The sequence below is a fragment of the Mustela nivalis genome (assembly GCF_964662115.1).
Source record: "Mustela nivalis genome assembly, chromosome: 7".
Lineage (NCBI taxonomy): Eukaryota > Metazoa > Chordata > Mammalia > Carnivora > Mustelidae > Mustela > Mustela nivalis.
In genome coordinates, this window is record NC_139026.1 from 146,379,407 (window position 1) to 146,520,259 (window position 140,853).

Sequence of the window (140,853 nt, forward strand, 5' to 3'; positions counted from 1 at the left end):
CGATCGCTCCCTTTCCTGCTGGCCCACAGGCAGACCGGGTAGCCACAGCCACCGTGAGACCCGCGTTCCCCCTCGCCGGGTGTCCCCCCGAGTGGCAGGTTGAGAAGCACAAATCTCAGAGAGCCCAGCGGGACTGCGGGAGCAGGCGCACCCCTGCCCCGCTTGGCTCCAGAAGCATGCCTTCTGCCGGGTGGGCACACCCGCATGCAGGGGCCGCTGGCTTCGAGGGTCCACCAGCTCCTGGAGGATGGCGCCCGCCCTGTGCCTCAGCTGCGTCGGCGAGAGTCCCTCTTGCCACCCTGTCTGACCGGCTGTCTGTCTGTGGTGGGACTGGCGGCAGAGGGGGCCCTCGGCCTGAGTGGCCCATCCCGTGAGGTTGCTCCGCGTGTCCGGACGGGGTTTGTTGAAGGCACCACGGGCACGAAAGGCAAACCCACACCTGGACTATGGGTTAGTTCCCGTCGGGACGGAGGCTGCGCTTTCCCGGGAAGCAGGCTTGTGACAGAGCCCACGTGCCACTAGCTCCGGCTGGTCTGTGCTGGGGTTGTGCTGCGGGCGGTGCACTGGGCTCTCGCTGACAGAGCTGGCCTGCGGTCTTAGCGGTCCAGAGCTGGTCTGGCCTTGCAGTGAGGGACCCACGCTGGGCCACCACAGCCCCACCTTCCCCACCGTGGCTACTTTTCCCATGAGCCCACTGCATGGCCCTGCGGTGCTGATGGCAGCGGTTGGCTGGAACCCCCCGCCGGGTCGTCTGCCTGCAGCGGACTCTCTCTGGCAGGCACGGGTCAGAAGAGTCACCTCGGGTCCACCCCATACGCCCATCCACTTGTCTTTCTCCCAGACCTGTTTGGCCCAGCTTTGAACTTCCAACCCTTTGAGCAGTCGGGTCTTGGTCCTCACTCGGTACCCTATGGGTTCTCTCCGGACCGGGTGGGTCTCAGGGCCGCTGCCTGCAGCCTGGGCTGGGGCCCTCCTCTGAGGACGTCCGCAGCCCGTTCCTCACAGCTCACCTCTCTGTGCGCGCACAGGGCACGGGCTCTGTCTTCCCCGGGTCTCGAGCTGGAACAGTGCGGAGAGCAGCACGAGCAGACGCGGGAACGTCCGGGGCATGAGGGCGTAAATAAAGCAGCTGAGCCTTCCCAGAGCGCGTGCAGTTCCGGGGGTCCGGCCTCCTGGGGGATGCGTCTGCGGCCCGCGGCCAGCACGCCTGGGGAGGTGGGGAGAGCCCACAGCGGGAACCACCCCTCCCGGCCGGTCTGGCTGACCAGCTGTCCTCGCCACCAGCTGGTGCTTGATACGGGGGTACACTGCCATTTCTCTCAAAACGAGCCATTTCGGGTGACCCAAACCGAAGGTAACGAGACTGCTTTGTCAAAGGCTGAGCAGAGTAGGGACGTGTGTCTGACCTCAGGTTGCAGTGCCTCAAGAAGGAGCCGGGCCCTGTGTGGACTGTGGCCCGCGGCCCAGGTTTGCCCCGAGGGTCCCACCCTGCCCCTGCGGCCTGAAGCCTGGTGGGCCTAGGGCTCCCAGGAGACCCCAGCAGCCTCCCAGGGGCCTTACTGCCCGTGTGTCCCAGAGCCGGAGTGACACGACGCTGCACACATCAGACCTGATGGCTGTGGTCCGACGAGCATGACCTGGTGACTCCCACAGGGGCGTCTATCGGCTGCCGGCACGTCAGGGGCAGCGTTGAGGTGGCAGGGCTCTGCTCGCAAGGGACATTCGTACACTTAGCGTGACTGGAAGGGGAAGCACAGTGACATCTGCTGAGCCGGTTAGGGGTAGGGTCAGGCTGTGCTCCTCTAAGAGGGCGCACAGGACAGTGACTGTTCCAGCAGCCGCAGAGTGTGAGTGTGTTGGGGGGGGATGGAAAGCCGGGGGGGGGGCGTAAGGAATGGGGGCCGAGCAGGGAGGAAGGGAAGGGGAGGAGTGGGGGGGCCGGGAGGGAGGAGAGGAAGGAGACTGTGGAGCTGGTGTCAGGGCAGAGGGCGGTCCGGCCCACGGAGCAAAGCAGGCTCTCGGGCCCGCAGCACCACAGATGTCGAGGGCATCCTGCAAGGCCCAGAACAATGCGGGGGGCCTCCGCAGGTGCCGTCTGGACTGGGGGTGCTCCTGCTGCGACCCTGGGCCTGGCCAGGGGTGGACGGGAGTCCAGCGTACTCCCAGGCCTTAGGAAAGAACTGGAACGTGAACCCCAGCCTTGCCAGGTAGCGGTTCAGGGCCGATGACATCTGCTGGCCTCCCGGCCCCGGTGAGCACTAGCTGCTCTGTGGGGTCTCCTCGGCACGAGAGCCACCAAGGCCACCAGGAAGGAGCTGAGGGAGAGAGCCCGCTTCCCGGGAAAGCGCAGCCTCCGTCCCGACGGGAACTAACCCATAGTCCAGGTGTGGGTTTGCCTTTCGTGCCCGTGGTGCCTTCAACAAACCCCGTCTGGGCACGCGGAGCGACCTCACGGGATGGGCCACTCAGGCCGAGGGCCCCCTCTGCCGCCAGTCCCACCACAGACAGACAGCCGGTCAGACAGGGTGGCAAGAGGGACTCTCGCCGACGCAGCTGAGGCACAGGGCGGGCGCCATCCTCCAGGAGCTGGTGGACCCTCGAAGCCAGCGGCCCCTGCATGCGGGTGTGCCCACCCGGCAGAAGGCATGCTTCTGGAGCCAAGCGGGGCAGGGGTGCGCCTGCTCCCGCAGTCCCGCTGGGCTCTCTGAGATTTGTGCTTCTCAACCTGCCACTCGGGGGGACACCCGGCGAGGGGGAACGCGGGTCTCACGGTGGCTGTGGCTGCCCGGTCTGCCTGTGGGCCTGCAGGAAAGGGAGCGATCGTGCTGGGGAGGGAAAGGACCCTGACGGCCATGAGGGCTGCAATGGGCAGAGGACGGAGTACCTGTGGCCCCGGGGGGTCCTCTGGGCCTCTCTCGGTGACACCATGCCTCGTGCGGCATAACGGACATGCACAGTGACTGACGCTCCATGAGAGCACGGTGAGCAGGGGCTCGGACCCCCGAGGGATGAGCTCCAGGTCACTCCACCGAGCAAGTCCCAGTGTCCACGGCGGGTCTCCATCTGTGGGCGGACAGAGCTGGCCAAGGGGGAGGGAGATGCGGCAGTGCCAAGGGCAGACAGAAGCCATGAGGAATGGCCATCACGGCCAGCAGCACCACACACGTGGTCCCCTTCTGACCCCCAGCAGCTGTGACCAGCACGTCTGTGAGAAGCCGTGCCTGCGCGGGGTGAACGTACGCGGGAGCGGCGGCCCTGGGCCCGGCGGTGGGACGGTCGCGGGCAGGGGGGCACAGTGGCCCGTGACGAGCTTGCACACCCCCCCGCAGATGGGCGGTGGGAAGGGTGAGCGTCCATCTGACACACCGAGAAGCCCCCTCCCTGCTGTGGAACAGGGGAAGAGTCTGAAGGGGCGACCGTTCCCAAGTCGGGGGCAGACAAGCGTGTCCGCATCAAGGAGACGCAGTCCAGCGCCTGCACAGGGCGACGCTCCCACCTTCGCTACGATCAGAATCTGCTGCTCGCGCCTCCTCCTCCCCGTGCAGATTCCGAAGGCTCCCCTGTTTCTGGCCTGGGCCTGCCCGCGTCCCACCAGCCTCCAAGCTGCTTCACAGAAACACCGAAGACAGGAGTCTGCTCAGCTCTGCTCCAGAAGAACTTGCAGCTCCAAGTCCTCGCCACACCAAAGCTCACCGGGAGACCCACAAAGGGAGAAAGCTCCCCAGATGAGAGCCGGGTCTGTGCCCTGCTCTGCTCCGGGTCCCGGGCAGATCCCTGCTGGCCCAGCGGTGGGACAGAGGTGGCTTTCTCCCAGGGAGCGCGGGATGCTGTCACACACCCGCCTTCACCGCGTGGCCCCGGGCACGTAACCCAATGCCTGCCTGCGGGCTCCGACCCTCCATCTGCCTGCAGGAGACGCAGGAGCCTAAGTGCAGGGGCTGCTGGGAGGACTGAAGGGGCCGAGACGGGGAGACAGAGGATGCAGCGAGCAGGTAGCATCAGAGGCGGGCGAGCGCGGCTCCCTTTCGCTGTCTGACCTGGAGTCGCCTCTTCCCGACAGCACCGGGTTCTGCTGGGCACTGAGACAGGCAGTCGGAGGAGCCCCCGCAGGGACCCCCCACCTCTCAGGTTCTCTAGTAAATAGTACGTCCGGAGCCCTGCTGCAGGCAACTCAGCCACCACACCCAGTCCTGAGAGACAATAAAAAGCATGTGGCTCTCCGGTCCGAGGAGGTGACAGATTCATCGGGGAAACAGAACGTCGTAGAGATCCAAGTTATGACAACGCCAAAGCCAGAGGATCCGCCAGAACAGAGCCCGTCCCGAGCGCTGTCCCACACCTGCTAAGCCAGCCCCCTCCAGCGGCCGCCCCTCTCCCGCGGGCCGGGTGGCGGGCGGAGGGCACCCCTGCACCCCTGAGGAGGGCCCTGCCGTGGGGGAATCTGGGGTGAGCTCTGGAGGAGGGAGCGGGGCCAGGAGGCTGAGCAGAAGGAGGCTTCCCGCAGGCCCGGGGCCCACAGTGCTCAAGAGTCATGGCTGCAGCCTTTGGCAGGAAATACGGCACTTCTCATGCTCACGGAAGTTACGTCCAAAACGAGGGCTGCAGAATCCCCAGGATCGCCTTCTAGGTGCTTCCAGAGATGCAAGAACAAAATCTCAGCACGTGCAAGGAGCGCAGGACCTGGGTTCCAGGAAAGACAGTCCTGCCCTCCAGGAGACACAGTCCGCTCGGGGAAAGGAAGCAGCCGCTCTGCTCTCTCTCCTGATGCCAGGTCGACAGTCTGTCATCCTCACGTCACCTCCTCCACGCTGCAAACCTCGTGCTCAGTGCCAGCACACCAGCAGTCCCCGCGTCTCAGTCCGGACCCCTGGTCCCCCCAGAGGATGTGCTGTGCCATCAGCGGTCACCCCCCACTGGCTCGCGCTGGCTCCTGGGGCCTTGCCATGCCTAGCCCTCTGCCCACCGCAGGCCCGCGAGTAACACACTCACATGCTCTGTGGCCCTTCGGGTCTGCCCTCTCCACTGAGCACACCATCAAGGCTCACTTGTTTTTCAGTAACATTCCCATGGACGGACATTCTGTTACCCATCAGCGATGGACACCGGGCTGTAACAAGTCCTGTCCAGGTGTCCCTCGGACAGAGTTTTAAGTTCCCTTGGGGATGCACCAGCAGCGGCATTGCGAGGGCAGCCAATAATGCCCTAGTTCACATTTCGAGAACCTCTAAGCTGTCTCCCCAAGTGGCTGCCTCTCTTCACACCCACAGCAAGGCAGGCACATCCCAATTCCCTTTCCATCGTCACGCTGCGGAGTTAAGGAAAGGGTGGGGGTCTGGCTTCGCTATTCACGCCCGCTAGCGGGTGTCAGCGGCGTCTCACCGCACGGTCAAGAACCGCAAATCTCCCTCATCAGCTTCTGATGCTGACTGGTCACCAGTGAGTGTTCTTCTGAAAAATATCCATCAGATCCCTTGCCCACTTGGAATTTGGGTTATTTGACTCTTGATTGTTGAGTGACACGATTTCTTTATAGATTCTGGATACTAATCCACTCTCAGATAAACTACAGATGCAAAAACCAAAAAAAAAAGATTTAAAGTTTTTTTCCCCTTCCACTCTGTACACTGTTGTTTCATTTTTTTTTTTTTAAGATTTTATTTATTTATTTGACAGAAAGAGACAGTGAGAGAGAGAACACAAGCCGGGGAAGTGGGGTGGGAGAAGCAGGTTTCCCGATGAGGGGCTCCATCCCAGGACCCCAGGATCATGACCTGAGCCAAAGGCAGATGCTGAACGACTGAGCCACCCAGCGTCCCCTGTTGTTTCACTTTCCTGATGCCCTCTGAAGCCCAAGTGTTTAATTGCGATGAAACCCAATTTATCCGTTTTCTCCCTTTTGTTGCTTATGCTATTGTTTTCCATCTAAGAAAGTGAGATTCCTGTCTACCCAAAGCCAGCAAGATCTAAACCCGTGTTTCCCTGTTAGGGTTGTATAGTCTAAGCTCTTACATTCAGGTGACTGATCTGCTTTGGGCTAATGCTCACCCATGGAGTGAGGCAGAGGTGCAGCTTCTCCCCGTGCGTGGCACGTGGGAACCCAGACGGCCGACCACTTCCCAAAGAGTGCGTCCTCATGAACAGTCTTGGCTGACCCGCTGACCATAAATGAGTGGAATTGTTCATGAGCTCCTGTAGTTTCCTTGTGGATTTCTCAGGACCTTCTACATACAAGATGCCCTCTGTATACAGAGACCATCTTATCTCTTCCTTTCCAAGATTTATGTCTTCCACGTAACTTTTCTTATTTAATTTCTTGGCTAGAAACTTCAGTAAGATGTTGGAAAGTGTGGTGAGAAGAGACATTTTGTCTTATTTTAAGATTTTATTTATTTTTCATTTATTTACTTGACAGAGACCACAAGCAGGCAGAGAGGCAGGGAGACAGAGAGGAGGAAGCAGGCTCCCCGCTGAGCAGAGAGCCCGATGCGGGGCTCGATCCCAGGACGCTGGGACCATGACTTGAGCCAAAGGCAGAGGCTTTAACCCCTGAGCCACTTAGGCGCCCCACATTTTGTCTTGTTTTAAATCTCAGGAAGAACGATTTCAGGCTTCACCATGGAGTGCGAGGTTAGCTGCAAGTTGTTCAAGGTGCCCCGCGTTGGGATGAAAGAGTCGCATTCCACTTCTCGTGTGCTGAGTGTCTGTATCAAGAGAGAGTGCTGGACTTTGCCCAGTGTTGTCCCTGCACCAACAGAGCACTCCATTTGAGTCACTGTCTAGTGTCCTTTCATTTCGGCCTGAAGGACCAACGTGTTTCTTACAAGGCAGGTCTTCTGGAGACAAACCCTCAGTCTTTGCTTATCTGGGACGATCTAATGTTCCCCTTCATTCCTGAAGGGCTGTCGGCCTTTCGTGTCTGACTTCCTGGCTGAGCGCTTCTCCCAGCACTCTGAGCGTGTCACCCCAATGCCTTCTGAACTGCACACTTTCCAGTCAGAAGTCGGCTGAAACTACGACCAAGGATGGGATGAGGCGTTTTTCTCTTTCTCTGCTCAAGATTCTCTGTCTTTGTTTTTCAACAATTTAATCAAGGTGTGTCTAGGTGCAGATCTGTTTATGTTTCTCCTACTTAGAGTTCATTGAGACTCACATTTTTCATGAAATTTGGCACATGTGGTCATTATTTTTTCGAATATTCTCTCTGCCCCATCTTTCTCCTGTCCTGTGGACTCCCACTGTAGCTATATTGGCCACTGGATGGTCCCTGAAGCTCTACTTCACTTCACTCTTACTTCTTTCTGTTCCTCGGATGGGATCATCTCAGTTGACCTATCTTCAAATTCAGTACTTATTCTGCCAATTCAAATCTGTTTAAAGTACTTTGTGCGGGTTAAGTCCTTTGAGGAGAAAGAGGAGAAGGATAATGCCTTCTTCTTCCCAAAGATGTCCACATCCTAATCCCAGGAACTTATGCTACTTTAAAGAGCAAAGAGACTCTGCATGTGTGATTAAAGTAAGGACCTTGGGATGGAGAGATTATGCTGGGATATCTGAATCTGCCCCAACACAGTCACAAAGGCTCTTACAAAAGAATCAGAGGATCGGGGCACCTGGGTGGCTCAGTGGGTTAAGCCTCTGCCTTCGGCTCAGGTCATGATCCCAGGGTCCTGGGATTGAGCCCCACATCGGGCTCTCTGCTCAGGAGGAAGCCTGCTTCCCCCTCTCTCTCTGCCTGCCTCTGACTACTTGTGATCTCTCTCTGACAAATAAATAAATAAAATATTTTAAAAATACATAAATATTCTACCAAACATTTAAAGAAGAACTAATTCCTATTCACCTGAAACTGTTCCAAAAAATAGAAATGGAAGGGAAACTTCCAAACTCATTTTATGAGGCCAGCATCACCTCGATCCCAAAACCAGACAAGGATCCCATCAAAAAAGAGAGCTAGAGACCAATTTCCTTGATGAACACAGATGCAAAAATTCTCACCAAAATACTAGCCAATAGGATTCAACAGTACATTAAAAGGATTATTGACCACGACCAAGTGGGGTTTATTCCAGGGCTGCAAGGTTGGTTCAACATCCGCAAATCAGTCAATGTGATACAACACATCAATAAAAGAAAGAACCAGAACCATATGATACTCTCAATAGATGCTGAAAAAGCCTTTGACAAAGTACAGCATCCCTTCCTGATCAAAACTCTTCAAAGTGTAGGGATAGAGGGCACACACCTCAATATCATCAAAACCATCTATGAAAAACCCACCACAAATATCATTCTCAATGGAGAAAAACTGAAAGCTTTTCCGCTAAGGTCAGGAACACGGCAGGGATGTCCATTATCACCACTGCTATTCAACACAGTACTAGAGGTCCTAGCCTCAGCAATCAGACAACAAAAGGAATTTAAAGGCATCCAAATCGGCAAAGAAGAAGTCAAACTATCACTCTTCGCAGATGATATGATACTATATGTGGAAAACCCAAAAGACTCCACTCCAAAACTGCTAGAACTTGTACAGGAATTCAGTGAAGGGTCAGGATATAAAATCAATGCACAGAAATCAGTTGTATTTCTCTACACCAACAACAAGACAGAAGAAAGAGAAATTAAGGAGTTAATCCCATTTACAATTGCACCCCAAACCATAAGATACCTAGGAATAATCCTAACCAAAGAGACACAGTATCTATACTCAGAAAACTATAAAGTACTCATGAAAGAAATGGAGGAAGACACAAAGAAATGGGAAATGTTCCATGCTCCTGGATTGGAAGAATAAATATTGTGAAAATGTCTATGCTACCTAAAGCAATCTACACATTTAATGCAATCCCTATCAAAGTACCATCCATCTTTTTCAAAGAAGTGGAACAAATAATTCTAAAATTTATATGGAACCAGAAAAGACCTCGAATAGCCAAAGGGATATTGAAAAAGAAAGCCAAAGTTGGTGGCATCACAATTCCGGACTTCAAGCTCTATTACAAAGCTGTCATCATCAAGACAGCATGGTACTGGACAAAAACAGACACATAGATCAATGGAACAGAATAGAAAGCCCAGAAATAGGCCCTCAACTCTATGGTCAACTAATCTTTAACAAAGCAGGAAAGAATATCCAATGGAAAAAAGACAGCCTCTTCAATAAATGGTGTTGGGAAAATTGGACAGCCACATGCAGAAAAATGAAATTGGACCATTTCCTTACACCACACACGAAAATAGACTCAAAATGGATGAAGGACCTCAATGTGAGAAAGGAATCCATCAAAATCCTTGAGGACAGCACAGGCAGCAACCTCTTCGACCTCAGCCGCAGCAACATCTTCCTAGGAACATCACCAAAGGCAAGGGAAGCAAGGGAAAAATGAACTATTGGGATTTCATCAAGATCAAAAGCTTTTGCACAGCAAAGGAAACAGTTAACAAAATCAAAAGACAACTGGCAGAATGGGAGAAGATATTTGCAAATGACATATCAGATAAAGGACTAGTGTCCAGAATCTATAAAGAACTTACAAACTCAACACCCAAAGAACAAATAATCCAATCAAGAAATGGGCAGAGGACATGAACAGACATTTCTGCAAAGAAGACATCCAGATGGCCAACAGACACATGAAAAAGTGCTCCATATCACTCGGCATCAGGGAAATACAAATCAAAACCACAATGAGATATCACCTCACACCAGTCAGAATGGCTAAAATCAACAAGTCAGGAAATGACAGATGCTGGCGAGGATGCGGAGAAAGGGGAACCCTCCTACACTGTTGGTGGGAATGCAAGCTGGTGCAGCCACTCTGGAAAACAGCATGGAGGTTCCTCAGAATGTTGAAAGTAGAACTGCCCATGACCCAGCAATTGCACTACTGGGTATTTACCCTAAAGATACAAACACAGTGATCTGAAGGGGCACGTGCACCAGAATAGCAGCAATGTCTACAATAGCCAAACTATGGAAAGAACCTAGATGTCCATCCACAGATGAATGGATAAAGAAGACGTGGTATATATACACAATGGAATACTATGCAGCCATCAAAAGAAATGAAATCTTGCCATTTGCGACAACATAGATGGAACTAGAGCGTATCATGCTTAGCGAAATAAGTCAAGCAGAGAAAGACAACTATCATATGATCTCCCTGATATGAGGAAGTGGTGATGCAACATGGGGGCTTAAGTGGGTAGGAGAAGAATCAATGAAACAAGATGGGACTAGGAGGGAGACAAACCATAAGTGACTCTTAATCTCACAAAACAAACTGAGGGTTGCTGGGGGGAAGGGGGTTGGGAGAAGGGGGGTGGGTTATGGACATTGGGGAGGGTATGTGCTTTGGTGAGTGCTGTGAAGTGTGTAAACCTGGCGATTCACAGACCTCTACCCCCTGGGGATAAAAATATATGTTTATAAAAAATAAAAAATTAAGAGTATTAAAAAAAATAAATAAATAAAATCTTTTAAAAAGGTAAAAAAAAAAAAAGGAAACAGAGAATCAAAGTGGGTAATAAAAGATGTCCCCACAGATGCGGGAGACACACTGGGACTTACGGACATTCCCTACAATCCTGCCGTATGAACAGACGAGTCATCTCCCTTGAAAATTAAAGCCATCGGGCACCTGGGGCTCAGCCAGTTAAGCGTCTGACTCTGGATTTCAGCTCAGATTATGATCTCAGGGTCCCAGGATTGAGCCCCATGTTGGGCTCTGTACTGGGGAGTCTGCTTGAGATTCTCTCTCTTGCTCTGCCTCACCCCCGCTCACTTGCACTCTCTAAAATAATAAATCAACCTTTAAAAAGAGAAAATGCCTATGGGGTGCCTGGGTGACTCAGTGGGTTAAGCATCTGCCTTCGGCTCAGGTCATGATCCCAGAGTCCTGGGATCGAGCCCCACATCGGGCTCTCTGCTAGGCGGGGAGCCTGCTTCTCTCTCTGTCTCTCTCTCTGCCTGCCTCTCTGCCTGCTGTGATCTCTGTTAAATAAATAAAATCTTAAAAAAAAAAAAAAACCACCAGTTCTCCCCAAACTGACCTCCAGCTCCAGCCGATGCAAACCAAAAATCCCACTGTTCTTCTTTTGTAAAGCCTAGGTCTGCGTCACTAGATACCGACTATGTAGCTAGGTCAACTAAGACAGTGATCCAGGGCCGGACGGACGGACAGCAGAGCAGAAGGATGACAGCCCAGACTCGGAACGGGACGCACAGACACAGCCGGGCAGGGGTGAGTGGCTGAGGTCAACTCTACAGACCACTGCACTGGGCCACTGGCTAAGCACGTGGGAGACACGCGAAGGCGCAGTCCAGTTCCCACGACACGTGAAGTAACTCCGGGTGTATGGAAGGCCGCGGGTGGGACCTTCTGTAAGATTACACAGAAAACGACCTTCATGACCTTGGGAGAGGGCAGAATTTCAGTAAGACACGAAACATCACACTTACAAAGGAAAAGGTTGATAAATCTGACTCCATCAAAACTCCGTTAAACCTGCGCGGTAGAAAACGACACAGCGTATGAAATCGACCAGGGACTCCCCACAACAGAGGAGACAGGACGTGGCCCGCGAAGACACGGAAAGACCTCCGTAAGGAAGGACGCACCGGTCAAAACAACGCATCATGGCACAGCCACGGGCCTGGGAACATTCCCAACGTTCGCATATGGCGGGCGAAAGGTGAAAGGTGACCTGTCAGCCACTTTGAGAACACTGTGTCCCAACTGCAGGACCCGTTATTGAAATTTCCCGGCACAGCTGAAAGCTCAGGATCTTCATTGAGAAAACACCAAAAATTGGAGCCTCTCGAGCAGAGCATGAACCAAGCCTGAGGCTTGCTAAGGGCGGGGCCCATGGGATGCCCCCACCATGAAGCCAGCTCGGCTTGTTAGGACAAGTGATGTCGGACAAGCCAGCAGGTCAGCCGCCGGGAACACCCCCACAAACAACACCGCGCCTGCCCAGCAGAGACGGGAACACTCATAGCGGCCTGGCAAGCCGCGCTGCCGGCGGGTGTCCCCCCCCCCCAGGCTGTCCCCTCCCCGTGACCAGGCCAGGCCTGTGAACGCTGGGTCAGGGCCTACAGAACTGGCACTTCCTCGGAGTCTCCCAGATCACTGCACCTGCGAGCGTAGAGGGCTCAGGCCAAGAGCTCGTGGACAATCTTGTCCACAGCGCGGGTGAGCTCTGCCCACAGCCAGGCCCCTCAGCAGCCATGATGCAGGCCCCTGTCATCAGCCCCACAGGGCACAGACACTGAGTGGGAAAGCCCGTGAGCAGGCTGACTGACAGGTGCACCTGTGTCTCTGCCGTGGACGAAAGCAGGACGCCGCTATGCACGGAGGCACGGGAAGGGCGCCAGACATGCATAGTCAGCCAGGCAGTGGTGGCGGGAGGGCCGTTTGGTCCACTCAGGCCCGCGTGTTGTCTTCACAGCACCTGACCTATCCCTGGGCACACAGCCCCGCATCCTGACCAAGGCGGACTCGGCACAGAGCCTTCCAGGATGCCGGCATGTGGGAGCCAGTGCTCCCTGACCCCAGAACCAGCCCAGAGCCGTGAGCTGCTCTCCGAGGTCCGGCCCCTCCTCTAGGGCCTGGGGACACCGTGGTCCCAGCACGGCGTCTTACAATTGCCGCCCTGCCCCTCGGGAGCACCACACACGGAACCACCGGCCACGCTGTGCAAGTTCTCCACACAAAGCCAGGGGCCAAGCTGGGTTTCAGAAATTCCATGACAGGCCTGGCCAAAACTGACCCCAGGGCTCCCGCAGGGCCGAGAGGTGTGCACAGAGTCAGAACTCTCGGAAGGGAGCCGTTACACGCAGGAACCCCCCGGGAGCTCACGCTCCTCTCTCAACCGACACAGCGTGCCGTGCCACAGGCCACTCGTTCTATACCTCCAGTGTCACGGAGCTGACGACCGGGCATGTGACGCGTGCTAGAAAAGCACCTCCCTCCTCCCAGCGCCTGTGCCGGCTGCTTCGGGGACAGACAGAAGTCGATGCGTCCTCAGGCAGCCCGTGCCGCGGGAGAAATCACACAGCTCGCTGGGGAGTCAGGAGGACAGGCCACCCGCTGCCCGGAGCGGCGAGACCCCCACCCGGGCCTGCCAGGCAGCTCCTCCGCCGGGGCTCTGTGTGCCACAAGAGGGGGGGGCTCTGAGGGCCGTCACCCAGCCGTCCGCTGCGACAAACCCCACGTCCCGGGGCCTGGGGCGGGGCTCACCGCGTGGCAGGAGACCCAGAACTTCGAATAACCGGGAACTTCACCTGGTGAGATGCAAGTGTCCTGCAGTTCACGGATCTTTTCATGTTAACCTTATACAAACCTGAAATTCCTGCATGTTCCATAATCCATCTGCGGACTCTGTCCCCACATCTTGGACCTCCCCGTGTCCACACAGCTTCAACTACTACCGAGTTTTACCTTCTTGTGCTCCCTGTCCTAACCGCTCCGACTGCTCTTACTCACTGCTCACTACCAGATTAAGTCGTCTAGAACCCTGTTGAGATTTCTATCAGGATCACATGGAACTCACGCGCTAACTTTAGGGGCATTGATGGCTTTTGGATATGGGGCCTCCTTGCCAAAAATGTGGGATGCTTCCTGTATGTTCAAATTTGGTAAAAAGTTTCCCCTCTTACCCATTTTTCCCCCTACACCCCCACCGGTTCTGCACCTCTAAGTTTGTTCGGGGGTTTTCTGGACTTGGACTTGGACTTGGAGTCCAACATAAGTAAGACAAGAAGTATCTGTCTTCTTCGACCTATTTCATTAGGAGAAGGCCCAAGAAACCCATCCACGTCGTCACAAACGGTAAGGGTTCACTCTTTTTCGTGGCTGAGTAATATTCCATTATATATGTGTGTGTGTGTGTGTGTGTGTATGTAATCCCATTATAAATCCTCTATAACACACAATATACATAGAACAAATACTCCGTATGTACATGTCCCCAAGCTCTACATCCAGTCACCACTCGACGGACACAGGGGCTGCTTCCCCATCGTAGCTGCTGGGAGCAGAGGGGACAAAGGTGTTTTTGATTTAGGGTGTCATGCTCTTTGGTAGATACCAAAACCTGGATTACTGGGTAATTCTATTTTTAGCTTTTGAGGCCCCTCCACACGTCCTGAGCGGCTGCCCCAGCTTGCCTTCCCACCAGCAGTCGAGGGCCCCTTTCTCCGCATCCTCGCTGGCACCTGTCGTTGCTTCTGGGGCGGATCCCGCCGTCCCGACAGGTGTGAGGTGGGATCTGGTGGTGGTTTCCGTTCGCATCTCCTGACAGTGAAGTCGAGCGTCTGCCCATGTGTCTGCTGGCCTTGGTTTGTCTTCTCTGCAAAGACGTCTCTTCACACCCTCTGCCCATGTTTTAATCAGACTTTCTGTGTGGCGCTGCATGAGTTCATTACAAACCTTTCACATGAGCCTCGCATCAGACACACGACGTGCAAACACCCTCTCCCTTCCGCAGGCTGCCTTTCCCTCGGCTGCTGGTCTCCTTCGTTGTGTGCAGAAGCGTTCTAGTTTGACGTCCCAGGTGTTTATTGCTGTTTTTGTTGTCTTTGCTTTTGGAGTCAAATGCAAAATACCACGGCCAAGATTGACGTCAAGGAGTTCACCGCCTGTTTTCCTCCAGGAGTTTTATGGTTTTGGGTCTTTTACCCATTTGGAGTCTATTTGCGTGGTGTCAGGGAATGGTCCAGTTTCATTCTTCTCCATGTGGCTGTCCAATCTTCCCGGCACCGTCTGTTGAAGGGGCTGTCCTTCTTTCATGGGGCATCCTTTCCCGCTTTGTCGAAGATGAGTAGACCGTAGAGCTGACGGTCTATTTCTGGGCTCTCTGTTCTGTTCCACTGACCTACGTGTCTGTTTCTGAGCCGGTGCCACACTGTTCTGATGACTCTGACTTTATAATGTGGTTGAAACTCAGGGAGCATGAAGCCTTCAGCTTTGTTCTTTCTCAAGATGACTTTCAATTTCCAGGGTCTCTTGTGGTCCCATGCAAGGATTAGGGTTTGTTCTAGTTCTGGGAGCAAATGCCATGGGAATTCTGGGAGGGACAGCATGGAATCTGTACACTGCTTTGAGTGGGACAGACATTTTCACAACACTGGCTCCTCCAATCCTTAAGAATCTTCGTGAAGACATGTGTCCTCCTACACTAGACCCCAGTTTAATTGTCTCACTTCTAAATATCACAGCTTTTTGAAAACGGGATTGATTACTCAATGGCACAGAATCCCTGGGTAGATTGGGAGGTCACAAACCCTGCCTCCTTGAGACTTGTATTTTACAAACCAAATAGGGCACAGCACACGAAATTGCAGTAAGACAAGCAGAGAGGGACAGAGATCACAGGACACGGGCCACGAGATGGCACCAGAACTGGCTGCGGGGACAGGGGCTCACTGTTCTCTTTGCTTTTGTGCCTGCTAGGACGGGCCCTCAACAAGCAGTTTAGGAAGAAGAAAAGAGAAAACAGTCAATACTGCTGCCCGTGCAACAGACAATTATGTATGTACCGTGACCCAGGAGAAGATGGCAGGTCTAAAGCAGTGGGGGGTACCGCTCCGGGGCCCTCTGTCCGAGAAGGAAGGGCCGGGAGAGTACAGAGAGGGACCCCGAGAGGCAGGACAGGCTGACGACTCGGGCGGGGGATCGCAGTGCACATGCGCAGGAGCAGGGCTTGGGGCTCAGGGCTTCTCCGTCTCCTCAACTACAAGGCTGCCGCCCCCCCTTCTGGCCCCCAGGAAGCCCCACCCCGACTTCTGCTGCTCCACAGTGTCTCCGGTCAGTATGTGGAGCACGTGTGTGTCAGTGTGCACAGGGGATGTGAGCACGGCATGCGTGCCCCTGTGTGCTGTGTACCTGTGCCCACGACTGTGTGTGGTGTGTGTTGTGTGATGAGGTGTGTGTCCACACACTTGTATGGTGAGTAGGTGTGGTGTGTGCATTGGTGTGTGTGTTGTGTGGCTGCACGTGTGTGTGCACATGTGGTCCAGTGTGCCCTTGTGGTGAGTACGTGTGGCGCGTGTGCACATGCATGGACACCGTGTGCTCACATGTGCCGGCTGGTGTCCGGTGTGACGGACGTGCACGTGTGTGCACTGAACAGAGCGGGGCAGCCAAGCTGTCCCGCGTGGTTCCCAGCCCCCCTCCTGGCTCTGTGGCGGTCACTCTGTGGTCTGGGTGTGACGCTCTCCTGGTCCACACAGCCCTCTTTCATCAGTCTCGGAAACCCATTCCACAAGCTGTGGGCGACCCGTGACCGGACGCCCTCCCACAGGTTCCTCTGGGACCGTCACTGACCTGACTCCGCACGCCATGCTGCCAACGGCTGCCCTGTTCCCTCCTCCCCAATTCCTCCCTCCCACACCACAGCCCGGTGCCCAGGACTGTGCCACCCGACAACAACGTGCCCCAGACGGCGCCGCCCGGGAGCCCACGCTGCGTCCTGCGTGAGCCACTCGTGCTGGCTGCCCGTCCACACGCCCGCGCACCTGCCAGGACGCCTGGCACACAGAGTCACAGCCTCGCTCGCCCACGCGCTCGCCCCGTCCTTTCTCAAGTCACGGAACTCCCTACGCTCGTTTCTGCGTCGTGAGCTCAGACGAGGCCCAGCTCTGGGACGCAGGGTGGCGAGCAGCATGTCCCTGGACACACGTGCTGCACGGACAGACCTACCATTTCCCACTCGTGTCCTGGGTCCCTTAAATGCCGCCGACCTGAGCGCTGTGGCCACATCCTCACTCTGCCTCTGGCCCCAGCGGTTGACCTGTGCGTCTCCGCTTCCTGTTCTCTAAAATGGGGTTCACGGCGGCATCGCTGAGCCGCTGCGTCCTACATCGTCACGCTGGAGGCGCCCGACCCCCTGAACGGAATTGTCTTCACGTAGTGCAGCCGGCACCCGGGGCGGGGGAGGGCGAACGTGCCAGAGGAGCTGTTTACGGGCTGCTCCCCGCACCAGCGATCTGGTCCGCCTTCTTGGCCTTTCCAAGCCGTGGCTCCTCCTCCCTAAAGAGAGGAGAGGGTCCCGAAAGTGTCAGGGGCCAGATTTAAAACGCGGAGTGTGAACCCAGTACCAGCGCCCAGTGCCACCCAGGGCACAGCGATGACCAGGGCAGGTAGGTTTCGGAGGAACAGACCACACACTGCTCAGCCTGCAGGAGGAGAGGCGGCGTCGCTGCTGGGGGCACAATGCGCGGCCCATGGTGGCCAGACTCCCGGGGGAGCCGTCTCAACGCCACGACCCAACTGCAGGTCTAAGCAGGCACTGACGCTTTTGTGGCGGGGCCTCAGAGAACCGTCGTCGGCCAAGGTCACTGTGCTTCGCCTGAGACGGGGGACAACGGGGGCTCAGACAGGACACTGGTCTGTCACTCTCCCACGGGCCAGCCCAGAGCAAGGCTGACAGACATGCTGGTCTCCTGTCTCGGGGAGGGGGAGGGGCCTGCCCCGTCTTTCTGAGGCAGGACAGCATGTTCTGATGTGCCTCGCAGTAAGGAAAGTCTCCAAATCCGTGCTCTTTAATAAAACTCAAATACGTGAAAGCTGTAGGACGTGGCGATTGAATGCACATGTAGTGAAACGGTCACTGCAGTCAGGGTAACTCGCACCCCACCTCCTCACATGCTGGCCGCCGCGGGCGTGGGGCGCGCACCTGAGCTGTGCTCTTGGCTCGGCCCGGCGTCTGGTGCGGGATGAGCGGCTGCTACCCTCACGCCACACAAGAGCTCCCTGGGCTCGCGCATCCTGGGAGCCCCCGCCGGGCACCCACCTCCCCAGCCCTTGGAAACAGCCTTCTCTCTGCTTCTTTCACTCGACTGTTTAGACTCCACAGTTAAGCAAGGAGTGAGGAAGTGGGTGCCTTCCCTGGCCTCACTCGGCGTACGCAACAGGGAGCCCGAAAGCTCTTCCTCGGACATCAGGAAGGAGGCCAGGGTGCCGCGCTCGCCACCGTATTCCCGTGGCACTGGAAGTCCCAGCCAGAGAATCAGGCAAGAAAAGGAGAGAAAAGGCATCAGAATTAGCAAGGAAGAAGCAAAATTATCTGGGTGTGCGGAAGACATCCTTCTATAGCAGAAAAGCCCCAAAGACTCCACCCCAAACTCAACAGAACGAACAACTCGGTACTTAGAGAACACAAACCAAGCCGCAGAAATCAGTCGCGTTTCTTCCCACCACCAGCAATCTCCTTGACAAGCAAACCCAAAGCCCCACTTAGGACAGCATCAAAAAGCACAAGGGCTCGCAACGAATCCGTCTGTCTCCCACACAAAGGCAGGCATGAACGGAGCGCCCGCAGCTTCTGCGGCCCACCCGCCGGGCCTGCGGAGGTCGCCGCGAAGCTGACTCCGCTCGGCGGTTCCTCGGGCCCGACGTCGTTAGGCGGTGCCGCACAGGAAACATTTAAAACTACTTCGGAACTCAAGTACAGCACCTTCTTTCTGGCCACAGTCAGCGACAACATCCGGTGACAACTGTCTCACGGAAGTTGCACGCGGATGCAATTCGGGGCGGAGTACACCCAGGGCTCCGTCACCTGCCCACCTGCCACAGCCTCAGAGGCGTCTCCCTGGTCTGACAGACCCCGGTGCCGGGGGAACGTCTGTCGCGTAATCATAACCGTGGGCGTTAGCGCCCCATCGCCCCTCCCTGACGGCAATGCGGATCCCAGAGCAGCTCTCATGCCCCAGACTCAAAACACATCCCCACAACCGGGTGTAAGTGGACAGCCTCCTGGGGCACGCATGCACGGTGAAGTCCGCCGAAGCAGGGAGGCAGGTGTCACAGGGATGCAAGACACGGAGCTCCCGTCAGGGGACACACCCTTCGTCCCCGTGATCACATGACGCAGTGTGTCCTTGACGAGAGTTCTGCACTTGAAAGGATCTTTTCTTCCTCTCGGGAGAAAGGTAAGCCCGACGGCCCTGGCCATGCCCCTCCTCATTCATCCTAAGGAGACCGGGGGCTTGTGCCAGCAGACACTGCCCCGTGGCCATCGAGCACTGCCTGGGGCCACATCTATGGAGACACGATGGGGTCTGTCAGGAGCTGCAGGGACCCGGGACCCCAAGCACGAGAGAGCTGTGCACAGGGATGTGACCCCCCACAAGACGACACAGCGAAGAGAATCCCAACGGACCAAACATCCGAGGACACAAAATTGAAGACATGACCCCTAGCCTCGCCCAGCCCCGGCCTCACGCAGCAACGGGGTCGGGCGTCTCCGTGACCCCCGGATCCTTCCTTCCACGGCCTTCACGCCGTTTCTTCTTCAGACGCACCAACGCACGAGGACACCACCACACTCCCGCGCCGACATACACGGCCCTTCTGTGAGCACCTGCCAGGATTCTGGATTCTCCCAAGCCCAGGGACCACTGGGGAGCCGCTAAGATGGCGGCGAAGCCGATCACGGCAGGGAAAGCTTGTCACACACAGACACATGTGCACGGAGGGACGCTCAGTGCACAGGAACCAACATTTACTGCGACAGATCACGACGTCGAGGACGGGCACCGTCACGCGCCTTCCTGGAACACATCACGACAGAGGCCCACGTTCCCGACACGCTGCTGAGTGGACAGCAGGTGAACATGCGTACAAGACGCCTAGCTTGATCGGAAGACACGGAACCCTCCCGTGGATCCCCTCGGAGTTGGGACCCAGGCCTGGTGTTTCTGTAAGTAACACGTGTTCCGCTGGTGACTAGGAAAAGTCATTAATTTCACAACATCAGTCCCAGGGTGACCAAGCCGAGGGAGGGACAGCAAAGTAACTTAAGATGAAAGCCATTTCTCGGAAAATACTTCTCTCTCACCTTCAGGAGACTTTAAGCCCATTTTATCTGAAAATGTAGTTGAAGTGGAGGAAACAGCCAAGACGCCCGTGGAGATGACCTTGCCCCCACCCGCGGCTCCCCCCGGTGCACGCAGTCAGGAGCCCGTGCTTCGGGTCCCGCGGCCGCAGGCACGCCAGCACGTGCGGCCGCATCGGTCCTCGCCAGCAGGGCACTGACCCTGACAGAAGAGCATCACCGCGGCGCGACCCCGCCGTGCGGGGGCCTGTAAGGCCGGCTACCAGTGGGAAGTAAAGAGTCGCACCGGATTTGCACGTGACCCGTGTGCTGGAGAAGCAGGAGAAACAAACTCCCTCGGAGGACAGCGGGGAGCGAGGCCGAGGCTGCGGACAGGGGCAAAGACAGAAGGAAGGCCACCGGCCGCGTCCTCGGGAGGAGGGAAGGCCTGCGTCAGGACACACGGCAGGCTCGGCAAGCGCGAGGGTGTCTGCCTGCAAACACCAGAAGGGGGAAGGGGAGCCGCGTCCCCGGAAATGACGAAACGCAAGGACCGCTGGACACCCGTGGCCAACCCACCCCAGGGCTTCCTGCGTGAACAGTTCCGGGACTTGGTTGTCAGCAGGAATGGAAGTGGAGTTCGTGCTTCAGCACCACTGACCTTAAACCCTCCGTGGCCGACTGCTCGACCGTGGTGGGCCGCCCACGTGTGCCTCCTACACCACACAGCTGGAGAGGCAGGTGCGTCTGCCCTCACAACAAATGAGGACTCCGGTCCCCAGAGGCCGTCACCTGCCGGAGATGTGCCAACCCCGAAGTCTGGGCTCCTCCCTGCACCCACGCGTCCCCCAGATGCCCCCCGAGCTCACACACATGACGCTCTTCCTGACCCAGGGAGAGCCCAGGGTTCGCCCACACAGGGATCTGAGAAATTTCTCGGACCCAAAGGTCAAGTGCGCGTGAGACACCGTTACTGCCGTGTGCTGACAGACCACGGCAGCCACCGGCCCAGCGAGCTGCCCGGTGTGGTCGGCCAGGGAGTCCCCTGGGGGACTGAAGAGCGGCGCCCCAGGAGCACCTCACACACACGAACGGGGACCAGAACTTCCACGGAAGGAGCACAGGATTCTCCCAAGACCTGACACCTTGGAGATGTCCAGTCAGCAATGACCCGAGTCCCCAGGAGAGCTGTCTCTGGGACTCCACGTCCAGTGGCACCATCGCGCCTCTCCCAGGACAACGTCAGAAGAAACCACGCGTACACGTGACTGTATCAGGGCGCAGGAGCAGCCGCGCAACCCGACCAACGACTCAGTGCGTTAGACGGTGGCGCTGCGTGAAGCAGGTCATGAACCGAAACCCACGCGGCCCACCAGCCACACTCACACGCATGTCGCCATCCTCTGCCGGTGACAAGGGGACAAAGCGTCGGCTTGTACCACAACACACAACAGCCGTTGCAAGGATACACGTTCCCCAGGTCACTTGGCAGGTCCCTGGAACTACCCAGCCCCGCTCCGGAGCAGCCGATCTCCCTGGAGAACACCCTCCCCTGGTCGTCTAGCGCGGTGGGACCGTCTCTCACCACAGCCAGGAGAGCTCCACAGAGCGCCCCTCCCCCGGCTCAGTGAGAAGGGAGGCGGGCAGGCGAGTTAATCCCGACTTATCCACACTCGGTCCTGGAACTCAGCCTGGAGCCAAGGACACAGGAAACACGCCAAGCAAAGTGTCTCCACCACCGATGCCGTGTGGGCTCCTCATGTCAGACACGCATCGGCACTTTCACCCGCTGAGCTGGGGGCGACCACGGAGGCCCGATGCCCGCCGGCGCAGCCCCTGCAGGATGAACTCCTGCGGCTCCCATCTAGAAATCCCAGTGCATGGAAGAAGGAACGCAGCTCCAGAAATGTATGGTATAGAGCAAGATCCGTAACGGGCTCACAAGTCACCCTTCTCCCTACTCCAGAAGAGGCCCCTCCACCGGTGCCGGTTCAGTGAGCAGAGAGCAGCGCCGTATCTGTCAGGTCCTTGCGGGCTCATCAGACGGGAGCCAGAGTCCTGCAGAACCACAAGCCTTCCACGGGCAGCATGAAGACACGGCAACCACAGAGCCGTGAGCTGTTTTCCTTCTAGAAAGGTCAGAAGGAGAGCCGCACTGGAATAAGACCTCATCTGCAGACGCAGCACACGGACAGGCCACGCACCCGGGAAGCAAGCCCCAGACTTCCTGCATCCTGCCCTTTCCTCCCCACCGGGACTTAGAAAATTACCAGAAAGCATGAATTCTGACCCACTCAAAGCATCTGGGTCCAGCACAAAGCCTGGTGCGTCCCACGCGGGTCCCCGACCCTGAGGCTCCTCTTCCTTGCACTGGCCTCCCAGGTGTGACGACACCACCTCCTCATGTACAACATCACTCGGAGACATTTCTGTCGAAGAAAATCCTCAGTTTTCCAAGCCGCAAACTGAAAGCATGCTCCAAAGCCACTGAATGCTTTTTCTTTCTTTTTTCTTTTTTGGTAACAACCCAAGCAACTAAACAACCAATTGCTTCCCATCTGAGCAGCTCCAAGAGCACATCGCCTGAACTCCAGCAACTCCCGCAGAGCGTCCGACTCCGCCTTGGAAGAGGAGGCCTGCGGTCGGAAGACCCCGTCACCCACCAGCCCCGTCGGCGGATTCAACTGCTCCAGAAGCAGTGGGCCAGACAGACAAGGCCTTGCGGAGAGGCGGCCTCCTAGGGGAAGCACCTGCTGCACACTCTCCTCCTTTGGGGTGGTCCCTTTGCTGACGCACTGACGTGGGCTGCGCCCCATGGTCTGCCTCGGCCATCCCAGCTGGGGTGCTCCGGACACAGACGCGGATCCCAGCACTCAGGTACCAACGATTTACGAAGGACCCGTGCGGAGGAGAAAACAGCTGGGCACCGGGGAAGGCCAGGGCAGAAGCGGAAATGGGGCGGGTTTCAGGGGGGCCACAGGCACCCCGACCACACACTGAGGGGGTGTCAGAGCAGGCGGGAGCTGTCCTTCCAGGGATCATGGTTCCCAGGGGTGCGCCGATGTCCGACGTCACCAGAGCGCACACAGACGAGAGCCACCCCCGCGGGTGCCCAGCTTCCCCGATGGACAGAAGGCAGTCCAGCAGCCGCCCCCATGCAGGCAGCTCTCACGCAGGAACTCGGCCTCCTTGGGGCATCGGGCCTGTGGAGGCTCGGCGGCCCAGCTGCAGGAGCCACCTGTCAGGCAGGTTCGGGAAGGCTAGAGTCCCAGCGCCCCCCACGGGTGCAGCTGCTCAGCCGTGAGCAGGCCAGTGTCTCTCAAGCTGTAAGAGTGTGTTCTGAGCCCAACAAAAAGCATTCTGAGCATGTGCTGGCCTGTGCGGAGAACAGGGACTCTTCTCCCCGAGTTTATGCTGGCGTAGGCTGACTTTTTATGAAACTGTTTTACTTGTAAATATCCTCGACTTGGATGTTTCAATCTGCATGTCACTCTATTTTTTTGATAGATTATGACTGAATTGGGGGCCGCGACTCTGAGCCCCTCCTTCCTGGGGCAACACCGGCATGGGCGCTCCTGGGAGTCCAAAGGTGCGAGGGGCTGCTTGTACTTTGGGACATCTCCTGAGCCACAGAGGACACGGGGCAGGGAGCCCACAGGCACCATCCCCCACGCCTGAAGTCCAGGACGTGGGAACGGCACACCGCCCTCCCCCACGCACTGCTGTTCCCCTCTTCTCGCGGGAGTCTATCCTCAGAGTCCTGGCATCATCACCGACCTGCCTCCCCTGCGTCTGGCTTGACCCCCGCAGGTCGTCCCAACTCCTGGATGGCATTAGGAGCCTCTGCCCAGGCTCTGGGCCACAAGACCTCCTGCCTTGTACCCCAATGAGTGATGTGAACCCCCCCCCCCCCGCAGAATCACCACACAGTGTCCTTCTTTCAAGAGCCCGGGGCATCCTAGAGCTGCACCTGGTTCTTACTCTCAGTTTTTGCTCAAGTTCCAATCACCCGTTTCTCCCCTGCAGTCATCTGCACAAACTCTGGGAAAACGCCGACCGTGCACCGACCAAATGCTAAACAAACAAAAATCCTCCAAAGCAGTGTGCCAGGAGCTGAGGCGATTGAGCAGAAGCCACCACCGAGTGCCAAGTACACGTCCTCTCCTGGAGCGTCCCTTCCAGTGCTGCCCCGTGCCCGCGGCGGCAGGCCGCTCCCCAAGCCCCCGGTGCCCATCCCCCAGCGCCTGCTGCCCCAGCCCGCCAGGTTCAGATGCCCCCACCCCGCGTGACTGTTTGGGTCCCTGTCTATCATCCTGTCTGTCTGTCTCACCTCTGACACACACATTTCCTTCAAACACACTCCTGGGCCTCAAACGCCAGGTGAGCGCAGCGCCCATCTCTTCCCGTGGAGACCACCATGGGGCGGGGATCGTGAAGACACAGCTGCCCTTCCCACCCTCCCTTCGGAACTCACCTCTGCTCCCATCTTTACGGGGAAAGTCAGAACACGGGAAACCGGTCGACACCAGGACGGCGTCCCGGGGTCCCTGCTGTAGGCCCAGAGCTGCCCGCTCCGACACACACGCTGACAGACAGACAACAGAAGGGGCTGCTTCCCCGGAAGGCATCGCATATGGGTGGCCAGTCTGGAGGCAGACAGGGCGCTCTGCCCCTCGCAGGACGAGAAGGCACAGCCGCACTCAGAAATCGGCAAGGACACGGGTGCACCCGTGGAAGGTCGCCCCTTCCCCAGACCCTGCCTAAGGCAGCCGCACGGCACAACTGAGGAAAACCACAGCTGCTGCGAGGAGTCCGTTCTGTGCTCGTGCGTACAGGTGGCGAGGCTGGAGACCCGGGCCCAGGACAGCCTGGGGGCTCACTCCCGGCCGTCCTAAGGCTGGCGATGGGCGTCACTCAAAGCCAACAGCAGTCCGGCCCTGACAGGCCAGTCATGCCCCCGTCACGCCTCCAGGTGCTAACATCGCACATGGGACCCCCTCTCGCGGCTCGGCGCTTCTCCGGGGCCCGGACCTAAGGCGCAAGCAGCTCGGAACCTGCGGGACGAAGCGGGGAAGGGACGGAAGCAGTGTAGGACAAGGCTCAGTCGCTCGGACACAGGTGCCGCGCAAGCAGGGCGTTTCCAAGGGATGCCTTCAACCTCAGACAGCAAAACAGAAAGAGAAACACTCATGGGGCCACAAACCCAGACGGGCGGGCTGCCGACACCCAGCAGCACTGTTTGTCTGCAGGATGACCCGCTGCACGCGGGGCGCTGTTGGCCTCTCTCACCGGGCTCTCTCCCGCCGCCCGCAGGCTGCCTGCACCCAAATGGCCCCCAGGACCAGGGGAGACCGGGCACTGATACAAGGCCCCAGCAAGACTCAGAGAACCACGAAACTGTCAGTGACCCGCAGCCGCTCCGTCCCTCCCGCGGGGCTGAACGCACCACGAACGGCGCCTGCCACCGCCGCGCTCCACATGGCCTCCCAGGACCCCGCTGCGCCGGCCCGTGCCGTGGCACCTCCCACGAGGGGGCTCCTTCAACAGACGACGGTTTCAGGTAAATTCCTGATTACCACAGCCGCTGCACTCCCCTGAAACCCAGGATCTCGGGATTTCAACATCTGGAGAGACCTCTTACCTCCCCTCCCCTTCCTCGTACTGCAAGTTCCCTTAGAACAAACAGCGTCGTATCTTGGGACCCTGACGGCCACAATGAACTGGCAGGAAACCCAAAAGCTCACTTTACAGATAAGGAAATGGAGGCTCACACGGTGACCGACTCACGTTTGACAAACAGCGTCGGTCTCATTTGTAGAGGAAGACAGAGCTGACACAGGCTGGTAAACACGTCTCCAGAGCATCGCGGACAACGAGAGCCTGTAAAGCAGAAACGTGAGGGCAGCCGGGCAGACAGCCAGAGGCTGTGCACCAGGGCAGCTCGGAACCACGCTGCTCCTTTAAAACGTGAGTTGATCACGGCCCAGCTGTGGTCGTGGAGAGGAGACTCTTCAAGGACCGACCTGATATGGAGAGCCGCTCGCACAGGCAGAAACACGGCCCCAAAACATCCGCGTCTTCATCCACGGACTCTGGGACCACGCAGCAGCCCATCGGGGCCAAGGGTCTGCAACGGGCAGCGGCTGGGGTCTGCACTGGGCAGCGGCTGGGGTCTGGACAGGGCAGCGGCTGGGGTCTGCACCGGGCAGCGGCTGGGGTCTGTACCGGGCAGCGGCTGGGGTCCCGACAGGGCAGCGGCTGGGGTCTGCACCGGGCAGCGGATGGGGTCCCGACAGGGCAGCGGCTGGGGTCCGTACAGGGCAGCGGCTGGGGTCTGCACAGCGCAGCGGCTGGGGTCTGTACCGGGCAGCGGCTGGGGTCCCGACAGGGCAGCAGCTGGGGTCCGCACCGGGCAGCGGCTGGGGTCTGTACCGGGCAGCGGCTGGGGTCTGCACAGCGTAGCGGCTGGGGTCTGGACAAAGCAGCGGCTGGGGCAGCCGGCCTTTCTCCTTCTCCTTCACCTCCTCCTCCCACCAGGAACGCCGTCAGAGCCGCTCCATCCAGCCGCAGACCGCTCACCTGCGGGAGGGGCCGCGGCTCAGTTGCGCCGACCCCACCGGTGACACCGCGAACACTGCGCCGGGCCACGGTGACCCGCCGCGGCCAGGAACAGGGGACACTCGGTGGGAAGCCCGTGCTCCCACATTTCCAGTGGGGTCCACTTAAGAGATGCTGCTACAAAGGGCGCGGCCGTGTGGGGGCACAGGCGGGGCACGGAGGGCGCACAGCCCTGGGCATGCCGGCTGCACGGGCCCCGCTCCCCACCCGCCGACCTCCCAGCGTTTCCTGGCGGCCACCACGAGGCAGGCCTAACGCCGCTGTTCCTGGCGGATCTTAGAGTCTGTCACACCGAACGGTCACAGACACGTGACCAGCATCGCAGCAGAGGCTAGGAGGGAATGCCAACATGACTCTTACAGACCCCGGAGACACGGAAGGATGAGGGAGTAACAGAAACACCGTTATGCGGATAAATCCCACAGTTCTGCCGGCATGCCCGCAGCCTGGCACGCAAACTATGGGGCGCCTGGGGGGCTCCGTCAGTGAAGCGACTGCCTTCAGCTCAGGTCATGATCGCAGGGTCCTGGAATAGAGCCCCGCATCGGGCTCCCTGCTCAGCGGGAAGCCTGCTTCTCCTCTGCCTGCTGCCCTTGCTTGTGCGCTCTCTCAAATACATAGACCAAGAAGGAAGGAAAGAAAGATAGGAAGGGAGGCAGGCAGGCAAACTATGAAAGCTTTCTCGGACAAAAACTGCTAGGAATGACCTCTTATCTGAATAACTTAATTCATAATGAAAACCTTCACACACACACACACACACACACACGACTGCAGGCCGTGACGTCAGCAGTAAGTTCACGGAAGGAGAAATAATAGCTACTCTACAGTCTTCCAGAAAACTGAAGAAGCTTCCGAACTCATCCTGTGAGCCCGCATTATGTTGCCAAAACCAGGCAACGGTCCAGGAACACAAGGTCCAGACTAAGCTCTCTCATAAGTACAGACACCAAAATCCTCAGCCGTGCCAAATCAAGCCCAGCAACATAACACTTAGTGCACTGACAAAACAGGGTTTATCCCAAAACTGCACGGTTGGTTTAGCGTCCTATAAATCCATCGATAGAAAGCATCCTATCAGCAAACTACGAAAGAAAGATCATAGATTATCTCAATCAATACCCAAACAGCACTTAGAGGAAATCCCCACATCCGTTCCTGACGAAAACCCTTCAACAACCGATGCGGGATCCCGCCGACGGAGCGAGCGCACGTGTAGCCCTGCCGCCGCGGCAGCTCGTGGCACAGCCGAGTGTCTCCTTGTCTGCACAACACGCGGCAGGGGGTCCGCCAGCATCTCCGACCCTGCACTGGGCTCCAGACGAGGGAGCGACAGGGCCGCTCTGCAGACAATTCAACAGAATCTATTTAAAAATCTGTTATAAAAAAACAGGTGAATTCGGAAAACTTCAGGCCACAGGACGCGTGGACAACCCCCGTCGCACACTTTGGGAGCAGAAAGGCTGTCTTTGTCCGTCGCTCGCACAGACACAGAATCCGAGCCGGGCTCCGTCCCCTCGAGCCGAACCCGCCCCTGCGCTGCCCGTGGCTCCGGCCGCGGCCCCTGTGGCCGAGCTGCGCCTGCTTCGGCTTGGCTTTGCTCTTTGTCCTCAGTGTCCTCCAGACTCTGCCTTATTGTCACTTAAGTTCACGAAGCCGACGTGTGGTATGTCACTGGCCTCGGTGCCGCGGTCGGTGATCTGTTGTCATGTAGAGCACCCGGCACGTCTGCCTCCTCTCTCCGGACCCGTATTTAAGTCACCCATACAACCCGAGGGGGCTGGAACCCTCACCCGACACCCACCCCGGAGCCTGGAGCTGGGCGGGGGCCGCACCCTGCACTCCCACCGCACGCCGAGGTCTGCACTTCTGGGCACTCGCTCACTTGATCTGTGGCGCGGTTTGTGTTCCTTGGGGGAGATTCTGCACTCCAACTGCACGCCTCTCCCCGCTCCCTTCCCTCCCCTGCCAGGGCCCCACCGCTGCCCCACGCTCTGCTCTGCTCCTTTCACTCTTACTCTTCTGCTTGGAACGTCTCTATCTCTACCGACGTGCCCGAGCGCTGTCCCAAGGGTCCCCCTCCCCGCCGGGTCAGGTCGGTCGAAGCCACTGACACTGAGAGTCTTCCTCCAGGACTGCTCGAGACGCTCTGCGCCCGTTTCGCACCAGTCCCTCCAGGGCACCGCCTTTCCCACAGCGCCTCTGGCGCGTCACCCACAGCCACCTCCTGCCACGTCCCGGGCTGCTGTGACTCACACAGGACTGTCCACGTCCAGGGAGCCGCGCCCTCCGAGGACTCCTCAGGCCCCTCCCCTTGCTCGGGACAGGGCACAGCTCTGGCGAGGCCCTTCCCTTGCTGCGGAAGTGTCTGTGGTGTCACGCCGCTGCTGGCCGCTGTCCTCCCCGGTCTCCCCGACCAGACAGGAGGGGGATCTCGTCCATCTCCACCACAGGAACCCAGGAGGGCCCGCGGCCCGCGCTCCGGGGGCTTCAGCCTCCCGAGGGCCCCTCCTCAGGCCCCCGACCGGCTCCCGCGCCACACACTCCTGCCTCACGCGCCAGAGTCTGCTCGCCCGGAGTCTCTGGCCCTCCCCTCTCTCTAGTGCATCTAAGAAGAGTCGCTGACTTCAGTCTGTGCACCTTTGTTCTCGGTGTGAAGGAAGAAGACAGAACGTCCGAGCTCCTCCGCGTGTCAGAGCAGAAGCCGGGGTCTCCAGCAGGACGCCCGTGGGAACGGCACGGCAGTGCCTGACCGAGAAAAACATGCCCTCCCCGCGGCCGAGTGAGCCCACGCCGGGACGCCTGGCCGATGCAGACGACGGAGTCTGAGAGGACAGGACTGGCACGCCGGTGTCCACGCCAGCCTCGTCCGCGATAGCCAGAAACTGAGAACACACACGTCTCCACCAGCAGGGACGCGGACGAATGTGACACGGCCACGCGCTGAGACACTCACCATGAAAAGGACTAAGCCACGAAAGAACACGACTCAACCTCAAACAGCTTTTGGGGAAGACCCAAACCAGCACCTACTACCGAAGTGAGTTTGTGTAAGATTGCAGGAAACGCACATTCACCCTAGTGACAGAAAGCAGCCTGGCGGTCAGGGACGGTGGGGCTCACGGGGCGGGAGGGACGAGCTGCAGACAGGCCTGGGCCGACGGTGACCAGCGCGTCATCCTGACCGTGGTGATGACGCCCTGGACCAATGCGTCAAAACTTGCCTCCCTTCTCACGGTACATGTTTGGGGTAGATTGTGTCAGTGACACCACCAGAAAGCTGCCTCTAGCTCCATGTGACATTGAGGGACTGATCATAGAATATACACAGTTACTTCTGTCACTGCAAGAAAAATGAAGTTTCCGGGGCGCCTGGGTGGCTCAGTGGTTAAGCCGCTGCCTTCGGCTCAGGTCATGATCTCAGGGTCCTGGGATCGAGTCCCGCATCGGGCTCTCTGCTCGGCGGGGAGCCTGCTTCCTCCTCTCTCTCACTCTGCCTGCCTCTCTGCCTACTTGTGATTTCTCTCTGTCAAATAAATAAATAAAATCTTTAAAAAAAAAAAAAAAAGAAAAATGAAGTTTCCAGCAGGATATTTAATTGTTTTCTTAAATCATCTATTTATTTATGTACGTGGTTGGGAGCCTGAGCTGAGTGGGGAGCCCGGGGCTCCGTCTCACAACCCCAAGACCACGACCTGAGCTGAAACCAAGAGTCGGTGCTCACTGGACGGAGCCACACAGCTGTCCCGATGCTATTATTTACTGAGAACTAATTCAGAGCTGGAAAATGTCTGTAATGCACATGCACTGTTAAAGATGACTGTATATTTAAACAAATACACCAAAACTGATCCACCAAATAAATGCTTTCTGCAAAACAGACAGCAGGAGCAAACGTTCTTACTCTGGTATGTGGCCGTTACACAGCACAATTTTTGGACCGTCTCCTGGATCTGAAATTATTCAGTCCCCGTTTCTGAGCAACACAAGAAAGCTCCTTTTATTGTTTTATGATCACACCTGGTAAATGAAACCCTTATTACATTTCCCACTTTAAAGCTAGGATTTCCAAGATGTATTTGAAAACAACACAATTTTGACACAGTGTAACACAGCCTTTTTACAATTTCCTTAGCGAGTTATTTTTTCAAGAACATTATCTTGGAACAAAATTGGCTTTGTCTTTCCCCCATGGCACATACCCACTGAAAACTCAGTCATTGTAGAGTAATAAAACTACATGCTTGCAAGTGGAAAGAGAGCTAATATCTGAAGTGAGTAAGAAGCCTGACCTTGACACGGGCAAGAACATTCACGTCCCCTCCGTCATCACCACGCTATCGTCCACCTCTGCAACGCGCGCCCCTTCTCCGCACTGTTCCTTTCTTATTACCTTAACCGGACAAGGCACATTAACGAAACTGTTGTAAAGCCACCGCAGTTCCGAAGTGCGGCTGCTCGAATGAACCGGCACCCACCGCGGCCCTCGGGAGCCGGCCAGCACTCAGTCTGCGCTCGACCCGGCCCTGCCCTCACCTCCCACCCCGCGCTCCACACCTGGCCCAGAGAACATCACGCAGAGTTGGGAGCCTCACTCCCAAAGTCCAAAACACACGACCAAACCGTGTACAGGGCTGCTTGCTCGTGCTCTGTGCGAGTGGTGCTTCCCTCAACGCGGCGTGCCCAAGATCCACACTCGCACACAGTCCTGTCTGGTCCGCTCACTGGCTGTTTCATGGGACCAGTGTGCCACCATTTAGGCCGCAGCCTGTTGATGGTGCCCAGTGGTTTCCCGTGTGCCCCAGGACACCTCCTGACACACTGCGCTCTCAAACTGGGCGGCAGAACCACACACGGGCCGGCTCCAAACGCAGACTCGCGTGTCCCACCCGACCCTCAGTCGGCGGCCCGAAGTCTTCACGGCAACAGACACGCGTGGCCTTCTCACATCGCACTTAGAAAACCATGTTCCAGGCAGACCCCTCATGATCGCGGGAACAAGGGGGCACGCGTGCATTCGATCACAAGGCCGCACTTTCCCATGTGCTGTGTTAGTGTAGATCCACAGCAACAGCACATGTGAGCTCCAACGGGAAGCGCTTGACAGAGCTTCCCAAATCTAACAGTTGTGAAACAGTATTTCATTTTCGGGTTTTGTTGTGTGTGTTTTTTTTTTAATTTCTACTTTTACCTCTTTGTTGACTAGTCACGTTTTCCCTTCTGTGACACACCTACCCATGTCTGCTGCCAGTTTCCGGCTCTGCTCTGGCAACGTGGACTTCGCTTCTGCTATCCCGGACATCAGGGCTCGGTGGGCTGTGCGGGCTGCAACTGTCACCTGCGCCCTGCCGCTTCGTCTCTTCGGAGCCGTCCCACATGGCCACAAAGCTTCATCTTTAACCTGGTTGAATGTATCAATCTTTTCTAGTACAGTTAATGCATTTTCAGAGAGTTGTTTAATAAACGGAAAATAATATAAATTTTTTCTTAATTTTTAAGTTACCGTTTGTCCTTCCACATATGAGGCTGAATTGTCTTTGGTGTGAGGTAGGGACCAGATTCGTAATCTTGTTCCATACGCGTAACCAGTAACACTGGAACCATGAATTACACAGGCCACTTTCTTCCCAGACTCATGATGGCTCTTGAGCTGAACTACTTCATGTTTCTACAGATGTTTGAATCAACCTGATCTCTAACTTCACGGGTCAGTTCCTCCATCCTGGTGCCGATCCCACATTCTACCTGCTACAGCCCTGCCGGGCTCAAGGCAAACTCTGCTTTCTTCTCCCTTCCTTCCTCCTGTTTTCTCAGTATCTCATCAACCCTGGGCTTTGCCACAAATAAATTTAAGAATCAGATGCCCAAGTCCACAAAAAACTCTGGGGTGATTTGCACTGGAATAGCATCAAATCTACTTCAATATGGGGAAAACTGATTCTCACAATACTGCCTCTTCCTATTAACGCATGGTGGTCTCTCATTTTGTCTTTTTTAATATCTTTGTTCAAGTTTTAAGTACTTCCATGGATGATTTCAAGTTCCTTTATTTTCATCAGATTTTCCCCACAAGTGCCTTTTATGTTTCTGTTGTTTGCATAAAGTGGGAACCTTTCAACTAGTGGGTGATCTAATTGGATGATCTATAATTTTCAACCTACAGAACAAAACACTAAAAAATTACCTGCTCCAGTTACACTTCCCAACTCCCACAGTAACCACTTTTTCTATCTGTTCTAAGTTTTTTCCCCCTTTGTGGTCACCCTTGAAATTTTACTCTATTTAATAAAGACAAAAAGTTAAAATCATAATTGCCTAGCCAGATGAAAATTAATTTTAAACCACTACTCTCCAGACGTTGCTATACTAGTATTTTGCTATATGCCGGTATTTTGCCCATTTTGAAAGCACTCCTCTGGCTGTTCCTTCCCCCAGCATCTCAGGAAGGTAGGTTAGAGGAGTCCTGGGGAAAACCCTGCTCCTTTACCATCCTCACCAATATGAGCTCATCAATCTGGCGCCTTCTTCCCAGCACTCGAGCTCAGCAAAGCGACGAAAGATGCAAATTTTGCTCTGGTTCCAAAACTTTCAAGGGAGGGTTCGGTGGAGCATGGTAAGGCCGCTGGCCGTGCGGGGATGCAGTGCCCGGTGCTATAGAGGAGCTCTCCTGGTTTCCGGACACCTCCGTCAACCTTCCGGCCCGGTTCAGCCTCCCCCTCACAGGGTGCCTCCCAGGCCCACAAAGCCCGCAGGCACCGCCTGGGCTTCACACGGGCTCTCAGAGCCTGAGAGGTGCCTCATCTTGGCTTCATTTAGACCAAAGGCTGCTTTAAAATGTTTTCCTAAAATTAGTTTCAAATACTCAACACTTCCATGGGATTTCATTCCCAGCTTCTTCCCGGCACCGCACGGAGCACACGTTGCATGTACGGAGGGAGGTGTTCCCAATTACTGAAGTGATCTAACTACTGACTGACTAAAGGAAACCAGAAAACCTATGCCATAGTAAGTGACACACATTTTGGCGGCGTTCTAATGAAATTATACCAAAATTTTGCCTTTGTGACTTTTTTTTAAAATATTTACTTAAGAAATCTCTACATCCAACATGGGCTGGAACTCATGATCCTGAGACCAAAAGCCGCACGCTCTTCTAACAGAGCCAGCCAGGAGCCCTGCCTTCATGATTCTTTATACTAACAGATGAATTTTTAAATGTAACTGAAAATGTCATTGTGAAATGTGGACAATAATCACGTTTCTAAAGACCAAGGAAAGAAAGGTAATATCAGTGAATGTCTGCCTTCTGGAGACTGAATAAAGCCCTACCGGTCTGAAGCGGGCGCTCCGGCAAGCCGTGTACGAACACCTCCTGAGGTCTCCAGCGCCTGCCACGGCGCTCCGCTCACCCTTCCCGGGCGAGAATGAATGAGCCAGCAGCCACCGACAATCCAGATTCTCCTACAGGGGAGGAACGCGGCCTACTTCCTGCCACTGTAATTTTTTAATAAGTTCAAACAAGCTCAACTGGGGTAAGGACAAGACCCGCATCTTGGGAACCTTGGAGGAACTTGGACGAGCACTTGCTATCTATCAAATCGCTAACTCCCTCCAGAAACCGTCAGGGCGGAGATGCTGCAACGGAGAAGTGTTATTACATGTCGCCTCACGTCAGCCTAAGAGACGGACAGGAAATAGAACACAACCGATGTGTTAAGTCCAAAGTTAAAAGTTTCTCAAGTGGGCAGTCCTATGATACGATTTCTACATTCCTACGGTGTTCAATGGCCGCTAACGTTATTCCATCAAAGCAAAACATTTTAAAAAAGTAAATAAAATAATAAAGAAAAAAGAGTCCTCATAAAATAAAACTTTTACAACAGTGATTACAGAACGTGGACTTTTAATGAATTTCATACTGGCAATGAAGACAGTCAACACTTAAAAACAATTACATCAACACAATAAAAAAACACTTGCTTCTACACAACACTTATAAATGCATACTTTAAAGAAATTCGGTTTTCACAGATTTAAAAGCAACAAGTGATGTAAATAGGATTCTTCAAATTCCAAAATATGTACAGAATTTTTGTCTCTCCAGAAACCGATGCGCAGTGGTTGAGAAAGAGTGCGGTTTTGTCCAACAATATAGATCTTACGAAACTCTCTATCAATACACATTTTCCAATAACCACACGCTTCCTTCCTTTATTAAAGGAAACCCTGGACATGTGAGCACACAGGACAAAACCACTCTCATTTCCAAACACACTGCAGATGAGATCAGGTGTGGCTGACCACATGACTTAGTTCAGCCACACAGGTGCATACATGCACACACTCACATTCACACCCACACACACACGCATTCATGCACACACATGCACACCCTATCCCAAATCTCTGTGACTCGGAAAACACCACCACTGAGTCCCCAGCAGCAGCTGAAGGGAACTGCGTCCGAGGACGACACAGCAGTTGGTGGGAGGGCGTCCTACTCCTGAGAGCCCACGCCAACAGCAGGGGGCCCGTGCCCTCGTGGAGCCTGGTGAGGGGGAGGCGGCCGGCCCCTCCTGCCAGCGAGAAGGTGAGCAGCTGCCAGACGCGGAGGGCACTAGTCCGTGGAGAACTAAATAGCCACCAGATATGTTGAATTAAAAGCTCCAAATTTTTTAGTCTGGCAGAGATCTGGTTCTTAAGTTTGATTTCACTGTGTCTGTACACATTTTTCAATGTTCCTAACGATTCTAAAACACCCTGACATTCAAATTAAAACACAACAGGAGCCCAAGAGTGTGGACGCACAGCTTAGCATCCCAAGGTCAACAGCGCTCTGCCGCCAGGGGCATGGCGTGCTCGGGTCGGCAGAGGCTGGACGCGGACGCTCCGGCCCAAGTTCTCCGGAGTGGGGCGGGGAGGTGCCAGGCTTTGGGAAGAGAGCCGTTCTGAAGCACCGGTCGTCTGTCCTGTAGTCGGCAGCCTCAGCTCTAACTACGTCCTGACAGGTTTCCCCTGACCCTTCTTCCCTTTCAGACGTAAGTCATTTCAGAATCATTCCAGGTAAGTCAGGGCTGAAGCGCCTAGGATGAGCCGCCGCACACGGGACCTGAGCCAAAGGAGCCTCGAGAGAGATGGGTTTACGCAGGACCGAGGGCGAGCCGCACGCTCTGCTGGCACCCCTCGCCAAACGGCACTCCACCGTGGTCACCACTAGGAGGCAGGGGACACCCGTGATCACGGTCATCGTCACCCTCTGTGCCTCTCCAAGTGGACACATTCGAAGTACTAAAAAGAGGAGGGCAGTACACGGAGATGGCTCTTGATCAAAACTGCAACTGAGCAGGAAACACGAACTCACAAACACCAAACCACAGTAACTCCAAAGAAGGCAAGAGGGACAGGCTCGCCCAGGCAGTGGGAGGACTGGCGCGGAGAGGGGCCCCAGCGGCCGAAACAGGAGCATCTTGTACCCTGTGCAACATGGTTTCCGCTACCACCTTGCTGGCTAATGGGAGAGCTTTCGTCCTCAGGATATGTTTGCTATGATGGTCTTTCTTGCCCTCTGGACTGAGTGCGGCATTCCAGCTATAAGTGAAAAGTGCTGTAGCTAGGCAACAGTGAGACCCCCACATTTTCCAAACACACGGATTTTGAGGTAGTACTCATTTATTTGCATTGTTGGCTCTCAAACACCACTGAGGAAGTGAACCCACTTAGAAATACGCAAACCGAAGTGTAGAAAATAAATAAGGTTTTGTTTTCAGGTAGCAGGCAGGGCCTTCTTTAAAAGCTCAAGTCACATTCATTGGATAAGTCATTTGAAACTTCTAAAAACTGTTTATAAGCATAGCCATAAACTAAAGTGCTTTAAATTTTGCTTAATATCTGAAATCAGTGATTAGAATCATCCTATTTTTGAATTTGCTAATAAGAGACCTCAGGAGATTGAAATGATTTTCTATAAAAAGAGCAGAAACGTTCTGTTTTCAAAAAAACTTTCCAAATGTTACAAAATCGGCATTCTATTTTTGTGAACTTCTCAATTCCAGGTTGATTTTACACAACTATACCAGAATACAGAGTTGAACTGAGTTACAGCACAGCACATGCTAAACCCTCAGACAGAAGTAAACATGAAATCTCCCATCACGCCTGCCGATCGCCAGCCAACGCAGATGTCGCTCCGTGACCTTCCCGGTACAAGGTAGATCTGTATGACGACTCCAGTAATGCCACAGACTGCTTACGCCTCACAGTAAGTCCTCGGGTTCACACTGAACTCACGCAAACGTAATGCCCTCATGTCATCCGTCAGACGCCAGGAACTCACAACACACGACGTGCTACAGGGCAGGGGGCTTCATGTCCACGGACCAGAGGGTGCCAACACACACACAGGACGAAAATAAGACATGTGACCACACATTTTGCTGTACATTTCATGCAAGCTCGATACAATGGGAAATGAACGTACAAACCACCCTTTCCAGGGTGCAACTCTCACAAAAAGGGCTTGACGAGTATGAGAAAAGCGGCACCAGTCCACAGGTCCACGGTGAACAATGCAGCTAAGGACGCTGGCGACCTTATTTCTCTTGTAACAACGCAGGGATGTTGATGTTCCAGCCAATGGCTTGCCTGTCAAACCCGCAGGTGAACAGATTGCACATGGGGTGGTCCTCGCTCCACGCCGAGCAGCACACCATTCTTCTGTGGCCCTATTTCCAATCACACAAACCAGAATTAGTGTATTACTCCCGAGGCACACGTGCTATAAACCCTCAGCCAAATTCACCACCACACCACTCAACGTGACTGAACTGGAAGAAAAAACTCAACAGGCAGCATCCAACGGAATGAACCAATGTGCCGTCGCGGAACGGGGACAGGGAGTGACGTCAGAACACGACGGAGTCAGTGAGACTCAGACCTAAAGCGTGCTGAGACTCCTTAGAGGACAGAGACTCTGCTCAGGAGAACAAGGATAAACGTTCCGTCTGAAGTTTCTTAACGGGGCCGGATGAAATCTGGGAGCACATTAAATGAAACTCATTTAAAGACTGCAAAGACCATTTTAACAAACAGCTGCCTCAGGTATGAGGGACCCAGGGAGATGTACTTGGTACCAATAAGACACACGACGACACAAAGTTCCCTCCGCGAAACCTTCACGTGTGAACAGCGCTATCCACACGCGAAACACACGGCAGGCCCCAGAGTAAAGGCACCGCAGGCGCAAGTGCACACGACAAAGGGCTCCGAGGCCACCTCCACCCCCCGTCTTCGTTAAAAGCCGAAGGAGAAGAGCGCGCTCGCACCCGTGAAGCGGCAGGAACCCCAGAGTCCGCACAGGAACCGGCGGACGATGCCCCGTCAGCTCGAGGCATTAGTGCAGAAAGCCTGAGAGCAGGGGCTTAGTGAGGGGCACGGGGACGAGACCCCCACGGCGCCCAGAACAACGGTGTGCACGAGCCGCTCGCCCATGACAGGGTCGGAAGCCAACTCGGGTTTCGAGCCCGGCCTCCCGTCCCCCGCAGGACGCCTGAGCGCACACGGACACGCGTGGGGCATGCGTTCCCAGAAGCTCTGTGGGCACGTGTGTTCTGGAAACGCCCCGCGCCCGCCCGGCGTCACAGTTCAGCGCTGCACGCCCATCCCGGGACACCGTGTCCTCGCCGTGAGCCCCGCACGCCGCACGTGGAGCCCCTCCTCGGGCCGCCCAGCGCTCCCGCGCTCACCTCGCCAGAACCGCACTTGTGGGAAACGCCCCCCACGCTCTGCCCAAAGTAAGACAAGTCTACACTGCTGGCCACCTTCCCTCTCACTTCCCAGTAAGGGCTGCTGCTTCCTCTTCGTAAAATCCATCAGCTGAAGGAGGCCGGGAGAGCGAGGCCGGGAGAGCGAGCCCGCGGCTCTCCGCTGGGAAAGCACATTCGTGTATCCGAAGAGGCCTGTACAGCTCGGAGCGACCGGAAATGTCACTCGCTAATCTTAAAAAACAGCTCCGTTTAACACGCCGCCTTAAAAGGGAATAAATCCAAGCACAACCAATTCTACGGCTGCAACAAGGCTGAAACAACCTCCCCGGAATTAGTGCCTGAGCACCTCCGAGAACTCCTGCTTCCTTGCAGAGGACCTCGCCAGAGAGTGAAGTCACACGCTCACAGCACCGTGCTGTGTTTCAGGGACAGCCCTCGCGGGCCGCACAGCAACATTGGGCACACACGGGCACAGCAGGAGGAAAAGCCACCATGCGAGCGACGCTGCGTGGGCAGCACCAGGGACCCTCGGAAGGCACCGTGTGTGAAAAACGCCCTTTGTGAGCGCGTGTGAAGGTCTTATCAGGTCCTCTAATTCCCTCACTTTTCGATCACATATACTCAGAAGTTCGATAACCCACTTCAACAATCCGCATCCTAGCTCTGAAAGGGGGGAGCAGACCAAACGGTCCTGTCTTCAGGGCACAGGCCTCCCAAGAAGCTGGCGCCACTCAGAAGGAAGGTGCTGCCCCACTGACAGCAGAGCCCCCCACGGTCGTCCCGAGAGCACTGTCACGCAAGCGCTCCTGAAGCCTCACCCCACGCACGGCTGGCCTGAGGGTCGCACACCATCAGCCGAAAGGAGACATGCATCCACTCCAAGGTGGGCAGAGCCGCGCTGTCGGGCACCAGGGGGGACAGACATGCCAACTGCAGGCTCAGGGGACGCACGAAGGTCCTGGCTCGCCCACACAGCAGTGTGTCACGATGACATACAGAAAACATAAGAGGAAGAAAGGAGAGGGGCCGGGGTGGGGTCACTTTTAAGCCCTGAGCCTGCAAAGACACTGCTCAGTTGGGGGAGGGGACCTCCATTCCCCACGGAAGGAGCCCGTCACGTCACACACTCTCAGCCTCTCCCCTGACTTCCAACTGCCCGGGAACTGTCCATGCGCAGAGGCCCAGGGGGCCCTCAGAGACCCCCAGCAGCAGGTGCATGCGAGCCGGGGCTACGGGTGCCAGCCAGTTCTCAGCACAGGGCGACGCCACTCCGTGCTCCTCGTCTAACGCCTTCCTGGCCGCACACTTTCACCTGCCAAGATCCGTCTGCTTCCCAACGTGGAAACCACTACCACACGTGCCCACAGCTCCGCAAACCAGAGCGTGAGGTGCGGAGTGCACGACCTCATGGACGTTTGTAAAACACCTGACTCTCTCAGCTGAAGTCTTGGGAAACAGTTTCAACTTTAAATTTTATGAGCTCTAAACACAGACCAAGTATTTCCAATGAAAACCTAGCATGCAACAACAACAGGAACACAAGAATGCAAAAACTCTAATACTGTTACACTGATTATAATTAAAATCATATGATCTCGATCATATGTGCATAAATTAAATGTACTATTAAAATGAGTTTCTCCTGTCTTAGACAACTGAACGATGTGGGGCTCACAGCCTACTCCTGTCAGTGGTGACCTGGGACGCAGACTCCAAGCTGACCCCACAGCTCTGTGTGTGCCCGCGGAGCAGGAGCGCAGTTACCTGCCGGCTGCTGCGGGGGAGCCGCGCCAGCCTCACCCCTGACAGGTCGAACAGTCTCACTTGCCGGTTGTCGTGCGGCAGGGCGATGATTTTTTGGCTGACACACACATTGATCCTGCGAGGAAGAGATAAAAGTGCGTTACGTGCGAAGTGGGGACAGCGCGGGAGTCTGAGTTCACAGGGCATGATGCAGTAGGAGCCTCCACACCATTCCTCTTTCCCAGCAAAACACGCGCGCGGACCGCAGATGTCAGCCGTCAGCGGCATCAGGGCAGAGCCCGCATTCCTCATGCTCCCAGCGACTCAGACACTGCCCTACGGGCAGCCCACTCTTAGCCCACGAAGCTCACTGCACCAGCCTGATTTTATACGTAAGTCTCAGCAAAAAGGAGAAACTAAATGTGCAGCAGAGAATCAATAAAAAATCTTACCCCCCCAAACTCACTCCCCCAGAAGCCTCTGCTGCTTCTCCAAGGGTCTATTAAGGCTGACCTTACGTGAACAGGACACCGCATTATAATTCACCCTTTCAAGACACACAAACAGCTCTCTTCACCTGTTGATAGCAGAGTCTGTGCGAATCGTCGCAATGGGAGACCTCATATTCCTCAAATCCCAGACCTTCACGGTGCGGTCATCACTGCCCGAAACGACGTTATCTCCCACGGTGAACACGGCGGAGGTCACAGTGCTGCAAGTCAAGAGCACAGGTTCAGAAAGTCTCGGGAAGTTCAGAAGACAGACACAAGTCCTCTCCACCTGCGGAATGAGCACAGGTCCCGCTGCCAGAGACCCTGGCGAGGCAAGAGGGCGGCACCTGCACACGCGGAAGCGGACAGTTGTCTCTGCCAACTGCTCCTCCGGCCGAAAGCCCTCTGTAAGTGTGCACGTGTGCACACCCAACTTCTCCGCAGATGAGGAAACTAGTCCGCTGTAATCGGTCTATAATCTCTTCTCAGACAATGGAGCGAAGAGAAGCTACCGGAAGACACAGACTACACAGAACCTGCCAGACGCCTCTACATGCTCACGCCGATGCCAGAAAGTTCAGGAAAAATTCATGCCGCCTTCGTTTAACCAGAAGACTGGAGAAAAACTTCCTCCTTTAACTCAACTACCACCACCACTGGCTTGAAAGTGCGCCAAGAGGTCTCTTGGTGGCTCAGCCGGTTGAGCGTCCAACTCTTGGTCTCAGTTCAGATCGTGATCTCGGGGTTGTGGGATCCAGCCCACATCATGCTTGCTCTGTGTGAGATGCTTTCTCTCCCTCTGCTCCTCCCCCACTTACACACGTGCCCTCTCTCCCAAAATAAATAAATCAATCCTAAAAAAAAAAAACGAAAAAACCCAAAAAGTGTGAAGAACTTAAATAGACCTTTCTCCAAAGAGTATTTATGAATGCCCAAAAAGCCCATGAAAAGACACTCAACATTACTAATCAACAAGGAAATGCAAACCTAAAGCACTGGATCCCACCGCACACCCACAAAAAGGCCTGTCACCAAGGGAAAAACCAGAACCCGCGTGCCTGGGTGGCTCAGTCGTTGGGATCCTGCCTTCAGCTCAGGTCAGAATCCCCTCAATCCTGGATCGAGCCCTGCGCGGGGCTCCCTGCTGGCAGGGAATGTGCTCTCCTTCTCCCATTCCCTCTGCCTGTGCTCCCTTTCTCACTGTCAAATAAATAAATAAAATCTTTAAAAAAAAAAAAGAGCACAAGCATTGGTGAGGACGTGGAGAAAGGGGAACCTCCTGCCCTGCTGCTGGGAATGCAAGCTGGGGCCGGCCCTCTGGAAACCAGTACGGAGCGTCCACAGAACGTTAAAACCAGAGCCGCCCGACGGCCCAGCAATCGCACGACGGGGCGCACATCCCGCAGAAGGGACGTCAGCACCCGGAAGGCTCTGCGCGCCCGTGCTCCCGGCGGCTCTGCTCACGGGAGCCCAGACCGGGGACCACCCCCGCGGCTGTCCGCGGACACGCGGATGAAGACGTGACTTATACATAAACTAGGGGATTTTCTTCAGCCACAGAAAAGGAAGAAATCCTGACATTTGTCTCAACGGAGACAAATGTGAAGGACACAGAGACCCGAGGGGGACCCATGGGTGACGCACAGAGAACGGGGAGGGGAGGGGAAGCTGGGCAAACTTCGACGTGACGACCCCCACCGCCCCCCGCGAATCCCCGGCTCCAAAGGCCGAGAGCGGCGTCAGGGCCGGCCTGGAGACGGGCGCGCCGTGCCGGGCGCAGAGGCCAGCACAAGCCCGAGGACTTCAACTACGGACGGGGCCGTGCAGACGCCCGGGCCTTCCCCGCGGACTCGCGTCCTCAGGGGGTTGCGAACGCTCTGCTGAATGCTGAACTCCGCAACAGACCGCCTCACCTTATGTTAATGAAAAGCTGAAAGACATTAGGTCTTTAATAAATCACGATCCTGACAGGTATTGTAGGGCATCAAAGGGAGAAGCTGGCGAGGGGCAATCGCTCCAAAGGCGCCCTCAGACTCGGGTCCCACGGGGAGGCGGCTGCGCCACGGCGGCTCACCGGAAAGCCTCAGACTCTGCCCGACCGCGGCCACCTCATCCATCTTGTCGCCGAGCGCAGCCGAGCGTGTGCTTTCAGCTGACAGCGCGGCACCTTCTCGCTGCACACCACCGCCCGATCTGGAACATTCCGCTCCCTCCGTGGGCCTCCGCCCACGGAGAGACTGTAACGCTGGCCTCCTCATTAGGACGAACAGCTGTCTTCCCAGTCACGCAGAGACTCGAAACTGCTTTGCATAACAATCTGCCGGAATTTCACAGCTCAGAAGAAACCGGGTGCGGGAGATGCCCAAGCAGGGCGCTTTCTGGGCCCCGCGGCAGAGCCGGCCCGCAGAGCTCCCCGGTCCTCAGTTTCCCGGGCCCCGCGGCGGAGCCGGCCCGCAGAGCTCCCCGGTCCTCAGTTTCCCGGGACCCGCGGCAGAGCCGGCCCGCAGAGCTCCCCGGTCCTCAGTTTCCCGGGCCCTGCGGCGGAGGCGGCCCGCAGAGCTCCCCGGTCCTCAGTTTCCCGGGACCCGCGGCGGAGGCGGCCCGCAGAGCTGCCCGGTCCTCAGGTTCCTGATGTCGCTCCCCACGAACCAGCCTGCGTTCGCACTCGAAGAACAGAGCGGCGAAGCAAGCCCTCCGGACAGAGTCGACCCGGCAGCACCCTCCCCCGCACCGCACACACACCCCTGCCCCTCGGAAAACCGCGACCAGGAGGTCAGTGCGGCCCGTCGATCCAGCAAGGACACGGCCACGTTCACAGAGAAGACCACGTTCAGCACATCTGTGGCCCACCCCTGCCGCCGCGACCCACGGAGCAGGGTTCTCGGACCAGCAGGCCAGGCGCATCTGCGCGGAAGACGCGGGTGGGGACCACATCAGGGTAGGACGTCGTCACAGGACCCACTCCTCTCCGGCCACCACTCCCCAGTGCACGGCATCAGCTACAGTAAGAACTGACGAGACACGTCTCCAGGCAGCAGCACACACACGGAGGGTCCCGGAGAGCACTCACACCAGCCCTGCCGCCCTGTGTGGCTCCCAGGGCGCGGACAGCGCACAGGCGCCTGCGTCTTCAGATCCCGGCGCCTAGAGGAGAAAACTAAAACTTCCCCAAACGAAACACGTTTCTGAATACTGCTCGACGGCTACTCTCACGGAAGCAGGGCGTAAGATAAAAACATTCAAACAAGTCACACAGGGTTCCCGTCCCCCACGCCGGGCAGGCCCTGCTCTGTGTGAGCACGTGCCACCCCGACGAAGGTCCAGGGCAGACATCCCGGTGGGGCGGCAACACTCGTCGCCCTCACGGCCCACGCGCAGTTCTCGGCAGCAGCGCGTGCGACAGGCTGCGGGGAAGACCTGTGCCGAGGCTTCAGAGAAGCTCCTGCCATTACCAAGGTCCCCACGCCCCAGAGACAGCGCCGGATGGCTTCAGGAACGTGTCGAACAACACGCAGTTAACCTGGCTCCATCCTTGGCATTTTATTAACTGAATTAAAAGGGTCATTCAAAAAGGATAGTTCCACACGACCTGACTTAAAAGGGAGACAGAAAAGTTAAACTTAGTAAGATTCACAGGGTAACTTCACACTCATAGTCTCAAGGGTCAAGGCTCTGATTTCCCTTTTGTGAAGTCTGGTCGTGTTTCACTCTTCCTCCTTTTTTTCCCTTTCCCTCAAAGACTTTGTTCATTCGTCTGACTCAGAGAGAACAAGCAGGGCACGGCAGGCAGACGCAGAGGGAGAGGCAGAAGCAGCAGGCTCCCCACTGCGTAGAGAGCCTGGCGCACAGCTCCACCCCAGGCCCCTGAGATCATGACCTGAGCCGAAGGCAGACACCGGATGGACTGAGCCTCTTTCACTCTCCTTAAACAGTGTTAACAGCCAACTATAAGTAAGTTTCAAATATTTGTAATTATATCAACAACTGTAGCAAAATTTAAATTAGGTAAGGAGTAAGTTCCCCCAGGTTTTAATAGGCTAACTGTTCATTCCCTTGGTTTCTAGATATAACTTCGCTGGTCACGTGCTAATCAATGCATAGCCAATGCCCCAATATCACTGTCACGCGACTCTGTGTATAAAAACTAGGAAATGAATAATTTAAAAGGATTCATTTATTTTAAATCTTCCAAAAGGAATAATTTGGCATTAGCTTTGAAAGTAACAGGATATACAGAAACCCTACTCACCAGAATAATCAGGAAAATTAAAGTCGGAAATGTATTATGAGCCATAAGATTTTTACTCTCAAACACATGACCTAAGCCAAAAACCACCACATCAAAGAAAGATCCCCGGTGCTTTCCTGAAGACACCCCAGACCACAGTGAGCCCAACCGTGGGTCTGCGGCAACCACACGCATGGGAAGGCCCCTCTTCTTCACCAGTTACAGGAGAGGGTGGCCTGGATGTCCCTCACACCCGCATGGGGGTAATGTCCCCTAAACACTGGACTGCCGGTGCCCAAGGGCCCTCGTGGCCCAAGGACTGCGCACAAGTGTGCTTCCGATCTGGGAGTGTCAGCACGCCCGGGCGAAGTGGTGCGGGCCACGTGGCGGATGACGTGTGGGACATGCAGGTACGTGCACACGGAGGTGCCAGCACTCAGGGACGCCGGCTGCATGGGACGTGTGCCCATGTGTGTGAGACAGCCAGAACCACACTCACGCCAACACAGAAGGGGCTGCTACCCCAGCCTCTCTAACAGGTGTCCTTTAACCAGACTTCTGACTTACGCACTGAAGGAGCCTGAAGGGGCAGGAAACGGCCCCAGGGAGCACCCACAGCTCCGACACCCAGCATGGACAGCGAGGGGAAACCCCGGCCAGGCTGAAAGGCCAGAGTCAGCCACTGTCACAAGCTCCCAACTCCCTGCACCTCCTTAGTCACGTGGCGCAGAGTCTGGACTCTCCGGGTTAAGTACCCGCTCTCCGCGCCACGGGCTCTGCAGCGAGAACGGACGCGCACCCCGCAGTGCCGGGACCGAGCACCAGCGTGCGGCTCGTGGGTGGCTCCAGAGCACGCAGGAGGCTGCAGAGAGCATCCAAAGTCCCTCTCCGTACACACATGTCCCAAAAATAGTCTTTTTAAAAAGTTCTGGTCCTTGAGGGATCGTGGAGAACGCCCTCGGAGGAGCCTCTGAGGCCTGACGGCAAACGGAGCATCACTTGTCTCCGGCAGCAGCACCTGCCCCCGCGGCTCCCACGGCACGGCCGGGCGCTGGCAGGCGCAGCTGCTGAGCGGCCGCTGTGAGGCCCACCCGGGCCACGAGCACCACGTCTTCTAGAAGCAAGCTCTGCCTCCCTCCTCACGCCGGTCGCTGCCCACCGCAGCTGGGCCTTCCGCCCACCCCGGCAGGCGGGTCCACACGCGCGTCAGGTGCGTCTAGCGAGCAGGCACCAGCGCGGGGAGGAGGTGCTCACGCTGTGTGAACAGCTGGACGTTCTTCAGGTCCCTCGGGGCGCTCTCTCCTGAAGCCCGTACTTTTATTAGTTCCCGTTAGCCCTTCTGAAACGGGAAAGTTTGGAAGAATAAATATTAGGTCCCTCTTACTTTTCAAAACTGTAGGCTGAATCGGAAGCAACTTTCAAATGTACCATGAGGGGCCTGTTAAGTGGGATCCTGAGTCCCCAGAACCCAGGCTAGAGGCCGGAGGAGCAGGTGCCGACCCAGGGCGGCCACGGGATCTCTGTGGGGACTCGGCGACGCCCGGGAAACGGCCGCCGTTACAGGAAAACCACAGCCTGGGCTGCGAACGGGAGGTGCGGAGCCGCCCCCAGCAAGTCCAGCTGCCGGCCACGCTGCCGGCCACGCTCGGCTCTCCGCGCGCTCCCACGGCACCACGACGACGCAGGCGCTAAAGCACAAAGGACACGTCCAAAAACATGACAGAACACGGCCACTGGGTCAGCAAGGACTGGGTAGCCTTAGTCTCTCCCGACCTCGGCTTCACGTAACCATCAACCAAGCAGGACTTACAGGACTCGCTCATCCTCTCGAAATCACTGTCAAACCGTCTAAGTAAAACGAAGGCGATTCCAGCCTCTCCGGCACCTGGCAAGGAGCGTAAACGTGAAAGGAGGTTGGGCCCCATGAGCATCCAGCTGCTGTGGGCCGCGACAGGCCCCTCCTTCCTCCACGGTCCCTCCTACCGCAGGGGCCCTTCTGGAGCTGTCCCGTCCCGGAAAGAAACCGCAGTACAACCCACCTCCTCCTCGTCCTCACAGACAAGGGCTCCCAGAGGCCATCGCCAAGAAGAACGGACTTATCAACCAAACGCAGTCCGCCAAAACCCAGCGCCCGGGGTGGGGGCCCCACCAGCAGACAGCCCCGGACACCCCCACCGAGGGCCTGCACACCACCGGAGTCGCTGGCCGAGCACAGAACTCGACACTTAGCAGCCAAGTGCGCAGTTAAACAGTCGTGCTGCCGAAATGCTTTCTCTTCTAAAGCATGAAGACAACTGCTCATGGCATGACGAAAAATTCAAAGCTATTTTCACCTCATACAAACATGGCCTAGAATCTGGTATTCGGTACTAAAGATCTTCCCCAGTATTTGGAAACAAAAGCATACAAAAATGTTTTCGCTTTAAAGCAACCATTATCATTTTTCATGTGACTTTTTTTTAAATTTTGTTTGGTTAGATGTGGGATTTTATCTTCTTTAGAAGACGACACAACATTTCACATTTGGGGGATAAAGTTATAATCACGTGGGAAGATGAAAGCAAAACAGGAAAAAACAACTTCGCATTCTCAGATATTTCGCCCATGTTGAGCCAATCTCCCGGTTTCTTCACTGCCAGAGCTCATTCGCACTTATGGATCCTGTCAGCTGGGCACAGACTGAAGTCATTGGCCACCCACAGAGGAAGCTTAATGACCAGTGACTGCCTCAACTGTCAGTCCCTTTTTATAGCAACTGGAACAAAACAAAACAAGAACGAAGAAGGGGAGCCTCCGCCAAGACGCGCAGAGAAGCGGCGGGGCCGGGAGGGAGGCGGCCGGGGCCTGCGGTCAGAGGGCGCTCCCCACAGGCAGCGCTCACGCCCCTTCCAAGGACAGTCAGCGGCCGAACCTTCAGGTGAGCTCCAGAACCATCCACGCCGCCTGTAGAACGTCTGTGTGTGCACGGCCCACACGACCCACAGGACGCCCCACCCCGCAGAGCACACACCCGCGGACGAGGAGGGAAGGGCCCGCTGTCACTCACGGCACGAGACTGAACTGCATCGTCGGGGGACACACACAAACATGGAAGGGTTTAGCTGATTTCAGATGAAAAGCACTGGACTTCAGTTCAGCTCCTGAAGACGACTTCGGAAACACATAAGAACACACGGCCGACGTTCCAAAGCACTTCAGTTAACCACTTCTATTCTTTCCAAGGGCAGCACACACAACAATTTCTCGGTCCGGCTATTGGGAAGAGCACCTGTAGCACAAAAAGCATCTAAAATCCACCGTCACGGGACTCGGAGCACCCCTCCGGCAGCGAGGCCCCGAGTCCCAGCCACACAGCTGCCCCAAGCAGACCCCGTCCTGGTACCTTCCCACTGTGGCGAAGAGCTTTCCCAACACAGAGCGAACCCGAACGGCACACATCAGGAAGGAAAAACATTATTTGTCCTCCTGAGTGGTTCCCATGAGAACTTTAAACAGAGCTTATGTCAAGCAGAAATCACAGCAGCTCAAACTTCAAGGGGCCCCACAAGGCTACAGATTCTACCCCACAGTGAGGCACGACATCTCAAACTCCTCTTTTGCTAAAAAGCACAGAATCCACAGAGCAGCACAAGGGTAACAGACAACATGAACAGGAAAAAGTCTCTCTCCCAGATCCCGGAAAAATCAAATTATAAAACTAAGTCAATAATCTTGAAACCTGGGCGCCTGGGTGGCTCAGTGGGTTGAGCCTCTGCCTTCAGCTCAGGTCATGATCTCAGGGTCCTGGGATCGAGTCCCGCATCAGGCTCTCTGCTCGGCAGGGAGCTTGCTTCCTCCTCTCTCTCGGCCTGCCTCTCTGCCTACTTGTGATCTCTCTCTGTCGAATAAATAAATAAAATCTTTAAAAAATAATAATAATAATAATCTTGAAACCTATAACAGTTACCTTCTGCCTTAAGAAAACCCAACATACAGGGCATCCGGGTGGCTCAGCCGGTGAAGCATCTGCCCTCGGCTAGGTCCGGATCCCAGGGTCCCGGATGGAGCCCTGCACCCGGCTCCCTGCTCAGCGGAGAGTCAGCTTCTCCCTCTGCCCCTCCCCTCTCCTGCACTCTCTTCTTTCAAATAAATCTTTAAAAAAAGAAAAGAAAACCCAACATACAGAAATCCAAAACTGGACAAATAAGCAAATCACTCATATTACAAAACAACAGACTCTAACACAACTTTACTTAAGAACATATGATTAGTTCCTATAGACCAAAACATGCCCTAAGATAGTAAGTTTGCATAGTGTGCCCCACATCACATCAAAACCAAACAAATACGTGGTCACGTAGTTTTAAGAAACGCTGCCTCTGCTACAGCCATGATCCACGAAAGGACCACTGCGCCTACAACTCTTCAGGTGACACCAGGTAAGGACCAGAAACGCCCTCATCGGAGCTGTGCTTCTCATGTTCGGGAAAGAAACGGGCCAAAACAATTCAAGAAAAGCCCCCTGGAAAACCAAGAGTTACCCCCCCGACCAGGAGACCGCTCTGGAGAGAACTGTGTGACTTATTTCCTACGGTGGTGGGCACTGCCGGATATCGGGAAGGCGGCCTTGGGTCCGTGACGACAGCTGTGGCCAGTGGGAAGGAACGGGTGCAGCGGGGACGTCCGTTCAGAGACCAGAGGTCTGAGGGGAGGCACGAGACCCAGTGTGCTCGAGGAGCGGTACTCAGAACATCCCAGGTGAGCGGCTACACTGAACACAGTCAAACTCAGCCGCTCCCATGCGCGTAGCTGGGACTCGGGCTCCCGTGTTTGGGGGACAGCATGTCCCTGTGTGGGCACATGCTGGTATCCCTGCACCAGTACCGTATTCCATAGGATTTGTTTGTCCTATGGGCTCAAACCAAGAGAACCCACGCCAGAGACAAGAAAGCAACAGGTACGAAGAAGAGGCTCACCTAGAAGCCCCATCCGTGTCTCACCTCCTGCTTTTCCAAACTGCGACGTCTGCAGGCGCTGAGGACGTCGAACACAGGAAGGCGTCCAGCAGGGCTCACACAGGCTGCGGCCCCGCCTGCTGCCCCCGCAGTGTGGGGTCTCACCAGGCAGGGGCCTCTCCACACCGCAGGAACAGAGGCTCCCACCTGCATGTGCCCACGACCGAGGGAACGGAGCAGAGGCTCGGGCCGCAGCACGGCCAACAAGCCCCCCAGGCCAGACCAATTCCCAAGGGCTTAAGAGAAGGTAACACTTCCCCTTCTCCGACCCTTCCCAAAGGGAGAACGCTCTCTTATCTCTGTGACCCAGCTCAACCAATGTGCTCGCTGTGCGCACTCGGGCAGGAGAGCGAGAGCGGCGCTCGTATCCATCTCCTCTGTCTGCCCAACAGCCCACGTCCTCAGCTACGCGGAACGGAAGCACCGCCTATCTTGGGGGATGCGGGTGCGAGGCCCAGGGACAGACACAGGTCCACCCCGATCCTGTGAGAAGAACAAGCCTTCACAACCAACTACGTTCCTTGCAAGTACCCTTCTCCAACAACAGCCACTACTTCACAGACCCACCAGCTGCAGAATCACACCCAAACCACACAGACACGCCAAGCCTGACGCCTGCTGCCCTCCGCCCTTCCACTGCACTTACGCTTGAAACTCTTCCAGACAAAGCCCCAGGGAGAAGCCAAGCCCAGGCTCAGCGCAGGGCCGTGCGTGCGGGGGGCCCGGCTCACCGTGCACACCAGTGCCGGCACAGGGCTCCTCCGGTCCTCCAGGCCCAGAGCAACCACATCCTACATGCAGGTGAAGGGCAGCTGCTCCTGGCACCCCCGATCCCACTGCTGCCCTTTCCATGTCATCCCGGCGAGGCTGCCTGGAAGCCGTCCCCTCCATGGTCCAGAGCACAGCCCACGGGACCAGGACCCGCAATAGCAGGGGCACGGGGGCGCCTGGGTGGCTCAGTGGGTTAAGCGTCTGCCTTCGGCTCAGGTCATGATCTCAGGGTCCTGGGATGGAGACCCGCATCAGGCTCTCTGCTCAGCGGGGAGCCTGCTTCCCTCTCTCTCTCTCTCTGCCTGCCTCTCCGTCTACTTGTGATTTCTGTCTGTCAAATAAATAAATAAAATCTTTAAAAAAAAAAAAAATAGCAGGGGCATGGCAAGAGCTGCCCTGCGGCCAGGCGGCAGCACCGCCCTAAACCAGGGAGAGCCAGCCACCTTCCGTCCTGGGGCTATGGTAACTCCAATTGGTGGCCACAACTCCCCATCAGTTAACTGTGGCAGCTCTTAGAACACAGAGGTGCCACCTACCGACACCGCCGCGCACCTCAGGTGCAAGACACCACTTCTTCTCCAATCTCGAGCTTCTTAAAAATCTCTGTCCACGTTTCCTTGTGAACATTTCAGAAATTCTGAACATTAAACTGTAGTATTCTAATGTTAACACATAAAACAGACTTAATTACTGCATCATACGAAAAAATGAAGAAAATCCATATTCTCAAGCAGCCAAACAAGCAAGTGTTCATTAAGAAGTGTTTACGGAGCATGCGGGAGCTTTTCTGGACGTGCAGAAGCTCCAGCCGGATGCACACGGTCCAGTCCAGGGGACAGCGCGCAGGGGCCGCGGTGGCATGGGGCACAGGTGACAAGACACAGTCAGGAGTCCTGCTCGTGGAGTGGATGGGGCACAGCGGGGAACTGGGGACATCGGAGGGATGAGTAACTGGAAAGAGGTTCGCGTCATTTACCAGGAATGGTCAGACCAGGAGAAAAGTTTTTGGAAGGAAATAAGAACTCCATTAAGACATGGTTATGGGGGCGCCTGGGTGGCTCAGTTGGTTAAGCAACTGCCTTGGCTCAGGTCATGATCCCAGCGTCCTGGGATCGAGTCCCACATCGGGCTCCTTGCTCTGCGGGGAGCCTGCTTCTCCCTCTGCCTCTGCCTGCCATTCTGTCTGCCTGTGCTCGCTCTCTCCCCGCCTCTTTCTGATAAATAAATAAAATCTTTAAAAGAAAAAAGACATGGTTATGCCTGAGCTGCCCAACAGATGCCAAGCAGGGGGAGGCACTACAAGAGGAGGGCCGGCGCGTGGGCACGTGTGTGAGAATGTGTGAGAGTGTGTGCACGTGAATGTGTGCGTGTGAGTGTGAGTTCAAGTATGTGAGAGCCGTGCATGTGTGTCTGTGGGGGCGAGTTAGTGTGTGGTGTGTGTGCATGTGTTCCTGTGAGTGTGCGCGTGTGCGCTGTGTCTATGGCTGTGTGTGTGTGTGTGTGTACGTGCACATGCGTGCATGTCTCCTCCCAGCTCTGCTCGGACCCTCTCCGCAGAGGACGTGCGTGCCGCCAGCCCTAGAGCATTTCCCCACACCCCTCCCCCGTTCTACCCGCATCCAGTTCTTTGTGGGAATTCCAGTCACTCTGTCTTCTAAATTCTTACAAATATACAAACGGAGCTAAATGTTTAGGAAAAGAGCAGCCATTTTGGAAGACAGTGGAGCTGTAAATTAAGATAAGAATTAAGTTTTAACATCCACCCCCAAAACCTTTTTCACGAATAAAGAAAGATCTCTAAATGACTGTGACTCACTCCGTATGGCCCTGGAAGACATTCACGGAGTGGATTGAAGGGTCCCTGAAATCCCAAAGACGGAAAGTCGTGTCCCGGGAGGAGGTCACCACAAGCCGCTGGGTGGGGTGTGTGCAACAGTGCGTTAGCTCCTGGTCATGCCCTACAACCAAAGACGACAAAAATGCAAGATCACCCACCTGCAGGCACAGTCAGAGTGATGCTTTCTTACCGACACAAGAATCAAACAAGTCTTTACGTCTCTACTGCTAATGCTCACTGTAAAAGTGAATATAGGAAGCAAAAGTAAGAAATCATTTAAAAATAGCATGAAAGCCCACAGTGGGACTGGCTTTCCCTCAGGCGCTGCACGTCCTCTCGTTCCTGCATTTACAGGGATCAGGAAAAGGAGTGTGAGTGTGACCCACGTCCGGATCCGGACAGTTAGAAGGTCCGGCAAATCTCCTCAGCAGGCTGAGGACGTGAACACATTGTCTTAATTCTTCACTTCCAGAGTAACTTCTAATAATATGATATGGGGAGCCCTTAGTAAAATACAATCTTTAACACTCAATGAGGAAATTCACTTACTGACAAATTTGCAAAAACATCTGAGGTGGGCATAATTCTAAGATGTCCCGGTGACCCCCATCCCTGGTGTACACACCCTGGATACCTTCCCTTGAGTTTGGGCAGAACCTGCAAATGTGACGAGATATCACTCTGGTGAGCTCGGTACATCAAAAGGCAAAACAGATTTTGCAGATGTCACCTAGACCTCCAAACCAGGTGGCTTTAAGTTCATCAAAAGAAACTGTCCTGGTGGCCTGACATCATCAGGCGGGCCCTTTAGAAGAGATGCTCTCCAGTAAGCTGGAGAGAGAGCAAACAGCTATGTGGGGAAACACCTCTGGTGGGGATGTGAGGGCACCCCCTGGATGCTAAGAGCGGTCCCCAGCTGACAGGTAGCAAGAAAATAAGGAGCTCAGCCATATGGGCCACACCAAAATGAATCCTTCCAAAAACAGTGAGAGGACAGACCCTGACCCTCGGATGAGACCACAGCCCAGGCAATAAACACCACTTCCCCACGAGGGCCAGAGAGCACACGCCCAGAACTCCTAGGTAGGAAAACCATGAAAGTGTGAGTTCCTGTTATTTCAAGACACGAATTTTCTGGAAATCTGCCACAAAGCAACAGTGAGCTAACAGACCAACTTTTTTTCAAATACCTGGATATACGTGCTACAATTAAATCCCCTACAAATAAGATGAGCTTAACAAACAGCTCTGTGATTCAGAAAGGATCCCTGAAAAATCATAACCTGAGCACCATGAGAACTACAAAGCATTCTGGACAAGGAATCATTCGCTAGGTGACACACAAACGCAGGCACGTCGCTCAAACACGCGTGGCTGCGGCACCTGGGGGGCTCAGTGGGTGAAGCCGCTGCCTTCGGCTCAGGTCATATCTCGGGGTCCTGGGATCAAGTCCCGCATCGGGCTCTCTGCTCAGCGGGGAGCCTGCTTCCCTCTCTCTCTCTCTGCCTGCCTCTCTGCCTCCTTGTAACCTCTGCCTGTCAAATAAACAAATAAATAAAATCTTAAAAAAAAAAAAAAAAAACCACACGCGTGGCTGGAAGTACCTGTCAGAGCGTGAACGAGCTCCGCCGTCTCCACGTCGAACAGGTTCGCCGTTCTGTCCCAGGAGGCCGTCACCGCCTGCTTCCCCCCAACCAGCCAGTCAGCGGCTATGACCACTCCCTGGTGGCTCTTAAGAGACGTCAGCGGCACTCGGATGGTAGGACAGTCACTGGACACGTCCGCGTCCACGTCTGGCTCGTCTTTATCAGAGCACTCCACTTCGTCTTCGCCACAGACCTGCTGCTGATGGTGAGAGCAGAGAACTCCCTGGGAATCTTGTCTTTTCTGACCCGGCTACATAATCACTCTGCTGTCATCCGTCTTTCTGGACTCGGCCCTCATCGTGACCAGGACCAGCACACACCTGGTGTGTAACTGGAGCTCACTATTTACCAACTGTACTATTACCTCCTTGGCTAAAACCCTTGACCAAGTATAAGAAGAAAAAACTAAGGCCATTATGACATCAAATGAGCTACAGTCCATTCCACTAACCACTAAAATGGCAAATAAAATGATTTTAAGTTTTCACTGGATATTAGTAGGAATGTAATATAATGTAATTGAAAGTCAATAACCTATTGCAATCAGAAAAGAAACACTTGAATTCTTAGGGGCTACTAAGAATTCTGTTGCAATAGGAAGAGATACAAGAGTTCGCTTTATTTTCTTACATCAATGAGTTCTTTTGTCAAAAGCTAAAAGGAAAGCATGAAAGGGCTGAGCTCTTTAAGAAAAGATTTACTCAGTTAAGTATTTATCCAGCGCTTCCACACTGCCAGGCCACACGCCGGGCTCCCAGCAGAGGACAGAGAGGACCACTGTCCGACACGGACGTCCAGAACAGCGGACACGCCGGGTGAGGAGAGCACTGGAGCCACAGAGGCCGGCAACGTCCTCCTGTCACGGAGCTTACACACTAGCGAGGAAGACCACACACACGGGGATGCATGCACGCACACACACTAGCAGAGCAGTAGATAGCATGTAATCACACACTCTAGTGTGCTCATGTACGTCACAGGAAAGACACAGCGTACAGGGAACTGTGTTCCATGTACACACACACAGTGCAGAGATACACGTCACATGTACACATCATACAGGAACATAGGTCACGTGTATGCACACACAGTGTAAGGATATGTCACGCACACGTAATAGGGGACAGAGGTCACACATGCACACAAGTTCGGGCAGGAATAAGCATTAACACGGAAACCAAAGCAGAAGATGGGACCGACAGTCGTAAAGGCTGCTACCTCATACAAAATCATCGGAGGACCGCTCCAGTGGAATCTGAGCTGGGACACGAAACAAGCAAGGGAGCCAGGCACACATCGAGGGGAACAGCATTCCCAGAAGAGGCGACAGCAGGTGCACAAGCCATAACAAGGAGCAAACAGGGGTCTCTACAAACAAGGTCATGGCGGCAGAGGTGCGAGAGGGCAGTTACAGACGTCCGCACGGGTCACGTGGGGTCAGAGGTGAGCCAGCCTAGAAGACTCAAGAGAAAGCAAGTGGGAGAAACACAGAGGCTGACAGAGGGTCACACTACCAGACATGGGTAAGGAGTCCAAGGACCGCGCTGGGCAGTGTGGAGGGGATGCCGGCGAGCAGCAGGGACACCCCGCCTGAGCCCACAGGAATGTGCCAAGAGCAGGAAGGCTGCAAGGTGTGTGCAGGGAAACCAGGGCTAAGGGCGGACGCCCTGCGCCAGGTCTGAGTACTGCCCGGAAGGATCTAGATGAGAGGCCGGCAGGGAGGCGGAAATCCTGGAGGAGCGTGGCCACGGCCGACTCGGGCAGCAGGCGGGGTGCCCTGCCCAAGGCACTCACAGGTCAGGAGCAGCGACCAAGGAAAAGCCTGGCGGAACCACGGGGGGGATTTCTCCAGGGAGACAGGGACCCACAGTCTCGCAGGAAAGTCAGGCGTATGTGATCACGCAGAGTGACCGACTTCAAAGCGCACCACGCACTAGGAAACAAAGGGGAGGGCGCCGAGGCCGGCGGGTGGGGGGCGGGGGGGGCACCCGGCAGGGCGGAGCGGACCTGCCGAGGCAGCCCAGCAAGAGCGTCCAGGCAGAGTCACAAACTAAGGCCAGGGACTGGCCAAGGACTCATCCAGGTGACAAGGGCCAGGCCCGAGAGACGGCTCCTGACGTCGCGCAGAGAGAAGACAATGGGAGCAGGCCTGAGACCGGGTGGGGACCCGAGAAGACCACGGCTGGGGCTCGCAGCACGCGCCCCTCAGCGTGCAGACGGGACCCGGAGCGTGACCTGCTGAGGGTGAAACGACCCGGACCGGCGACCGCGCCCGGACAGGAGCAGCAACACGGTCACTGCACACCCTGCACGGGGACGCCGCACTCGGGACTTCCCACCAGGCAACACCCGCTCCTGGGCCACGAGGCTTCTGAGCCCCCACGGCCGCTCTGGAGGAGCTTCCCGACGCGCCCTGCCCCCCGCAGGCCGCTGGTCTGGGCAGGGCCATGGCTCCGGAGAGATCTCCGGGCGGGGTATCCTGCAAGACCCGTGTGAGAAGCAGAAGCAGTAGGATGTCAAAGGCTCAGGGAAACCATGGAAGAGGAAGACAGGCAGGGAAGAAGAGACGCGCCAAAGACAACCCCAAATGTCCTGACGGTCTGGTGCAGTTACCCAGCCCTGCAGCAGTGCACCCCCTGGGCCATTCCCGAGTATCTGGAAGGAAGAGAGACCAGTAAGCGTGAACACAGGGATGTCCTCAGCGCAAGTCCAGGAGAGAGACTGCGGATCTCAGAAGAGTGGCCCGGAGCTCCCGCTTCAGAAAGCTCTAGCCAGCAGGATCCTTGCTGGAAAGATCACGGTCAGTACCTTGACAGGTCGTTTTTCCAAACTACGCAAGGAACTAAGAGATTTTAAAATGCAAATGTGCTAAACCCTATTCATGAGTAACTGTAAGATGTTTAATACTGCCGCGGCCAGAGGCAGGGATGGAGGCTGCGAGCTGTGATTTCTGCCCATGTCTTGGGGATGACGTAGAATCACTGAGCCACTTTCACGGCCAGCAGCCTTGGGACGGGGTGTCCGGCACGGTCTACAGGTCTACAGCGCACGAGGTTGTCTCCTGAGCACCAGCAGCTCCAGAACCAAGAGATCCCTGACTCACTCACTGAATCAGGGCTTCTGGGCAGGAACGGTTCCTGGAAGCCACTTAGGTACCGTGCCTCAATTTTCACTCCCGAAGAAGAAAATTAGGCCACTCACCAGGTTAAATCAGCATCACACAACCAGTGCCACACACTGATTAACAGGTCATCTAAAACTGTTTCCACTACACCACCCCAATATCTACCAATGTGGTGGATGCCAAGTGAAACTCATTGCTCCAAATTAAAAAGAGAAAACATATGGGGCACCTGGCAGTGGGGGGGTTCAGTGGGTTAAGCACCTGCCGTTGGTTCAAGTCATGATCCCAGAGTCCTGGGACTGAGCCCCACATCAGGCTCCACACTCGGCAGGGTGTGTGCTTCTCCCTCTCCCTCAGCCCTTCCCCCGCTCACGTGCACATGTGTGCACGCTCTCTCAAATCAGTAAAGGAATCTTTAAAAAACAAAATAAGAAAAGAAAGGAAGGAGTGTTCAATGGTGGAAGCACCCCCAGCGCAGGGTGCCCGCCGTCCCCCCGACAGCTACGGCTCTGCTACGCTGGGCTGCCCGACGCGACTCCACCCGCGTGCGCGCCCCTGAGACAGGCTAATGACGCATGAAGACAGGACGGCAGAGCCCTGCCCTGCAGAGGAAACTAGGGAGGTGGTCTCGGCGAGACGACAAACACGGGGTGCTGGGCTGAGGGGAACAGCTGCATCTGACAGGAAAAAGGTCATCGAAGGCTCCGTGGTTTAAGCCCACTCGTCCTTCCTCTCCGTGCGACCTCTCCTTACCTACGTTACAACCCCACCCACGGGAGGATGCCACGCACTGTTCACCTTACTTCACGTAAGGACAAACGAGTTGTCCAAGATACATGAAATATTCAGAAACAGGACGTAATCCTACAATTCTTAAACATTAATGGGCAGTGAGAACAACACACGCACACAGGCAGGCACATCATTTTCGACCCTGTCTCGGTCTGTTCTGCCTGCAGAGCGAAACACCGAGACGGGGTGGCCATGCCCAAGGAGCGGCCAATCCGGTTTCGGGCCAGGCCTTCCCGGCTCGTCACGCTGCCCCCCACCGGCCTCTCCTGGGCACGTGCAGGGAGAGGAAACACGCAGGAGCCGGGTGGCGTCTGCAAGGACACTAAGCCTCTGGGATCAGGGCCCGGCCTCAGGACCTTAGTACTTCTGTAGAGGCCCATCTCCAAGTACAGCCACGCTGGGGGATGAGGGCTTCAGACTACGGGATGGGGGAAAGGGGAGGGGTCACACGCATCCCGTCTGTGAGACATCCTAAATTTATCCTAAACTTTGCACATGTCCAGAACCCTACTGACATACCCCATGTCGCGCTTTCAGGGTAAGTAAAGGTGCTGCTTACAGTAGTGTCGGCAACGGGCTGGGGTGTCGGCAGCTGAACAGCGTAACTCCAGATGTGGGCAGTCTGGTCTCCAGAGGCTGAGGACAGAAATTAGGGGACAATTACCCACAGTGCACAGCAGGTGTAAAACGTGCTTTCTGCTAGGCTCTGTCAATCAGCGATCCCAAAGCCACTTTGGAGACTACATGATACCACTGCCAAGACACTAAAGGTATCAAATTAAGACAGTGATTAAAATACCCCCTCTTTCATTTTAGGGTAAAAAGCTGTGAAGGTTCAGGCAAAATGTACAAACAGATTTTATTCTCCATTTATCCAACCTAAGTCAACTGGAACCCAACTACACTTCAACTCACGACCCTGGCAGTTCCAAGGCCCTTTAGCAAAGCGAGCCCCACGTGAAAGTGTGCTCCCCTCCACTCCGCGCTGACGGGCTCACAGCCTGCCGGGCCCCTGAGTGCTCAGCCCTCACTCTCACCAGCCAAGCGGTGAGAGTGGGGACTCGGACTGGGGACCAGAGAGAGAACAGTGAAGGGCACACACAGGCCCACAGACGTGCCAGATGGGCGTCTACACGCGCCCTCACAGAGCGCCTGCCTGAATCCCACTTCTCTCTGTGGCTGCAGAACGTCCCCCAAATGGCCACGTGTGGACGGTAGCACATCTCTCGCCACATCAAATAAGCTCACGGCCAGAGCCTCGAGCCCTGCTAGCATCGCCCCGCCCGCCCCCTCCAGCGCGCTGCGTGCTCTGCTTCGGCTTGCGTCAGCCCTTCTGAGAATGTCTCCGTCTCCTGCGCACCCCACCTCTGCTTCACTGGTCTCCCTCCACCCGCCCTCTTCACAGTCCCACACCAAGGCACTGCAGAAGGTGGCAAGTCCTCCCCGCTGTTTGCTCAGGCACCAGCGGGCTGCTGTGGTAGCCCGTCGGTTCACAGAGCGCCCTCGAACGGACTCTCCCACCCGTCCTGCTCACTTTCGTCCTCTGTCCCAGGGGCAGCGAAATCTGGCCCAGGGGCCAAAGCCAAGCAGCAACCCACTGTGAGAAAGAGGCTTACTGCCCATAGCCACAGACTGTGAGAGCATGGACGTCTGGTGCTTTACCAAAAAAAAAAAAAGCTCACTGAGCTCCACTTGCTAAACATCTATCCTTCAAGATTACCGTCAGGGTCCCCCAAAATCACAGAAGTCTATAGGTACTGGACAATTTCATAGGAAAACTCCTCAGTCCAATGTAAAAGTATGGCAAACCCAGGCCCCCAGGGCCAAGGAGCACTACTCAGAAAGGCCTGAAAGCACTGGCCGCACAGGAGCCATGCGCTGGGGCTCCTACTTTCCCGCCTGTTGCAGGTGCGCGCCGGATGAGGAGCTCCGCAGCGACGACAGGGCCGAAGAGAAGCGGGTCAGTCTGCCGAGAAACACCTGTGTGAGAGGGAAGGCTGGCGACCGCCACGTGCTCTGCACAGCGACCTCACGGTGGGTCACGCGCAATCTCACGGGACAGTGCAGCTCATCTAACCAGCAGTCCGTTACGGGTGACAAAGGTTCTACTAGACGTGTTTTTCCTTCCCCATTCCTCAAGTATTACATAAAACGGCTACCAGTGAGCATCTGACTTTGGTATGAGGCGCGGACGAGAAAAGGACGACCACAGCTATTTCAAGATGATCAGTAACTCTGCTCAATAAAGAAAAAAAAAATCTACGTACCAGTAAGAGCCAACTGCTCTGATGGATGAAACTTTATAGAATTTACTGCAAAATAAAAATATTACAAAAGGTTTAAAATAAAAACATATCAATATTTATCACACCTAAATATTACAAAGTAACTTTAAAAATTAAAAGAACTATAACAGTTCAATATTAGATCCTCCCATTTAATTAAGCTATGAATACATGCTAGGAGACTGGAGAAAAAAGAAAACACTACTGCCTATCAACTATCACACTGCCGAAGTGTAATACACACAGCAGAAAATTACAAACAATCCACCACTTTTTATAGATAAGGAAGCCACCTAGAGTTAAAAATAAATCGGGACGCTAAGAAAAACAGGACGACAGACAGACAAAACATTCCGGCACATGACTGAAGCCCACCCACCGGGCCCAATCAGGCCCACCTCATCAGGCCCCTCCCTCCTGTCCCATTCCGGGAGGCCCCAGAAACAGAGAAGATACGGCCAGGCCAGCTCGGGGAGAGTCAGATCAACGTGGACAGTTTCCTTCTCCGGTTATGGGGATCCACCCAAGGTCTCCCCAGCTGGTGCTCCTTTATGGGGCAGGACACCAGAGTAGAGGGAAGGGCAGCCCTCCCTTGTCCCAAAAGCGTGGCCGCGCGACAGCTGCTGGAGCATGCAGAGGCCGCAGGTGGCTGCTGGGACCTCGCGGCTCGCCACCGAGCTCTCACGGGGAGCAGCAGGACATCAGCGCCCCGGCGACCCAACACAGAGCTGACCGGAGTCAGGGCACGCAGGGCAGCCGGCCCTCACACCCACACGTGGGAGACACACAGCACACACCGAACACACAGGAAGTTTCAGCCAACGTCGGCAAGTGCTTTCAGGATGATTCTGTCAGCGAAGCCCCGGGAATTCTACTTTCCCGAGGAACTGGAAAATGCTAAAAGATGCTTTCCCTATGAACTCTGGACGACAGGTAAACATGGGAAGAGCTCATGGAAACGGACCTCCCTACAAACAGCAAAGCATAAACAATGCCTAAAATAACCCTAACACTCCCAGGAAGGAACACCGGGTAGGACCAGCGTTATTTTGCACCATGAGGTGCCCTTGAGCACCTTCCCAGGGGCATAGGGCGCACAGACACCACCTCCCTCAAGGGCCCCGTGAGGTGCGTGCAGGAACGCGGACCAAGTGCTCAGCCGGGCACTTGGCACACGGTAGGCGCTCGGTGACTCCTCACGGCCCCAGTGCCGGCCAGCCATCAGCAGGATTCACGCAGGCCCAATGAAGTGACACCTGAGCATGGACCTTACCACGGGGACAGTGCCACTGAGTGGGGGCCGGACTGGAGGCGTGCCGGGGTGCCCCCGGCAGACGGCGGGCTGCAGCGACGCCGTCCCCTGCCAGACAGCCAGCAGCCCACAGCTCGCGCGGAGACGGACGGTGAGCTCTGCCAGCGGCCTGCAGACCCGCAGCCGACCCCACTCATGGCGGCCACAGCGGGAGCAGAGACAAGCTTTCTTCAAGACGAGCTTCAGACACCTGATCTGCCCGTCGTCTGTGCGCCTAACCGAGCTGTGAGAGAGACCGCCACGTGGGAGAAAGCACCGTCTCCAGCACGGGAGGTCTGACGGGGGGGGGGCCTGTAGCAGGGGCAGCTGCGACGCTCCACATGGGACCCTCGAGGCAGGAGGGCCGATGCACAGGAGGGTGCCTGGTTCAGGTGGTGCGAGAGGAAGGACAGGGCAGACACATGTCAAACCACCTGCAGTGAGTCACTTGGATGAGAAACCCCGGGCGGCAGAACCCCACCCTTTAGGTTAAAGGGACCGTCCCCATGGGATCAAAGCACCGCCTAGTGGGAAAAGCCAAAGCCGGGACACAAGCGCTACACAGACGGCGTCCTGGAGGGCAGCACCCGCGGGAGAAGGGAAGGCCAGACACGCCAGCGCCCCACTCCCACTACCCGCCCGCACGGCACTCCACGTGCTCGCTGCAGGACGCGGCAGGAACACATGCAGGGCAGTCCCCGACAAGCAGGGCATCACAGCCACCTGCCGGAGGGGACACCCTGCGAAAGGAATGAGAGCGACAGCAAAGAACAGAGACGCCGTGCCGCGTCCGGCCACGGGAGAGGACGGTCACGGGGCGGAGCATGGGGAGGGGCTTGGGAGAGACACAGAAACCAGGCCGGACGGAAGCAAGGCCACTGCACGGAGCGCACGGATGTGGGCGGCCGTGTCGCCACACTCAGATCTGAGGAAGAACCGCGCCGCAGCCGCGTGCTGAGGACAAGAGTGCACAGTCACGTCACGGGGCGAGGGAGTGGGTCCGCACTGCCTCCGCAAGAGCCCCTTCTCTAAAACTCAACAACTCAAACAATAGGACAGGCTATCGAGAAAACAGGAAGAAAAAAGCAGAACACGTAAGGCTGTTGGAGCAGTGAGGAGTAAGAAGCGGTTCCTCTTTTACACAGGCTGCCCAGCAGCCGCTTCATTTCTAGGCGATGTGGAGGTGTCCGACCAAGGAACACAGGCTACAGCTACGCTCACTTGAGAACGTCGGCGCGGCCCGGGCACTGCCCTGTGCAGACAGAAGACGCACGCTGCGGGGAAGACACGCGCGGGCGGAGAGGCAGGACGCGGCAGCGGGGACACCGGAGGGAAGGAGACCCCGAGAGAGGTTAAGACTGTGGGTCACAGCCCAGACAGGACCACACAAAGGCCCCCACTGGGCAGCAGGGCTTGGGTCTGCAGCTGGGGCGCACCCGGCCACGGGCGTGGAAGGCAGGAACCGTCGGCACAGGTCCGTGAGGGGAGGGCTGGTGAGGGGACAGGGAGACGGGAGGCGGCCTGTTGGGGGGGAGGGGCCAGGCCAGGAAGAAGGAACCCCAAAGGGTGCCCAGAGGGAAGTGGGCAAGATGCGGTCAGAACAGCAGGGGCACCTGGGTGGCTCCGTGGGTTAAGCCTCTGCCTTCGGCTCAGGTCATGATCTCAGGGTCCTGGGATCAAGTCCCGCATCGGGCTCACTGTTCAGCGGGGAGCCTGCTTCCCCCTGTCTCTCTGCCTGCCTCTTTGCCCACTTGTGATTTCCGTCTGTCAAATAAATACATAAAATCTCAAAAAAAAAAAAAAAAACAGCAGCCGGCGGCATGGGTGCAGCTCAGGGGGCAGGGTGGAGCTGCTGACGTCACAGGGCCATCACCCACAAGCAGAAGCCCAGGGTCAGACGGCAGCCCTCCCAGGCCCTACTGCACACAAAGCACACGAAGCAGCTCCCTGAAAGGGAACCTCTGAAATGCACACAGTCTCTGACCAAGGTGGCATCTCCGCTCCAAATCCGCTGACACGCAGCTGTCTAGGCAGCGGTAACAAAGACGCAGACAACTCCTACGCGCTCGCTGTCCCCCGATGAGGCCCTGCCGCGCAGGCAGCATGGCCCCAACTGCCCAAGAGCACGCACAGCCTGCAGGCAGGTCAGCACAGCGCCCCTCAGGAGACACCGCCCCCCGGTGCTGCTCACCTGAGCCCACGTGGCCCGAGTACTTGACGAGGCACCTCCCTGTCTCTATGCTCCACAGCAGAGCCGTGTGATCTGCAAAATCCAAAAACACCAGAGTAATCGACCCATCCCCGCTTTTACGGTCTTTTCAATAAAAGTGAGAGATTACGCCATCACTAGTATCTCCCGCAACTCTGTCCTGGTCTGTAGTTCAACTGATGAAAGAAAACATTTCCAAGGAGACAGAAGCTGGTGACCTGTCCGAGGTCAGGTGGCAAACGGAAACCCAGGGACTTGGACCCCAGGGCACTATCACATGGATGGCATCTCGCCTGAGTCCTCAGGTAAAAGGTCCACTGTTCTGTCAAACCAAAACTTTCCAGGGCATCACACGGCACTGAAATGCAAATCCAAATCCAGTTACAAGTATCTGAGATAAAAATATTCCTTTGGACCTTCCCTCTTACATAACAGGAAAATCTGGAAAATAAGTGCCGGTGATCCAAACAAGATTTTTGAGACCAGAAAAGGACCCTTCCTTTCTTTTTAATTGTAATTTCCAGAACATGCTGGGGTGCTCACGTGTGAACGTAATTCTAAACAAGAAAGAGAACTTCTTCATGGGTCTAACTGCTGCAACATCTTCTACTTCTACTTTAAAAAGCAGAACCTAGTAAGTAACTTCTCACAAGCTGGTAGTCATTTTCAACAAGTGAGCACCATTTTTAACTTCAGCAATTTTTATCTGAAAGGGTGTCAGGTTATGCACCTTGGACAGCTTTCAAAAAATATTCCTCCTTTAATGAGATAAAAGGGCTCTCAGATGCCTGCCCTGACAGACACACTGGGCTGCCAGCGGCCCAGCTTCTGCCTGAATCCTAGAACGAGCCCCCTATACCTCACAGTTGAAGCAGATGTGCACTCGACTGTGAGTAACACAAAAGCCAATCAAAAAAATACCCAGTCTGTGTAAAAGACATGCTGCCTAGACTGCTGCGAACAGCGACTCCTGGCGCGGCGGCCAGTCCCAGAGCCAGCGTCCGCTCACCAGGCCCACAGTCTCACATCACAGCAGCAAGGCCCAATGGGGCACGGAGGGGCCTAGTGCTTCCGTGTCAGTGACTGCTTGGCCTCCTGTCCGCTGCCAGAGCCAACTCAGCTAGCAGCACTGGCGGGTCCCCGGGCCGCCCCGGGCCGCCGCGCGCAGCAAGCAGAGGGACTCGCGCGGACTCACCGGCAGACGCGGTGCCCAGCACCACGGGCGGAGTCCTCGCCGCGCTGACGTCCCAGATGCCATCCCGGTGGCCGACGTACTCCTTCACCAGCTGGCACGCGGCCCTCGACGTGGTGGTCTTGAAGCTGGAGACGATCTACAACCATGACGGGAGGAAGTATTACAGACAACTTAGGGACTGAATGATTTTGAGTTTAAAAAAGGTACAACAGCAAAAGAGGTCTTGAACGGCCTGAGTCCCGGAACAGGTACTGAAAGCACTAAGGGAACACGACGTAAGCACAAACGGCAGCATCCTTCCGGCGAGCGAGAAGGCCTCGGAAGGACCCCACACTCCCGCAAAGCAGGTTGTGTCCTCCTGCAGGAGAGAGAAGGGTCTGCTTATGCACCGCAAGTCTCTTCCACAAATCCAAACCATCAGTAGAATTTCCAAATTCTTTGAAAAACAAAAAACAAAAAAGAACTACCAGGACATGAAAATCAAGAGAGTACACCCTCATCCTTAAAACCACTTTTATTTTGGGGGAACCTTCATTTTTTCCCCATTTCTAGTAATTTACACCAACCATGTGTGATCAGGGACAAGAGCCCAGGTGAGGAGGAGTCCAAGGACGACACTGCCCCCAGACGCCGTCTGCCCAGCACTGCTGACCGGGCGCGTGCGCAGTGCCAGCGCCGCACAAGAGACGCACACAGCGCGCCAGCAGGCCCCGGGCGGGCGGCCCACGGTCCACGGGACAGACCGCGGAAGCACGGGGGTGCCCACGAGGGCGAGGCCCCGGCCCGCACGACATGCACGGCCAACAGATGCCACCTCCTCGTACCACGGAAACACCAAGGGTGTGAGAAAGAAACTAACTAAACACAGCTCTTCAGAGTTTGTTTATAAACTATTCCTAGATAAAATGGCTTTTCAGCTTTTAAGCAAACGAGAATAATGTAGATTAATCAGAATAACGAAACCATAAAATCAAGTGAAAGAGAAAACGGGATTAAACAGCTTTTCTGAACCCTGATTTAGCGCAGCCCTGAAAATGAATCTCAGTTCATTCTTACAACAAAGACCTACAACACAAGCCACTGGTCCATCGCTTTAGGGGCGAACCCTCAAACCGTCCTCAGACGCCAGGAACGACTGAAACAACGAGTTTAAAAAACCCGGACTTTTCCGGCAGAAACACATCTAAGTGGGTTTGAATTTTACAAGAGGATTTGCTCAAATGCAAGCCCACCGTCTTCTTTCACCCTCCGGAAGCTGCTCTCCCACCCAAACCAGCGAGACCGTCCCTCCACGACAAGCAAAAGTGCTCTGGCTGGCGTGAGGTGCCAATCGGATGTCCAGCAACGGAACCCGCAGGAGGACTGCGTAGGAGAACGCGCACAGCCTGGGTCACGGTACGTGGGGAGCCTCCTGCCCCCTCCCCCAGACGCTGCTGTCCGGAGACGAGCGCTCCTAGAGGCCTGCTCCTCGCCAGACTCACGCATGGAAGAACCGAAGGTCCCTGCTCAAGACACACGGACCCCGACTCCTTCTGGTCGATTCCAGAAACGGACAAAGGCAGCCCAGGAACACTGTGACAAGTCACTCCCTGTGCGGCTTCCAAATGCCGACCACCCTTGAATACCTATCGGTTCTCTGTTCTGAAAACTCCTAGCCCTGTCACGACAGGAAGAGGCCCCACAAAAGACTAGGTCATGGGCGCCTGGGTGGCTCAGTGGGTTAAGCAGCTGCCTTCGGCTCAGGTCATGATCTCACGGTCCTGGGATGGAGTCCCGTGTCGGGCTCCTTGCTCCACAGGGAGCCTGCTTCTCCCTCGGACTCTGCTGCCTCTCTGCCTGCCTGTGCTCGCTCTCGCTCTCTCTCTCTCTGACAAATAAATAAATAAATAAAATCTTTAAAAAAAAAAACCAGGTCATGCAGTGAACATTCCCGACAGAAAAGCAGAATGAAGTGATGCTTACACCTGTCATCCTAATTACCATTTTAATTTAAGATACAATCTAAAGTACTTCAACAAAACCGGAAAGGGGTGTTTCACAATGACAGAGTTACCTCTATAAAAACACAAGCTTCTCTACAGTGACTGCGTTGGACGGGCACCCCCCGCCCCGCCCCGCCCCGCGACAGACGCGCGCCGTCCATCCTCAGGCACCCAGGAAGGGAAGCTCTCGTGTCTGCTGAGCGCACGAGGGGGCGCCGAGCACACGGCCGGCCGGCAGGGCCGAGCGAGGAGGCGAGCAGCGCTGCTTCCGGCTCGCCACCTCCGCGCCGCGCACACACGCAGCGCTCCCACCGAGGACACACGCTGCGGCACGGACCACAACACACTCTGCTATCAGAGTCTTTCTTCAATCTTCAGATGACATCTTTCAACACTATTCTTTAATGCACACAATGAAGATCATTAATTACATGTTTCTTAATAGCACACAGGTATGGATTTGTAGGATCTAAAATGATGGGGGCTTTAAATATGTTTAAATACATTTTTCTTTAAGCAGAATATTGTAATAATGCATTTCCTTCCCCTGGCCCAAATCTCGTTTTTCACTCTTGCTAGCAAGGGCTAACTGTATACACGCCTTTCATCTTCTACTTCAGAAATGCTCTGAAGGTTTCCGAGTGCTAGGACAGTGTGTCGTGTACATACGCGGTCCCACTGGAATAAACAACGGAAGTCGAGATAATACATGAAGTTAGGTGAGGAAGAACATAATTTTACAACACATTTTGAAAAATAGTTTAATGTTGATTTATTTAAAAACTTAAAAACTACTAAGTATAAGCTAAATAATACACAATAAAAATTTTTTAATTCACCAGTTAAACTCTAGAGTTATCAAAGGAAACAAGAAAATAATCAATACTCCTACTATTTTTTATAACAAAGAAGTACTAAAAATTTTCAAATAAGCAGAAGTAGCCACAAGACTGCATCTGGTCTGTTAACTGCGGTTAGTCTCCTGTGCCGGGCTCGCTCAGTGACTTTAGGCTCAATGGAACAAACCGGAAACACAGGAAGTTAACAAGAACTCTTCATGCTACCGTAGCACAGCACAAACTTCAGCTTTTCCCTCGGGTTTAGCAGAAAGAATGTCCATTTATTACGGTTAAATAATTCATTTATCTTTTGTATGTCCAGAATACTCCCAAACTAGAGACGCACACAAAATCATTCAGAATATTCCCTGACAGCAGTCCTCCCTCCCAGATAAACTGATTTCCAAATGATTCAATCTTTGCCACTTTAAGACGGTCAGAACAAGGTAACTTTTAAAAACGCAAACTATCCCAACTGTCCGAACGTGCCTTGCAGACAGACCTTCACTTCTGGATGATCCTTAGAAAACGAGAGAGAAGGCGAGGCTAACGGGGAAGCCTCCTGCGTCCCGCCTGTCCCGCTCTCCAGACTCAGCCTCTGCATCAAGCCACAGAACACCACAACATGTCTCTTTCCTGAAAAGACGATCTCTTTACTTACGCGCAACATTTGACTCTCAGGAAGGACCTGGGCAGAGCAGAGTCCAGGTGTCCAGAGGCCGTGGCCACTTAACACACTTATGATACTCCCTGCAAAATCCAATTTCTCTAAACAGCAGAAGTTCCTCCTTGTCTGTTACTCGCTCCTGACTGGAAAATATGCAGCTTCAGGTACACGTCTGCACACCTCAAATACCACAGGAGCGGCCCGAGGGCCAGCGCCTGGCGTACCTTGCTGGTGGAGGCCTTGTACGTGGTCTTCAGCTTCTGCGACAGCTGGCTGGTGCTGTGGCTGGCTGCAGACGCAGAGAAGCGACAGTCAGGGATGCCATACAAGCACAGGGCCCCAGAGTGTCAGAGCAGGGACAGACTAGGGACAGCAAACACCACCTGTGGTTCCACACAGGAAAACAGTGACACCGCCCACCCCCCGCCCCGCGCCGAGGGTTCATCCATGCTGGCGTCAGGGCCAGGCCACGGCCACAACAGGAAGCCTGGCCTCCCGGCGCCCCCTCCCCTCCTCCACACCGGTGCTGACCGCAGGGCCCAAGTCCCACCCACTGCACACCGCCCATCAGTCCGGGTCCCTCGCTAAGGTCCATACTTCCCCTACACAGAACGTGCAGGACAATCCTTTTTTTTTTTTTTGAAGATCAGCTGAGTAACTCATTTGTTTAATTTTGAAAATATCACTATCTTAAAATACCACTATCTTAAGACTCAGTTTGACCCACATGCTTTGAAATGTCCCCCCCCCGAGTTTTACAGTTTCTTCTGTTTTATTAGGTAGCACCTTGAGTATTGAAGAATTTGAAAAAAGAAAGCTAATGTGGTCCTTGGAGGTTACAGCACAGTATTTGTTGTGGCCGCGGAGGACTCACTACACAGGCACACTTGCGCACACAAACTCACTCAAGAATGTCGTGAACCACACGGAAGTACCACTCGGATATATTCTGTGGGACAAGCCTTTCGTGAGCGCTCACCCTTACCTTTCGTCTTGAGCTGGCCCTTGCTCAGTTCCGCCCCGTCGACCGCTTGTCCTTCAACGGCTAAACGTTCATTAAGAGTCTCGATTTCCCTACGCACTGGGAATAAAGAAGTGGTTTTCAAGAAGGTAAGACGTGCACTTCCAAACTTCAGTACCTAACAACATTAACACTGAAGTACTGTCTAAACGAGATCCCAGTTCCTACAGCTCTCACGACCTCACGACACCCTGCGTAGACGATGAACTCCAGCACCGGGAAGATGCTGCGCCGTCGGGGCTCACGGGCAGGACTCGGGGACCCGGGCCTCAGGTCGTCCCCTTTGTACTCTCTTCTGTACACTTAAAAACATTTTCCTGAGGGGCGCCTGGGGGGCTCAATGGGTTAAGCCGCTGCCTTCAGCTCAGGTCGTGATCTCAGGGTTCTGGGATCGAGCCCCGCATCGGGCTCTCTGCTCAGCGGGGAGCCTGCTTCCTCCTCTCTCTCTGCCTGCCTCTCTGCCGACTTGTGATCTCTTTCTGTCAAATAAATAAATAAAATCTTGAAAAAAAAAAAAATTTTTTTCTGATACTGCCCAAAATTCAGTGAAATGTTTAGTCTAGCTGAGAACACGGAAGCTGGGGGGAAACACAGGCCATAACAACACGCAGCCTTCGCGGTGAGGCTCCAGATACAGAGGACACGTAACCAAGATGAACAATTCAGGGGGAGTTCGCACCCATGATTGCAAGTGCAGAACCGCAGGGAAGGCAGGCAGAGGGGGGACATGAGTCTTCGAGGGGACGATCAGGAGACACGCTTATGCTGGTGCCCTTCTCAGCCCCGAGCCCTCTCGAACAGGACTGCGAGACCGCGGGATGAGGAGTGACATCTGGGGAAGGGACTCGGCCAAGGACACGAGCCACTGCAGCAAGGCAGCAGTGCCGTGACCTGGCCGTGCACCTGCCACTGTGTCAAGCCACCTCCCAGCATGCTCCACTCTCTGCTCGGCCTCCAGTGAGACCAAGGGGCTGGGTCAGGCGACAGGGAGGCGGAGGGCAAAGGCTCGGAGCAAATCCACCGAACGCTGACTGTCCTCAGATCACAGGAAGCCATCCAAACCAGTCAGCATGAGACCGTACACACTCCAAGTTCCTCCGGCATTAGTCACTGGTAATCCTAGGGTTGTTTTTTTGTTTGTTTGTTTTTTCAGTAGGCTCCACGGGAGACCAACACAGGGCTTGGAATTTACGACCCTGAGCTGAGATCAAAAGTCAGACACTTAACTTACTGAGCCACCCAGCCACCCCAGTAATTCTATTCTTTTTCTTGAACAAACTGCATGAATTCATAAAACATAAGGCCTTAGATCACAAAAGAAATTCAATAGCACTTGGGGCATTACAACTGATACTTAAAAAAAAAGAAAAGCACTAAGATCAGAAGCAGTACACAGTACCTAAGTTTTACTTTATAAAAACTTCAAATAATTTCTACCTCTGTAAATTTCCAAGATGGACTTATGAGGAGAATTCAAAAATAGAACATCAAATGGTCCACTAGAAAAGTTTTAGTGACACAGGATTACATTCTTTTCATTATTTACTCAACACCACTTAGTTCTGGAGTAAAAGATATTTTAATAACAGATTATATATTAATAGAGAAAAGAATTGTAACAGAAATGTTGTTGGTCAAGTATGAAGACCAGATAATAGTTCCATGCGCATAACCCAGGTTTCATCAACACAAACCCTATGGAAAGAACAGACACTGTAAAGTAATGGAGAGACCAGTGGGTAAGGGACAGGCTTATTTCCTGACGTTTCCCAGGAAAGCATGAGTGCACGTGGCTTAAAGCTGACTAGCCAAGAGTAAAAGTGGACTAAGTTTACAGAAATAATCACAAGAATTAAAAGCAAAAAATGCAGAAAATATTTTCCTTGCAGAACAGAATAGGTCGGCAGGCAAGGGTAATAGTAGTTATCTTTACATACTGGGGTTTTGTTTTGTTTTTTGTTTTAGCAATCTCCACCCAAGGTGGGGCTCAAACTCATGACCCCAGTATCAAGAGCCAGACACCCCATTAAACGAGCCAGCCAGGAGCCCCGATGCTGTCTGATTCTTTAAGCAATGGATGGCATTCCTTCTAAAATAAACTTAAAAGGAGAAACTAAAGCTAATTCTTTTTTGAAGATTTAAATTTACTTATTTCGTTGACAGGGAGAAACACGGCGAGAGAGGGAGCACAAGCAGGGGGAGTGGGAGGGAGAAGCAGGCTCCCGCCGGGCAGAGAGCCCGATGCAGGGCTCAATCTGGGGACCCCGGGATCATGACCTGAGCTAAAGGCAGATGCTGAACGACTGAGCCACGCAGGTGCCCCTAAAGCTAAGCTAATTTAAAAATTCCTTTGATTTACCTTTAGTAAGTCAAACTCATAATACATTTTAGGAAGTTCTCAAAATACAGTCTATTTTAAAGAGAAACACAGATCAACATTTTCTCAATCTACAATAAACTCTCTGTAAGAGTGTTTATAAGATGCATGTATTTTTCATAAAATCAGTTTGAATGGGCAAGTCAGCAGAACTATCTATCCCAAAAGTAACCTGTGAGCATGTGGCCTCCATGGCAAAAGGGGCCTTGCAGGTGTGAGAGTAAGGGATCTCCGATGAGGATGTCACCCGGTATGACCCGATGACCCATCCTTCCCTCACGTCTTTAGAAATGGCTCAGGGATGCACTAGGAGGACTCTGCCCGCTGCTGATGGCTTTGGAGGCAGGAGTGGAAGGGCTTCAAGGTGAAAAGTGAGGCAGGCTCTGGATCCTGGGCACGCCAACAGGAAGATGGCGACCTCTGTCCTCACACTGTCGAGGACCGAAACCGGCCACCATGAAACAAGCAGAGGACAACTTCCCTCTCACACCTTCAGAGGGGCACAGTCCTTCCGACACCAGGATTTGAGCCTGGTGACACAGCCACAGACTTCTGACTTCTGACTAGGGAGTTGTAATGTCATAAATTTGGGTTATCCTAAGGGACTGCAAGTGGCACAGAAGAGGAGGAAGCAGACAGAGTAGCGAATGTCTACCCAGACATCTTACAGAAGTTTACGAGGACAGCAGATACTCACGTTCTAAGTTCTCAATATAAAGGTTTTCAAACTCTCTCTCTATTTGACCAAATAGTTCCAGAAGTGTACTGCGAACCGAGGAAGGCAGCTTAGAATCCTGAAAAAAGGAAGATTCTGTTTAAAATGAGTAAGAAACTCTTTTTCAAAGTGAATGTCTTAAATTCTTATTTCTTACACAAAAAATGCTTAACAACTTAGTTTTACATCTACCCAGACTACAGACGAAAACTACAACCCAATGATAAAAATGGTCACGCAGCCCAATATGGGATTCAAAAACAAACATTTCTTCAAAACATTTTTCCTTTAACAAGGGAGGGAAGAAGCCTACCTTATTGGAAAACTTCCAGATCTGTAGAGAAGGAAGACAGTCCCCATAAACGAGGTTTTATCACACACAGTCTCTTAAGTTCCACCATATGATACTCTAAGTTTATTTTAATAAGCTATATTCTAGGGGCGCCTGCGTGGCTCAGTGGGTTAAGCCACTGCCTTCGGCTCAGGTCATGGTCTCAGGGTCCTGGGATCGAGCCCCGCATCGGGGTCTCTGCTCCACAGGGAGCCTGCTTCCTCCTCTCTCTCTGCCTGCCTCTCTGCCTGCTTGTGATCTGTATCAAATAAATAAAATCTTAGAAAAAAAAAAGGGAAAGGAAAATAACCATGACAATGAACATCTCCCACACTGTCCACCTTGCTTCGTGCCTTCGCATATTCTCTTCCCTCTCTGTGCCATGCTGCTCCTGCATCCTGGTCCAGCCAGTCCCCCTTGCACGGGGCACTCGGGGAGAAGCCTTTGTGCGTCCTCAGGGAGGCCAAACCCCTCCTACTGCATCCATGCCTACCGACCTGCACCCACAGCGCTTCCAGACCCTGACTACTCGGTAACTGAAACAGCACATTTACTGAAGCCGCAAATGCAGGATGTCACAGGAACTGGAGACAAAACTGGGACGTCGGCAAGAGCCTCACTTGACAATCAGGGAAGCAAAATGTGCCGTGAAATGAGACCTTCTCCCCCAGGAAGGTGGAGGGAGCTTTCAGCAAAGCTTTAAAACCCACGTGCGCTCCACCCCATCCGCACGTCCCGGGCGCAGCAGGCCGGTCAGCGCCTGGTGCGCACACAGACGCGGCCGGGCTCCGGCAGGCCTCGCGTCCCTGCGCCGAGCAGCCCCTTCTGCAACGCCGCAGTCCCGAGTCTGAGCCGGGGGCAGTGACCACCCCGCCCGTTCACACTACCTGCGCGTAGCAGGACACTGCTCCCCAGCCAATGACCGTCGACTTGTCTGGAAAGCGAGTCCACTGGGAGCCGGCCACGTGGACGCTCAGATCCCTCCACCCCCACCTACCATGCGAGTAGCTCGCAGCGCACACCGCTGCTGCGGTCTTCCTGCGGCCGAACCAGCCAGAGCGCCTCACGCCCGCCATCCAGGGACGCGTCTCGGCAAGAAGGCTAGAGAGTGCTGAGCTCAAACACGAGGGCCCTCGGGGCGGCGCGGCGGCCAGGCCATTCAGCCTGCAGGCCTCTGAGTGACCCTGAGGAAGGGTTACCCCGAGACGCGATCACCTACTTGTCCTACATCACAATGGAGGAGGGGCGTTCAGAAGGCCAAGCAAAGGACACATTCACCTCAAATGGGAGTTAAGTCCAGAAGATGCTAGCAAAGGACAGTGTGGGACTTCCACTAGAAATGTAAATAAATCGAATAAAAAAACGTATCTTACACTGTCTACCTGCACTGTCCAATTCGGTAGCCAGTAGCCACAGGTAGCTATTTAAATTTAAATGTAAATTAATTAAAATTTTAAAAATTCCTTAGTCACACTAGCTAGTCACACGTCTCTGTGTAGGTATTATATGTGACAGTTGTTTTAATCGGTTATTAAGGGAAGAAGGGCCTGGTTTTGTTTTGTTTAGTCTCAGTAACCCACTCTTCTTCTCTACTTTGGAGACCCGCAGGTATTCGGCTACTTCTGGAACATTACGAACACCGTGGACGCGCTCACCTGTCCTTCGAGCATCTCTCTCGGCAGACCTGTCCTCTCCTGCTCCGAGCTGTTGGTCCTTCGTATGGAAAGGCTGTGAGATTTGCGTTTCTGTTTTGCTTGGCGAGCAGTGGAGCAACTCCCGCTTTCTGTGGGCATCACTTCTAGAAGGTGATTTCCCGGTCGCTCCTGTAGTAAGCTAAACAAAAGCAGGAGAAACTTAATTTCTGATCCGGCAAACTGAAATGAAGGAAAAGCAGACGACAATTTCTTTCAATTCCAAACTTCTTCACTACGGCAGTATTTACTATTTAATTTAAAAAGTGACAAATTAACCTTGTTTAAGATAAACACCCCAGCCTTCATCAAACAGGTAACTTTTTATCAAATCTGATTAACAAGTTTTGAAAAGTCAAATCGCAAAGACAGGCTTAAAGAACAAGTCTCCCTTGACCAACTTTCCCCAGCCCCAGTCTACACCCCCGAGAACCAATTCTAATCACACATTCTAGATCACAGATCCTAGAACAATGCTGTCCCAAGAGAAATATAATGCAAGACACACACAACACGGCAAATTTCCTAGCAGCCACGTTAAAAAAAAAAGGTAAACAGGTAAAATCACTTTTAATGATTTATTTAGTTCACTGTGTCTAAAATACTGTAACTTTAGGCAAACAAAAAACACCAATCGCCAAACGCTTCTCCAAAACAGCTGTAACGTCTTCTGTTCCCATCAGCGACGGGATTCTGCTCTCCAGACTCATCTGGAGCGCTCCCGGTGTTCAGTTCCGGCGGCTCTGGGCGACGTGCGGTATCTTGTCACGGTGTTTGCGCACACTTCTCTGGTGGCTGGTGACCCTGCACATCTTCCCGTGAACTGTCAGGAAAACGTCTCCCAGCGTCTTCTAACAGGACTCTGGGTTTTTACTGCAGAGACCTGAAAGTTCTCCATACAGCCTTCACGCGTTACATGTCAGCTGAGTGGGTTACCAAGTTTCCCCCAGTCTTTTTTTTTTTTTTAATTTATTTTTTATTTATTTTCAGCATAACAGTATCATTATTTTGCACCACACACAGTGCTCCATACAATCCCTGCCCTCCCTAATACCCACCAGCTGGTTCCCCCGACCTCCCACCCCCCTCTCCCGCAGTCTTTTATCCTAACAGGGTTTTTCACAAAGCAAAACTTTTACAATTTTGATGAAATCCCACCGATCGATTATCTTTCAGAGTCAGGTCTAAGAACTTTTTATCAATTCTAGGTCCTAAAAATTTTTTCTTTTAAAATTGTAGTTTTATACATTATATTTAAATTTATGAGCTCCTTTGGGTGTTTATATTAAGGTGTGTTTAGATCACAGGGTATTTTTGTTTGGGGTTTTCTTGTTTGTTTCATTCTTTCTGAGGATATCCGATTATTCCAGCATCACATGTTGAAAGCTATCCATCCCACACTGAGTTAAGAAAGTTTGGCATCTTGGTCAAAAATCCGCTGGCTATATTTAGGTGAGATTATTTTTGGTTCGCTCTTCTGTTCACCTGATCTATGTATCTCTCTCTCTCTCTCCAAACAACACAGTATTTTTCTTTTTCAGTTTTATTTAAGTACTCTCTATAATGAACGTGGGGCTTGAATTCATGCCCCCAAGATCAAAAGCAGGATGCTCTTCCAACTGAGCCGGCCAGGTGCCCCTGCCAACAGTCTGGACTACTGTGTGGTCTTGAAATCATGAGTGATTCCTATCACTGAAATCTTTTTCAAAATTGTCTTAACTCTTCTAGTTTCTTTGCCTGTCCACATAAACTTGGAATAATTGTTCCCATACTCTGGTTTCTCTTCAGATCGCATAAATCTTTCGCCTTTTACTAAAGATTTCCATGGAATAATTGTTCCCATACCTACAAAAATAAAAATCTTCATGGAATTTTAAAGGAATTGTGTTTAATCTGTTCATCAATTTGGAGAGAAGTGGCACCCTTATCATGCTGAGCGTTCCAACCTATGAATACGGTGTATGTCTCGGTTTATTTAGATCGTTTCTTCTTTCCTCAGTTCTGTAAATTTCCACAAAGAAGTCCTACATGTGACTTTTCGAATTCACACCGAAATTTGTGCTGTTACTGTCTGAGTGATGTTAAACAACATTGTATTTTCATTTCCATTTTATGTTAATTGCTAGTACCCCACACTGTTGTCAAGTCATTTATTAGTTCTAAATTTTTATTCATTCTTTGGCATTTTTTAGGTAGACTATTATGTCATAAAAAAAGTTTCATTTCTTCCTTTCTGATCTGTGCGCCTTTATTTCCTTTCCTTCTGGCTAGAAATTCTAGTATTGTGTTGTAAATAGTGACAATAAACATCCTTGTTTTGTTTTGATCTCAAGGTTAAAAAGACTGTTTCTGACCGTTAAGTATGACGCTAGCTGTAGGTCAACTGCGCGATGAGGAGACTCCCCGCTCCTGAGAATCTCACTAATGTGCTGAATTTTGTCATGTTTTTTTTCTGCATCACTTAATGGTGCGGCTTTTCTTTACCCTGTTAACAGATCAATTACACAGATGATTTTCGAACGACATTCCAAATTTGTATGCACAAGTAAACCCCACTTGTTCCTAGTATACAAGTCAATCTCTGGTCCCTCATTGTGTTTTTTGTTTTGTTTCTGCTTTCCTGCGTGTTACTTCAACATGTCTCGGCATGCTATTCTGACGTACGGTGTCGTTTCTGAGGTCACCTCTCCTGTACGACTTTCGGGGACTGCTGCAGGCATTAGGTTTTCACAGTATCGGTCCGATGATCAACACTGCACGAGGTCACGGTAACGAACAGAAAGCTGCCCTCCCATCTCGGTACACCCGCACTCGTAACGGGTCCCGTGAGACGCTTCCTCCACACACCCCCAGAGACCGTCCAGAGCTTCAAACTTCAGCCGCGAGGGGCACCTGCCGTGCGCACCAGCAGGTCGCCCTCACCGCTGTCCGTGCTTCGCGCCCGCTGCGCCCGCGCGGCTTCCCGCATTCCCGTGGTGTCCCGCGAACTTCCTCCAGCGGTTCTCTTTGGGCAGATCTGGGGCTGCCGACAGATCACGTGAAGGATGTTTTCACTTGATACAGAACCCTGGGCTGGCAGGTCTTTTCTTTCTGCACTTGAAAAATACGCCACGTCCTCGTGGCCTCTATAGTCGCTGATGGCAAATCCACTGTCAACTCGTCTGTCCGCTCGCGGGAAAGTGGCACTTCTCTCAGTGCTGCTTCTTTAGTTCTCAGAAGTTTGACTGCGATGGGTCTTAGCATGGATTTCTTTGAGTTTCTCTCGTCGGAGTTTCATAAATCTGCTTGATTCTGTTAAGTTTATAGCTTCCCAAATTTAGGAAATATTCAGCCAGTGTTTATTCAAATATGTTTTCAGCCCCACTGTCTTTCCCCTCTTTCTGGGACTGTAACAAGAGCATCAGGTTTTTGTCCCAGTCCCACAGGCCCCCGATACTCCGTTCCCTTTCCTCCAGTCTATTTTCTCTCCGCTGTTCAGGTCCGGTGACCTCTGCTTCTTCCGTTTTTCCTCTGCCCTCTCCATTCTGCTGTCCCGCCATCCACCGGGTTTTTGTTTCAATTACACTCTTCAGCTCTAAATGTCCATGTGCTTCTTTATATCCTGTGTTTTTTTTTGACATTTTTTTTTCTCATTTGTCTCAAACATTACTAACGGCTCAGGACCACATACTCTGGCTGTCTGCAAATCCCTGCCGAGTCATTCTAGCATCTGCGACATCTCTGTGCTGCTGTCCGTTGCCTTCTCTCATTCAAACAGAGATTTTCCCACTTCTTCATGACATATAATTTCCAACTGAAGCCTCAATATTATGGGTTTCATGTTATTAGACTCAGGATCTGATTTAAGTCTTCTGTTACAGCAGGTCTCCAATGACCATGTCCCAGCAAATTCTTGTTTCTGCCAGGTAGACCGTAAAGGGGGAGATGGAAGTCAGGGTCTCGGCTCAGCCTCCACTGACCCTGGGTGAGGGACTCCTCACTGCTGCTGAGGGGAGCCCCGGCTTAAGCGTTACCTCCTCTAAAGAGCTTCCTCTGACCATTGCGAGTCACGGCACTGCGTGGCCCTCAGCACCTGCACACCTAGATCTTATCTGTGGTTTACTCAGTGAATGAATGCTTCCCCCACACCACCACCCATGTCCCACCTGGGACACTATCTGAGCTCACTATTGTTCTCATAGGGCCAACCAGGTGGCCTGACATAAATACATCCCAAAATACTTGATGGTGTAAGTGAATGAACAGACAAACCCATCTAACACTAACGAGCTGTATAACCTCGAACGAGTCATTTAACCACCTTCCTAAAGCTTAATTCTGCCATCGTTAAAGCAGGGACAGCAACAGCACTCATTTCCTTAAGTCCCGCGCCAGTGCTCTTCAGTGTGTAAACACGTCAGGTGCCAGGAATACCGAAGTGAACTAAACAGACTTGGTCCCTACTTTCAGGTTATTTAGAGTTGTGAGACAGACCTTGCATATAATCTCAGAATTTACTACAGAAATTGCAAATTATGGTGACTAGTCTTTTTTTTTTTTAAATTTTATGTATTTATCTGACAGACATGGATCACGAGTAGGCAGAGAGGCAGGCAGAGAGAGAGGGAGAGGGAAGCAGACTCCCTGCTGAGCAGAGAGCCCGATGCGGGACTCGATCCCGGGACCCGGGGATCATGACCTGAGCCGAAGGCAGAGGCTTAACCCACTGAGCCACCCAGGCGCCCCTATGGTGACTAGTCTTAAAGACAGAAATACCATGAGAAGGCAAGATACAAACTAAAGAATTAGCAAGGTTTTTCCAAGAAACTGACATTTAAACTGAGACTGAAGGACTAGTAAGAGTTAAGCATGCGGAAGAGAGAGAAGGAGGGGGTGTTCCAAGAGCAGGAACAGCACGAGCAAATTCCCTAAGCTGGGAATGAACTATTTTCTCAGAGGTACTAACAAAGAGATAATGTGGCTAAGGCCCAACAAACAATGGAGAGAACGGTACATGTGGGAGAGGTAGGCTTAGAGCCTGTCTTTTATGTTTAGATTGTACCCTAAAACAAAAAAGGAAGTTATTTCAAGGTGTTTACATGAATGACACTAGATTTACATGAAAAATCACTCTTGCTGCTGTGTAGACAACACATGGAAAAATCAGATGACTACGAATGAGAAAGCCAGCCAGGAAGTTACTAGAGCAGTCTAGGCAATCAATGATGATCCTCAAGATCAGCAGGGTACACAGACGGACTTGGGCTGGGGAGGGCCGGTGGCGCAGAAGAGCGGGGTCAACAACAGCCCTCACTTCTGGGATAAGAAATAGGTGAAAAAGAGATCAAATTACTGAGGTACTGAAATATTGAGGCAGCAGATTTGCAGAAGAAAGCAAGAACTAAATACTGAAGGTAATATGCTTGCAAGGCCTCTGCACATTTAAAATACAAAAGAGGGGGCGCCTGGGTGGCTCAGTGGGTTAAAGCCTCTGCCTTCGGCTCAGGTCATGATCTCAGGGTCCTGGGATCGAGCCCCGCATCGGACTCTCTGCTCGGCAGGGAGCCTGTTTCCCCCTCTCTCTCTGCCTGCCTCTCTGACTACTTGTGATCTCTGTCTGTCAAATAAATAAATAAAATCTTAAAAAAAAAAGATTTTCTTTCTTCATCTGACAGAGAGCGAGCGCACACGCGCACAAGCAGGCAAAGCTGCGGGGCTGGAGGCTCAATCCCCAGACTCTGGGATCATGAACCCTGCGGAAGGCAGATGCCTAACCAATGGAGCCTAACCACCCCGGCACCCCAGTGGAAAATTTATTTTTTTTTTAAGATTTTTTTTTATCTATTTGACAGAGAGAGACACAGCGAGAGAGGGAACACAAGCACGGGCGGGGGAGAGGGAGAAGCAGGCTCCCGGCTGAGCAGGGAGCCCGACGTGGGGCCCAATCCCAGGACCCTGGAATCACAACCCGAGCCAGAGGCAGATGTCCAATGACTGAGCCACCCACGCACCCCGAAAATTTATTTCTGACTGAAAAATTAAAGAACACATTTTTTAATGACATTTCGGTCTGAAAATTTAGAGCTACAGAAATTAGAGATGACTGAAATAAAGATATAAGCCAAACAATGGCAAAATCTGTAATTGGCAGAATTTTATATACAATGTAACAAAGGTTACATTGATACTATCTTTGACAAATTGCATATAACAAAACTACCTTGGTTAAACAATTCAGTATGATCCCACTTAAGAGTATTTCAGTAATTTTTTTTTAGTGGAAACATTTAGAACTATTTAATTGTGCCACATAAAAATTTGGCCAAGAAACCAAAGTGACTTAATGGAACATTACCCAGAAATTATATTCCTCATAAAAAGAAGGTGGACATAGTAGTTCTTTTTCAGTGATTACAGAGATTAAATTAATAACCTCATAAAGCATCTCCATTGCCAAATCATCAACACAATCTACCACAGTTACCTTGCAGTTTGTAAGTCACATTTTGTAAAAAAGGAAACTATCAAAAACCCTGTGAAACCGATCCTAATAGAGCCACAGACGTTTCAATCAAGTAAATAAATGAGTAAAGGTCTTTTCTGTCCTCTCTAAAGACTTATTCCAGTGGAATATTCTGGTAAGTATAAACTGGAAAGTTAATGTATTTTGAAGTGCAAAAACTGCAACACCAACCTTCCTTTTACCTCAAAGTTGTAGGTTTTTCAGTGTTTCGTTTTTTCATTTTTTCAGTAATCTCTGCACCCCGCGCAGGCCTCAAACTCACAACCCCAAGATCAAGAGTCACACACTCCACCAACTGAGCCAGAAATTATAGGCACCCCTCAAAGTTGTAGGTTTTGAATCAATGATTTTCTGTCTTAAGTATCGTACCACTGGCTTTCCAGACACTGTACCTTAAGAAACAAGCAGTCCTGGGGCGCCTAGGTGGCTCAGTCATTAAGCGTCTGCCTGCAGCTCAGGTCATGGTCCTAGCTAGGGTCCTGGGACAGAGCCTGCCTCAAGCCCCCTGCTCAACCGGAAGCCTGCTTCTCCCTCTCCCTCTCCCACGCCCCCTGCTTCTGTTCCCTCTCTTACTGTGCCTCTCTGTCCAATAAATAAATAAAAAATCTTCCCAAAAAAGTAATAAGCAGTCTTCTGTACAACTAATTTCAAAAACTGCCACCCTCTGGTGGTGCCTGGCTGGCTCACGTTGGAAGAGTGTGTGACTCTTGATCTCAGGGTCACGAGTTCAAGCCCAAAGTTGGCGACTCAAGATTATTTAAATGAATAAAACTTTTAACAAATCTTCACCCTCTGCCTTTCGTGGAGTCCTCAACCTCCCTCCTCCCCACAAACCCCATGCACTGCTGTTCTGAGCTCTGCTTGTCATTTCAGCACACAGCACATATACTCGTAATCTTTCCATGTTGACGGATTTCCAACCACATGTGTACACTTCACACCATCACAGTTTATAAATCTGGAACAGGTTTTAGTTCTCCAAAACCTAGCATTAAACGGAGATTTTTCATCCTTGGTAATTCTATCCCTTAAGACCTAAGCTCTGTGATGTGCCATTTCAGTGATGGGCTCGTAATGCCTGTGCCATGTGCTGTATTCTGAGCAGCTGACGACGCCGCGGCTAATTCAAGTTCTGCCTCCTCCACTCATGTCTTCAGTGATACTCACCGTTCTTCCGAAACGAGAGTGGGGGGCTCCTCTAGTTTTCCTAGCCTCTTTCCAATTCCTTCTTTTCATTCATTAATCTCTCCATCAGAATTTTCTTCCTGAACCTTCTTTAAAATCCCACTCTTGTCCTTGTCGTCCACATCCTCTCCCTCCTCCAGTCGTCCGCCCTCCTGCAAACACCACTTCCTCCCACACCCGTCAGCCCAGGGTGCACAAGGCCTTGGTTGGCCGGAAAACTGAAGCGTCTATGGTCTTCGCCGCCACAGGGATCAGTATTAGGATAAATCCTACATAAACGTTTGAAAAGTGTAGGGTGTTTTCAGGTTGAAATCCCAGAGAGGAGCAAGGAAATCGCAGGTGTCTGTAAAAGGAATACTGAACTGATAGGGCAGGGGCTCCAAGCCAGACACGGAGGGAAGTGCGTTAGACAGTGCTGCAGCGACAGACGACCAGAGGAACTACTACAGAGGTGTGGTGTGAGGTTCAACGCATCAGTACCATCAGCCACTACTGCTCCACCGTCCCTGCTGGAGCTCCAACAGGTCCCAAAACGTTCCACAGGCCAAACACATCAGTACCCTGGCCACAGAACTGCAGAGGGGAGGGGCGCCTGGGTGGCTCAGTGGCTGAAGTGTCTGCTTCAGCTCATGTCATCACGGGGTCCTGCATCGAGCCCCCATCAGGCTCCCTGCTCAGCAAGGAGCCCAGTTCTCCCTCTCCCACTGCCACTGCTCCTCCTACTTGTGCGCGCTCTCTCTGTCAAATAAATAAATAAAATCTTAAAAAAAAAAAAAAAAAAAGACTGTAAAGGGAAGAGGAATAGGGGAACCCTGAAAGGGCAGGGAGAAGGAAAAAAACACAGAACTGTAAAGTGGAAAAAGTCTTTACTAATCTACTGTCATCAATGTTAAAGCTGGGCCATTTTACCTAAATATAATCAAAATCAAATTCCAAAAGATAATTACATTTCTTAAACTGCGCATACGAACCCACTATTACAGGGCAGATCCCATTAAACAGGTTCATGAAAACAAACAAACAAACAAAAAAAACACCTACTGCTTTTTAAAGACATTATTTTCATGGAATTATAAACGGTTCCGTCCAAAAACCCAACCCCTCATCCCACACTCCCAGAAGGAGGTTTAACGCGAAGGACCCGCCCGCCCCCTGCGCCAGGCGCGACCCCACCGAGAAAACAGGATCCCCATCCCACACCCCGTGGGACCGCGCAACACGTTTTAGCAAGAAAAGCGCACTTAACCCCTTACGACCCGAGCATTAAGCAGACGCACAACGACCGCGCGGTGCAATCCGCGCCCGCCACGGCGTCCAAGGGGACGGCCCGGCCGCGTCTCCCCGCGCGGCGCTGCGAACTGCCGGGCACGGCGACAGCAGGGCCAGCGGCCCCGCACCCGGGGACAGCGCGCCGGCAGGCTCGCGCCGCGGTCTGCGTCCACCCGAAGGGAGGGAGCACCGGGCTCCCCGGTGCAGTGCGAGCCCAGCCGTCGGCGGCCGCGGGCTGGGACCGGCGCGGAAGGCGGCGCCCGCCCCCGAGCTGTGCGGTGCCGAGGGCTTCGCGGCGACGCGGGGCGCCCCCGCCCAGCGCGACCTTCGCGGGGTCCGCAGGCGCTCGCAGAGGTCGCGCAGCCGCGGGGCGGGGCGGCCCGCGGGAGGAGAACACGGCGCCTGCACGGCGGCTCCGGGGACCCGCCGCCCCGGGGACGCTGGTCGGCTCCCGCGGACCCGCCGGCCCGACCGCCCAGCCCGGCACGTAGCCTGGGGCTCCGCACGCGGCGCCGCCCCCGCCCGGCCGCCCCCGCCCCGCGCCCCCGCCCCGCGCCCCCGCCCCGCGCCCGCCGCCAGGACCGCGGCACGCCCCCCGCCCCGCCGCGGAGGCACTCACCCGCCGCCGCCGCCGCCGCCGTGCCCGCCGCCCCGTCCAGCCGACCGGGCCCCGCGCCGCAGCCCGCCCGCTCCCACCCCGCGGCGCCCGCACGCACCGGGACACGCAGGACACCGACTCCCCGCCCTGACGCGGCCGCGCGACCCGGCAGCCCCACGCCCCGCACTTCCGGAGCCGCCGGAAGCTCCGGCCTCGCTTCGCGCCGCGGCCGCCGGAAGTCCCGCCGCGACCTCCGCCCCGCGCCGGAAGTTCCCTTCGCGGCCTCCGCTTCCGCCGCGACGGCGGAAGTCCCTCCCCCGCCCTGCGCTCCGGCCGGAAGTCCCGTGTCGCGAGGCGGGGTCCGGGTGCGCGGGCGGCCGGGGGCTGGGCGGGGCGGCGGCGCTCGTGGGCGCCCGAGACGGCCCGCCCTCGCCCCACGGGTCCGCCGCTTGCCCGAAGGTCAGCCCCGAAGGGCCGAGTCATGGACTGGGAGGCGCGGGCGCTCGCACGGGCCCGCCGGCGCGGCCCCCGGTACTCACTGCGGCGGGCTGGCGCGGGGGTCGTCGCCCCCCCCAGGGCCGCGTCCATCGGCTCGGGTCGGGGGCGCCGCTGGGGGCGTCCGGGCCTGCGAGTCCCCGCGGCCGCACGCTGCGGGCTGCGGGCTGCGGCGGAGGCTGCCGGCCGCGCGGCTCCCGGGGGCAGAGCGATGAGCACTGGAGCGCGGCGGCGGCGGTGACTCACCCGCCCCGGAGCCCGCGCTCGCCATTGGCCAGCCGCTCGCCGCGTTAGCGGGGACTGGCGGGTGTCCGCGCGGGCTGCGGGGGACGGCTCCGGACGCGCGGGGCTCCGGCCTGCCCGGCTCCGCCCGCCGTCGGCTCCCGGGAGCGTCGCGGCGCGGCCGTGCGGGAAACGGGCGGGAAGGAGCTGGGGACCCGGCAGCCGCGGAGCGAGGGGACGCGACCCCGATGGCTCGCGCGCGGGCGGGGCTCAGCCGGGCGGAGACGCTCCGGAGGCGACGCGGGGCCCCAGACTCCCGGAGCCGCGGCGGGCACCGCAGGCCGCCTCTCCCCTTCGGGGTTCCGGCGGGCGGGCGGGCGGGCGGCGACAAGCACGGGACGGAGGCGCGGGAGAGTCACACGCAGTCCAGTTACGTGCGGGCTTCCGCAGACGTGCGAGATCCGAGAAGGAAGACGGTCCTCGCTCACCCCGAGTCCGGCAGCAGCGCCCGCGGCTGCACGGGCAGGAGCGCAGCTCGGGGGCGGCGCCGGCTGGCTCCGAAGCCGGGAAGCCACGGGACGCGGAGGGGACTCCGGGGGACCGGACTGGCCAGCGCCCCCCGTCCACCCGGGCCTTGACGGCTTCCCAGTGCTTGAAAGACTTTATTTTTGTTTTTAAAGTTTTTTACTTATTTGTTTGAGGGAAAGATGTGGCGTGTGCGTGCACGGGCCTGCGCAGCCGCAGACCGCGGGGAGGAGCTCCCGGGACCCTGGGGTCTTGAGCTGAGCGAAGGCAGACGCGTCGCAGGCGCCCCAGGCCTCCGGTGCCGTCCGTGCTGGTGTTAATAAAGGGGACTGGTGCTGAAGAATGATGTGTCGGCCTCAGCAAGATGTGCTTCACTCGGTCAACTGGTATTTCCCGGGTGACTCCGTGTCGCGACGTCCGGCACGAGCAAACCGGCAGTTTGGGTCCCGAGGAGTGGCCCTGTAGCGGTGGCTCTGACGTCGCAGACGTGGCGTCTGAAGCGAAGAAGGAGCTCTCGGGAGGGAAAAGGTGGTTCTCCGAAAGCACAGGGAGGGTGGCACGCGGGGGCAGGAGGCGCGGCGCCCGGGTCATACGCCGCCCGGGGGGAGCGGTTCCGGCTGGGGGTCTCCGCGGAGCCTGGAAGCAGGCCTGCCGGGACGCTGGGGGGCTCGCTCTTGCTGGGAAGTGCTGGTGCTGTCCAGGGAGACCTCGGCCACGGGACCGCCCGGGGTCCATTGGTGGGACACACGCCCTGGGGGCGGGGGGTGGCCAACCTGTTTCTTGGTGGAGTCCGGGAAGAAGGAAATTTCTTTTTTTAAGATTTTATTTATTTGACACACAGACAGAGATCACAAGTAGGCAGAGAGAGAGGGAAGCAGGCTCCCCGCCGAGCAGAGAGCCCGATGCGGGGCTCGATCCCATGACCCTGAGACCATGACCCGAGCCGAAGGCAGCGGCTTCACCCACGGAGCCCTCCAGTCGCCCAGAAATTTCTAAATTTTATGTGTTAAAGCACTTGCAGGATCCTGGGGGTTGAAGTTAGCGAAGTTCTCACCGGGAGGCCGCTGAGTCCCTGGGGGAAGGTCACCGTGCCCGTCGGCCGGCGGCAGGACTGGGCAGTGGCTGGTTCTTACCAAACCAAACTCCGCGGCGTCATCTGAAACGGCTGGTAAAGCAGCTCCGGCCGGTGTCCAGCGTGTGCGGGAGGCGAGAGTTTCTTCGGAGGCCGGGGCGGCGGACCGGCGACAGCGGCCCCGCGGACGGAAGCGCAGAACGGAACCCCCAGCCTCTGCGGGGTCTGCAGCGGTCACTGGACTTCCCTCGCACCGTGCGCACCGGAATTCACAAACACCTTATTATCCAACACTTTAAAAGTTTTAAGTATACTTTGTCTTTTGCCTATTTATTTTTCATTTATCTATTTATTTTTTTTTTAACTTTTATTTGACAGGCAGAGGCAGGTGGGGGGGGGGGCAGGCTCCCGCCGAGCAGAGAGGCCGACGCGGGGCTCGATCCCGGGACCTGAGACCAGGACCCGAGCGAAGGCAGAGGCTTTATTTAACCCCCGAGCCCCCCAGGCGCCGCACATTATCAGACACTTTACCATTTTATTTATTTGCCGGAGACGCGGCGAGAGAGGGGGACCAGCAGGGGTGGGGAGGGCGAGCAGCGGCCCCCCGCGGGACGCCGAGCAGGACGCCGGATCCCGAGCCGAGCTCCAGGCCGTCGCCCCCTGTGGCGGGGCCGGACGCGGACGGCGGGGGCCGGAGACCGCGCCGGGGACGTCAGAGCGACCCGAGTCCCGGCCGCGCGGAAGCACGCAGCGCTCAGGGTTCCGAGTGCGGGGCCGTGCGTCCGCGGCGCCGGGGCCAGGGCACTCGGCGCGGCCCCGCGGCGTTCGTCCTGCCGCCGCGCGGAGCGAACCCGAGCGCGGACCCCCGCCGCACCCCCGCCGCGGCCGCTCACTGCGCACAGGGCCCCGCGCACACACGTCACGACGCGTCGGAGCTCGCGCGCCCCAGACCCGGAAGTGCGCGGGCGCGCTGCTCGGCGTCTCTGGCGCGCGGAAGGGCGGATCGGGTCCGAGCCGCGCGCCTCACCCCTGCGGACGCGGTCCCTCCCTAAAAGCGCTCCGCGGGCCCCGCGCTCAGCACAGCGCGGCTCAGAGGGCACCGGGAGCCGCCGCACCTCGGCGTCGGGAGCCTGCACACGCCCTCGCGCGACCGTGACGTCAGCGCGGCCGGCGCGCGATTGGCTGGGGAGCATGTGGCGCGCTGTGGCGCGGGCGCCGATGATTGGGCGCGCGGCGTCGAGGGGCGGGCCCCAGGCCTGGGGGCGGGGCCCGGGGGTCGATGTCGCGGAGCGCGGCCGCCTGAGGTAAGTGGACCCGGTGGGACGGGGTCGGCGCGGAGGGCGGCGGAGGCGCAGCGCCGGGAGCGGGACCGAGCCGGCGGGCGCTGGGGCGGGGGGAGCCGGACTCGGGGGCCCGCGGTCACGCGCGCGGCGCCGTGTCCGGGCCAGGGCGGCCGGCATGCCGGAGGTGGACGCGGGCGCGCTGGACGCGCGGCAGGCGCAGCTGCTGTCGGAGATGTGCATCGTCGTGGACGCGGACGACCGGCGCGTGGGCGCCGACACCAAGCGCAACTGCCACCTCAACGCCAACATCGACCGAGGTGCGGGGCCGGGACCGGGCCGGGGTCGGGCGGCGGGGGGGGCGGGGGGGGCGGGGCCGAGCGGGGCGGAGCGGGGCCGAGCCGGGCCGAGCCGACGAGCCCGCGCCGACGAGCCCGCGCGCTGTCCCCGCAGGGCTGCTGCACCGCGCCTTCAGCGTGTTCCTGTTCGACGCGGACGACCGGCTCCTGCTGCAGCAGCGCTCGGACGCCAAGATCACCTTTCCCGGTGCGTGCGGACCCCGCGGGGTCGCTGGGCTCGTCGCTCGGCTCGGGCCGGCGGACGCCCGTGCGCGGCGTTGGGGCCCCTGGAGCCGGCCCGGAGCGCGGCGGGGTCGGCCGAGACCGCGCGGCTTCCTGAGGGTTTGCTTGCTGGTCGCGGCCGACGGAGCCCAAGCAGGGGGTGGGGACGGGGAAGCGGGGCCGGATGCGGGCTCGATGCGGGACCCGATGCGGGCTCGATGCGGCGTCGGTGCCGGGACCCTGCGACCGTGACCCGAGCGGAGGCGGACGCTTCTCCCCGGCGCCCCCGGCGCCCCCTCCTGTCGCCGTGAACCGCGACGCCCGCCCCGCGCGGCCGCAGCGACCGGACGGGCCGCTGACGCGGGTCGGGTCCCCGCAGGCTGCTTCACCAACTCGTGCTGCAGCCACCCGCTGAGCACCCCGCGCGAGCTGGAGGAGGCCGAGGCCATCGGGGTGCGGCGCGCGGCCCAGAGGCGCCTGCAGGCGGAGCTGGGGATCCCCATGGAGGAGGTAAGGAGGCGCGGGAAACGCGACCGCGCGGGGGACGCCGCGGGCAGAACGTGCCTTCGGGCTCGTGTCTCCGCGTGGCCTCGTGAGCGCCCCGGAAGCTCCTCCGTCGAGGCCTCCGCACCCGGATTCCGTGGGACAGTGTGGCCCGGCGTGGAAGCGGGTCGACCCGTGACCCGGTGTCCAGTGCGACATGTTCGTCAGCGACCGGAGCTGCGGGCCCGATGAGCGGCCCGATTGCCGGGTCGGGCACACGCAGTCTCTCCCCTGCGGGGCCCGGAATGACACCGGAGCAGGTCTGGCTCACTCGGCCGCAGCGGACCGTCCACACGGCCGGACACACATCGCCTTGAGCCACGTTTTCTGTTCCGGACACTCGAGTGCTGGGTCCGGCAGGAAGAAAGGTTTAGGCACTTGCGGCTCCAGTAACCCCTTCACGCGCCGCTGTCCGACGGTCACCGTCCAAGGCGGCTGGACGCGGGGTCCGTGGTGCGTGGTCCGGGCCGCAGGGCCATGCGCCTGCGGCTTGAGGTCACTTGTGCTGAAGCCTCTGCTGCTGTTTGGTTTTCACGGCAGGTGCCTCCGGAGGACATGAGCTACGTGACGCGAATCCACTACAAGGCTCAGTCCGACGGCCTCTGGGGCGAGCACGAGATCGACTACATCCTGTTCCTGCGGAAGAACGTCATGTTGAACCCCGACCCCAATGAGATTAAGAGCCACTGTTACGTGACCAAGGAAGAGCTGAAGGCACTTCTGAAGAAAGCGGCCTGCGGAGAAATTAAGTTGACCCCGTGGTTTCAGATCATTGCCGACGCCTTCCTCTTCAAGTGGTGGGATAACTTGAACCACTTGGATCAGTTTGTCGACCATAAGAAAATACACAGAATGTGACCGTGGAATCAGTGGTTAGCGACATAGTGAAAAATTTCTCCACTTACGAAACTTAACGTGACTTTTTAGAAATGTGGTTGCCCATAAGAACTCGTCATTTCAAACCTTGATACTTTACAACCAGTATTTGTTGAAAATACAACCCACGGGGGCGCCTGGGTGGCTCAGTGGGTTAAGCCTCTGCCTTCGGCTCAGGTCGTGATCCCAGGGTCCTGGGATCGAGTCCCGCATCGGGCTCTCTGCTCAGCGGGGAGCCTGCTTCCTCCTCTCTCTCTGCCTGCCTCTCTGCCTACTTGTGATCTCTCTCTGTCAAATAAATAAATGAAATCTTTAAAATAAATAAAATACAACCCACCTGTTAATTTTTGTCACACACCCCATGTGTGCGTTGTTATTCATAGAAGACACTGTGAGAGGTCGCTGTCCACGCAGAGGGCAAGTGCGCCTTAGTGCCCAGTCACGCACGTAACGCAGGAACAGTAGGTGAAGCTCTTCGTTGTCAGAGTGTTGAGATGGTCCCGTCCGCGAGCAGAGAACACCTCGCTCTTGCCCAACGCTCCACGAATCATCACATTCTTCCCACAGTCTAGAAGAACGTGCAGGGGAACCGCTTGCTTAGCTACGTCACAGTCGTCCAAGTTAACTCCGTACAAGCAGATGGACCTAGTGGAGGAGGTTCAAGAGAAATTAAGTGGTGTATGTCCCCATCTCCGTCATTAAATCTTTGGAATAGTCTTCGCCAGGCAGTAAAGCGCGTGCTCTGGTGGACGGCGAGTCAGCTGGGGGACGATTTCTTACCTTGACGCTGCGGACACGTGGGTTGGTTCATTCCCCGTGAGAATTCATCCTGTGTGCTGTGGGGTGTCCGGCTGCTTCCCTGGGTTCTACCCACTCAAAGCCAGTAACAGCCTCCCCTGTGACCGTCCCCGGGACACCTGATGCCAAATGATTCCTGGAGGGCAGAGGCACCCCCAGTCAAAAACCACTTCTACAACATGAGGCCACATTGTAGGGGGAAAACATTCGCAGAAATAGGACTGTGTTCCCGATTGGGGCTATGGGATGTGTATATATTCATACTCCAGTTAGACCTCGACTGAGGTGCCTCGGTGGCTCCGTCGATAGGCATCTGCCTTCGGCTCAGGTCATATTCCCAGGATCCTGGGATCGAGCCCTGTGTCGGGCTCCCCACTCTGCAGGAAGCCTGCTTCTCTCTCTCCCGCTCCCCCTGCTTGTGCTCTCTCTCTCACTCTCGCTGTCAAATAAATAAGATCTTTAAAAACAAATTGTTAAATTATACCTTGACTAATGCACTTCCCAGAAGTCTTGCCATAGATTTCTCAGGTCTGAGATCTTAAGACAGCCGTATTGTCCTCGAATGTTGTGTAACAACAAAAAGATGAGAAATGTTCTAGCAAAGCAAATGTTTTGTAAATTCAATAGAAAAATCCCTTAACAGTTGACTGAAAACTTCAGGCAAGATCGTGTGGCAAATACTAATTTTCCTGAAAAGCAAAAACAATAAAAAGAAATACCACATTTTAATATTGTTGTCTGCTTTGTTAAGACTTGAATCCCATTATTCAGCCATTTAATAAAGTCAAGGGATCCATAACCAAGAGCGCCACTGGACTGCACACCTCGTCCCACCCAGTAAACCTTCAGGCAGCCCTAGATGTCATGGCTATCGCTGTAGTAGAAGGCCTGTCTGGAACACGGAAGGATGAGTGTTCTTTGACCTGATGAACCCCTTAGAGCAAAACCTTTTTTATCTTAAAATTCATGGTCTTCAAAATCTATAGGTGTCTGACACCTCCTCTAGGGGCCAGAAGTAGTCTTCTATAAAACTGATTACTCTGGGGGCGCCTGGGTGGCTCCGTTGGTGAAGTCTTCTTGGCTGTGATCCTGGAGTCTGACAGTTCCACTCCCTGCTCAGCAGGGAGTCCGCTTCTCTCTCTGCCCCTCCCCCGCCCCTCCTACTCGTGAGCATTCTCTCTCAAAATTTTAAAAATAAATAAAATTGATTATTCTGTCTTCAAGCCTATACTGGCCAGAGAACGAGAATGAAAAAACCAAGACTCTGTAGGGAGGGGGCATGTGGTCTCCCCTGGCTGGCCCTAGCCCCCAGGAGAGGGATGGGCACAGGGACAGAACTCGGAGCCATGTGAGTGGGTCCCGGGGCGGCAGGCCACGGAATTCTCAGGTAGGGGTGGTAGAGGTGGTCCTTCCATCTGCTTGATGGCTTCATTCCCCCCAACATGGGTGGGCCCATTCCGTGGGCATTCCTAGGGATGGGGACCCCACTCTTTTGTAAGTCTGGATGCCCGCCCGGATCCTCACGGACAGATCTCTGTCCGTCAAATAAATACATAAAATCTTTAACAGTGCACGAGGTTCCCGTTTCTCCACATCCTCGCCAGCACCTGTGGTTTCTGGTGCTGCTGATTCCGAGGTGGTATCTCCTTGGGGTTTGGATTTGTATCTCCATCTTTCTGTGGATCTACTGCCAACCTGGATGTCGTCCTTGGAGAAATGTGCTTACAACTCTGCCAATGTTTAATCAGATTATTGTTTTGCTATTGAGTTATTAGCTATCATTTCTTTGTGACCCAAACTGAGCTGTATTTGTCCAATGTTTCTAGGATTTTTACAGTAATGTGTCTTTGCTCCACTATAGAAAAGCACATAGTCGGTCAGACATGTTGCTATTCAATTATCAGCAGTGTCTGTCATCCTCTTGATTTGCACGACTCTGAAAGAAGTGAATTAGGTCTCCCAGCACAGGTCTGAGCCTGTAAGCAGTTTCCCACCCACGTCCTGCTCAGGGATATTCCCCAAATTCACTAGGAGGTGCGTGGGAGGTCGGGCTGACATGTGCGCTTACTTCTTACTTTTGGTATTAAAGCTCTAATGCTTTTGCGTGATCTTGGAGTGTGTGACGGATGGGGTGGCTGTTTTCAGATCCTACTGAAATTTTCTTTAGGAAAGTTCCAAGGCAGGACACAGCACAGAACTCTTGATCTCAGGGTTGTAAGCTCAAGCCCCGTGTTGGTCATGGAGTCTATTTAAAACACACACACGTGCACGCACACACACCCTCACACACTCACACACACACACACACACCAAAAAATAGCACAAAAGGAAAATTCCAAGGGTTTTGTTATGCTTGGATAACTATTTACTGGGTTTTCAGTTACTGAGAACTTGACTTTTTTCTCTTTGATGCGCTTATTATTTGTGGGATGATGGAACATCCAAAATGACTATGGACTTCTCTAGTTCCCCTGCCAGGACACATATAAAGATTCAAACTGTTGTATCACCTGTATTTTAAATTTGCACTAAATTCCTGTTTAATAGAACTTTGTGGTATTTTGGCCAACTGAGTGCTTTTCATTCTTTTACCCAGATGGCCACCCTTGTTTTTTTGGTGCATCACAGCTGTGGTCTTCTTTCTTACTGACTTTCCTCCTTCATATTAGATTTTTCTCAGTTGTTTTTAAATGTGTCTATTTTGAGCAGCGTGTTCTTTTTTAAAATGCACTGAGGGGTGCCTGGGTGGCTCAGTGGGTTAAAGCCTCTGCCTTCAGCTCAGGTCATGATCCCAGAGTCCTGGGATTGAGCCCCGCATCGGGCTCTCTGCTTAGCAAGGAGCCTGCTTCCTCCTCTCTCTCTGCCTGCCTCTCTGCCTACTTGTGATCTCTGTCAAATAAATAAGTAAAATCTTAAAAAAAAAAAAAAAAAAGAAAAAGAAAAAGAAAAAAAGAAAAAAGAAAGGAAGAAGGAAAATGCACTGAGGGACTCTCTTCCCCGCTGACTTTCTGTAGTATCGCCCATGGCCCTGGGGCGCCATGGAAGGCCGGCTGGACTGGAGCAGTAAACACACGTCATCTGGCATCAGAGTCCACACCTGTCATTTCTGGTTTAATTTTATAGCGAGCTGTGAGGCAACTCTGCGTTTCACACTGTCCTTGGTGGATTAGGTCAGGCTGTGTGTGGTCTGTGTAACCAGTATTTTGAGACTGGAAGCGATCACCGAGAGAGAGGGCCAGCAGGCGGGGGCACGTCCGCACGCCCACGCGGATGCCACGGTGTACGGCCAAGCTCTGGGAGAGCTCGTCTCATCCCCCAGGCTGCAGAGAGGACGCGGGTGCCATTGGGTATCCTCGCTTTGACCCCTGCCTTAGTGGTCTCCCAGCCAACTCCTTCAGACAAATGCCTTCGGAAAGGGGCAGATGGGGGTGTTTCATTCAGTAATTCCCGCATATTTTCTAAAATCCGTCCTGGAGCGGCACCTGGGTGGCTCAGTCAGTGAAGCCTCTGCCTTCAGCTCAGGTCATGATCTCAGGGTCCTGGGATCAAGTCCCGAATCAGGCTCCCTGCTCAGCCGGGGGCCTGCTTCTCTCACAGCCTGCTGTTCCCTGTTTGTGTTCTTTCTTTCTATCTCTAAGACACAAATAAATAAAATATTTTTTAAAAAATCAAATAAAATCCTTTCCGGAATAAGACAAGCTTAAAACCAAAGAACAAAACAAAAGGCGCCCAGACAGTGGTAATGACTCCTAAAGCCTGTTTCATGATCACGCCTCCCTTCCGCAGCAAGGACACTACCAGGGGTGGCCAAAACCGCGAAGAACAATGAAAGTCTGAAACGCTGGCACGCCCCGCGTTTCCCATTACAGCCGAGTGCCGGACTGGAACGCAGTGCCCGCTCTCCACACCCACACTCAGGCCCGTGAAACGGCAGCAGCTGTGCGGACAGCCGCTCCCTGAGGCTGCGGGTGAGGAGTTAGCCTGCTCACGAGCGGAGGAAGGACACCGAGGCCCGGAGGGAAGGGCGCCCGGCACCTCCGCCCAGCGGGGAAGGGACTAGTGGTTCCCAGCAGTGGGCAGATACTCACAAGTGACCTGTCTCCGTGGAGAGTTAGCCCAGATTTAGGACTGCTTGGTCTCACCCAGCTCATCCCGAACCAAGACCTGAAATGCTCCAACTTCCCAAGCAGTTCACAGCCTCCAGTTACGGTCAAGGGGTGGGTGCACGAATGCAGCATCAACCCCCCGTGCCGCCCTTCCTCGTCTTCGGGTGATGCCAGTCCACGAGGTAAACATAAGCGTCACCGCAGTCCTTGATTCAGAAATGGGTGTGCGCTTTGGCTGACGCCACCAGCATCGGAGAATGTTCTAGCTCCAGGGACATGCGCACGACCACAGAACGTTCTTCACCAAAAACAGCAGGTTTTCTAAGCAGGTTAGCACACGCCCAAAAGAGGACGAGAGACTGAGACCCTGAGAGGGTTGGGCCAGGAGAGCGCCCACCGGAGAGGGAGCTTCAGGGTGTGCAGGAAGTTATGCTGACGTTGTGGAATGAATCAGTGAGATCGCATTTCTTTTTGACATCTTGGGAGAGGACAAGGGAGAGGTTGGAACAAGGAAGGGAAGTAAAGTGGAAGTCAAGCTAAGTCCAGGTTTCCAGGCGAGGACAGTGTCCCGGAGTAGGCAGGCTGCCACCAGCACGGAGCCAGCTCCTAGGGCCCAGGACAGGCGCCGTCACCGGCACCGCGAGGCTCAGGGGCCTGCAGCCAGCCTGGAGGCCTGACCCAGGGCAGACCTCGGTGCTGGGGCCTCTGCCAGCAGTGTGGGGTGCGGTGGGGGGGTGAGGGGCTCAGGGGACTGCTGAGCCCCTCACGGAGGCTGCAGGGCCCAACCTGATGGCCAGCTCCTCCGCGGGATGAGGTTTTTGACAACCGCTGCCACAGTAAACGTCCCTGCCCTGGGCTGTCCCCCAGGCCGGGTGCCTCTGCTCCATGTACTCACTGTCCCCATCCCCGCGGGCCTGCTCGGGAGCTGCGGCTGCCTGTAGAGCCGTCGTGCCGCTCGGAGGGGCTGCGGGCGCCGCAGGACCGCGCTCGCGGGCCGCCCCAGCTGCGGGCCACACGCGGCCTCCGGGGGTCCCCGCTCCGGCCGCGCTCGCTCCCGATGGCCGCAGCCCGCAGGCGCGCTCCCAGACGGGACGTGGGAGTCCTCCGCTCCGCTCTGCCCCTGCGGGTGCGCGCGGCCGTCGTGGGGCGCGCAGCCCGGCTCGACTCCCCCAGGAAGCCCGGCTGGACCGCGACGGGGACGGGGGGGGGGGGGGGCGGGCGGACGGACAGCCGGGCGGGCGGACAGCCGGGCGGACGGACAGCGGGGCGGGCGGACAGCCGGGCGGACGGACAGCCGGGCGGGGGGACAGCCGGAGCCCCCGCGTCCTGGGCGCTGGCGGGGTCGGGGTCGGGGTCTCCCCGCGGTCCTCGAGCCGCGCCGCGCGCTCTGCAGCGGCCACAGCGGCCGCCAGTTCCCAGGTCCTTCCAGAAACGGGGCTCGTCGTCCGGCGTCCCGCGGGGGCCGGAGCCTGAGCGTCCCGCGGCCGGACCGGCTCGTCCTCGCGGCCGTGCGGTCCCGCCGCTCCGCGCCCGCTTCGGAGACCCCTTGGTCCCCTCCTCCCCGGTCCACACGGCCGCCCCGGCCGGGACCTCAGGGCCGGGCAGCCGCGGGGCCCGCGCGGGGGCGGCCTGGGCGGGGTCTCCGAGGACCGACGGGGCCGCGGCCGCGCGCTCCACCCGCCGTTCACGCCGCCGCCGCCGCGGGCTTCGACCTTCCGCGGGAGCGGGTACCGCGCGGGATCGGACGGTCCCGGCTCTCCTGGTCCTCGCCCGCGCCGCGGCGTTGACGGGACGCGTCCCCTCTGCCCGCCCGCCGTCCTGGACGCCCGGGAGCCTCCGGGCCGCGCGACCCTCCGTCCTGCGCGCGGAGCCCCGCGACCCTCCGTGGAGGCTCCCGCGTGGGCGCTCACCGCGGTGCCTGCTCTCCGGTGTTTGTCGGGCCTCGGTGTCCCCGCAAGGCTGGCCTCATGGGATCACTTCCGAGGCGCGCCTTGTCTGTTTCTGGGAACACTTGAAGGATTGATGTTTTTTAAGTGTTTGGCAGAAATTCACCACTTGAGCCACTGGGCCAGGGCTGTTCTTTGCTGAAAGTTTCCTTTAAGAAACACTCACACAGCCGGTTGCCGCCGTCCCCGTCTCTAAGTCCACCGCCCGGTGCTGTTCAGTCCACCCACATCTTCGCAACTTTTACATCTTGCGAAACTGAGACTCTGTCCCCATGAAACAGCAATCCCTCCCGGCCGGCTTCCGCCCCTCAACTGCCCGTCTCCGGGATTTTGACGGTCGGACTCGAGACCTCAGGTTGAACCACCGGGGTAGGGATCCGTTTGTCAACGGCTTATCTTCTGCGGCAAGGTCCTCACGGTCCATCCACGCTCTGGCTCTCGTGTCCGCTTTTCTCTGGGCCCTCTACTCATCCGCCCATCCCCGGACTCGAGGGTGTGCCCTCCTACAGACTGCTGTCATTCTGCAGAGAGTGAGGTGCACACATCTCTTGGAGATCCTACTTAGAATTCTTTAGATTTTATTTATTCAAGGGGCGCCTGGGTGGCTCAGTGTGTTAAAGCCTCTGCCTTCGGCTCAGGTCATGATCTCAGGGTCCTGGGATCAAGCCCCGCATCAGGCTCCCTGCTCAGTGGGGAACCTGCTTCCTCCTCTCTCTCTCTACCTGCCTCTCTGCTTACCTGTGATTTCTGTCAAATAAATAAATAAAATCTTAAAAAAAAAACGATTTTATTTATTCTAGAGGGAAAGCGTGAAAGGGGGAGGGTCAGAGGGAGAAACAGGCACCCCACTGAGCAGAAACCCCGACGTGGGACTCGATCCTGGGACTATGGGATCATAACCTGAGGTGAAGTCAGTCGCTTAACCAACTGAGCCTCCCAGGCCCCCTTCTTTTGGGTTTCTACCTAGAAGTGGAACTGCTGGCTCGTGAGAACTCTAGCTTCCTGAGGACCCTCCAGACTGTTCTCCACAGCGGCTGCACCAGTCTGCATTCCCCCCAACAGCGCACGAGCAGTCCCCTTTCTCCGCGTCCGCGCCAACACCTGTTCTCTCGAGTGTCCATCCTGGTGGGCGTGAGCTCACATAGGTTTCATCTTCATTCCTCTGTATTAGTGATTTTCGGCATCTTTGCACGTGCTGATTGGTTATTTGTGCATCCTCTTTGGAGAATTGCCTGTAGGAATGTGTTCTGCTTATTAATTTCATACGATCCATTGTTTGGGGCGCCTGGGTGGCTCAGTCATTAAGCGTCTTTCTTCAGCTCGGGTCATGATCTCAGGGTCCTGGGATCGAGCCCCGCATCTGGCTCTCGGCCCAGCAGGAAGCCTGCTTCTCCCTCTCCCACTCCCCCTGCTGGTGTTCCCTTTCTCACTGTGTCTCTCTCTGTCAAATAAGAAAATCTTAAAAAAAAAAAAAAAAAAAAAAAAACATTGTTTGCAAATATTTCCTCCCATTTCGTAAGGTCTCTTTCACTGATTATTTCCTTTGAAGCAGAGAGATTTGATATCATTGATCTACCTTTTTAATTTTGTTACTTACACTCCCCAGCTCTGGGATTTGGGGCACCTGTTGCTCTTTTCTGTTTCTTCGTTCACACGTCATTTTCCTGATTCCGCGCTTCCTCCTTCAGCTCTGGCTCTTTAGGATGGTCGTCGTAAAGCGTCTATCTGGGCCGTCACCATCTCGTTCTCCTGAGACAGCATTTTTTCCTTTCATGGGCCACACACTTCCCTACTTTTCTGTATGCCTTGTGATTTTGTTGAGAACTGGCCATCTGAAATCTTATAATGTGGGAATTCTGGAAACCAGATACTCTCCCTTGTTTTAAGGATGTCACTGTGCCAGCCAGAGCTAAACACTGAAGGTCCCATAGTTCTCCTCGGAGCATGTGTCCCTCCTGGAGCGTGTGTGGTCTCGCCAAATTCCCTTCACATGTAGTTGCTTTTCTTCCTTTTTCTTAAAGATTTTATTTATTTATTTGACAGAGATCACAAGTAGGCAGAGAGACTGGCAGAGAGAGAGGAGGAGGCAGGCTCCCCGCTGAGCAGAGAGCCCGATGCGGGACTCGATCCCAGGACCCTGAGATCATGACCTGAGCCGAAGGCAGAGGCTTTAACCCACTGAGCCACCCAGGCGCCCCCACAGTTGCTGCACCAGCAGTGGCCAGCAGTCAGCGATCTAAACCTAGAATCCTAACCTTTGGGGGACAAGGTCCTCACCACCCCCTCTAGCCCACACAAGAGCCACAGGAACACAGACACCGCCTGCCCCTGGGCAAGGAGTGCTATGTGAACACCAAAGCCACAAGGGATAAAATTGACCAAAACTGATGATTTGCCAGCCAAGCCCTTCCCCGCAAGACGCAAGCCTCCCGAGAGACCCGAGCTGCAGAACGGCTCCGCAGCTGTGAGCCCCGCACAGAGATGGTTCCTGTCTCCCCAGCACCACGTGCATTTCAGCTTCTCTTAAATGAATCTTTTTCAGCACACGTACTCGGGAATCCGACTTTACACCCCCAAAACACAGCACTTGTTAGACACGCCTGTAAGAAAACTACGGCACGTGAGGGAAGCCTGAAGACGGCCGCTCGGCACGCACCGAGGAAGCGCCACACTGTGACTGCGGGTGCGCAGGCGGCCACGTGGGCGCAGCTGGAAGGTTGGGAAGTGCGGCTCCCTCTGGTGCCCCGGCTGGTGCCCCGCGGCTCAGCGGCCAGTAGCACTGCAAACGGGCGCCAGCCGGTGCTTCTACGGAAGCGGGTGGCGGGGGGGGCCTGTGCTTTGCTGGACCACGCTGGTCTCTCCACACAAGCAGCAGAGGTCACGCTCGGCTGCCGCACTGCGCAACATCTTACCCCACAAAGGGGTACTTTCTGTTCTGAAAACAAATGAGTTTTTTTTTTTTCCTTTTTATTTCACCAAACTACAGTGATTTATAACTAAACAACAACAAAAAACTAAATCAACTGAAACGACTTTCTTTCAGCGGTTTATTCTGGATGAGCTAATTGCAGACAGGTTACAAGGGTACTCACATCGCGGAGAAAGGACTAGAAAATCATCTAGCACAGGTGCTGGCTCTTAGTAGGCCGGCTGGCAGCCTGTGTCCCCAAGCAGAGGTGTTCTCTCCTCAAAAAAGACCCGATGCACATGAACCAAAGTTCCCTCTTGCAGAAAAGAGTAAGCTTTTTCTCCTTCAAAACACACATTCACGTCAGTCAATCTTTCCAGTTCTGCAGACCTGAAGCGATCAGAACTCCCTAAACACAGAACCCACCGCGCCCTCAGAAGACCGGTGCTGGGGCAGCACCAACGTCCGGCAGCCGCGCACCCTGCGGACAGCGAAGCAGGCAGAGCTCCGGATGTCCTCACTCTCTGCAGGCTACAGGCCGGGCCCCCCCACCAGAAGCGGCCGGGCCCCCCCGCCCTGCCAGAATGCCGCCGTGGCGGAGGCCGCTACCGCCTGTCCTTCTTCCCGGCTTTCCGCTTTCCGGAGAGCAAGTGCTTGGGTTTCATATCGAACACGTGTCGGTCGGCTTCCCCCTTCTTCCCCAGGCGGTTCATCTTCTTCTGCGCACTCTTCATCATAGTCTTGGCTTTTTTCACCATCTGCAGAGCACAAGAACACACAACACACATTAACTCCCAAGTGTGTACACGCCTGTCGCGACCGGCCAGCAGTCTGTCTCCACGGCCCACATCTCTTCCGTGAGGAGAAGCGCTGACGAGTCGAGTCTGTCGCTGCACTTTGCCCTGGGACCCAGGCGCTGCAGAGCTCGACCCTGTGCCCGCGAGGACGGGAACAACATTCTGTCTAGACAAGTCCTGCGCCCAGCAGGAACCGGAAGACTGGGCCCATCGGCTATGGCTCCCTCTTACACAAACAAGAAAACAGAGTCAGCCCACGAAACCAACCGCTCCCATGTGACGAGCGGCAACAGGTCTTACTAAATCCAGGTATCGAGGAGGTGGAAATCCCCAGGCTTCCATCGAGTAAATGGTTTGCCAGTTCATGTACACTTTCTCCTGTACCCGAACTTTCGAAATGCCAAAAGTAACCATTTCTGTGTTTATTTAATAAGAAAAGCTTCAGTGAAAGAGTCTATATATCCAATGTCGTTCCCAAAAGACTGACCACAACCACCCCTGGAGGGCTCTGGCCCCGGTTCTGAGCAGAGTCCTAGGACACCATGCTTCCGCCACCCACGGGAGGACAGCACTAGGGCAAGGGTCCAGAGTGCCGAGCTGGCCTCTCGGGGGGCACCGGTCCCCACCTGTGGCCCCTGACCTCGGAACGACAGCTGCAGGGCGTGCCTGAGTCCATGAGCCACCAACAGAGGCCCCTGTTTTCTATCGCACATCAGAGGGACTAACCTTGACGTCCCGAAGGCCAGAGACATCCCGCGGAGGCCGAGAGCAGCTGCGGCTGCGGGCTACAGACGGGGGTGGGGCAGAGTCCTCCCGCTTCCTCTTCCTGGTAACGCTCCGGGACCTCCTGGCCTGGACCGCGTAATGGGCCTGGAAAGCACGAATGTGGTCACACACACGAAATTACACTGACAAGGGGACAGGACACTCGAGAGTTCTGAAAGACGCGACTGAACAAGCTACAGCTCTTGGGACATTGTGTTGGTCACCGGCCGAATGCTCCTTCCCACTCGTCACGGATGGGGGTTTAACTCCGTCAGAGAGCATCCGCTACAAGCCGGCCGCGCCACGACGTTCTCCCACACCGCAGGTCGGGAGACTGACAGCCCAGCTTCTATTTCAGGTGTAGTGTTCTCTCCTCTCCAGCTCTGGGGTCACCACAGGAGGCGCCCCCAGAAAGCTCCGAGCTGAGGTTCAGCAGACACGGTGACCTCCCCTGGGCAGGAGCCCTGCTCGACAGGCGCACAGGCCGGCAGCCAGCACGGCTCAACCCTCACGCGCACTCGTCAACAGAACGCTCCGCGCCGACATGGCACTCGCACGCTGATTAAAAGCCGAATTAGTCGAACCCTTCGGAAGAGAGCTTTAACACATTATCTTTTGATTTTAGTTATTCTACTCCGGGAACCTGTTTTAATAAAATCATCTGGAATACAAAAACGTTACTTTCTACAAAAACATATATGCCCCAGAGGTGCCTGGGGAGCTGAGACAGTTCGGCTCAAGTCGTGATCTGGGGCCTGGGCTCGAGCTCAGCGGTGCGCTCCGTGCACAGCAGGGAGCGAGCTCCCGACTCTTCTCCCTCTGCCCCCGCCCGATCTGCTCATACAGACTCGCTGCAAAATCAATAAAATCTTAAAAAAATATATATGCTCCAGCATCGTTCATCAAGGAAAAAAATCAGAATTCCAATAGTTACGTGACATACATTTTAACGGCTGGGCCCCGGGAAGAGTTCTGAACTACTCACAGCCTAAACTCCTCTCATGAGGACAGACTCAGTAAACCCTCATACATCTATGTGGTCACTAAGCAGAAGCCAAGACGTGAAGACCCAAGTCACCAATATGAAAATTCAAGTTAAAAATTAAAAAAACAAGTTTATGTTTTGTTCTCTGACAGTCTAACTTGTATTTTTCCCAGACACAGATTACTTCTACTGTATTGTACGTTACTTACACGCCACTGTGTATTCTGAGTTGACACCCAATGAATTTTTAAACAGCAACCTACCCAAGAAGCTCAGGCTAAACTAACACTTTTTACTCGAAAGTTACCCTAAAAATGCTATACCACAATGGGAAATAGGCATGATGTACAGAATACGGTTATAAATACATTTTAAAGGAAAAAAGAGCAAGTTCAAGCCCTCCCCATAAAAAGCTGAATAAAAAGGTGTACACTGCATGTCCGTCTAGATCATTTCTGTGCGCTACAAACACAAGTGATTTTTTTCTTTTGTGGTTTTGGTAGCTTTCATATTTTTCGTTAACCTGGAATGGAAGACGATGTAGGCACGAATACGACAAAAAGCTGACAAAAATAACAAAAACAAAAGAAAAACCAAACCCCAAAAAACATGCGTGCACTGGGGCCGGCCCACAGGCAGGGTCCCATGAAGCGTGCCCGGCGTCCCTCCACTCCCGCTGCGGGAACAAGAACAGACGCTGAACACAGCCTCTGCACCACCCGCAGGGGCCCGGAGCCGAGTGCCCTGAGCCGTCCGAGGGGCCCCAGACAGCGGTGGGACAAGCGCGTTCAGCTCTCAGTCAGCACCTCCATGCTGAGCTCCACACACGCGCTCCCAGGTCCCCTCTCTTCTGTAACCAGTTCTTCCAGCCCCGGACTTCGAAGAGCTGGTGTCCTAAGGCCGAGCCATCCGTGCCCCAGGACCACCTCCACGCACTTACATTGTCTTTGTCATCCATGTCCACACCAAGACTGCGCATCTCATCCTCCAAGACTTTCCGCTGAACCTGAACGTGCGGGAAAGGAATTTAAGCAAAATCACTTTGATGGAATGTTTTAAAAAGAGATCGAAGGGAAAATGTACCTTTTACAACGACCTACAATACATTTCTTCTAGGAATTCAGTCTTGTAAGCAAGCTCATGTCCGTATTTTTAAACAGGCACTAAAGCTGCTGAAACCAGCACCTCCCAAGCAGTGGCCACGGATAAGACGACATACACGCCATGTCCTTGGATTCCACACAGCTCTGCGGGGGGTCTCTGCACGCAGGGTCCCTGGTGCTGAGGTCACATGATGTGCCCCAAGACGCAAACTCCAGCCACAGCGTCTCCTTCCAAACCCACCGAGCCCCACAGGGGACACAGACAGATGTCCCATCTATCAGGAACCACTCACTTGCCATCTCCTGAAAACAGTATCTCAGACACACTTCATCCTTTACGAGGTGTCTGCAACGTCACTGTTCCCTTCCACTCCTGTCACACTTTAGCTGCCCCACACACCATCCTGTCTACCACACCCTGTGGTCTCAGGGTGCCACAGCACCTGGCCTCTCTGCCGCCCTGGCGAGCACAGAGCAGGAGAGAAAACTCCTACAGAGACAGGACTGAGACCGGAAAGAATTCTCATACCATTCGAACCATCCGTGCCTAAAGTGTGACCCCCCCTTCCTAACCTGTCACAGGAGCCAAGAAACTGTCCACGGACTTAAGCCGGACTGGCTCAGGCTTCTGTAAGATGAACCCTGACTCGCAGAGAAAATAAGCAACAGGAACAAGGTGGCTGATGGCTTTCCTGCCACAAATTTCAAACCACCACCTCACTCTGTTCGGCTGCAAAGAAGCGGCCTCCAACAGTGCGGAACCCAGAAGTCACGAGGAAAGGGGGCCATCGGCAGAATCCGGCTGACCGGGGCTCAACCCACCTCCAACACCAGTACCTGTCGACAGTACAATGTATGTGCAATCCCACAGCCGCATCTGGGATGAAATGTCACTTGGCAACGGCTGTGCGAGAACCCGACACCCACGGGAGCTGGTCCTGGCACTCTGGAAACAGAACTTGCCTTCTTAGCAGTCCGCGGCATCCTGGGGCCCTGTGTGTTCTTCTCCTTGGACTGCAGAATTTTCAGCTTCTTTTTCTCCCGAATCTGCTTCGCCAGCCGGCGGATCTCCCCCATCTCCTCATCCTCGCTGTCAGACTCGCTGTCGTACTCGCCTGCTGCTGTCCGGAGTTCTTCTTCTTTTTCTAATTCTTCTAATTTCTTTAAAAAGAATTGTCATTAAACACAACAGTGAAAACTCCCAAGTGTAACAATAATCCTGCAGGAGCTCAGTTCCCCTCGGCCTCTCAGGAGGCGATGGGCGCTGCACCCGGTCCCACGCAGGGACGCCCAGCTCACCCCCCAGCAGTGAGCCCACAAACCCCAGGAGCCATCCGGTGCCGATCCCTCTTTGCTGACGATTACTGCAGACGTCAAGGTGATATACGCAACCATTACCCCCTCACTCCCCAGCACGCCCCTCCACCGCACGTGTGTGTACACACACACACACACACACACACACACACGTGAACACCTCCTGCTGTAAAACTAGAAACATCAATGTGAGCTGATATGTGACTGTAACACTCCCTTTATCCATTCTAAGTCCATCCCCAAACACAAACGCCCCCACTGGCTACAGAGTTAATAAGAAACCGGTTATGAGAGCGCCCAGCGGGCTCAGCCTGTGGAGCGTGCAACTCCTCATCTCGGGATCCTGAGTTCAGGCCCAGCGCGGGGGTTGGAGATTAAAGGAGCCCATGACCGGGTTCCTGGGGCTGGAGTGTGGGCCTCAGTGTGCAAATGAAGGAGCCTGCCCAGCAGAGGACAAAGGCTTTAAGAAAGATCCCGTTTTCTGAAGAAGAAGAACCCGCGAAGAGATAGCAGGAGGGAGCCGCCGCCAAGGAGCAGGGCTCCAGGAGGCACGAGCGGGTCCAGTAGGAGGGCGGGGAGCTCGCAATCCACGGAGCACACCTGCCCCACAAAGGAGCAGAGCCCTGGGGTCTCCAGGACCCTCGGCAGGAGAGGCCATTGGTGGTGGGGTGGGGAGGCTCACGGTGTAGAAGGAACACGGGCGACACGTCCAGGCAGGCCACCGGCCGTGCTGATACCTTCACGGTCACGTAAGGAATAAAATCACACAGTTCAGCGAGTGACACAGACCTGCATGATGTCAGGATCAATATAATCCGCTACGTTGTGGCCTTCCCAGATCTCTGGTATCTTGTCGTATTTCTCGGAGGAATTCATCAGATCCCAGTATTCTGAAGCAGAAAAGAAAGGTCGTGTTTACTACAGTTTTTAATACCTTCAACCACGATGTGCCCAAAGTGACTTCTCACACCCGCCTCGCCAGGCAAACAACAGAGCCCTGGTGCCCCACCCCTAACAAAGGACACACGCCAGGGCTGGCCAGCAAGTGCCGCAGGACCGCGGGCGCAGAAGGGGAGGCGAAGGCGGGCCGGCAGCGGCAGACGCCAGCACCTGTGCACCACGCGAGCTAAATGCCGCCCTCCTGAAGCCACCAAAACCGCCCGTAAGAAGCCTCAGGGCCCAATCTCTTCTCAAAGACAGGGATTCAGGTGCAGCAGCAGGACGTGCGGGCACGGAACCCTTCCGCGGCTTCCCGACCCGGACGCCGGCCCTTACTCTGAAGGTCCAGAACGTAATCGTCTCCCAGCTCCACTTCGAGGTCTCGCTCCTGCAACAGAAGGGCAGAGCTCTCCCGTCAGCTCTCGCTGGCCTTCCCGGTGCAAAACTGGGAGTCCCCTCACCCCCGGGAGGCGACCTCTTCTCCAGCCTGCCGGCCCACACCTTTAACGCCTGTGAGGCCCAGCTCCACGTCCCGGGGACCCCGCCACTCACACCTGCGCTCACGGAGCCTGACAGCACGGGCTCTGTGCCCTTCGTGTCATGCTCTGTGCCCGCGCCACGCACAAACGGCCCTCTGCACCCCTGAAGCAGACCTACCCGCTTCCTCCTGGGCTCCCCGATGTCCATTCTCTTCCTGCGTGCCACCACTCCCTCGGGGATGAAAGGGGGCCTCTCCTGAGGGGACAGCACCAGAAAGAGTTACGGAAATACGTTGCTGAATGCAAAAGGAACATGAGAGAAAAAGCAGAGGCACGCACCTCTGCAAAGTCAGACCAGTTCCAGTCCCACAGACCACTGAGCAGAACCGCAGGGCCAACTGGGCAAGCAAACAGGAAGACTCCATACCTGATCCAAAGTTTATCTATTTAAAAAAGATTTTAGGGGCGCCTGGGTGGCTCAGTGGGTTAACGCCCTTCTCTGCCTCCGGCTCAGGTCATGATCCCCGCATCGGGCTCTCTGCTCAGTGGAGACCTGCTTCCCCCACCCCCCTCTGCCTGCCTCTCTGCCTACTTGTGATCTCTATCAAATAAATAAAATCTTTAAAAAAATTTTTAAAAATAAACAAATAAAAAATATTTTATTTACTAATACAACAGAGAGAGACAGCACAACCAGGGGAGTGGCAGGCAGAGGAAGAAGCAGGATCTCCACTGAGCAGCAAGCCCAATGCTGGACCCCAGCAATAGCAAGAAAACCAACAATAAAAATTTTCTTAAATACTGATTTAGAGAGCGAGCACAGGTGGGAGGGGCAGGGAGAGAGAATCTCAGACTTCGGCTGAGTGCGGACCCCGCCTCCAACAGCAACACGGGGCCTGATCCCACAACCCTGAGGACTGCGCCCTGAGCTGAACCCGTCTCAGACGCTTCACTGCCGCTGCCATCCGGTGCCCAGAAAACCAACAATGTTAAGGAATGTGACACCCCTAGGACTTTTACAAGCTTCCTTACACACAGAAAGAATAGAAGGACGAACGAGACGTTACTAATACGTCAGGGCACGTGACGTCACTGTTACTCCGCGTGACCGTGTGGCGCCCGAGAGCCCTGCGTTAGCCTTGCAGGCTCGGGAAGGCCAACCTCACCTTGTCGTCTCTCTTGCTGGGCATGGCCAGATGCAGCCTGTTCAGCACCTCGTTCACCTTATTTCCTTTCATTTTGGTTTCAACTCGATGAGCCAGGAGCCTGTCACAAGCCTGAGGTGAGGGAACAGGACCAGGCTTTCAAGCATCCCACCTCCGGGGCCGGACACGGGGGTGCGGGACAGGAACCAGCTCCCCCCAGCCCCGCTCATCAGCAGACCATGTTCCAAAGCTTTAGACCCCGCCGTGTGCTTTTCCTCGGGAGTCCCAGCAGCTACTGCTGTCCTGGGGATCACCCCAAAGTGCACGTAAACCCCCGGAGCAGACCACACGCTCAGGAGGGAGCAGGCCGCCAGCCCAGGCAGCAGCCCGAGGCGACACTCCGCGGTCCCTCCAGGCCTGCCTCAGGCCACCAGCGACTCGCGCTGTGCCCCCAGCCGGGTTCACGGCACCCCCCTGGACTGTGACTAGAGCACCAGAGCCAAGTCAACCACAGCATCAGTCCGGCCTAAGTGATCAGACTTGCACCTGAACCCAAGAGGAAACGTCTCTCTCTGTGTTCCTCTTGCTCATTGGACGTCCGCCCAAGTCCGCCCAAGTGCCGTGACAGTACGGCTCCTGCAGGCCTCCTGCCGGATCCGGAAGGACAGCGGCAGCGGAAGGAGCGAAGCCACCCACGCAGGACCTCCAGCCCCGCGTTCACCCGGACGGGCGGGGACCAGGCTCAGTGCTGTGCACAGGCTCTCCCGCCCGGCCGCCTCGAGGGCTCCCTGCCCACGATGCTTGCAGAGAGCGCTTCCTTCCCCCATACGGACTCCTCTGACGACAAAGGCCCTAAAGGGAAGCACGAAGCACTGACCTCCGTTTTCACTTGCATGACCCCCTCCTCCGTCAGGGTGCTTGTCTCAACCACGGGAAATCCTGCAGCCTGCAAATCTGCGAATATTTTCTGGAAAGAGAAAAGAAAAAACAAGAGAGCATTGTCTATGTCCACTTCCCCATGACTGATTCCGTTCTTCACACGGGCATCGTGAATGCTAGCTGGCGCGTCCGCGGTTCGTGTCTAAACGCATCCGACGGACACTTCCCCAAATGCTGATCTTTCCCTACATTATTCTGTGATTAAGAAAATAACCATTACCAGGAAGATCAACCCAGACTAGGAAGCAGACCAGAGGCTCCCTGGAGCCTAGTTCTCTGCGATATCATCTTCTAACAAGGAACCCAGCAACATCAACCTACAGAATATCTTTTTTTTTTTTAAAAGATTTTATTTATTAATTTGATAGAGAGAAATTACAAGTAAATGGAGAGGCAGGCAGAGAGAGAGAGAGAGGGAAGCAGGCTCCCTGCTGAGCAGAGAGCCCGACGCGGGACTCGATCCCAGGACCCTGAGATCATGACCTGAGCCGAAGGCAGCGGCTTAACCCACTGAGCCACCCAGGCGCCCCAACCTACAGAATATCTTTTTCTTTTTTTTTTAATGAAAATATTTTATTTATATATTTGAAGACAGAGATCACAAGTAGGCAGAGAAGCAGGCAGAGAGAGAGGAGGAAGCAGGCTCCCTGCTGAGCAGAGAGTCCGATGCAGGGCTCGATCCCAGGACCCTGGGACCATGACCTGAGCCAAAGGCAGAGGCTTTAACCCACTGAGCCACCCAGGCGCCCCTACAGAATTTGTTTTAGAATGTCTTCAATGCAATTTCTAAATTACACATTTGGCCTCTACAACCCAAGAGAATTCCTTACAAACAGCACAGAAACCTAGAAATCGCTCGATTTGGAATAAGGGGCTTTGTTCGTGCGCCTCTTCAACAGCACGCCCTCATCCAGACATGGGTCAACCCTATGACAGAAAACCGGTCACAAACAAGGCCACCACCCTCACTACGGGGTCTGACTTACCAGGAGACTCCCTCCTCCCCTGCAAAGAGCAATAGCCTTGGGGACCCTGGGGACAACCTGAATTCACAGTGACCGTGTTTATCGCACGTAAGACCGCGACGAGCCAGAGCACCGGGCAGGCTGCACCCGCGGCGTAACCCGAGAGTGCCGCTGCAATGGCATCCCCGGCCCACGTGCTTTCCCGTCTCGTCCAGTCGGCCTGATGACATTGCCAACAAACCACCCAGGAACGCAGCTCTTCGTACCAGGGACTCCAGAATGGAAACCAACCCCGTCACAGCAGGCAGACCACGAAACTGGGGCCTGGGCACACCTGACCTCAAAGCCCGAGCACCTTGCCTGACACTCACCCTAACATCTGAGCCTCACAACTCGACCCTCGTCTCCACCCACCTGTGCAGGCACCAAAACATTGGAGCTCACTTATCAGGGACTGGGTCCTCTCCAAGCAGGCCATGTGTACCTGGCCAGTAACTGAATGAACACAGTGCAGTGCCCGAGACACCAGCGCAGCTGCTGAAGAAACCCTCACTCTTACCGAGCACTCGGTGTCCCGGTAGTACAAGACAGGGGCACTGGGAAGGGACAGTACCCCACCTGCAGGAGACCCTGTCCGTTGAGCCGGCCAGGGACACGCGCTCCAGGAGATGGGGCCGCAGTGTGGCTACCTAGGGCACTGCTCTCCAAGCACCAGGGTGACCCACCCCAGAGACGCCTCCCAGGCTTCCACCCTGCAGGCCTGGGTGTGTCCAAGAGTCCGAGAACCTCTGTACCAGGGCAAAGCTTCTCCAGGGCTGCAGCACGAGCTGTGTGGACAGCGAGGCCTAACCACCTTACCTGCCTCCAGAAAGCACAGCGGACACTCTTGACTCACTGTTCCGGCAAGTTCTCAGATGCTCGTCCCTCACTCAGTCCCCAAGATCGTTTCCCCACAGGAGTGCGCAGCAGACACTTGATACCCACAGACCCTCCCACCCGCACCCCTGCTCTGCAGGCGCCACTCCGTGCACTGGGCCGCCTGAGGCCGGAAGGGGCAAGGCCTACCTCACGGCGCTTTGTGTGCTCTCCGGCACCAAGGTAAGACCTTCCCGAGGTTCGTGTACCAACGTGCTGAACGCATGGGCATTTCCACAGCCTCGAAGGCAGCGCAGAGGTCAGGAAAGGCCAGGTCTAGTCTGCCACCGATAACCCGCCAAGGCTACCACCTCAACTGTAAACTAAAAACCCGGGCTAGTATTGTTAAAATTCCTTCTAAACTTTGCTGGTCTGAAATGAGGTTTGTTATTAGTAGGTAAGAAATACTCAAAATGTTAAGATGACTTGCCTGATCGTCTTCAGAAAGCTCGGTGATCCTCTTCACGTCACATTTGTTCGCCACGACTATCAGAGGCTGGAACAGGGGAGGCAGACACTGAGATTACCGTCCGCGCGGTGCACGTGATACACCGGAAGCCCTGGCTGCCGCCCGTACCTTGTTGACAAACAGCGGCCGGATGTTCTGGAAGAGCTCCAGCTGCTCCTTCAGCCCGTGCCCACACTGCTCAGACAGGTCCATCACGTACAGCACGGCAGCGCGCAGGTGAGCCAGCGCCGTGATGGCCTGCATCTCAATGGTGTTCCGGTCCTCCAAAGGGTGGTCCAGGATCCCCGGCGTATCTACCACCTGACGGTCCGGTGTGTTATCCCCGAGCACACGCACCCACAGACCTCCGGCTAGCACACGCAGGAAGGGACGCAACCCCAAACCAGCCCCCGGAGCCAGGACATGAGACAGGTCTCCCACCGACCATGATCAAATAAGCCTTAAACGTGCAGAGAAAGGGGGGATGGCTGGACCCCACAGAGGTCACTGAAGAACTAGCCAAAGACCTGGAGAAAAGGACTCCTCTTACTTTTTCTTTCTAGCATGTGCCGAACTGCGCCAAACACAGGGACCGAGCTCCTGAGCCGGACGCCGAGAGCCGCGCGCTCCCGACTGGGCCAGCCAGGGGCCCCGACCGAGCACAACAGAACAGCAACAGGCAGACATGCCCCTGTGTTAGGAACAGCTTCACCGTTTATGAAATGAAATTCTACTGCTCCAAGCTTTTTAACGGCTAACACACGTCCTTCGTATTAACAGGGTCCGAGACCACGAGGGGGCTGTTGACACAAGCGGACGTCCGCACGGGCCGCCGGCTGCTGCCCTGAGCCGCCCTCAGGCAGCCGGGGAGCTCGGAGTCTTCTCCGCAGCGGCGCTCCTGGTGGCCCCGAGAATCTCCCACCCCCTCGGAGTCCTCCCCCCCGCGCACTGGAATTAGGGAGACACTCCCGTTCTCCAGGGGTCCCTGAAGTCCACCCCCATGAACAAGACCCGGGACGCGAGCTCCGCGTCTGAGGTGAGGGCGCTCACCTGCCAGCGCAGGTACTTATAGTCCATGTGCCCCACAAACAGGGACTTGGTCGTGAACGCGTAGGGCTGGACATCCACATCGGCTCTCGTCACCTAAAACACAACAACCATCCTCCCAGTCACACAAGTTCCACACCTCATGTCCCCTTGAGAAGGTCCACGTGGCACCTACGGGTTACTGAGACGAAGGATTTTGGCATTACAACAAGAGCACACAAGGAGAGAGACCCAGGACAACTACACCGCCGGGGACCGAAGCTGCTGCCGACAGACGGACAGGTTCCACCCACTTCCTCCCGCCACCGGTCGGGACAGGAACGGTCCCCATCAGACAGGAGGGAGGTGGGGGGGCCACCAGCCTGGAGGGTGTCCGTCAGCTTGTGCTCTGATGCACCCTGGGCCCGGGAGTGCCCCACAGACTCGCTGTGCAGACAGAAATGCCCTACCTGCACGGCTGACACAGGGCCCACCAGCCACACGTCCCTACCAAGACTCGGAAAGTAGTCAGTGCACCCGAGGGACTCAACGGTTTATTGGTTCCATGTAAGACACCGAGTGGCTCCCAAGCACTTGGACCATTGGCTCGGGCACCACAGAGCCGCGGCCTGTCACGTCAGCACAGCTGGGGACCAGAGAGAAACCTGCAAACGGGCTGCGAGCAGAAGTGCTCCTGGTGCGCACATCCGCACCTGCTCCCGACCGGCACCCGAGCTCCTGCGGGCGTGAACGGACCTTCTGTTTCATTTACTCATGAACCAATACTACTTTCCACAAGACGTGTGCGTGTGTTTTAGGAAGAGTGTGCACGCAAGGGCATGAGAGGGAGAGGCGTGGGAGAGAGGGAGACTGTCAAGCAGACCCCGCACTGAGGAGGGGCCCAATGGCAGGCTCGACCTCAGGACCGGGAGATCACGACCTGAGGCGAAATCAAGAGTCAGACCCTTAACTGACCGCGTCACCAGGGCGCCCCTTAAATGCGGTTTCTACGATGTTCAGGTGTCCGGAGCTCAGCTAAGCTGTCCTGAAGCACCAGGTCACTGTCCTCAAGTCCCACGAATAGACTTGCTCAAGGACACAGCAACCCGGCCACTCCCCACGACGGGGACCAAGTACCTTCTGTGACAAGTGACCCATCAAGCAAGGGGACACCCCGGAAATACCTCAGGAAGCCCAATCCAGCAACTGCGGCCTGTCCATCCACACCGGCTGCCCCGGCGTCGCCGCTCCCAGACTATGCTCTCTGCGTGTTACAAACCCACACTCGAATGTCGTGAATCCCGAAGAAACTTAGCAACACACACCAAAATACACAATGTTTTCCACAACAGCAACACAAATGTGGATTCACACAGCTTCAGTCCTCCCCTCCAGTGAAGGGTTGTGTATGCCGAGGGCGGCACTGACTCAAGGACTGGTCGGCCAGCCGGACTCCAACCCACAGGGACAGGACACAGCAGGCCTCGAGCCTCAGGTCCTTGGTCACTTGCTTTATCCCCAGGCGCAGACTAACCTTATTTAAAGATTTTATTTATTTTTCAGACAGAGAGACAGTGCATAAGCAGAGGGAGAAGCAGAAGGAGAGGCATTCGGAAGCCCGACACGGGGCTCATCCCAAGACCCCGAGATCATGATCTGAGCCACAAGCAGACACTAACCTTATTGATGAAGCTGGACTTGCCGACATTCGGGTACCCGCACAGGAGCAGCGTCCTCGTATTTGGGTCAATAGTCGGCAGACGGGACAGATGCTGGCGCACTGTGGGAGACGCACATTACAGGCCCTTAGTTTCGTAAGAACAAGGGAGGAAGTCAAACTTCGCGATCTGCTCCAGGAAGCTGTGCTCCCGGGCCGTGGCTCATGAAGCCCGTTTCAACAGTTACAGTGCGAGTTGACAGAAAACACACCAACAGAAAAGGATTAGCTGCAGACACACCACACTACACAGAAGAGCTCCCCAAATCGGGCTGTATCCAGAAGCCTACTGGCCAGGTCCAAAATGGAGCCAGAAACAGGTCGACTTGCCCAGACTGCTCTTACTCAGTGAGATGGTATCTGGAAAGCGATTCTGAAGCAAGTGTGCGTGCTTCCTGCCTAGGCCGTGGGCTGTTTCCACACAACAAGGCCCAATGAGGCCACTCCGATCCCTCAGGGTCAGACCGAACAGACCCTGGGAAGCACTGTCACAGCAGTCAAGTAGGACAACGTGTCACAAATTACCTGCAGACAGATCCCCGGGAAGGGAAGCAACGACTTAAAAGCATCCGTAGCATTAAAATGTACATAAAACGGCACCTAACCGTGTCATTGCACATCCTCCGCTAATCCAGAACTGTCTTCTTACATAAACTACCGCGTAAGAAACCGGGGCAGCCGCTGCACGCTGACACGTACCGCGAAGCTTTTCCTGACGACTGATTTACCTGAGGGCACACACTCGCACACGCCGAGCTGGGGACAGGCAGGGAAGAGAATCCCAAGCAGACCCCTGCCCCACTGAGCATGGAGCCCAAACCGGGACTTAATCCCATGACCTTGAGATCACGACCTGAGCTGAAATCTAAAGTTGGACGCGTAACTATCTGAACCACCCAGGCGTCCCATGGTGCAATTTTTTGTAAAAATTTATATTATCAATAGGTTAAAACTATGGGTCACTTTAGTTTTTACGTATTTTCTTGGTATCTCCCTGTGATTTATAGTGTATGCATGTGCCTTATGCATGAAATACGAAAAACAAATTCTCTTAACAGTACTTGGAATGTGTAAGCATTTTAACTCCTAGCTACTTTTTCAGTAATAACTAGACTGTCAGAATTTCTGATAGGCTAGACAGGGAAAAGTAATCCGACCCTGTTAGGTCTAAAAGAAAACAAAACCAAACATTCCGAACAGGAGTTCTTGACGAGAACCAGGCCGCGGAAGCGCACAGGCCGCCGGCGCTCCCGCTCCCGCTCCCGCAGCACAGGCACCTTGCTCCAGATACTCCAGACTCTGCTTCTGCCTCCGGATGATGGTGCACATGCGCCCCAGGGCCGCGCGCTTCAGCTGCTTGCAGCGGTACAGAGAGTCTCCGTACTTCATGAGCCGCACGTAATCTTTAGCCACACTTAAATAAAAACAAATACGTGAGATGCTTTTCACTTTGGGCAACGGTTTGAAAGGTACTGTATTAAGAAAATACCTTACTTGTCCACTAAATTTTTGGCAATATTTATTTGTCCTAGAGCCAACTTGTAATGATCCTTGTCATAGAGAATGTTCATCAGGTCAGCATAAAATGGATGGATGTCCTAGAACAGAAACACAGCGAGCAGTTTTTTGGCACAGGCTTCTCACCCCGATGTCAGGACTACGTGCAGAATGATTTCCGGGGAGTACATCCCACCTTCCCTCTCTCCGCGGCCCCCCAGGATCTTCCCCCCGCCCGCTCTCCTGAGGACTCTTTAGTTCTCTGAGGAAACATCTCAGTGAGCTCAGGGGTCACTGCTGCCTCGGCTGCCCACTTGGCCTGGGCCCAAGACTGTGCCCCCTTCACCCTTATCCACAAACCCAGCCGATTCTCCATCTGTGCACCAGACTCGCCGCCCCCCCAAGACCTGAACCCAGGCCTGCAAACATGCTGTCACCGCCCCCCAACCTGAACGTCTGCGGCCCCTCGAGCCCACAATCCTTCTTACACCTTTGTTCCTCTCTTGGCAACCATCACGAAGAGGGGCTCCTTCCCTCCCTGCAACCCGGTCTGGTCAGAACGGTCTCCACCAGTCCACCCAGACAGCTCATCAGACCGGCCCTGCCCCAAAGTCCCTTCATCCCTGCAGAGCTCTGCACAGCACACAGCTGGCCACTCACACTTCTTCTTCTTTTTTTTTTTTAGATTTTATTTATTTATTTGACAGAGATCACAAGCAGGCTAAGAGAGGGGGGGAGGAAGCAGGCTCCCCGCTGAGCAGAGAGCCTGAGGTGGGGCTTGATCCCAGGACCCTGAGATCATGACCTGAGCTGAAGGCAGAGGCTTTAACCCACTGAGCCACCCAGGTGCCCCCACTCACACTTCTTGATGCTTTCTATCCAAAGGGCCTCCAGCTCTTGTGGCCTCGTGCTCCTACCCAACACCCAACATCAGAGTTCCCGGGAGCACTTTTCTGTCCTCACTCACATCCTGGGTGACCTCACGTGGATCTAAGTGCAGGGACATCTCCAGGCCAGACCTCAGATAAAGCTCCAGAGCACATGCCCTTCTGTGTGACGTCTCACCCACATTTCGATCAACGCATATAAACCATCCTTCTCCTCCTCAAACCCTCCACGTTCCCGCGTACATGGATGGCCACAGCACGGTCACCGGTGCTCAAACCCGCTAGTTCCTCCTCCCAAGCACTCAACTCTTCAGCTCCGCCAGCCGTGTAACGCAGTGCACCAACCTTCCGGCGGTCTCCTACCCCACGGGCCACTCATCCTCTACAACGTAAGTCAAAGCTCGGCTCGTCCCTGGGCCAACCTGGAAGGCTTAAGACAGAACACAAGCACCTGCTGGCTGGAGACACGTCCGCTCTGACCCACCTGCAGCCTCCCCCTCTCCACACCCGGCCCCAGCGCCTGGTCTTCCTGCTCCTGGAAGACATCACGCTGCGTCCCTCCGGGCCTCTGCACTTGCTGCTCCTGTGGCCTCAGTGCTGTTCGGGAGCGGCCGCACGGCTCACCACCTCCCTGTCCTCAGGCCCTGCTACAGTCTCCGGGCTCTCCTCGCTCATCTGCCGCGCCGCGGGTCTCCACCACGGTTACCACCTTGCCCCTCACCAGACAAGCCCAGGGCCTCGATGCCTGCTGTGCTCCCGGGGCCTGAACAGATCCCCAGACACGCAGCTGCTCTCACCTCCTACTCCAAAATTCTTCTCAGAGAGCTCACTCTAGTTTAAAAAGCGCAGGGGGCAGCTGGGTGGCTCGGTTAAGCATGTGACTCTCGACCTCAGCGCAGCTCAGGACCTCAGGGTGGCGAGACCGAGTGTCACGTCCACACGGAGTGTGGAGCCTGCTTCAGATTCTCTCTCCTTTTCCTCCCCAACCCCTCGGGGAAAAAAAAGGTAACAGAATGTTCACAAGTTTAAACTTCTACTTATAAAAAAATACCAAGGAGAAAAAAGATAAAAGTTCTTACAAAGAACTACAGAAATCGGGGACTAATTAGTTCACGGCATTTTGTTCGCTCAGATCAAGTGTTTCCGAGTATCACACCAGTTCACCGTTCTGTTTCCCACCAGGGAAGTTCTATGGTACCCGCCCTCGCCCCAGGAACTAGTCACGCGTTCAGTGGCCCGTACGGAGCACCTCAGCACGCCTGGGAGACACACGGAGTGCGCGCCCGTCCGCCGGCGGAAGCCTCTACTCTTAGTTTAGACGCATCTGTAATTGCTCAAACGAACCACCACCACCTTAAACACAGAAGAAACTCCTGTCACACAGACCAGCTTCCCCTCTGCCTGAAGCCAGCTTCACAGACTATTTTGGGACAGCGGCAAATGCGGGCTCTCACCCTGGACTGCTGACCCCACCCCACGACTGCTGACCGCACTCCACGACTGCTGGCCGCACCCCACGACTGCTGACCGCACTCCACGACTGCTGACCCCACCCCACGACTGCTGGCCGCACCCCACGACTGCTGGCCGCACCCCACGACTGCTGACCCCACCCCACGACTGCTGACCGCACCCCACGACTGCTGGCCGCACCCCACGTCCTTTACCACCTCAATGCCCTTGCAGCGGTGTGACCCCACACAGTGACCTCGTAAGCAGCGTCGGCTCCTGCTTTCCCAGCTTCACCAAGAAGCAGACTCGACTCTGCCGCGGAGCAAAGGTTTCAACTGTCTTCGCTCGAGACGCGAATCCCTGCTCCCCACACGACCTCCTCTCAGCAGTCGCAAAGAGCCCGTGCGGACCTGGCCGTCCCGGGCCCACGAAGCGACAGGATCACAAACGGTGGTGGACCTCGGGCGGCTGATGTGACCCGAGGCCACAGGAAGCCCACCCAAGCCAGGGAGCGGCCAGATTCACAGCGACCGCGCTGAGAGCTTGGGTGGCCGCCTGCCTGCCTCGGGGCGACAGAGAAAGCCCGAGGAGACGGCTCCGGGCCTCTCAGGGGGTGTGACGGGGACAGAAGAGCACTACGGGGTCCGACTGCTGTGTTCTGCTCCCGCTGTGCCCGGAACTCACAGGGTCTGACAAGCGAACCCCCCCCCCCCCGTTTCCTTCCCTATTTGTCGAGACGTGCACGAACCGGCGACCGACAGCAGTTACCTGCTGGCTCATGTTTACGTCACCATCTGCGTCCCCGAGTCACTTACATCCAACTTGGGGAAATCTGTTAGGATCTGGGAGAGTCTGTCATGGTAATTCTGCTGAGTAAATTTGACCTTCCTCATGTAGAAATGTCTGATGCGGTGAATCTGGTAATGTTTATGGATCACCGTGGGAGTCTTCCGCTGAGTCTTCGATAAGGTCAGGTCAATGAAGTCCTGCAATCACACGAAACAAGACACAGAGATGCCCACGGTTTACCCGCGCATCTGGAAGCCTCTCGGAACGCTAAAAACAGGGGTGCCACGCGATCGGAACGACACTTTGTCTAACTGATCTTTAATCTTATGCTCACCTGCGATCAGGTTCAGTTTCTGGCCTTTAAAATTCCCTTAGCAGACGGCCGCCCAAATAAATTCGGTCCCAGGCGCCCGATGGGCCCTGCTACCCACCCGCCCGGGGCCTCTCCCACTCAGTAACTCGGGCATAAACAGGAAACATTCCAGAGACGAAAGTCCTGCAACGTCAACCCGCACATCTCTGCCTTACAAAGGACATCCAACAAAGGTCACGTAGACCCCAAATCCACTGTGACTCCGCAAGACCCCAGAAGTCAGCGGCCGCGAGCCGAGACCCGCAGACGGTGCCCAGCGCGCCTGTCGGCGACGGGAAGGACACGGACCTCAAGCCCGGGGACCCGCGCCCCCCGCCCCCCGCCCGCATCCAGGGGATTCCGTGAAGCCTTCCGAGGCTCGTCCCCAAGTCCGCGGCTTCCTGTGGTTCTCGCGACCGTCCTCCCCCCGGTCTGGGCAGGATCCCAAGGTCCGCGGAAGGTCTCTAAGTCTGGAGGGGGGACCCCGACCTCTGCGCGACGGACCCCGACCTCTGGGGGAGGGGAGGCCCCGACCTCTGCGCGACGGACCCCACCGCGGGGGACCCCGACCTCTGCGCGACGGACCCCACCGCGGGGGACCCCGACCTCTGCGCGACGGACCCCACCGCCGACGCCCCCGGGTCCGGGACAACCGCCCACCCCGGAAGGCTCTGGCCCGGCGGAGGACGCGACCTGTGTCCCGGCCCGAAGTACAGGCTCGGGCTTTCCAGGCGACGCGGCGGGGGAGAGGCGAGAGCGCACAGGCCCTCGCGGCCGCCTACCTTGGCCGACGGCACCACCGTGATCTTCTTGAAGTTGTAGTGCGCCATGCCTGCGACCGGCCACGAGGGAGCGCGGACGGGGGCCCGGACTTCCGGCGGGACTTCCGGAGGGACTTCCGGCGGGGCGGGCGGGACTTCCGCCGACGAGCGTCACCTCCGGGCGCCGCCTGCGTCCCCAGGCTCCGCTTCCGAGTCGCACGCGCGCCCGGCCGGCGGCGGGTCCCCGCGGGGGCGGCGCGGGGAGGGAGGGGCAGGTCCGGGCGGGCCGACCCGGCTCGGGGGCGCGGGGCGCTCCGGGTCCTGGGGGCCTCGGGGGCCGTCTCGGGGACGGGGCCACCGGCTCCCGCCGACGCCGGACTCGGGGACGCGACGCGGCCGAACGCGCGGGTAACGCGGCGGGACGGGGAGGCCCAAGCTCCGCCGCTCCGGTCCCCGCCGGCGAGGCCGGTCCGGGCCCGCGTCCCCAGGCCCGTCGAGGCGGAGCGGCCGCCGCGAGCCCCGACGGCGCCGAGTCCTGCCGGCCGGGCTCCCGCGCCGCCCCCGGCCGTCCCCGCGCGGGAGGACCGTCGCCCGTCGTCACTGTCCGGCCCCGCCGCCTCGAGCCCCGGCCCTGTCCGCGCGCCTCCGCCCCGCCCCGCCCCCGGGAGTCCCCCCGGAGCCGCCGGCTCGGGGCCCCGCTCGGATCCCTCCGACGGCGCGGACGCTCCCGTCTCCGCCGCGCCCCGGCGCTCGCCGTCGGCTGGGAGGTGCCCCCGGCGCCCCCGGTGCCTGCGGACGGGCCGGCTCGGCGGGTCCCGGGTCGGACACTCGCACGGCCGTCCGCGGGGGCGGGTGCTCCTCCCTGCCCTGCCCCGAAGGGCCCTGCGCCCGGCTGCCCCCGGACGGCAGGAGCCGGGCTGACCCAGTCCGGGGAGGGCGAGACGGCGCCGCGGGCCGCCGTGAGCTCAGACCCCGGCCGCGGTTCGGAGACTCGAAGTCCCGGCTCGCCCGAGGCGGAGGGCTGCGCGTGCGTCGGGGCGTCCCGGGGCCGGGGACGCGAGCCCGCGGGTGTCCCACCGGGGGCCGGGGGATGGGGACGTCCGCGCAGGTGCGACCCTGTGCGGCCCCGTCTGAGCCCCGGACCGCGTTAGCTCGCGCAGCTCCTGCAAGGCCCCGCGCAGCGTGGGGAAACCAAGGCACGGCCAGGCTCTCACTGCCCGCGGTCCCACGGCCCGTCCGGCGACTTGGGTCTGAGCCTGGATGGCCTGGCCCGGTGCCGCGGTTCTGGACCCGCGGCCATTCTGCTGCTCCGCCTTCTCGGGGCCTTCGAGCAGGTCCTGTCACTTTTGCATTCAGCCCTTGGTTGAGAGAAAACAGCTGTGGACCGGGAGCAGGTGTATTAACGTGCGCGTCCGAAGAAACCGAGAGAAGCGTATAAATCCCATCCGCGGAGAACTGACGGGTCCTTGGCATTTACTGTGCCCTCCTGAGTTTGGGATCCTATTTGCCTAAAACAATGGGCACTCGTGATGGTGAAGAGTCCGAGGCCGCTGTCCGCATCCTGGGTCTGCCCCCTGCGAGCTGCCTGCACTCTGGCCGGAAACCCAGCAGCTCTTAGCCCTGGCCCTTCTTCCTCAAGTGGCAATGCGGTGGCCCCTCTGAAGGATCGTCTGTGGGAACACGAAGATGTGTGCAAAAGCACAAGGCACAGGAGGAGTTAATATGGTGATCATTAACTTTTACATGAAAACTGATTTGAGTCAGCACAAGGTGATGTCCTGAGCATTGCCATAAAGTGTGGTAAATGCCGGGTTTCTTACCAGAGTCTCAGTTGCCACATGTAATGAAATCATCCCTCAGAGAGTGGGGTCATGCAGAACCTGAGTATTTGCTGCTCACCAGGGACGGGGCGTAGCCCACAAACGGAAGAGATCCGTGAACCAGCCTGTGCTCTAATGTGTCTGTGGGTGTGACATGGGAGAGGGGCCATGGGAACACCAGGCCACGCGCCAGCAGCTGCCCAGCTGCCCAGCGGGTCTGTGTGCCCGAGCATCGCGGGCCCAGAGCTGCAGTCCTGTGCAGAAGTACCTCGCATGCCACACCACCCCGTGTGTTGAGAATCTAAGTCCTACCCTTCCCACCTGCACTTTGCCTGGCTGAGCATGGCTTCCTCGGGCGCAGGTGTGTGTTCCAGGCCACTAAGAGCAAGCCGCTCGCCGTGGAGAGGCTGCTGGTCTCTGGGGGCCTCTCCTCACTGACACCCTCAGTGAGGGCAGCTCACCCATTCCTGAGCTGATTCCGACCGTGTCTGGAGATGTCTGGTTACTGGGGCTCCTCAGAGAGCGAGACTTGGGGCGGCTGTAAACCTCAGCTGTGGGGGATGGCCCTCGAGGGTGCCCTGTGGGGCTTCCTGGCGACTTCAGCCAGCCTTGTACTCCAAGCTCTGTTTTGTGGACGGGTCTCCTCTGTTGCATGTTCCTGTTGCTGTAATTCTGACGCGGGCAGGCCATGCAGCGGCGTCTGGGCCAGGGAGGTGTGACCAGGCTTCTCGCCTGAAAGGAGACTTGGTGTGGGGATTAGTCACTCGGCCATTGGTAGCTGTCCAGTACCAAAGCGTTAGGACCCCTCCAGCGCGTCTGGGGTCATGTCCCTGGGTCCCCAGAAGCTGTTCTGGCCCATGCGTCTGGCATGGACCTGTGCTGCTTTGGGCTGGTGCCTAGATGTCCCCTGGGTCTACCTAATTTCCCAAAGAGAGAGCCCCTTGGACAGCAGGGAGTGTGTCGGCCTCCCGACATTCCTCGTAGCGCCCCGGGCCTTCCAGAATGGTTGGAACGGGCAGATGGAAGGCTGCAGTGGGGCCGTGACATGGGGAATCTGGCCTCGTGCTGCTCCCGTTGTCCCACTGAGCCGCACCGCGGGCGAGGGAGCATGGGACCTCGCGTGTGAACAGCCAGGGTGGGTGCCTCGGCCAGAGCGACAAGGGACATGATGGTCTTGTGTTCTGAGGCTGCAGGCCCGGATCCCGAGTAGCCTGCAGCCAGCCAGCCGGCTGCGGACCAGCTCGCTCCATGCCGACGTGCTGACGAGCTGCGCGGCCCCCGGAGTGGGCAGTAGGGCGCTTCCTTTCGTCGCAGGTATGCACCCGCCACAGGCAAGCTCTGCCCATCCGGATGGCTCCCCATGCTTAGGTCCTGGTTTCTCCACCACAGCCTGACCCGCGGCTGTGCATCCCATGGCCTTTCAGACCTCAGTGTCCCAACCCATAATCTCCTGGTCCACGCTCTCCCGGGCCCACGGTCTCCTGACCACGGTCTCCTGGCATGAACCAATGGTGCCTCCACTGCTGGCTCAGAGGACGTCAGCTGAGTCCGCACAGGAGGTCCGGATGTGTGTGTGTGTCGGTCATGGGTGGGGTTGGTTATGAGGGAAGTTGCTGAAGGATGAAGAGGTGAAAGGTTTGCTTACCTCTAACGTGACACTAAAAACTCCAGGGGAATTTTACTGTAATGACGTGACCTGGTGCCCCAGCCCCCTGGGACTGCTGTCACTAGCGACCACACGCAGGGAGGCTGCTGAAGGACAGAAGTTCAGTTCCAGCACTCCGGAGGCTGCAGGTCAGGGTCAGGGCACTGGCACGCTTGCATTCTGGCGAGGACCTTCTCCGTGGTTCCTAGGAGTCCCCTTCTTGCCGTGGGCCTTCCTTGCTGTGGGCGGCGCGTGGGAGCTCCTGGGGCTGAGGACCCCGTCCCGACACATGGGCTCTACCTCCTCATACCATCATTTTGGGGATTGGGTCTTCAACACATGGGTTCCGGGGGACACATTGATCAGTAGCTAGCAAGTGGGGTGTGTTACTGTAACCACGGCGTCTGCCGCTCGGGTCTGTGAGTCCTGCTGAAGTGCAGCAGCAGGACGGATGTCGTCTTAGCGTGGCCGGGGTGTGAGTCCGGTGGGGCCGCACCCTCATTCCACGCAGGGCGGTGACAGCCTTCGAACCCCCTCCACAGAGGCCACGTAACACACTCTTCAGAGCTGCGCGGTGGGCTGAGACCGTGGGTCTGTTTCTGAGCCCTGTCCCCACCCCACACGATCTTGGCTGAGGCGCTCAACTCGGCTCAGCTTCAGTTTCTCCGCTTACAAACTGCGGGCGGGAATGGTGCCTGCGGAGAGGGCTGGCGTGAGGCTCGGCTGTAAGCGGGAAGCATCTGTCGGGGTGCTTGGTGCACCATGTCAGTGTTGCCTGGGTGCTGTCGGTGCTCGCTTAGGACAACAGTCTGAGTCTTCACTGGAGTCCATTCCTTCGGCCTTACATCACAACAGCCACACAGGGTGCCTCTACGATTTGCCGGGTGACGGTTGCTTCTTACCGTAGCTCGGTGAGGTGGACGTGATTGTCTCATTCTGCAGATAAGAGCGTTGATATTGGAGAGGTCGGCCGGTCTGGTTCCTGGCACCAGCTGCTGAGTGGCACAGTTGGAAACGGACCCCAAAGCCACTTTCCTCGCTGCGCTGCGTTTGAGGAGTAACTTAGCGCCTGACCTCTTTAGGGCCGCTGCTGTACTTGGTGATCCGTGGGGAGGGAGGAGCGAAGGCACTGCGGGTCATGTGCTGCGAGCGACCCCACGACACTGGGGTTGACTCCAGCACGGGCTGTGTGTGTGCACGGTAGGGTCTCTTCTGGGAACAACAGGCAGGCAGGGCCGTGCTGCCTGTACCTGCTGCCTGCCATCAATAGGGATGTTTCCGTGCTTTACCTAAGGGATGGTACGTGCCTCATTCTGTTAGAGGAGCTCACCATTGAAACTGTCTCCACTTTACAGTCTCCTAAAGGACCTTCCGTTTTGATGAAATCTTATCCCTCTTTTCTGAAAGAAAATAAAAGGTGATAACCGAAGGTTTGTAATCCGTGCACTTTGGCTTGCATGACTAATTTCCAAGTGATTCTAAATTAGGTGCGGGCAGAATTTCTTAAGTTTGACATTCTGGGACACCTAGGGGGCTCAGACGGTGATGTGTCTGCCTTTAGCTCAGGTCATGATCTCAGGGTCCCAGGATCGAGCCCCGCATCGGGCTCCCCGTTCAGTGGGGAACCTGCTTCTCCCTCTCCCTCTGCCCCCCACCAACTGTTCCCTGTCTCCCTCTCAAGTAAACGAAACGTTAAAAAAAAATATTGACATTCTGTGTGACACCCAAAAAGACCAAGATAAGCACCGACACGTTCCTGTTGCAACACCTGAATTCTTGGTGCTCAGGGTCAGACCGTCCACCACTCCTCGGAGTAAAACCAGCCAGAGTACCCATTTTGATAATTAAAACGTTGTCACAAGCTCAGTTACTGACTGTGAAGTTCTGTGTGATGAAAGCGTATCCTAGTCCTGCCACTGGCTCTCGGAGTAGCAACCAGCCAAGGGCCTTCCCCACTGCTTGTTCCGCACAGAAGCTCCCCGGCCTCTCAGGACGTACTGGTCTGTGTCGTCTGAGTGACGTGGTGGCCGCAAACAGGGCGCCCGTCGCAGCAGCATGCTCTCTGTCTTGCGCGGTGCAGGCCCGTCATCAGTCCGCAGGGCCACCTGGGCCGCCTGCCGACCGCCCTGCTGAGACTGCGGGTTTGACCGTCGAGTGTTCCTCCTTCGACTCCTCCGCCGGCCACAGCCCCACGGGACAGGATGCAGGAGAAGGGCGAGAAACGGTTATTTGCCAACGGTGCTAACTGTCCCCATGCTGGCCTTTCAAGGGTCACTCCCTGAGGACAGGCTCAGTCCACAATTCAGGTATTTAGAAACGTGAGCTCCAATCAGGATACACGGTGGAGCTAGAAAATTTGAATTTATAACCCAACCGATGCGGGGCAGGCAATAACCCTTTTCCGTCATCCGCCCCCAGCTCAGAGCCGCAAGGGCTGAGACAGGCACAGACGTTCTCCAAACCATCTACTCAGGCAAAGCCGCACGCCTGCCGCCGCTCGTGTGGGAAGGGACAGGTGGCTTCGGAGCCCTCCGGCCACGGGGGAGGACGCTAGTGAGTAGCTCCCGGCCGCTTCCCCTCTCCTTACACTCTGCTTCCGTCCACACGCGTCTTCAGAGCTCACGTTCCATCGGGATTAATTCGCATAAGGTTCTAGTCTTATTTTACGGAGTTACGCGCATTTGCAGAACCTCTGCGGCAGGGTGCCGTGTTGGTGTTCCGAAGACATGAGTTGAAACACTCAGAAAGGAAAAGAACTAGGATGAGCACGTGAAGGTTGGAGAGCTGGGGCCATAGCGGACGTGAGAAACTTCCAGCAGGAGGGCCAGAGGCAGGAGGCCGGCGCCTCAGGGCTGGGCACTCCAGGCCGCGCTCTGTCTCCGGCCAATATGGCCTCTCCCATGGGGCGTTTTCCTGTCTTCAGCCTGGCCCACTTCTCTGTCTTTCCCATTTTCTCTTCATGGGCCCACTCTACACTGGCTAGTGTGAGCAACTGTGCTCTAACCCATTATATTTAAAAAATGAAATGAGGGGCACCTGGGTGGCTCAGTGGGTTACAGCCTCTGCCTTCGGCTCAGGTCATGGTCTTGGGGTCCTGGGATCGAGCCCCGCATCAGGCTCTCTGCTCAGCGGGGAGCCTGCTTCCCTCTCTCTCTCTCTCTGCCTGCCTCTCTGTCTACTTGTGATCTCTCTCTGTCAAATAAATAAATAAAATCTTTAAAAAAATAAGCTAAAATGCGCTCGGTACCCCTTACCCAGCAGACAGCATGGCCTGGACTGGCCCACGTCCGTGCGCTCGGAGCACTTCCGTCAGCCCACGCTGGGCAGCACGGCCCCGCACAAAGCCGCTGGCACACCGAGGGGCCGCACAGCTCCTGCGATCACCGAGTCCCGCACTGAACGTGACGGGACGGCTGTCTGGGTGCGGGACGGCTCTCTGTGGACCAGTCGTTACCCCGTGACCGTGCCCCGATGGGGAGCCGCTGACCTGGGTCATCTCAGAGCATCGTCCTGCCACTCACTGGGGACCAGATCAGAGAATTCAAAATTCCAAGTGTGTTTTCTGCTGAACATGGGTTGCTTTCACACCATTATGAAGTCAAAAAACTGTAAGTTGAACCGTCATAAGTTGGGGGCCATGCAGTGAAAAATAATTAAAAGCAACTTGAAGCTGACACATATGAGTCAGATAATGTGCTCGGTATCTGATCGTTTCATAGCACTGCTTTTCTTTCCAAAGAAATTTTCTTTTTTTAAAAAAGATTTATCTATCCATTTTAGAGTGAGAGAGGGAACGTGTGGGAGCAGGGGGGGAACAGGGGAGAGAGAATCCCAAGCAGACTCCCCACTGAGCACAGAACCCAACGTTGGGCTCGAACTCACGACCCTGAGATCACGACCCTGAAATCAAGAGTCGGACGCTCAACCAACTAAAGCACCCAGGTGCCGCACATCACACGGCTTTTGAAGAAAGAAACCCAGTTAAAACTGGTGGCGTGTGTCCCGTCACCGCGGGTCCCGGCTCCGGACCGGGCGGTGTGCGCCGCCGCCGAGAACAGCCGCATCGTGGAGCGTCGCAGCAGCCACGACCCGCTGAGAGCTCCCCCAGGGCCTCCACAAACGGGCTGCGCACCTGCGCCGTCAGCATCTTCTGTCTCTGTCTGTGGGAGAGACAACGTTGAAGCAGACTTTTCTTTCTTTTTATGAAATTTCCAAGGGATTAACTTAGGTTAAGACCAAGCATACCTGATTCCACGGGGTCATACTCTTAAATGCCTTAATATAGTATTTAATAATGACATTAAGTTCACTTTTAATGTGATGACCCAAGATTTTTAAAAGTCCGTGTGAACAGACGTGACTACTTTCTATCACACTGACATTTACTACGTTTATTCTACAAGATATCAGCTTGAGGATGGCTGCAATTTTTTCAGAGGTTGCCGGGATCAGAACACACACACACTGCGTCACACACCAGGGCTGCCACACGTGAGCTGCTGGTGCTAATGTCCCACCCGCGGTCCTGGGAGGAGGCAGCGGAAGCTGACTTGAAATGGATTAAGTAGTTAAATCTAACACTCGTAACCACAAAAACCCTTGACGTGAGTCTTGGCAAGGGTTTCACGGATGTGACACCGAGGCACAAAGGAGCAAAGCAAACAGCGACAATAGGGTCGCATCAAACAAAAAGCTTCTGTAGAGAGAAGGAATCGACTGAGGGTAAAAGGGACCTTGCGGAAAGGGAGAGAACGTTTGCAGACTGTACCTCTGACAAGGGGCTGACATCCAGAAACTCACTCTCCTCAACAGCAAAAACAAAAAACAACCTCATCTGACTTTTAGAATGAGCCGAGCGGGACGCCTGGGTGGCTCAGTGGGTTAAGCAGCTGCCTTCGGCTCAGGTCATGATCCCCGCATCCTGGGATCAAGTCCCACATCGGGCTCCTTGCTCGGCGGGGAGCCTGCTCCCCCCCCCCCACCTCTGCTGCCTCTCTGTCTGCCTGTGCTCGCTCTCTCGCTCTCTGACAAATAAATAAATAAAATCTTTAAAAAAAAAAATAAGCAGAGCACTCAAACAGATACGTCTTCAAAGACATCCAGACGGCCAACAGGTACGTGAAGACACGCTCAGCATCACTGGCCAGCGCGGCAGGGACCGCGCACATCTGTCAGAACGGCTAACTCCCACGGCACAGGAACGGAGGGCTGTGGTGAGGTGCGGACAGAGGGCAGTCCCCGTGCCCGGCCAGTGGGAAGGCGAGCCGGGGCAGCCGCTCTGGACGAGTGTGGAGGGTCCTCGGAAAGCTGGAAACGGAGTCGCCCTATAGTCCAGCAATCCCACTGCTGGTGTCTGCCCAAAGGACGCGGGATCAGGACACGGAAACCATACCGGCGGCCACATGTTCCCTGCGGCGTGTTCCCCAGAGCAGACGACCGAAGCGTCCGCGAGCGGTGGGCGACGGGAAGGTGCGGAACATACGGAAACCCAGTGCAGAAAGAAGGAAATCCTGCCGTTTGCGACAGCAGGGGTGCACTTGGAGTGTGTGGTGCTGTGTGAAGCAAGACAGACAGTACCGCGTCGTATCACTCCATTGGGGAATCGAAAGACATCAGACCCAAAGACCCAGACAGCGGGACGCGGGTCGCCAGGGCCTCGGGCTGGGGGAAGAGGGGAGGTGTCGTTTGAAGGTTAGGACGTTCAGTTATCGCATGGATAAGTCCCAGGGACCTGACGTCCAGTGTGATGGTTACAGTTACCGATGCTCTATCACATGCTTGAAAGCTGTGAGGCGTGGGTCTTCAACGGCCTCGTCGCAAGAAAGAGATGGTAGTCACGAGAGGCGTGGGCGCGGGGTGGTCCGGTAGCGCTGCCGTGATGAGCATTTCTGGACGCACAGGTGTGCAAAACCGTCACTCGGGACACCAGGACCTTACACATGGCCGTGTGTAATTATGTCTCCGTTCAGCGGAAGACAGAGCGGAATTCAGTGTTCTTCAGATGTGCCACCTTGCTGATCACAGCACAGGGGATCCGGGGAGTCGTGCTGCAAGACGCTGTGCTGAGGTCAGGGACCCCACTCACGTGGGCAGCACTGAGCGGTGCACAGGGTTGCATTAGATCTGAGCCGATAGAACACGGTATGTCAGCTGCACTGCAGTTTAGGAAATGGACACAATCAAGAGGCAGTAAGTAAAAGAAAAAAATAATCAAGTTTACGAGGCCAATTCCAAGTGGCAATGCCAGTGGGAGGTCAAGTTCATGTGTCTGTTATCTGTCCTTCAGGAATCTTAGGGTGCAGATGAGAAAGCCCTGCCGACACCCAGAGACAGGCCTGACTTCAGCTAACTGCAGAGCACACGTCCTGGGGCCCCGTCCTCTGCGTCTTACCGCTCCAGACGGGCCTTGATTTTGTTCCTTGTGTCCCCGAGGGCTGTGATCTGGTCGTGAGAGCTGGGCAAAGGCTCCCCGTTGGATGGGATCCCTCCTAGTAATGCCTGTATTACACATGAGAAAACCGCATTTCCTCAAATCCAGAGTTTTTGTATTTGAAAGTGTAGGTAAGGCTGTGCCCCCACACCAGGGGAAGGAGCAAGGTATGAGGAATTCTAGGACACTTTTTTTTTTTTTTAAGATTTTATTTATTTGACAGACAGAGATCACAAGCAGGCAGAGAGGCAGGCAGAGAGAGAGGAGGAAGCAGGCCCCCGGCCGAGCAGGGAGCCCGAAGCGGGGCTTGATCCCAGGACCCTGAGATCATGACCTGAGCCGAAGGCAGAGGCTTCACCCACTGAGCCACCCGGCACCCCAAGGACACTCTTAGGAAATTTAGGATCTTATCCCTTCAACTCAACAGCTATTTATAAAATACCAGCCGCGTGGCTGACGCCGCATTGAGCACTGGGAGGACGTCCGTGCCCGTCAGTAACACAAGGGACAGCCTCGAGGGGTGCGATCAGATCAGGTTTACGTAAACGCACAAACGAGCAACTCTGCTGTAAACCATCACCAATTAACAAACTCGCTGCTTTTTCCTTGACTGCTGGGAACCTGTAAAAATAATGTGCGTGCGTTTCCTGTTCAAATGTCAGTCCAGGCCTAGCTCCCCACCCCCACCCCGCTGTGTTTCCATTTGTTGCGACAAGACAATGTCACACCCGTCCCAAGCCCTGTGCCGCCGGAGGGCGGGAGCCACGCACTTGCCCACGACACAGGCGACGCGGAGGAGTATGGACCCAGCCAGGCTCACATCAGCTCCGCTCAACCTCACGACCGCTGCTCATCTCACCTGGGTACGGACCGGTAGGACATTTCACGGCTGAGTCAGACCACGGGGTCGTGGCCTCCGTGCCGCTGTCTGGCTGGGGAGTAGGTGACAGTGGCCACCTGCAGGGGTGTGCGTACCAGGCGCTTGGCTTCACGTAAGTTATTTCCAATGATTTATCACAATAGAAATCCCAACGGCCCCCCAACAGAGGTTTTGTTATCCCCACGTAGGGACAAGGAAGTGGAGCGGTTTCCTCATTCTGCCCCCAGCAAAGCAGCGCAGGGGCAGAACCCAGTGGCGCTTGCAGGAGCTGCTGCTTCAGGGGGAGGCACGCTCTGGGGACAAACCTGTCCCACAAACGTTTCTGATCCACACTCGCTTGCCCAGGAGGGCCGGTGGTTTGGCGCAAGCACGGGTGTGGTTTCCAAGGGCTCGCTGAGTCATCGTCACAGGACGTCCACCAGCGGCCCCTCCCGGAGCCCTGGTCACAGTGTTTGGGGACAGAGCCTGCGTGGGCATTCCCAACCAGCTTGGCCACACCTCCACACAGCAGGTGTCGTGTTTGACCAGCCGTGTGGCACCACCTCACTCTTCCTGCGCTCCTACCCGGCTACCCGTCTAGTTTGTCCTACAGGCTAGATCTCTGAGATGGTGGGTGTTTGTGGAAGTTGTGTCATAGGTTTGTCTTTTGGAGCCTGAGGCTGTGATGGCACCAGAGGCCACCAGAAGCCTGACCTTGCCCGACAGCCCAAGGGCTCTGCAGCGGCTGAGTATTCACCCTTCTTAGTCATCCTCAGAACCCCTGGTTCCAGGCTGTAATCTCCCAGTGAAAACTCACTTGTTTACACATTTCGGATATGAAACTTAAAAACCAAGACACACATTAAGATGTGCTATGGTCATACTGCTGGTGGTCCGTTGTGTCAGAGTCTGGCAAATGGCCGCAGGATATGTTCCAGGGACACCCAGAAGCCCCCATCCTGTGTGGGAGCAGCATTCACAGACTCCTGGCCTTTCTGCCCGAAGCCTGGGGCTTTGCTGCGGACGGCGTCTCAGCCACAAGGGAACAGACATCAGGAGGTGGCTATCACAACAACCCGCTCTCAGAAACACTCCTTTCGCCAACAATCTCAACCCCACACCCAGGGCACTCCACACGTCACCAACACCGCCTTATAGTGACCCACGTATTGTGATCTGTCATCTTGGTTTGGGCCACAGTCCACGTCCCTTGTAAGTTTTAGAAGTAAAGAAATGTGCTCCCTGGGAAGGGCAGCGGGGGCACTTGAAGGGCTTGTCGGCCCCTGGCCGCAGACCCCACCAAGACACGAGGCCTGGGGCTCAGCTTCAGGCCAAACCTCGGAACAAGAAAGGCAGATGCTCTGCCCACGTCTGGGACCCTCGGGGGCTGTGCATGGCGCGAGCCCAGGCGTGCGGGACCAGCGGTGGTCTTCCTCCCCTTTCTTCTTTCTCCCTGCATCCTCCACTGGCCGCCACCAGATCCGGGCGTAGAGCGTGTGGTGCTCCCCACGACTGACTCTGAGCGTGTGGTGCTCCCCACGACTGACTCTGAGCTGGGTGTGCTTCGTGCAAGGCAAGGACACGCATGATTGTGCGGAAGCCGCTGAGAGAACTGCGGGAACCCCCGTTCGTTCGACGGCTCACGCCCAGCTTCGCCCCGCGGGCTCCTCAGCAGGTGGGCCTTTCGTCTTTACAGTCACCGGCCCTTTGAGGTCACCGCTGAGGGCGAACTCTCAGAGCAGTGAGGGTGTGCTTCTCGCGTGTGTTTCTGCAAACAGTCTCAGAAGGTTCGGGAACCCCACCCTCCTGACTCAGCCCCATCTTCGGGCACCCGAGGTCCCGGGCTTCTCAGAACTTCCTTGGACAGTGACTAGGAGTAAGTTTGTCTCAAACACTGTTTTCTGGCTCCCTTCAAATGCTAATGCAATCCCCAAATTCTCACACATGAGCCATAAGTAATCTGACCTTGAATTTCTAAGTCCAAGAAAGTGGATAATGTGATTTTGTTGAAATTTGTCATCAAACAAGTACCAGCATTTCTGAGGATGGCACGAGGCTGATGGAGGGACAGACCTTTTGTGCAGTGCGCAGCAATGGCAGATGTGCTCGGCCTCACTGTTGGGATCAGGGATGAGAAAGGAGCAGGACTGCACAGGTGGTCGGGAACCAGCTCCATGTTGGCGATGACGCTCACAGTAACAGCCACCTTCACACAGCCTTGGCCAGGCCCTTCCTTCTTCCTGTTCTTCTTATAGAGACATGAACACATGGACACCCAGGGGGAAATACACTGTGCACCCCTGTACCCACCCCGCATCGGGGGTGCCCAGGATGGCAGGGCACCTCCAGGCTGAGAAACCAGGGGCTTGCAGATGCCTCCCCTAGGCACATCAGGCCCAGGAAGGAGGAGAAGCCCCTCCCCGGGGAAAGTAGGGAAGCCAGCCAGGGGCGGGAGCACGGGTGCCTGGGGTTCCGGGCGTGGGAGCTCGGGAGCACAGACCATGCAGACGCGGGCGATCTCGTGAGGTGTGAGGGCATGGTCCTCTGGTCAGAAAGCTGCTGAAGGTGCTCAGAAGCGCGAGGGAGTGGCCACGAAAGGGCCTGCGTGTGCAGGAGACCGGCCAGCAGGGGCAGCGGGCAGTGCAGGGTCCGCAGGTGGGGGTGCGGACTGCAGGGGGCGAGGGAGAGGGGCATGAGAGCAGCAGTGTCGCCAGCGCAGGAGGGCCGGGTTTGGAGCATGGTTAAAAAGCAGGAGGGCCCCGTCGCCCAGGGGAGCAGGGTCCGACACTGTGATGTGGAACATCTCGGGCATAAGCCGTAGGCAGCCCCAACTCTGTTCACCTTCCTGGTTCGGGAGGCGGGTTCGAGAGAGCCTCCGTGGGGGGACAAGTGGGTGGGACAGAGGCCCTGGCTGCTTGGAGGGGTCTGTGCCGGCAGGAGAGGAGGGCCTTGCGGGAAAGTCCTGATTTCCATTCCTGCTCTTGTCTCGGCCTCGGCCGGGGATGTTTCTGGCAGTTTTCCGGGAGGACTCACGTCCTGGTATTACAGAGAAAACCTTTAGTGGTGTGAACCCAATCCCAGCCGTGCACATCTGCAGAGGGCCCGGGACAGGTGTGTGCAAGCCAGCAGCAGAGCACGTGGGCGAGAGCCGGGCCTGGGCCGTGTCAGGTTCCAGGCGCTGCCCACTGGCCGGCCCGGCTGACCCCCGGGTGCGGTCTGTAGTAGGCTCTGCCCGGCCCCGATGTGGTCTGTAAATGTCACGGCCGGTTCTTCTACACAGGACTGATGAAGAGATATTGGGGACAACTGCTGGGCCCATTCAGGACACCTTGTGACCCCATGGCGGACGGCACCGTCATGGTGGGCTCTGACACTGGTTTCCACTTCCTCTTCCCTCTGTGCCTGCTGGAGCGCCCTGGCCTCCTGACCCCGGCCTCTGCGTCTCCTGCTGCAGCCACAGGGTCTGCGCGAGGCCCCCGAGCCATCCTGGGCACACAGACGACCCTCCGTGAGCCCCGTCCGTCCGCTGTGCGGCTCACTCGTTTCCTGGGGCCGGCGCACACACAGGCCGCCTTCCAGCACGAAGTGCCGGCCGTCGATTCCTTTCTACCGACTAAATGATGCTCCGTAACTCAAATGGACACCAGCTGTTCTGCACCAACGGTGCCCTGGGGACTACATGGCTCATTCCAGCTCTCTCCGCAGCACCCGGAGGGGCATGTCTGGGTCCATGTTCTCTGGGAGAGGAGCCACTTCCAGACAGGATCCAAAGGGAAAGCAGGTCTCCTGGCCCTGGCACAGACCTGTGCTGCTGTGTCTCCAAAAGCACCCTTCAGTTTAACCATCTTGGGCTCCACATCTCTGACCAAGTGGGGAACAGGCTGGGCACTGGGCAGCATAAGAGGAGCAGACTCGAGCCCCAGCGCCTCTCATCGGCTGGTGCCTCCTCCTGAGACCACCTCCGGCGCGGTGAGCCACCAGAGGATACCTACTGTGCGCCATTGCAGAGCGTGCACCATGTGCCCACCGCCCAGGAAGCGGTGCCTGCAGACTTCTAGACCTACTGTGTGCCAGTTTTAATGGCTAGATGAGGCAACGCCAGCCTGGGACTTTGTGGAAAACATCACCATTGTCATCAGGAAACGTGCCTGTTACACTTCCAATTTTATTTTTATTTTTACAATTTAAATTCAATTTATTAACATGTGATTTATTATCGGTTTTAGAGGTACAGGCCTATGATTCGCTGGTCTTATATAGCACAGTGCCGTTATATCACATGCTCTCCTGAATGTCCCCCGCCCAGTTACCCCATCCCCCCACCCCCTTCCCTCCAGCGGCCTCAGTTTGTTTACTAAGGTTAGGGTTTGTCTCCCTCTCTGGTTTAGTCTTTTTTTTTTTTTTTTTTAAGATTTTGTTTTTATTTATTTGACAGACAGAGATCACAAGTAGGCAGAGAGGCAGGCAGAGAGAGAGGAGGAAGCAGGTTCCCTGATGAGCAGAGAGCCCGATGCGGGCTCGATCCCAGGACCCTGGGACCATGGCCCGAGCTGAAGGCAGAGGCTTAACCCACTGAGCTACCCAGGTGCCATTTTGGTTTTGTCTTATTTTATTTATTTTTTCCCTCTTTTCCCCTATGACCCTCTGCCTTCTTTCTTAAATTCCTCATATCCGAGAGATCACATGATAATTGTCTTTCTCTGATTGACTCAGCATAATACCCTCTAGTTCCATCCACGTCATTGCAAATGGCAAGATTTCATTTCTTTTGATGGCTGCATAGTATTCCATTGTGTATATATACCACATCTTCTTGATCCATTCATCTGTGGATGGACATCTAGGTTCTTTCCATAGTTTGGCTATTGTGGACATTGCTGCTGTGAACATTCGGGTGCACGTGCCCCTTCAGATCACTACGTTTGTATCTTTAGGGTAAATACCCAGTAGTGCGATTGCCATAGAATAGCTCTATTTTCAACTTTTTGAGGAACCCCCATGCTGTTTTCCAGAGTGGTTTGCACCAGCTTGCATTCCCACCAACAGTGTAGGAGGGTTCCCCTTTCTCCGCATCCTCGCCAGCATCTGTCATTTCCTGACTTGTAAATTTTAGCCGTTCTGACGGGTGTGAGGTGGGATCTCATTGTGGGTTTGATTAGTATTTCCCTGACAACCTGTGATGTGGAACATCTTTTCATGTGTCTGTTGCTCGTACTCTTCCAACTTTCATTTTTCACATCAGCTTTGGAATGTGAGCCACGTGGACTGGGCTGGGGCTCTGAGGTGACAGACCTGCCTTCCTGTAGTGGGTGCCAAACCGGGTGCCAAAGTCAGTGGCACTTCCAGAGCCTCCCATGGGCCCGGTCTTTGGAGTCCTGTCAGCACTCCCCTCCCCAACTCTGCTAATAAGACTTCTGGATGTCGCTGGACTGTTCCAGAACGTTCCATCTAGAAAACGCTGGCAAGGCTGCTGGCACGGAGGAAGGCACCACTCCTCACTGTGTCGGCCCCATTCTGCATCCGGAGAACCTACTTATTATGGGGTCTGTCCCCCTAAAAGCCTTCCAGACCCATGTCCTACAGGCACCTGAATCCCTGACCCCACTCAGTCCTCACTGCACAGAACTCAGGCTCTGACTCGCCAGGCTCATGAGTTTCGGTGGCGTCTGTGGACATGGGTCCGATTTCCACTGTTTGGGGTCCATCTGACCGGCCACACCCCCCAACGAAGCCGGGGTGCTGTGGCACCCACAGGCCGGCCGGCACCCTCCCCCAGCTCTCCCCTCCGTGGGAGGGGCTGCCTGGCAGACTGGGGGCCCGGCGGGCCTGCGGAGGAGGATGTGGCGCCCGCACCCCAGCGGCCACCCCAGAAGGTGGCAGATGCCCACGGCTGCCTGCGCAGATGCCTCCTCCTGATGTTAAGGGCTGGGCCCCCGCAAGAGGTGGAAACTCCCGCCCAGGCCAGTGTACTTAACCTTTCCTGCTTGTTGACGTAGGAGCAGAGCCAGTCTGCCCACACAGAGGGCCGAGCACCGGACGGAGGGCACTGCGCCCGCGTCAGCTCCAAACTCGGCAGGCACCTGCCGCGCTCACCTCTCACACCCTGCGCCACTGAAAACGTCCCCAGCAGCCGCACCCTGGGGCCGCAGAGTGCAAGCCCTTCGCGTGGGACCTGGAATTCTCCACGTCTCCTACCTGCCAACACCTGTGTTGTAGAATAACAGATCGTTGAAGCGAAAACAACAATGGGTAGGACAGACACCTCGATCGAGGACACTAGAGCAAACACGGGGAGGGAAACAAGGAAGTGACCGGCAAGCGTGCAGACGAGGCTCAGGTGGGGTGGGGGCTGGGTCAGGGGCTCCAGCCAACTCCCCAGGACTGGTCCTGGCAACCTCGCGCCTCTGACGCGGAGGCTCTCCTGCACGGTGTCTGAATCCTGACGCCCAGGCCTCCGCCCAGCACAGGCGGACCGGAGCTTCTCCTATGAAGCTCTGGGTGGGTGGCCTGCCTCAGGCTAGGGCTTTGCACACCGTGAAGGGTGGGAGACACCATCCTGTCCCCTCAGGCCCCACCAGCTACACAGACGTCCACATGCCAGTGGGTGCTCACGGATGGGGGTCAGGTCACCACCATTTCATCGCTCTCTGCGCCTGCCTTACTTGTCGCGCAGTAGGTATGAAGGTGGCCCAGAGGCTCCGTCCTGTCTGGACCGCTGGCCCCAGGTCTAGACCCACGGGGCTTCTGGATCGAGGTGTGCTGGGGGCGCAGATGCACCTCCCATGCAGAGTTCGTGTAGAGGGTGTAAAATCTCACCCGTCACTTGCATGTTGATAAAGTCTTTGTTATATCAGGTTACATACATGTATTGTGAAAAAGAACTTACACTAGTTTCTTTATACTTTAAAAAAATTAACATATGATGTATTATTAGCCCCAGGGGTACAGGTCCGTGAATCGTCAGGCTTACACACTTCACAGCACTCACCACAGCACATGCCCTTCCCAATGTCCATCACCCAGCCACCCTGTCCCTACTCCCCTACCCTCCAGCAACCCTCAGTTTGTTTTGTGAGATTAAGAGTCTCTTATGGTTTGTCTCCCACCCGATCCCATCTTGTTTCATTTTTTTCTTCCCTACCTCCTAAACCCCCGGCCTGCCTCTCAAATTCCTCATATCAGGGAGATCATATGATAGTTGTCATTCTCTGCTTGACTTATTTCGCTAAGCATGATACCCTCTAGTTCCATCCATGTTGTCGCAAATGGCAAGATTCCACTTCTTTTGATGGCTGCATAGTATTCCATTGTGTATATATACCACATCTTCTTGATCCATTCATCTGTGGATGGACATCTAGGTTCTTTCCATAGTTTGGCTATTGTGGACAGTGCTGCTATAAACATTCGGGTGCATGTGCCCCTTCGGATCACTACGTTTGTATCTTTAGGGTAAATACCCAGTAGTGCGATTACTGGGCCATAGAGTAGCTCTATTTTCAACTTTTCGTGGAACCCCCATGCTGTTTTCCAGAGTGGCTGCACCAGCTTGCATTCCCACCAACAGGGTAGGAGGGTTCCCCTTTCTCTGCATCCTCGCCAGCATCTGTCCTTTCCTGACTTGTTGATTTTAGCCATTCTGACTGGTGTGAGGTGATATCTCATTGTGGTTTTGATTTGTATTTCCCTGATGCCGAGTGATATGGAGCACTTTTTCATGTGTCTGTTGACAGGATTTTTTTCCTCCATCAGGACCCATGGTTCTTGGTTGTGCCACTTTGAAAGATGAAGAGGTGGACTGGACGGGGGCGGGGGGGGGCAGCAAAGCGAAGTTTATTGAGCGATGGCAAAGTGACACTACAAAGCTCCCGAGGAAGGAGGGGACCCGAGGTGGTTGCCCTTTCTCGGTCCCTTTACTTTTATTATTATTATTTTTTAAATTTTATTTTTTTTTCAAGATTTCATTTATTTATTTATTTATTTGACAGGCGGAAATCACAAGTCGGCAGAAGCAGGCAGAGAGAGAGAGGAGGAAGCAGGCTCCCTGCTGAGCAGAGAGCCCGATGCGGGACTCGATCCCAGGACCCTGGGATCATGACCTGAGCCGAAGGCAGAGGCTTTAACTCCCTGAGCCACCCAGGCGCCCCGTCCCTTCATTTTCAATCTATCTTTGTCTTAGATTAGAACGGGTCGATGTAGGCAGCAGCTGGTTGGGCTGGCGTTCTCCCAGCGTGACTCTATTAGAATATCCGGATCTTTTATATTTAGTGTAATTCCTGACGCAGCTGTTCTCTGCTCCCCGTTTCCGTCCGTTCCTCGCTCCTCCTTCCCCCTCATTGGTTGCTTCTGTTGACTTTTCAGCTGTTTCCTTCCGAGTAGCTTCTGGTGGTGACGCCAGCGGCTCTAACACGCACCTTCACTGCATCACAGGCTCCGCTCCCTGCATCAGACCTCACATTCGACGAAAGAAACGCACAACGTGATCCGTTATCCCGTAGCCCGTTGTGTTCCTGCTGTTTCACTTCTTCGCGTTGTAAACCCGAGTATGTCATCATCACCGTCACGATCACTCTTCCTTCAGACAGACTTGAGAAGATGACGCAAGAATAATTTCTTACCCTTACCTGTATATTGAACGTCAGTGCTTTTTGTTCCCTCTTGCAGATCCAGATTTCCTCTTGAATTCTTTCCCTTAAGCTTTAAAAACCTCCTTTAGCATGTCTTAGGGGGCAAGTCCATTGGTGTGAAATTCTGTGAGAATTTTTTTCTTCTAAAATATCTCAAATTTTCCCTCATTTTGAAGAAACTTCCACTGGGTATAGAATTTAAGTTGCAACAGTTCTTCCTTTCTTTCTTCCTTTCGTGAGTTGCCAATGCATTGTCTTATGGCTTTCACTGTTTCTGGTGAGCAATCAGCTGTCATTTTATGTTTGTTCCCCTGAATGTAGTGGGCATTCTAAAGCCTAGCTATACTGAAGATTTACTCTTTATCTGTTTTTCAGTAATCTAATGATCATATTTCTAGGGGTGGTTTATGTTTATTCTGACTCGGATTCACTGAATTTCTCAGATCTGTGCGTTTGTGTATTTTATGTTATGGAAAATCTTGTCCATTAACTCTTCAAACATAGAAGAGATGCTCTAAATTTTATTATTTCTCTTTATTTTGCCCCATTCCCTCTGTACTTATTCTAAAGTCCCACTAACATGTACTTTTAACAAATTTATAATTCCACACATCTTGGATGTTCTTTTACTTTTTCCATTATTTCCTGTTTAATTTGGATACTTTTAATGAAGTATCTTGAAATTAACTGATCCTTTTTCTTCTGTATCCATTATGCTGTTAAGTTTATCTATGGAATTTTTCATTTCAGATATTATGTTCTTTGTCTTCAAAATTTTCATTTTTTTTAATATTTCACATTTTTCTGATGAGAATTTTCCTTTGCTTGCATGTTCTGTCCACCTTTTCATATTTGTTTTTATAAATTGTTTTTTATTATTGTAATAGTTATTTTAAAGTCTTAATCTGCCTTATTTATTTTATTTTTTTAAAATATTTTATTTATTTATTTGAAAGAGAGACACAGCAAGAGAGGGAACCCAAGCAGAGGGAGAGACAGGCAGAGGTAGAAGCAGGCTCCCCACTGAGCAGGGAGCCCGATGCGGGGCTCCATCCCAGGACCCTGAGATCATGACCTGAGCCGAAGGCAGACGCTCAACGACTGAGTCACCCAAAGTCTTCTGCTAATTCCAACATCCAGACCATCTCTTGAGGTGTTTCTATAGACTCTTCTCTTGATTGTGTCTCATATTTCTTGGCATACCTCGTGGTTCTCACTGTATCTTGACATTGTGGAACTGACATCTGTTTTTCTGATAGGCAGTTAAATTAGTGGCAGATTACTTGATCTTGTGGAAAACTTGGTTTGAATCTTTGTCAAGATAAGTCTGCTTTGGTTTTCCTCTTTGGTCTTGTGTATTGTTTATATTTGTAATTTTTTGGGTACATTACAATATTTTGACATCTTTCTGTCTGGGGAGAGGCTGCCCCTTCCAGGGCCAGCGAACCCCTTAGAGATGCTGAAAGGCTCAGCCAGAAGCACACCTTTGATAAGCAAACTAGGGAGCCAGACCTCCCCTATCTGGCCGCGGCACCCCAGGAGGCAGTTCCTCTGTCTTCATTTCGGAACAAGAGACATTCCCTATTGCTCAGAGCCCACTGGAATTATTCAAACTAGTCAGTCCGAAGCCATGTGCCCTGCCCCGTCTTGCCTTTCTTTCTCACAGAAATCCTAGTAAAGGTCTTGATTTTGGTTTTTCCTCCATCCAGACCAGCTGGTGCTTCCTAGCGTGGCTCCGTATGGCCTTGTGCCTCCCACATCTGGGACCCGTGAGCATCATGAACTTTGTTCTTTCCTGAGTCTCTCTCGCATGTCCTCTTGGGGCTGCACCTCACTCACCATCCCATAAAGGAACAGGGAACACCCTTAGTCCTGAAATGTGATCCCTCCAGGGGATTTGGGGAAGCCACAGCCTCTATCAAGGCCTTCTGACTTGATGGAACTTGAACTCCAAACTGTCTCAGAGCCTCCTCAGCGACTCAGTTTTTCCAGCTGCTGATTTGGGTCCCTAACTGTACATGTGTAGTTGGGAGCCAGCCAAGACCATGGGACATGTTTTTGTACAAACTCAGGAGATGCCCATTGTGTGCCTCCCTCCCTTCTGGGATTTTCTCTTTAGTTTCCAGCCGCTCCAACAGCATCGACCTCCAGATTCTATCTCCTCATTTTGGTAAAACTGTCACTTTTTGCTTGAGTCTCACATGCCCTGGGGAACTGGCAAGTGTCTCAGGGGAGAAGTCAGATGAATGTAGCTGAAGGACATTCACTAGTTTGCTTTCCTTATTTCAAGGACTGTGTCCTTCCCTTTTCTGTCGGCTTCTGCTTGTTGCTGATGCCTTCAAACCATTGCTTTTAATATTTAATATGGAGTTTACTACTGTTATTAGCAGGAAAGTTAGTCCAATTAAAGCAATGTTGCCACGGCCCAAAAGATTTTCCAAAATATTTTCCTGATGTGCAGTTGAGGTCAGAAATCCTTATAAATTGAGAAGGCAATATTTCCCCAGTTGTTACAAAATAATTGTCACCTCTACTTCCTAGTATCCCTAGATTATATAACACGAATAGCAGTAATTGAGTTTACACATTCCGTACTTAAAGAGCAACAAAGCAGAGTGACCTGTTTCTCACACACAGTTCCCTTCCCTGTGTTTGCTGGATCTAGCAACACACGGAACCTGCTAATAGTTCAGTTAGGAATGACGAAAATAATTTTCATAAGCTTATCAAAAACAGGAAAGAGAAGTTACTTTTCCACACTTTGATATTGGAACCAACATTTAAACTGATGGAATTCTTTGGGGTTTCAATCAAATGAAAGATAATTAAAATTAAAGAACTAATTTCTGCCCATAAAGCTTGCTCAGATGATGTTTTTGCCC

The 140,853-nt window shown here is 55.3% G+C and overlaps 3 protein-coding genes and 2 long non-coding RNA genes across 14 annotated transcripts; 1 reads left to right on the plus strand and 4 right to left on the minus strand.

Moving 5' to 3' along the window:
* Positions 1-34,322: 34,322 nt before the first annotated feature.
* Positions 34,323-84,703, minus strand: WDR37 (WD repeat domain 37). 9 transcript variants are annotated; one of them, XM_082739790.1, is made up of 14 exons: positions 84,521-84,703; positions 74,392-74,569; positions 72,388-72,484; positions 69,278-69,373; positions 68,517-68,581; positions 64,805-64,940; positions 63,592-63,663; positions 60,092-60,136; positions 58,384-58,460; positions 53,867-54,104; positions 52,421-52,499; positions 40,519-40,653; positions 39,963-40,077; positions 34,323-37,157 (listed from the first exon to the last, which is right to left on the minus strand). In XM_082739790.1, the coding sequence occupies exons 2-14, from the start codon at positions 74,527-74,529 to the stop codon at positions 37,026-37,028; spliced, it is 1,425 nt and encodes a 474-aa protein (XP_082595916.1). In that variant the 5' UTR covers positions 74,530-74,569; positions 84,521-84,703; the 3' UTR covers positions 34,323-37,025. The 9 variants fall into 9 exon arrangements, with proteins under 9 accessions (XP_082595916.1, XP_082595915.1, XP_082595914.1 ...); XM_082739789.1 differs by having other exon boundaries at positions 53,867-54,107; positions 84,521-84,702; XM_082739788.1 differs by lacking the exon at positions 52,421-52,499 and adding an exon at positions 52,242-52,383 and having other exon boundaries at positions 84,521-84,695.
* Positions 44,587-50,601, minus strand: LOC309869164. The gene is made up of 2 exons (XR_014314021.1): positions 48,594-50,601; positions 44,587-48,378 (listed from the first exon to the last, which is right to left on the minus strand). It is a non-coding gene; the product is annotated as an uncharacterized lncRNA (long non-coding RNA).
* Positions 84,704-87,089: 2,386 nt separating the features above from the next.
* Positions 87,090-89,880, plus strand: IDI1 (isopentenyl-diphosphate delta isomerase 1). Its single transcript, XM_082739796.1, has 5 exons — positions 87,090-87,598; positions 87,737-87,895; positions 88,029-88,121; positions 88,515-88,645; positions 89,219-89,880. The coding sequence occupies exons 1-5, from the start codon at positions 87,487-87,489 to the stop codon at positions 89,534-89,536; spliced, it is 813 nt and encodes a 270-aa protein (XP_082595922.1). The 5' UTR covers positions 87,090-87,486; the 3' UTR covers positions 89,537-89,880.
* A 9,557-nt stretch (positions 89,881-99,437) lies between these two features.
* GTPBP4 (GTP binding protein 4) lies at positions 99,438-118,742 on the minus strand. Of its 2 annotated transcripts, XM_082739786.1 has the most exons (18): positions 118,612-118,692; positions 116,895-117,674; positions 115,210-116,716; positions 114,347-114,450; positions 114,130-114,266; positions 112,815-112,915; positions 111,160-111,252; positions 110,239-110,430; positions 110,092-110,157; positions 107,720-107,809; positions 106,864-106,974; positions 105,876-105,953; positions 105,555-105,606; positions 105,069-105,169; positions 103,926-104,123; positions 102,800-102,865; positions 100,836-100,979; positions 99,438-100,070 (listed from the first exon to the last, which is right to left on the minus strand). In XM_082739786.1, exons 4-18 carry the CDS (start codon positions 114,421-114,423, stop codon positions 99,918-99,920), a joined length of 1,659 nt encoding a protein of 552 aa, XP_082595912.1. In that variant the 5' UTR covers positions 114,424-114,450; positions 115,210-116,716; positions 116,895-117,674; positions 118,612-118,692; the 3' UTR covers positions 99,438-99,917. The 2 variants fall into 2 exon arrangements, with proteins under 2 accessions (XP_082595912.1, XP_082595911.1); XM_082739785.1 differs by lacking the exon at positions 115,210-116,716 and having other exon boundaries at positions 117,504-117,674; positions 118,612-118,742.
* Positions 118,743-128,673: 9,931 nt separating this feature from the next.
* Positions 128,674-130,835, minus strand: LOC309869165. The gene is made up of 2 exons (XR_014314022.1): positions 129,345-130,835; positions 128,674-129,106 (listed from the first exon to the last, which is right to left on the minus strand). It is a non-coding gene; the product is annotated as an uncharacterized lncRNA (long non-coding RNA).
* Between the last annotated feature and the right edge of the window lie 10,018 nt (positions 130,836-140,853).

Bases quoted from the DNA above. Each gene is read 5' to 3' on its own strand.
- WDR37 (XM_082739787.1), bottom strand. From the start codon at position 74,529: ATGCCCACAGAAAGCGGGAGTTGCTCCACTGCTCGCCAAGCAAAACAG. The intron at 64,941-68,516 runs GTACGCCAGGCG...TCATGGTTGTAG, and splicing joins ACAAGGCCTCCACCAGCAAG to ATCGTCTCCAGCTTCAAGAC. The intron at 54,108-58,383 runs GTAAGCAGCACC...TCTCACCATCAG, and splicing joins AGCCCGTTGCCGACACTACT to CAGCAGGTCTGTGGCGAAGA.
- IDI1 (XM_082739796.1), top strand. From the start codon at position 87,487: ATGTGGCGCGCTGTGGCGCGGGCGCCGATGATTGGGCGCGCGGCGTCG. The intron at 87,896-88,028 runs GTGCGGGGCCGG...CTGTCCCCGCAG, and splicing joins CAACGCCAACATCGACCGAG to GGCTGCTGCACCGCGCCTTC. The intron at 88,646-89,218 runs GTAAGGAGGCGC...TTTTCACGGCAG, and splicing joins TGGGGATCCCCATGGAGGAG to GTGCCTCCGGAGGACATGAG.
- GTPBP4 (XM_082739785.1), bottom strand. From the start codon at position 118,659: ATGGCGCACTACAACTTCAAGAAGATCACGGTGGTGCCGTCGGCCAAG. The intron at 114,267-114,346 runs GTAAGGTATTTT...TTTTTATTTAAG, and splicing joins GCCAAAAATTTAGTGGACAA to TGTGGCTAAAGATTACGTGC. The intron at 104,124-105,068 runs GTCTGTGTCACT...TTCTTTTTAAAG, and splicing joins TTGATCCTGACATCATGCAG to AAATTAGAAGAATTAGAAAA.